Source organism: Gorilla gorilla, chromosome 6 (genome assembly GCF_029281585.2).
Source record: "Gorilla gorilla gorilla isolate KB3781 chromosome 6, NHGRI_mGorGor1-v2.1_pri, whole genome shotgun sequence".
Classification (NCBI taxonomy): Eukaryota; Metazoa; Chordata; class Mammalia; order Primates; family Hominidae; genus Gorilla; species Gorilla gorilla.
In genome coordinates, this window is record NC_073230.2 from 33,560,706 (window position 1) to 33,704,884 (window position 144,179).

The following is a 144,179-nucleotide window of genomic DNA, read 5'->3' on the forward strand; positions in this document are numbered from 1 at the left end:
GACTGTCAATGGCAGCTAAAGCTGTTAGATGAAAAGTCTCACAGGGAACTTAATCATAAATGAATCAGGCTGATGCCAACTGAACCCACTCATCAATCCTAACATCACAAAAAGAGAGGCAGCGAGGCAGGATGCCTCCTGATGGGATGCAATGAGAAGTTCCTAGCACCTCCTATGAGGTTTTCTTGCCAAAAAATCCCACCTGATTATGCCTCTAGAGCTGACTACTATCTCTAACAAATACAGAGGGAAGTGAAATATATTCACCAATGTCATGGGAATGCATTCAACAAAATCCAAAATCAGGGACATCTAAGGAACAAATGGCCAAGTTTCTTCAACAAATGAATGACAAGAAAGAAAGAAAAAAAAAAAGGCAGCCTGGTCAACATGGTGAAACCCTTTCTCTACCAAAAAATACAAAAATTAGCTGGGTGTGGTGGTGTGTGCCTGTAGTCCCAGCTACTTGGGAGGCTGAGACACAAGAATCGCTTGAACTCAGAAGATGGAGGTTGCAGTGAGCCAAGATCGTACCATTGCACTCCAGCCTAGGTGACAGAGTGAGACCTTGCCTCGAAACAAACAAACAAAAAGGACGGTAGGGTAAATAATCAGATTTAGTCTTTTTAGATTTATAAGGTCTATCAACCAAATGCAGTATTTGAATCTTGATTTAAACAAATCAACTATTTTTAAAAACACATTAATGAAACAACCAGGGAAATGCCATAACTGGCTGGATTTTTGATAGTATTAAGAAATTATAGTTAAACTTTTAGGTGTGATTATGGTATTGTGGCAATGCAAAAAGAAAAGATTTTATTTTTAGAGATACATACTGAAGCATTCATGGATGAAAAGATATGTCTGGGATTTGCCTCAAAATAATTCAGTGTAAGGAAGGGAAAGAAAATGGATGGCAGAATAGAAGAAACAAGAATAGCCTTGAATTCATAATTGCTTGGAGATGGCTGTTCTATCTAATTTTGTATTGAATTTGAAATTTTCCATAAGAAGAAGTTTTTTTAAAAAAATACATTGCTAAGCAGCAAAATGTAGAGAAGGACCTAAAGCCTTGGACATGGGGTCTTAATTTTCTAATAATCCAACCTTTTGTAGATGTAGGATGTGGAAATTTCACCTAGAGATTATAAGACCAGGATTTTTATATTTGCTTTCCATCTTTTCTGTCAATTTTAGAAAAGACAATACCATTAGAAAACAACAATACCATTTTCATAAAGCAGAATAGAGAGCTCCTTTAGAGTCAAGGAAAAATAAAAATTAAAGATAGGCTTTTTTCAGTACTCACTGTGTGTGACATATTGTGTTTTGTATGTATTAATTTCCTGTTCAAAATCCTCTAATAGGCTGGGGACAGAGGCTCACGCCTATAATCCCAGCATTTTGGGAGGCCCAGGCAGGAGGATCACTTGAGGTCAGGAATTTGAGACCAGCCTGGCCAACATGGTGAAACCCTGTCTCTACTAAAAATAAAAAATAAAATTAGCCAGTTGTGGTGGTACACATCTGTAGTCCCAGATACTCAAGAGACTGAGGCAGGAGAATCGCTTGAACCCAGAAGGCGGAGTTTGCAGTAAGCCAAGATCACGCCACTGCACTCCAGCCTGGGTGGCAGAGCAAGACTGTATCTCAGTAAAAATAAATAAATAAAATCAAAACCCTCTAATAGCTTCCCGCCCTTCTCAGAGTGAAATACAAATTCTTCACCGTAGCCTGTGATGTTCAATATGACTTGGTACATAATACAGCTTTTCCTTCCTCCTACATTGGCCTCTTTCGATTCCACAAACATGGTTAGTACTCTCCTGCCTCAGGATCTTTGTACTTGCTATTCACACTGCTTGAAATACTCTTTCCCAACCACGAATGACTGTGTGGCTTTCTCCCTCTTTCAGGTCAGACTTTCCCTGCCCACCTCCTTATGTAACACAGGTAGATGATCCCATCTACATACCATCACTCTCCTCCCCTTTATTCTTTTGCCCCATTTTATTTTTCTTCTTAGCACTTAGTATCCACTGAAAAAAAAATCTGTTGTCTGTCTCTCCCAAGTGGATTGCAAGCTCCTTTAGATCTGGGGCTTTGTTTTATTCATGGAACAATGTTCTCAGATCAATGCCTTAAATATAGCAGGTGCTCATGAGATATTTATTGAATTAATTAATTAAATTAGCACATACAAAAACCTATTTGGTAAACATGCCCATGTATCTTTGGAGGCTGGAATTATGTGTTTCCATGGTGGCCAAGGTCCTCTAGATTAGCTGTGTCTAGTTAAACCGTGCTAAGATGTCTGCAGAGCAGCTGAATGCCTTGCAGTGGAAGAAGACCACACTCCTGGCCTATACCAACCTAAGGGAGGGACAACTGGCCTAGGGCCCTGGCTGAGGCTGGGATGACTGTTCTTTTCTTGGGAAAAGTGAGATTCAATGAAGGTCTAAATAAAGGGTGGCAGTACCTGTAGAAAATAAATTGGGAAGGAATGGCATAGCTGGATGGAGTGTTTGGGGGCTGCAAGAATGCTGTGGAGTCAGACTCTACAGATGGTTTGAGGTTTCCAAATTAATTCATTTTCAGGGAGAGTTAGAAGAGACACAGATGGATAGAAATTCTGAGTGGCAAACATCCCACTGAGCAATCCACTGTAGGAGAAATGGGCCCTGAAAACTGTCTAATGCATTTTGAAGAATTTCACCCTGTTGAACTCAAATGAAATATACAGACAAATCTCTGAAATTAAAATGTTTTATTTGGGAAGGAAGAATTGCAATTTGGGCCATACACACAGACTAGGTGGTCTTCAGTATGTCTGAAGAACAAAGAGAAGGTCAGAAGTTTTCTTTAAAAGGAGAAATATTACATATTGCTCTTTGAGAAAGTTCATCAGCACTAGTAAGGTTTTAGGAAGCTGGCAAGTTTTGCTTGGTAAATGATGGCAATGGGTAAAATAATTCTTAGAGTCACAGGAGGTAGTTTCGGTAGCTAGTAGATAAAACTGGCTTTGGGCTACAGCAGGCAGTTTCAGCAGCAGGGCTTGCAGAGAATTACATTCTTGGAGCGATGTTATGTGCCCTGAGGGCCTTCTCCCAGTGGCCTCTCAACTGTTTTAGTTGGGTAGAACAAAGATGACCCAATTTATTGATCAACTTTCACAACTCCTACCTGAGATGACCTTTTGAATTACTCTTCAGGTTACTATTTGAAGGAATCTTGAGTTTTCTCCAAAGGAATTCAGGTAGCTAAGACCCTCCTTTGGAACTCAAGTCAGATAACTAACCACACTCAAAAGCATGTTGAACATGCTTGCCTCCTAAAAAGAAAGGCTATTGATGATGGGGGTGAGGTACCAGCATAGACCTGGAAACTGCAGTACTCTGAGGTGCTAGACTTTGTGTGTTATGCTTCAGCCTGAAAACTGCAACAAAACTGTGTTTCCATCTGTAACAGGAGAAAGTAGTGAGTTTATTTGCTTCAGAAACAGCATAGGTGAAACAATAAAACCATGAGAAGGGCCTTGTGTTTTACCTATCAATTGCTTACTTTCTAAAATGTTGTACAACAAAATAACTTGTTAGTGAATTGAATGTTTAAATCAATTAGGTATCCTGCTGTTTAAAAGCTTCCTATGGGAAATACTTTGGTAAACAATCTCTAATTTATACTTTCAAAAATGAAACACATTACTATACTTTCAGTTTCACATAACAAAGCAACTCTTTATTTATTTATTTATTTTAGATGGAGTCTCACTCCGTCACCCAGGCTGGAGTGCTGTGTTGTAATCTTGGCTCATTGCAACCTCCACCCCCCAAGTTCAAGCGATTCTTCTGCCTCAGCCTTCCGAGTAGCTGGGATTACAGGCATCCGCCACCAGGCCTGGCTAATTATTTGTATCTTTTGTAGAGACGGGGTTTCACCATGTTGCCCACACTGGTCTCGAACTCCTGACCTCAGGTGATCCACCCGCCTCAGCCTCCCAAAGTGCTGGGATTACAGACGTGAGCCACTGCACCTGGCCTATATAAGCCAGTTTCTGATCTGTAAACCATCTTGCTGAATGTGTGTCAGTTATGCCAAATAATCGTCTCTTGGCTGGGAAAAGATTTTTCGGCAGGTCCTCAAAGACAAGGACAGATGGCATTCTATTGGGGGTACTCTTTGTTTTAACAAATATTGACACTTTTGTAGGAAACTGATCCAGATCCTGTTTCTTCCTAACTCATCTCGGCAATCTTGAAGGTTTGAAGAGGTGTAGTTCAATAGAATTGTGAAAATGCACTTACCATTGAATCATAAAAAGACATTCATCTTGAAGAATAATGTTCTTGGTTAATTGCTGCTTGTAAAAGTCACAAAGTAATAAATAATACTGGGACACTGTGATCGCAAAGCACTTTCAAGCGGAAATGAGACAGGAAAGAAAGGGAGAGAGGAGAGGACAGAAGAAAAATGCTTCCTAAAAATTCAAATTGCTATATGAAACTTTTTAAATTTTTATTTTTATTGTTTTTGAGACAAGATCGGCTCTGTCACCCAGGCGGGAGCGCAGTGGTGCAATCTCAGCTCACTGCAACCTCTGCCTCCAGGGCTTAAGTGATCCTGCCACCTCAGCCTTCTGAGTAGCTGGAACTACAGGTGCGCACCACCACACGCAGCTAATTTTTGTATTTTTTTTGTGGAGATGGGGTTTTGCCATATTGCCCAGACTGGTCTTGAACTCCTGGACTCAAGTGATCTGCCCACCTCAGCCTCCCAAAGTGCTGGGATTACAGGCGTGCGCCACCACCCCCAGCCTGAAACTTTTTTTTAAAAGACCCTTTTCAACCTAGATGTTAGTAATAGCAAGGTTACGGTAGTGTGCCTAGAAAATCAGGGAATATTTACTGTAATTCAAAATTCGCATGTACTGTTTTTCTTGTCTGTTTGTTTTTGAGATGGAGTCTTGCCTTGTCACCTAGGCTGGAGTGCAGTGATGCAATCTCGGCTCACTGCAATGTCCACTTCCTGGGTTCAAGTGATTCTCCTGACTCAGCCTCCTGAGTAGCTGGGATTACAGGCGTGTGCCACCACCCCGGCTAATGTTTGTAGTTATAGTAGAGACGGGGTTTCACCATGTTGGTCAGGCTGGTCTCGAACTCCTGACCTCAAGTGATCCGCCTGCCTCAATCTCCTAGAATGCTGAGATTACAGGCGTGAGCCACCATGCCTGACCCAATAAATTCTGTTATAAAAGCCTTAGGTTTGTGTTTTGCTGCAGCCCTGTTGGGGGTGGGAGGAGAAGGATAAAATGAAGATGGTACAGATCAGCCTTGAAGGTGAGACAGGGACAGAAGAAAGGATTCAAGTGGTTTTCTCAGACAAGAACCCACTGTCAGTGCCAAACCGTCTCCTGTGTTCATGCTCCATCATGCTGGACAAGTGCTGGCCCAGAGTGGCAGTATCTCAACGCCCTGCTTCAGCAGTACTCCCTCCTGTACCTTTGCTCCAAGGCTACCTTGAACTCAACAGCACCCAGAGTCCCCCAGTTTTTACTCAGGGAAAGAGTTCATTTTTTTCCCAGCTTTATTGAGGTGTAATTGACAAATTAAAATTCTATATATTGAAGGTATACAATATGATGACTTGATATATGATATACATTGTGAGATGATTACCACATCAAATGAATAAACACATCCATCACCTAACGCAATTAGTTACCATTTACGTGTGTGAGTGTAGTGAAGACACTTAAAATCTATTCTCAAAGCAAATTTCAAGTAAACAATACAGTATTACTAACTATTTTTTTATTATACTTTAAGTTTTAGGGTACATGTGCACATTGTGCAGATTAGTTACATATGTATACATGTGCCATGCTGGTGCGCTGCACCCACTAACTCGTCATCTAGCATTAGGTATATCTCCCAATGCTATCCCTCCCCCCTCCCCCCACCCAGTATTACTAACTATTATCATCATGCTGTACATTAGATTCTCAGAACTTACTCATCCTATAACAATGTTTGTACCCTTTAACCAACCTCCTAGCCCCTGGAAACCACCAATCCACTCTCTGCTTCCATGAGTTTGACTTTTTTTTTTAACGATTCAACACATTTAGCTGGGTGTGGTGGTGTACACCTGTAGTCCCAGCTACTCAGGAAGCTGAGGCAGGAGGATCGCTTTGGGCCCAGGCATTTGAGGCTGCAGTAAGCTATGACTGCACCACTGCACTCCAGCCTGGGCAACAGAGTAAGACCCTGTCACTCAAAAAATTTTTTTTAATTAAAAAAATTTTAAAGATTCTACACATAAGTGAAATCATACAGTATCTGTCTTTCTGTGTTTGGCTTATTTCACTTGGCATGATGTCCTCCAGATTCATCCATGTTGTGCCAAATAACAGGAGTTCCTTCTTTTTTATGGCTGAATAATATTCCAAGACTGGACATGGTGGCTCATGCCTGTAATCCTAGCACTTTGGGAAGCTGAGGCAGGAGGATCGCTTGAGCCCAGGATTGGAGACCAGCCTGGGCTATATGGCAAAACTTTGTCTCTACCAAAAATACAAAAATTAGCCAGGCATAGTGGTGTGCACCTATAGTCCCAGCTACTTGGGAGGCTGAGGTGGGCCCAGGAGGCAGAGGTTACTGTGAACAATGGAGATTGCTCCATTGCACTCCAGCCTGGGCGACACAGCCAGAACCTGTCTCGAAAGAAAAAATATATGTATGTATAGATACACACACACACACACACACACACACACACACACACACACATATATTCCATAGAAATAGTTCTTATGTAGGCTGGGCACAGTGGCTCACGCCTGTAATCCCAGCACTTTGGGAGGCCGAGGTGGGCGAATCACGAGGTCAGAAGTTTGAGACCAGCCTAGCTAACATGGTGAAACCCCATCTCTACTAAAAATACAAAAAAATTAGCCCGGCATGGTGGCGTGCGCCTATAATCCCAGCTACTCGGGAGGCTGAGGCTGGAGAATCGCTTGAACCCGGGAGGCAGAGGTTGCAGTGAGCCAAGATAGCACCACTGCACTCCAGCCTGGGTGACAGTACAACACTCCGTCTCAAAAAAAAAAAAAAAAAAAGGAAATAGTTCTTATGTAATACAAGAACAAAACAAAAAGGGAAGGAAAATAAAAAACATATCTGTATTAGTTTCCCTGGAATGCCATAACAAATGACCACAAACTTGGTTGCTTAAGATAACAGAAATGGGCCGGGTGTGGTGGCCCACGCCTGTAATCCAAGCACTGTGGGACGCCAAGGCGGGTGGATCACCTGAGGTCAGGAGTTCCAGGCCAGCCTGGCCAACATGATGAAATCCTGTCTCTATTAAAAATACAAAAATTAGCTGGGCATGGTGGCATGCACCTGTAATCCCAGCTACTTGGAAGGCTGAGACAGGAGAATTGCTTGAACCAGAGAAGTAGAGGTTGCAGTGGGCTGAGATAGTGCCACTGCACTCCAGCCTGGGCAACAGAGCAAGACTCTGTCTCAGAAAAAAAAAGAAAAAGACAACATAAATGTATTCTCTCATAGTTACAGGGCCCAGAAGTCTGAAATTAAGGTGCCAGCAGGGCTGAAGGCTCTAAGGGAGGATCCTTGCTTGCCTCTTCCAGCGTCTGGTGGCTCCTGGCATTCCTTGGCTTGGGACAGCATCACTCCAATCTCTGCCTCTGTCTTCATATCACCTGCTTCTCTGTGTCTTTGTGTGAGTTTTTCTGTCTCTTATAAGGCACTGTCATTAGATTTGTGAGCCATACTAATCCAGTATGATTTTATCTCCATCCTTACCTTAGGATTATGTCTGCCAAGACCCTATTTCCAAATAAGGTCATATTTTGAGGTTGAGGTGAATGTGAATTTGAGGATGGGAGGTATATTCAACCCACTACAATAGCATAGACACATTTGTTCAGCAAACTAAAATTATAACTAGCATTTATCTTTTTAGAAAGCAGATAGAAGGCAGGCAGAGGTTGAGGGGGCTCAGAAGTGGGCCTAGATGGCTGGGGAGTCTCACCTTCTGTTCTGTTCCTGCCTTCTGACAATCAGAAGGCTGCTGCCTGGTTAAGATCAGATAGAGATTCCACAGAGCTGATCATAAAACTAGGAATTAGATAAAGCCAGCAAGGACAAAGAAACAGTTGAAAAGGAATTGTTTAATGATGTGAATTACTAAAGAGAGTATTATAGCTGCTACCAAAAATATAAATGCGCTTAAGGGAGATGATTAAACAATTGAGAGAATTCAGGTGCTAAATTAATGGTCAATTCAAATATAAAAACCCATCAACTTTATTAAATAGTGATCAGGGTCACTGGCCTCAAATCTTAAGTTTTTTTTCTAGCAAAGGAGCAATAATTAGGCCCTCTGCCAACTGTGCTTGTATTAATTTTCATTATGGGTGCTTGGTTTTCTACCTTGTAAATAATCAGCGACTTTGCCCGCAGTCCAACTTACCTACATGCAGCTTTCCTACTATCAAGTAGTGTGCAATTAGGGAATGAAGATCAATATGAGTGTCACACGTTCACAATGTCATCCGGCAGATACATGTACTGACAAAAAGAGTAAGATGCATCCCAAAGCCAGAGAGAGGCCTTTCAGATTCTTCCTCCAGATGGAGATTTAATCAAGAGTAGAGCAAAATATCTTCTGCTTTCTTTTCCAAATCTATGTGGTGGTGCTTTTAGGGCTGAAAGCCACAGAGTTAAGCAAGAACACCAGAGTTTGGTCATTATCTAGCGTAATTCCTCACTTGTTGCCAGGGCTTTCAGAGACGCTCAAGGTGCAAAGGGAACTTAGAAATCTGTCCAGTTCAAGCCCTCACTGTGAAGGTGAGCGGCTCTGAGGTCCAGAGATGTAGTAGGTGTTCCTTCTCAAATGACTTGCTTGTGCCAAACTATGATGAGACCTAAACTCCAAGCTCTTTCCACAATATGCCCCACTTTGACCATTCTCACCAGGCAGCATTTCCTAAACACCTAGACTGTCAGGGCTGCTCTACCATGAACAAGTCATTGAGGTTTGTGTTAGTGTATTAATTCACTATGAGTGGCTAAAAGAATATGTTTAGTCAAAAAAAAAAGCAAGATACCCAGTAGGTGTTGAATAAGTGGTTTTCAAATGAATGGAATACAGAATAAAACCCAAGGACAGTAACTTACCACATGTGGCAAAGATAGCCATCTATGCTCTCTTCTTGGTCTTGGGCAGAGTTAGGCCTTCCTTGCAGCCTCCCTTTGTTACTAGCAGTGAATCCATAAGGGTCTGCAGCAACCTCAATTCTTGCCTCCTCAGAAGAAAGAATGCAAACAAGGGGGAATAAGACAGAGTAAGAGACTGAGGCAAGTTTTAGAGAAGGAATGAAAGTTTATTAAAAAGTTTTGGGGCAGGAATGCAAGGACATAAAGTATACTTGGAAGAGGGCCAAGCAGACAACTTGAGAGATCAAGTGCATGGTTTGACCTTTGACTTCAAGTTTTCTGTGTTGGCATACTTCTGAGGTCTTGCTGGTACTTCTCCCCTGATTATTCCCTTGAGGTGGGCTGTCAGCATGTGCAGTGGTCTGTCAGCACTTGGGAGGGGCTGCGGGAGCAGTGTGTTTACTGAAGTTGTATGCATGCTCACTTGAGGCCTTCCTAGAGGAACATCATATAGCAGTTAAATGCTGCCATTTTGCCTCTTAGCGCACATGCGTGAGCCCACTCACTCAACTACTGAGATCGTATTGGGAAGCTGCTGATCACCGGTTTCAGGTTTTCCTATCTGTTGGGAGACGGCCTTTCCCTGGTGTCGGCTGTGACCAATTATTATTTTAGAGAGACAGTTAACCATCACCTGATGGCCACTTGACATTCCTGGTGGGGAAAGGGAAGCCCTTTCCTGCCCTGTTCATGTCTGACTAGCTACCTACTGTAACACCTCGCCACTTAGGTGTGGCCCTGTGGCCTGGTTCTGGCCAATGAAGTATGAAGTGGAAGTCATGAACACCACTTCCCAGCCTGGCCCATACAAACCTCCCGTGCTTGATTTTCACTTGCTCCATCCACTGGCTGAATGGACAGGACTCTGAGGATCCAGAGGAGCCCAGAGCCACAATAAAAAAAGAGGCTCTGTCCTCAAACGACTTTAAAGGACACGGTCTCCCTTTATCTTACACCCTTTTTCTGAAGCATAAAATAAGCAAGAGGCCAGGTGCAGTGGCTCACGTGAGCTTGTAAACCCAGCACTTTTGGGAGGCCAAGGCTGGAGGATCACTTGAGCCCAGGAGTTCAAGACCAGCCAGGGCAACACAGCAAGACCTTGTCTCTATTGAAAAATACAAAAATTAGCTGGGTGCGGTGTTGTGTGCCTATAGTCCCAGCTACTCGGGAGGCTAAGGTTGGGGGGCATGGCTTGAGCCTGCAAGGGAGAGGTTAGAATGAGCCAAGATCGTGCCACTGCTTTCCAGCCTGGGTGACAAAGCCAGACCCTGTTGGGTTAAAGCACTGAGATTTGGGGATTGTTATAGTGGCTATCCCATCCTGATTAGTGCACTACGCTTGTGTGGGTTGTTAAACAGAACCAGATCTAGCACTTTGGATCTGATGGACAGGACAAAAGTTGCCAATGGTAGTTCCCCTTTGCTTCCAAATGATGTATGCTGTAACCCCCACTGATCAGCCTGACTCCGAGGTCCCCTAGACCCCTTTTCTTTATTCCTTTTCCATCCTCTGCACACACACACACACACACACACACACACACACAAACACACAGAGAGAGAGAGAGAGAGTGCAATCGCAAACCCTGGAACCTTAACCTGAGTGTAAGAATTCCAGTTCACACCAAAGAGACTAGGTGGGAGTCAGCAAGCCTACTTAGCTTGTGATTTCCCTGGGACAAGCCTGGTCCTAAATATGTTTCTCATATGAGGAGTCCCAGACTCCTCAATCAGTGGCATGCATTTCACCCTCTACACATCCTGCTTCCCTAATAAGACCACAAGCTCTTGCCTTGACAGTCTTTGTATCCCAGGGACTGTCACCAATGGATGCTTAAAATATGTCTTTGAGAGTAAACAAGGCTGGCATGAATCAATAGGAATCAAAAGCATGCAGGAATCACCAAAGAGCCAAGCAACAAGATAAAGTGCTTTAAATACAGTTAGTTGTTTCTGTGTAAAAGATCAAGAAAGGCATCGTATGAAGGGGCAAAATCCAATACTTCATTTCTTCTGACACTTTGCAGAGAAGAGATTTTGGCAGATTTTACACTTTCCAAAGCTGTGGAAAGAATGCTTGGTTGAAGAAGGGCATTCCCTCTTGCAAAAGGAGGAGGCTGAGTCATGAATAAACAAGCAAAACAGTGCAGAGGAGTGGCGGACGGCAGCAGAAAGTTGACAGATTGTGAATTTCAATTCTGACTCTGCCATTTATTGAGGGCATTTCCTTAGGCAGAGGGTGGCGTGTCCCTGAGCCTCAGTGTCCTCATCTGGACTATATGAAATGGAGATAATTTTAGGAAGTCTGGCCAGAGCTCCTAAAACCCTTGTAACTTCCTAAGTGATAAGAGTGATAGAAGCGGCCAGGTGCGGTGGTTCATGCCTGTAATCCCAGCACTTTGGGAGGCTGAGGTGGGTGGATCACGAGGTCAGGAGTTTGAGACCAGCCTGGTCAATATGGTGAAACCCTGTCTCTACTAAAAATACAAAAATTAGCCAGGCATGGTGGCAGGCGCCTGTAGTCTCAGCTACTCAGGAGGCTGACGCAGAAGAATCGCTTGAACCCAGGAGGCAGAGGTTGCAGTGAGCTGAGATCGTGCCACTGCACTCCAGCCTGGGCGACAGAGCAAAACTCTGTCTCAAAATAAATAAATAAATAAATAAATAAAGTGATAAAAGCATCTTTTGTTATGATATTTGGTTTTTATCCCTGGCTACCCTACTTCACAAAGATCCTGTAAGGAATAAATGCACAAAAAGGGGCCAGCGCAGAACAGGGTTCAGTACATCGTAGCTGCTATTGTGAATACTATGTGCAAGCACTTAGTGATCATCGTCATCATAATGTCCAAAGCAACTTTAAAGTCAAACTTTCGGAAGATTATAAACTAACCAGAAAAAAGCATAAACTCATCCTCTGCATGAAGTATCAGTTGATTCTTCATCACCAAGATCGGTATTACACAGCAAATCAGTTCATTCATAAAGCTATTCTCTTGCAAAAGCCTTTGGCAAAATGTCCCAAGGATTTTAATTCTAGTGACTATGCCTGTTTTAAAATTAGCTATACTTAATTCTCCCTCCTAGATGATACAATGTATATCTTAATTTATGTCTTGGACTTTAACAGGCTATTTTGCTTAATCATGGAATTTCTACCACAAATTTATATTTCCTGTGGCTAATATTAACAGACACTTTCTAAAAGAAGGATGTCAAGGTTTTGACCTGTTTTCTTTCTTGCTGATTTGGATACATGCTGTGATCTTGTGATATAATGAGAAATATATCTTTGGCTGGGTGCCATGGCTCAAGCCCATAATCTCTGCACTTTGGGAGGCTGAGGTGGGTGGATCGCTTGAGTCCAGGAGTTCGAGACCAATCTTGGCAACACAGAGAGACCCCCTCTCTACAAAAACTACAAAAATTAGCCTCATGTGGTCCCAGCTACTCAGGAGACTGAGGTGGGAGGATCTCTTTGGGAGGGTCTCTTCAGCCTGGGAAGCAGGGGGTGCAGTGAGTCAAGACCGCACCACTGCACTCCAGCCTGAGTGACAGAGAGAGACTCTGTCTCAGAAAAAAAAAAAAAAGAAAGAAAAGAAAAGAAAAAAGAAAAACTCCAAACCCACCATATATACATAGGTCTTTGGTCTTTGTCTCTGGCTCCCGGCCAGAGCGCCTAAAACCCTTATAACTTACAATGTGATAAGAGTGGGAGAGGAAAGGGGCTAGAGATTGAGTTCAGTCCCCAGAGACTAATGAATTAATCAGTCATGCCTGCAAGACTGGTGTGGTGGCTCATGCCTCTAATCCCAGCACTTCTGGAGGCCAAGACAAGCAAATCACTTGAGGCCAGGAGTTCGAGACCAGCCTTGCCAATGTGGCGGAACCCTATCTCTACTAAAAATACAAAAAAAAAAAAAAAAATTAGCCTGGCATGGTGGTACATGCCTGTAGTTCCAGCTACTAGGGGAGGCTGAGGCATGAGAGAATCACTTGAACCCAGGAGGTGGAGGTTACAGTGAGCCAAGATTGCGCCACTGCACTCCAGCCTGGGCAATAGATCAAGACTCTGTTAAAAAAAAAAAAATCATGCCTACACGATGAAGACTTCATAAAAAATAAATAAACAGATAAATAAAAAGACAGGGTTTGGAGACCATCTGGGTTGACGCACTCATAGAGATGCTGGGAGGGTGGTGCACCTGAAGAAGTTATGGAAACTCCGTGCCCCTTCCCCATACCTTGCCCTATGTGTCTCTTCCATGTATTATATCTTTTATAACAAACCTGTAAACATGAGTAAATGTTTCCAAGTGTTGTGAGCCATTCTAGCAAATTATTGAACCCGAGAAGGGGGTTGTGGGAACCCCCAGTGTATAGCCCATCAGTCAGAAGTTCAGAAGGCACAGATGAGATTGGCATCTGAAGTGAGGTCTGATGCTAACCCCAGGCAGATAGTGTCAGAATTGAATTGAGTTGGAGGACACCCTGTTGATGACCCCAGATAACTGGAATCAAAGAATTGCTTGGTATCGAAAACCTACACATTGGTTGTCAGAAGTGTTGTGTGAGACTATAGAAAGGAGGAAAAAAAATTTTTCTATTTAGAGATCTACAAGAAATTGCCATGTTTTGTTCATCTCATACCAGGTAGGGGTGGCTATGTTTTAGTGGTTACTATCTTTCATAGCAAGTTATAATTTCACGTTTAAAGGGTTAAGCCCTTTAAATACATCTAGGGACTAGAATGTACTACTGTAAAGTTACTTCCTAGTTATAAATTATTCATTGACTATATCATTAACTGTATGGCACAACTGCAGTTACATTTTCAGCTTTTCCTTCTACTTGACTGATGTCTACCTCTTTTTCTTTTTTAAATAGAAACAGGATCTCACTATGTTGCCCAGGCTGGTCTTGAACTCCTGGACTCAAGACTGGAGGTCCACCTCTTTTTTTTTTTTTGGAGATGGAGTCTCACTCTGTCACCCAGGCTGGAGTGCAGTGGTGCAATCTTGGCTTACTGCAACCTCTACCTCCCGGGTTCAAGCAATTCTCCTGCCTCAGCCTCCAGAGTAGCTGGGACTACAGGCACATGCCACCACACCCAGCTAATTTTTTGTATTTTAGTAGAGACGGGGTTTCACCGTGTTGCCCAGGCTAGTCTCGAACTCCTGAGCTCAGGCAATCCACCCGCCTCAGCCTCCCAAAGTGCTAGGATTACAGGCGTGAGGCACTGCGCCCAGTGAGGTCCACCTCTTACACAAGGTATACAAGTTATCTATGACTATGTAGCAAATTACTCAAAAATGTAGTGACTTCAAACAACATTTATTATCTTAGGTTTATTTCTGGGTCAGGAATCCATGTGCAGTGTAGTCCTCTTGCTTGGGGCCTTTCACAAAGCTGCAATCAAAGAGTTGGCATGGGCTAGAAGCCAACTTAGTCACTTCAAGCCTCAACTGGAGAAGGATCAGCTTCTAAGCCTACTCAAGTGGCTGCTGGCAGGCCTCAGCTTCTCTCTCACTGGATATTGGCCTTGTCACATGAGCCTCTACATAGGACTCCTTAAAACATAGTAACTTCCCTGCTGGGCATGGTGGCTCATGCCTGCAATCCCAGGACTTTGGGAGGCCAAGGTGGGTGGATCACTTGAGGTCAAGAGTTCGAGACCAGCTTGGCCAACATGGTGAAACCCCGCCTCTACTAAAAATACAAAACAGCCCTCTCCCTCTCCCTCTCCCCCTCCCCACAGTCTCCCTCCCCCTCTCTTTCCACGGTCTCCCTCTGATGCCGAGCCGAAGCTGGACTGTACTGCTGCCATCTCGGCTCACTGCAACCTCCCTGCCTGATTTTCCCGCCTCAGCCTGCCGAGTGCCTGCGATTGCAGGCCCGTGCCGCCACGCCTGACTGGTTTTTGTATTTTTTTGGTGGAGACAGGGTTTCGCTGTGTTGGCCGGGCTGGTCTCCAGCTCCTAACCGCGAGTGATCCGCCAGCCTCGGCCTCCCGAGGTGCCGGGATTGCAGACGGAGTCTCGTTCACTCAGTGCTCAATGGTGCCCAGGCTGGAGTGCAGTGGCGTGATCTCGGCTCGCTACAACCTCCACCTCCCAGCCGCCTGCCTTGGCCTCCCAAAGTGCTGAGATTGCAGCCTCTGCCCGGCCGCCACCCCGTCTGGGAAGTGAGGAGCATCTCTGCCCGGCCGCCTGGTCTGAGAAGTGAGGAGCCCCTCCACCCGGCAGCCGCCCCGTCTGAGAAGTGAGGAGCCCCTCCGCCCGGCAGCCACCCCGTCTGAGAAGTGAGGAGCCCCTGCGCCCGGCAGCCACCCCGTCTGGGAAGTGAGGAGCATCTCCGCCTGGCAGCCGCCCCGTCCGGGAGGGAGCTGGGGTGTCAGCCCCCGCCCGGCCAGCCGCCCCGTCCGGGAGGGAGGTGGGGGTCAGCCCCCGCCCGGCCAGCCGCCCCATCTGTGAGGGAGCTGGGGGGTCAGCCCCCGCTCACCCAGCCGCCCCGTCAGGGAGGGAGGTGAGGGGCGCCTCCGCCCGGCCAGCCGCCCCGTCCGGGAGGGGGGGCGCCTCTGCCCGGCCGCCCCTTCTGGGAAGTGAGGAGCCCCTCTGCCCAGCCACCACCCCGTCTGGGAGGTGTACCCAACAGCTCATTGAGAACTGGCCATGATGACAATGGCGGTTTTGTGGAATAGAAAAGGGGGAAAGGTGGGGAAAAGATTGAGAAATCAGATGGTTGCTGTGTCTGTGTAGAAAGAAGTAGACATGGGAGACTTTTCATTTTGTTCTGTACTAAGAAAAATTCTCTGCCTTGGAATCCTGTTGATCTATGACCTTACCCCCAACCCTGTGCTCTCTGAAACATGTGCTGTGTCCACTCAGGGTTAAATGGATTAAGGGCGGTGCAAGATGTGCTTTGTTAAACAGATGCTTGAAGGCAGCAGGCTCGTTAAGAGTCATCACCACTCCCTAATCTCAAGTACCCAGGGACACAAACACTGCGGAAGGCCGCAGGGTCCTCTGCCTAGGAAAACCAGAGACCTTTGTTCACTTGTTTATCTGCTGACCTTCCCTCCACTATTGTCCTATGACCCTGCCAAATCCCCCTCTGCGAGAAACACCCAAGAATGATCAATTAAAAAAAAAATACAAAACAGCTGGGCTGGGCCTGTTGGTGGGCGCCTGTAATCCCATCTACTCAGGAGGCTGAGGCAGGAGAATTGCTTGAACCTGGGAGGCAGAGGCTGCAGTGAGCCAAGATCGCACCATTGCACTCCAGCCTGGGCAACAAGAGCAAAACCTCATCTCAAAAAAAAAAAAGAAAAAACAAAAAAAACAACAACCATGGTAGCTTCCTTCCCCCAGAGTGAGGGCTCCAAGAGGGAGAAAGTGGGAGAGAGGGTAAGCAAGATAAAAGCCACTCCATCTTTTTGTAATCTAAACTCAGAAATGAAAGCCCACCATTTTTGCCGTATTTTGTTTATTAGAAGCACATCACCAGGTCTAGCCCACACTCGAGGGAAGGGAATAATCACTGGACATTATCTTGGGAGTTGCCTACCCTACCAGGATGCCATTTAAGGTGGTGCTTCTCAAACTAACCCTTTGAAGAATCAACTTTAAAAAAAATTTTTCAATTTGTTGCAAGTCAGCACTTTCGTCAAATAAAATAGAAATTCATTTCTAGAAAAATGAAATTACAAAGGCATTTAAAAAACCCAAAACCTCAGCTCATCTGTTGATGTTGTAATGATGTCAAATTGCTATAAAAATTTATTTAGGCCAGGCATGGTAGCTCGCACCTGTAACTGCAGCAGTTAGGGAGGCTGAGGCAGGAGGATCGCTTGAGCCCAGGAGTTCAAGACAGGCCTGGGCAACACAGCAAGACTCCATCTCTACAAAAAAAAATTTTTTTTTCTTTAAATTCTCAGTTCTATTACTTATCTCATTTGGATCAGAAGCAAATAGTTTACACATGAGCATCAGTTTCAGGTCAACCTTTGAGTAGCACTGATTTCAGGATTTTATGAATGCAGATGACTTTTCAAGGCTTTTACAAGACAATGGTTTGGACTTTTCACTTGGCTATTCCTAGATGGAGGATTCTAGAAATAAACCTAAAGAGAAGTTTTTCCTTCTAATTTCATTCCATTCTCCCCATGCTCCTAAAAATGGGACTTTTTATTGTGAGTAAAGTCAAGGGTATGTAGGATTGTCTCCTGGTTAACACTTTACTGCAAGGTCTTTTAGGTACCCTTGTTCCCACCAGTCAAGAGCCAGAGTTAAGCCATGCTTTTGAAGTGTATAGTCTGAAAGATATTTAACACTATGATTACCAATTCACATTGTAAAATGGTGAGGGGTTAGCCCACTTCCCAACAAATGTTAGAAGTTTGTATGTGCTTCCTGTTCCCAGTCTATTCAGATTTCTCAAAATACATCTCAAGTGTAACCTCCTCAATTCAACTAATAAATATTTTTTTTGAGCATCAACTGTGTGTAAGATTCTGGAGGGCACCACCTTGAAGAAGGCACCGCCTCTACTCTCAATAGTTTTAGAGCTCCCTATATAAACCTTGAAGTAATTTACATCTAAGTATTTTGGCAATTGAGTACATTATTTCTCTTGTTTCTTAGTGTCTCACAAATTTTTATCTCATCTCCCTAGTAAAACCATAAGATTACGGAAGGAAAGAACTCCATTTCATATCCTTCATGCCTCCAGCACAACCTCAGGCAGTTAGTAGGTTCTCAGTAAAAAGCTGAAGGCAGCATTTACTAAGCTGAGACTCTAAATCCGCTGTTCAGAGACTAAATGCTGTGAACGGGGTCTTGATAACCTGGCAATCACCTTTCTTCATCCTCTTTGCCACCCCAACCCATCTTCCAAGGCTTAACACAGAGGAAGCAACTTTAAGAAGTCTGTTTCTGCTCCCCTGGTCCCCATTCTTTTCTCTTCTTACTACACTAGCCCAGGAGAGAGACGAGAAAGCCAGGTGGAGGGAGGGGCCTTTTAAAACAAGTCTTGCTCAACTTTTTACACAACTGCCCATTCTCAGTTGGGCATCCCCTCCTGTCCCCTTTTCTTCCAAGGAAGGGAGCTAAGGTTAGTAAAACCTACCCTTGCAAGGCCCAGTGCTGGGTACTGTGCATGGACAAAGGTGAACCAAACAGGTTCCTTGTCCTCAAGAATTTACAATGGGCAAATCAGACGGATTCTCATCTACAACACAGAGTTGAATGGGCCAACTGTTACAATGTTGGCAAACGGAGAAAGCACGGTGGAACAGATGGGGGAGAGATTAATGCCAACTGGTGAAAATTCAGAGGATGTAGCTTTGGAGCTAAGCCTTGAGGGTGAGTAATACAAACAATGGGTAGCAGGGAGCACTTCCTACCTATGCAGTGCTGTGGTCGGTGGTTTACATGCATTATCTCATTTGGGGCTCACAAAAGGTCTGCTGGGGAGGTGCTATTATTAGTCTCATTTTACAGTGAGAAAACTGAGGCACAGAGAAAAGGAGAGATTTGTCCAAGGTCACCCCTCAAGTGGAGGGGGGACTTGAACTCACTCAGGGTAACTGTAGAGCTGGTGCTGTCAACCCTCAAGGAAACAACGGATAAGGAGCAAAGGATACCGAGAGGAGGTCTAGCACTATGCAGAGCACGCCCAGAGAAGAGAGAGGGGTCTGTGAGGCTGAGACTGGGGTGTGCAGAGTGGTGGGATGACTGATCCCAATGGCAACGGTGGAATTTATATGTGAAACTCCGAACTTTACACGAAATATTTCATCTGACCTCAACACTTCCCTGTTTGACAGGCTCTATGATCCCCATTTTACAGATAGCGGAACTGAGACAGAGAGGTTACTCTTGCCCACTCTGCCCGCCAAGTGTCCTCACGTTGGGGTGGAAGCCCGTTGCAAGCTGCCAGGCCCCTTGTAGCTGCCCAGTCACTCTCCGCCCAGTCTACACATCCTGTCCCTTCCCACCCAGCTACCCACCACCTAGCCCTCCACCCCAACTCCCGCCCTTGGCTTCCAGCAAGGATGGCCCAGCTCACGGCCACAGGGTGGCAAGGGGCCACTTGGTGCCCAGAACAACTTCTGCTCCCAGAAAGCCTTGCGTTCCCCGGACATAAAGAGGCTTTGAGCTGGGGGAGCCCCGCCCCGCGCGGCCCCTCCCACGGGCGCGGGCCCCGGGCGGCAGGGGGCGTGTTCCCGTCGGCTGCGCCCGCGGCCGGGGGCGGAGCTTGGCCCCCGCGCCGGGCTGCGGGCGGCTGGGCGAAGGGGCTCGGCGCTCAGGTGGCTCCTTCTTCCCTTCTCCCGATCCCCGGCGGTGCCAGGCACGGTGCCGGCTGCCGAGGGAACGCCTTTGTGCCCGGTGCTGGGAACCCGCGACGGCCGCCGCGCGCCCCGGTCCATTGTTTCGCTTATCTGGGTTCCAGGCAGGTGCGGGCCGCGCGCGGGTTCCGCACGTGTCACCCCGGCGGCTGGGGCGCCGGGACCCGCGGGCGCCGGCAGGGGCGTTCCCGGGCGCGCGGCGGCGATGAAGCACCTGAAGCGGTGGTGGTCGGCCGGCGGCGGCCTCCTGCACCTCACCCTCCTGCTGAGCTTGGCGGGGCTCCGCGTAGACCTAGATCTTTACCTGCTGCTGCCGCCGCCCACCCTGCTCCAGGACGAGCTGCTGTTCCTGGGCTGCCCGGCCAGCTCCGCCTACGCGCTCAGCCCCTTCTCGGCCTCGGGAGGGTGGGGGCGCGCGGGCCACTTGCACCCCAAGGGCCGGGAGCTGGACCCTGCCGCGCCGCCCGAGGGCCAGCTGCTCCGGGAGGTGCGCGCGCTCGGGGTCCCCTTCGTCCCTCGCACCAGCGTGGATGCGTGGCTGGTGCACAGCGTGGCTGCCGGGAGCGCGGACGAGGCCCACGGGCTGCTCGGCGCCGCCGCCGCCTCGTCCACCGGAGGAGCCGGCGCCAGCGTGGACGGCGGCAGCCAGGCTGTGCAGGGGGGTGGCGGGGACCCCCGAGCGGCTCGGAGTGGCCCCTTGGACGCCGGGGAAGAGGAGAAGGTACCCGCGGAACCGACGGCTCAGGTGCCGGACGCTGGCGGATGTGCGAGCGAGGTACGTGCAGAGCGGGAAGCGAACGAAGTGCGGCGTCTACGCCGCCCGGAGCCCCCGAGGCTTGTGTTGGATCTGAGCAGGGGCCACTCTCGCTGTGTCCTGGCACCCTTAGCCCCTGGGCTTTGCAGGTTCGCAGATGCTGCTGTTCTGATTCCGAATGAAGGGCTACTAGTGCTGTCGCTGTGGTTTTTAGGTGTTTAAGGAAGAAGTGGACGAAATCATCCGTTTGGTTATAGAGAACACCTTTCCTTGTGTTTGATGGCTGGCAAGAGTAGTTCGGGGATGGGGAGGGGAGAAGCAATGCCCACTGTCTTCGCCCAGTACCTCATGTACACTGGGATGTCGTTCTCTGGGACCCGTGCCCAACCTGGACGATGTGAAGGAGGCCGTGACCTCTGGGAGGATGCACGTTTTTAAGAACGACTCTCCCGGCCTAACGCAAGGGCCTTCGCCCTGATTTCAACCCAATTGCTGTTCGTTTTTGCTGCTTCCCTGGATTAAGGAGCCATGGTCAGGGTCTATTCAGAGGCCAGCCGGCAGGCGGTCCCCCTGTGACCTAACCATCCCCTGCACCTAGCAATCCTCCTTCCTGGAATTTGTGTAACCTCTTATTAGCATAAAGAAAACAGGTACCTTGGCAGTCACTTAGTGACTAACAAGTTCCCTTTGGTTTATGGGTCCAAACCCTTCTCTGGCTTAACTTCTTTCTGAAACCAAGTTTACCAAGATCTGTTGCTTGAAATATGTGGTGCTCCCCATGGAACGTTTGAGTTCAGTCTAACGACACTTTAACACCAGTTTCCACAAAACCACTTTACCCAAAGTTCCTTCCAGGGGACTTTTAAAATTCTGTCTTGGCTCAAACTTTAGTGTTAGCAACTGGTATCGATCAACCAGTGGTGATCAACTAGTGTTCTTCGGGTGTTGTTTTTGTGGGGCGCATTCTTACGCAAAATGGGAATTGGGGCTAAACTGGTTTGTTTGTTGCTCTTCAGAATTGCCGTTTGTGTAGGCAGTTGCCAGACAGGCTTCTCCACCCTCCTGGAGGGGTCATTGTGTGGAAGTGCTCGGTGATTCACTGTTATGCTGATCTGAGCCCTTCCTCTTCCTGGGGACCGGAACCAATGGGGTGGGGGCCAGTGAGAGTCTTGGAGGGATCCTTCTGTGTTCAGGATATACTGTGGGAGGTTCTTCCCCGCTCACTCATCCAATCTGGACCCCACGGGGTCTGTCTCACCTAAATGCTCTGCCCTCTAATAAGTGAGTACTTGCTGCACTACCACCACGCCTGGTTCTGTAACACAGAGTTGAAACCTAGTGCTGGATGCTGTACCAGATGGCACTCTGCCACCCACACCCGAATGCCAACCTGTGTGCAAAGTGCACAGGGACCTGGAGGGAGAAGAGAGGAAGCTGTTCAGTCCTCGGAAACTTCCCTCCCAGCATCACCTGGGAGACAAAGTGGCCTTCCCTTGGCTGTTTTTTTGTTTGTTTTGTTTTAAAGACAGGGTCTTGCTCTGTTGCCCAGGCTGGAGTGCAAAGGTGCAATGACGACTCACTGCAGCCTCAACCTCCCCGGCTCCAGCAATCCTTCCACTTCAGTCTCCCAGGTAGCTAGGAGAACTGGCGTGCACCACCATACTGGCTGATTTTTTGTAGAGACAGGTCTCGCTATGTTGCCTAGGCTGGTCTCGAACTCCTTGGCTCAAGTACCCATCCCATCTCAGCCTCCCAAAGTGCTGGGTTTACAGGCATGAGCCACCATGGGTGGCCTAGACTGGCAGGCCTGCCTTGGAGGCATTTTTTGAGCCTAGGCCAGCCAAACCACTGTGGAGGCTCTGAATCCAGCTTTCCTAGGGGAGAGAGTGAAGTTCCCCGAGAACCATTCTCCTGGCAGTGCCTTCCTGGCTGGGCTGGCATGTGTGCACCATGTTCACTGCTGGGATGACCTGGTTACATTCAATCTGGCAAAAATCAGCTGTCCAGCTCCTTACAGTTGTCACGGCCAGTTCACTTTTGTTGCCTTTTACATCAACCTTGTGTGGTGCACTGGCCAGGCACCCTTATATACAATTTGTACTTAAGAAAAATAGGGCTGAGTGCGGTGGCTCACACCTGTTATCCCAGCACTTTGGGAGGCTGAGGCAGGCAGATCACTTGAGGTCAGGAGTTCGAGACCAGACTGGGCAACATGGTGAACCCCATCTTTACTAAAAATACAAAAATTAGTTGGGCGTGATTACACATGCCTCTGTAGTCCCAGCTACTTGGGAGGCTGAGGCACGAGAATCACTTGAATCTGGGAGGCGGAGGTTGCAGTGAGCCGAGATTGTGCCACTGAACTCCAGCCTGGGTGACAGAGTGAGACTGTGTCTCAAAAAGAAAAAAAATGAAGAAGAAGAAGAAAACTAGAAGCCTAGGTTAGGGATTTGGCTAAAGCCACATGTCAGTGCCAAAAGAGAGACCAGAGCCTGAGTCTCTTGACCCTCAGACTGGCACATTAATTAAGTACCTACACTGTACTCAAGCTCTTGGGACATCTGGGACATCTCAGTGCATCTGGGATGGGGTGACTCAGCCTCCCACTGCCCAGGCTAATCACTCTCCAGTGCTAGATTGTGCCATTCATAATGAAGAGGTTGCAATTTGGAACCATGACTTTGGGGAGAAAATGGGCTGGAAAAACAACACTGGTCTTTGCAGTCAGCTAGACCTGGGTTTGGGAGTATCACCTGCTAGTATGCCCTCCCATAAGCTGCTTAAATCACTCCAAGCCTCAGTGTCTCATGTCAAGTGGGAGAGGAATGTGTACTCCAGAGGGAGGTGTGCTGATTAAGTGGGAAAAGCCCATGGGAAGAGCAGCATGGTGCCTGGATTGTAGCTGCGCTCTTCTGCCCTCCGTCCTTAACCCACCCTCCTTCACCTGTCCCCTCTCACTGGATTCCTTTTGGCTTGTCTGCATATCTAGTTTGGTTGGTTATTGAAGAAGTGGGGTATGCTAGACCCAGACTGCCTGGTTTTGAATCCCAGCTCTACCACGTCTGTGACCTTGGACAAGTTGCTTATCCTTTCTGTGCTTCATTCTGTGTGCATTCCCATGCACAATGGGAATCAGAAGGGGCTTACCTCAGAGGGTTGATGTGAGAATTAAAAAGTTCATTCCATGTAAAGGGCTTAGAACTTGCCTGTCACTTAAGTGCTTAGTAAATGTTAGCTACTGTTAACTTCAAAGAGACGAAGTGCTTTGTCCCATAGGAACATAATTTTTAATTTTAAAAAATAGATAATTCCAGTGGCTTACATTTGAGTTGCAGGAGTTTTATAGTATAATTTTCCATAATTTATGTACATATGCAAAAATATTTTGGAGTAGGGGATTTTCCAAGTATCAAAAGGAGTACTGTTTTGGTTTCACTTCTTACTGGGGCTTATCATGATCTGAAAACGGACTCTGGAATTCCCCAGGGCTGACACGCTTCCCTTCATAACCACAGTCATTCACAACGGATGAAGCATGCATTCTTCCAAGTAACACACAGGTTAAACAAAGAAATGAACAGTTTTTGTAGAATTGAATGTGTAAACGTATGGAACAGCTGCCTACAGCCAGCTTCAGTATTTCAGAGAGCTGTTGCCACTTTGAAACTGAGAGGGCTTGTAGTCATTTTGATGTGGTTTCCTATCCTGGTACAGAGACCCTCTGCTGGGTGAGGGGTCTGGTAAGACCTCTTGATTAACTGCCTGAAGAAACTGTTGGGCTGGGCCCGATGTGGTGGCTCACACCTGTAATCCCAACACTTTGGGAGGCTGAGGCAGGAGGATTACGAGGTCAAGACATCGAGACCATCCTAGCTAACACGGTGAAACCCCGTCTCTACTAAAAATACTAAAAATTAGCCGGGCACGGTGGCACGTGCCTGTAGTCCCAGCTACTCGGGAGCCTGAGGCAAGAGACTCGCTTGAACCTGGGAGGCGGAGGTTGCAGTGAGCCGAGATCGCTCTACTGCACTCCAGCCTGGGTGACAAAGCGAGACTCCATCTCAAAAGAAAAAAAAAAGAAAAGAAACTGTTGGGCTGGTTTCTTCAGGGCACAGAGAGAATCTGATCCAGTCAATATTTAATTTATTTTGAGACAGGGTCACTTTGCCTCCCAGGCTGGAGTATAGTAGTACCATCACAGCTCACTGCTGCCTCAACCTCCTGGGCTCAAACGATTCTCCCACCTCAGCCTCCCAAGTAGCTGGGACTACAGACGCGCACCACTGCTTCTGGCTAATTTTTTTTTTTTTTAATAGAAATAAGGTCTCTCTGTGTTGCCCAGGCTGGTCTCAAACTCCTGGGCTCAAGTACAGGCATGAGCTACTGCACCCGGCCTCAATATTTAATTCTAAGAGTAAAGGAAAGAGAAAGAAGGTCCTTGATTGTTAAAGTAAAAATTGTTTTTCATTTCAGAATAAAAAATAGTCCCTAACTCCTGGGCAATTGGACAAGAGATGAAATTTCAGACATTTGCCCGTTTTTAACTCACAGCTATGTTACGGAAATAGTCTTATAATTACATACATTGCGTTTATGACAAGCGTTCACAGTGGGATTTTCATTTTGTTTACTAAAGGAAGTTGTAAAGGTGCACTATTGTCTTTGTATGGGAAAGGATGTCATAAGTTACTGTATGAATTTGCTAGGGCTGCCATAACAAATATCACAGACTGGGTGACTTAAACAGAAATTTATTCTCTAACAGTTCTGGAGGCAAGAAGTCCAAGATCAAGGTGTCAGCAGATTGGCCCTTCTGCGGGCTGTGAGGGAGAAAGCGTTCTGCAGCTCTCTCCTGCCTTTTGGTGGTTTGCTGGCAATCTTTGGCATTCCTTGGTTTCTTCTCCATCACCTGAGCTCTGCCTTCATCTTCACATGGCATTCTCCCTATGTGCATGTCTGTATCCAAATTTCCCTTTTTTGTTGTTGGGGTTTTTTTGTTTTGTTTTGTTTTTTATTTTTGAGATGGAATCTTGCTCTGTCTCCCAGGCTGGAATTCAATGGTGCAATCTTGGCTCACTGCAACCTCTGCCTCCCAGGATCGAGCGATTCTCCTGCCTCAGCCTCCCAAGTAGCTGAGATTACAGGCGCCTGCCACCATGCCCAGCTAATTTTTTAATTTTTGTAGAGACGAGGGTTTTGCCATGTTACCCAGGCTGGCCAGATTTCCCTTTTTATAAGGACATCAGTCAGTCATTGGATAAGGGTCTACCTTCCTTCCTATCTTAACTTACCTAGTTACATCTGCAATGGACCCAGTTTCCAAAGTATGGGGGTTAGGAGTTCAACATGAATTTTGGGGACACAGTTCAATCTATAACAATCACCATCTTCCTTCCATCAATTCTTGGGGTGTTCAGCTTGCTTATGATTAAAAGCTAACTGAGCTGTTTCTGAAAGCAGCTGGTCTATATGGAGGATCATTTGCATAGGACTTGGTATGTGCTCCTGAGAAAATCTGGGGTTTTGCTGGCTTGATGTGCAACCCTGGGGAAGCTTGGCTCAAACCATCTTTTTCCAGTCAGTATTTCCCCTCCATTAGTAGGTTACGGAGAAATCATCTTTGCCAAGTCTGTTGTATCATTCTCCTTCTTTCCATGACCCCTACTTCTCAACCCACACAGTGGGAAATGAGCATGCAGGGCCCAAGCCCTGACTTGAGGCAGGCTGGTCTAGGGGTCTTGTGTGCTGGCCCTGGAGTCAGACCAGCTGGGGAAGATCCCAGTGCCACACTGGCTGTGTGATCTGGGGCACACTTCTTAAGTGCTCTGAGCCTTGGTTCCCTTATCTGTAAAATGGAATAGTAAGAGCACCTTAGGGAAGTGGTGGTGAGGATTGAATGAGATAGTGCAAGTTGAGCAGGGTTGATACACTATTAATAATTCAGGTGGGGCTTGTACCGCTTCTTCCCCAATTTACTCCCGTCCATTGTGTTGTCAGGTGCAGGTTTCCAAAGCACACCTTGGTTCGTCTCTCTGCTTTTTGTGGGATGCCTCCTCTAGCTCGCCATTGCCTACTTATTCAGTATTTTGTCATTCAGGGCTGCCCTTGTGGCTTATGTGACCCAGCCCCCAGCTGCTCTTGCTGGGCCTCTCCATGCAGCCTTCTTTCCAGGAGAAAACTTTCTTCATCCCTTTCCCCAACAACCCTATGATCTCCTGCCCTTCAGTCTGTTCTTACCTTTGCCCAGAATGCCTTCCTTTCATTCCTCTGAAGTCTTTTATGGTTAAATTCTCAAACTCAGCTCAACCATCACCTCATCCATAAAACATTTCCTGTTCTTCCCTTTGAGCCCTATTGCACTCTGTAACATTTCTTCTATAGGACTTGGCATCCTCTCCTTTGAACTGCAGTGGCTGGAGTGTGGAGACTGGGTCTTGGCTTTCACCTGAAATAGCACCCAGGGACAGGGTTAGGAGCAGAGGTCAGTTCAGCCAGTGTCTGTCTGTTGAGCACTTATCATTCATGACATTGTGTTTGCAGAACTTCAAAGATACCACGGGTGTGAAGGTGTCTTGGGTCCTTCAAGGCCCGAGTCTCAACTAGAAGGTAGGTCAGATCTGAAATCCTGATGGGCCATCTGACTATTTAATGCCAACTGTCTGAGTGGATGAGGGCAGTGGAAAGCAGACTTTCAGGCTAGCATTATAATTAATCAAGTGGTGAAACTTGGGATTGCCTAAAGTTATATAGCAAGTTAGTGACCTTGCTAGGAATAGAACAGGTCACTGTTCTTAAGCACTGAGTAAACCATACCTTCTGCTCACTATAAAACTTCAAAGGTAAAAACAAAAGTCTGTCTCGTTCATGGCAGCCTTGTGATAGGAAGAGTTTATTCTTAAAATCTTGTTGCTTTTTTTTTTTTTTTTTTTTTGAGAGATAGGGTCTTGCTCTGTCACCCAGGGTGGAGTGCAGTGGTGCAGTCATGTCTTACTGCAGCCTCAACCTTCTGGGCACAAGCCATCCTCCTGCCTTAGTCTCCCAAGTGGCTGGGACCACAAGCATGCACCACTGCACCTGGCTAATTTTTTAAAAATTTGTTTGCAGAGACAAGGTCTTGCCATGCTGCTTAGGCTGCTCTCAAACTCCTGGGCTCAAGCTATCCTCCTGCCTCTCCTCCTAAAGTGCTGGGATTACAGGTGTGAGCCACCGCACCCGGCTGGGTCTATGTTAATATTCAAATACAATTCCAGGCAGCTGAAGCCTGCCCAGGCTGAGGTACATCCCTGAGTTGTTTTTGGTGGAGTTGCAGGTGGTGGTTGGCAGAATGTGGGCAAGTCACAGAGGCAAGACGTGATCTTTTGAAATTGGGGAGAACTGGGTTCCTGTCTTTATCTGTCAGTTCTCCAGAAAAACAGAATGAGTAGAATGTGAATAAATAAATACACATATACACACAGATTTATTTCAAGGAATTGGATGATGTAATTGGGAAGGCTGGCAAATTCAGACTCTCTAGGGCACCCAGAAACTCTGGAAGCTCCGCAGGAGCTGCGATGCTACAGGCTTCAGGGAGAATTTCTTCTTTATCAAGGAAACCTCAGTTTTGCTCTTAAAGCTCTCCAATTAATTGGATGAGACCCACCCAGATTATTGAAGATAATCTCCTTTACTTAAAGTCAGCTGGTTGATTGTAGATGCTAACCACATGTACAGAATACCTTCAGAGCAACACACAGGTTAGCACTTAATAGAATGACTTAAGAACAATAGCCTAGCTCCTTGACATTTAAAACTGACCATCACGCCATCCAGCTCCACCTCTTCCTGGGAAACCATGATTTCCAAATTGGTAAATGGAGAAAATTAACATCTTTCTTGAAGAGTTCTTGTGAGAATTAAATGACACTGTATGTTTAAGGGCTGGTACAGTTCCTGGCATAATAATAGACTGTCAACAGATGATTCGCTTTTATTGCTTCTGAGCTCCAGGTCAAACCTCCAGGACACCCCTTGTCTTCTAGAGGAAATTACCAAAGACTGGAATCCACTTCAGCATGAAAGGAACCCTTCCCTCCCCAAGGGGGAGGTCATACTGGAAATGGTTGAATGAATTGGGGCAGTTCCATGTTGAGAAGATCAGACTGAGGAAGGATCATGATCACCAACTTCAAATATTTGAAGAGCTGTTATGTGAAGGAGGCCTTGGACTTGTTGAGGAGGCAGAACTCTAAATGCCAACTGAAGTTCTGCTAAAGCTCAGCCGCAGGAAGAACTTAATTTCTTAGCTTCTCTCTCTGGTTTTTTTTTTTTTTTTTTTTTTTGGCCTTACCTTTCTTTAGAGTTTCTCCAAGGGTCTAAGGGCAATCCAGTGACAAAATGAGAGCCTCCTGGGGCACTAGTTAAAATGCAGATTGCCAGGCCCACCCATCTACCACCAGGCTGAATGAATACCTCTGGGGTTTTCCAGACCCCCAGGTGGTTCTTGTGCCATCCCAAGCTTAAGGTCCTCTGCCTTGACGCTCCTCCCCCAGGGCTCCTTAGTGTCCAGCAATACCTGAATGGAAGGAGTATCTGGCTGAAAGCCCTTCTGTGAATTTAAGGCTCAGAGCAGTTAAAAAACTGGGCGAAAGTGACTTACCAGGTACTTAAAAGTCAAAGCCCGATTTCCCTAGCTCCTTTTATTATTTTCTAATATATTCTAAAGAACATCTCTCTGAATGGGGGTGGAGGTAGGTTGGGGAATGGGGATCTAGCATGCAAAAACAATGAATGCGGAATTAGCTTGCACATAAGTGCAGTTTAAAATTCATGCTTAATGCCAGGCGCAGTGGCTCTTGCCTGTAATCCCAGCACTTTGGGAGGCCAAGACAGGAGGATCACTTGAGGTCAGGAGTTTGAGACCAGCCTGGCCAACATGGCAAAACCCCGTCTCTACTAAAAATACAAAAATTAGCTGGGCATGTTGGCACACACATGTAATCCCAGCTACTTGGGAGGCTGAGGCACGAGAATCGCTTGAACCCGGGAGGTGGAGGTTGCAGTGAGCCGAGATCACGCCACTGCACTCCAGCCTGGGTGACAGAGCTGGACTCCATCTCAAAAAAAAAAAAAAAAAAAAATTCGTTCTTCAGTTCTAGAACAGGCAAAGCTGAGCTAAAAATATTAGCGGGGAGAACTTTCTGAAAAGCTCTGTATCGTGGTTGGGGTGTCAGTTTACATGGGTGCCTCCATTTGTCAAAGTGTGCACCTAAGGTTTCTGCATTTCTGTGTGTATAAATCCTACCTAAAAACTATTAAAGAAGAATTGAGTGGGGAGGGGTGAAGGTATTGATGATAAGAGTGCTGATCATTGTTGAAACTGGGTAATAGTTACGTGGAAAGTGCACTGTATAATCATACAGTGATTCTGTATTCTGTTTATGTATGTTTGAAATTTTCCATAATAAGGAAAAATACAAAAAACATCATGTATTTTGAGGACCAGTTGGCCTATTCTGCCTGCTGGGATAATTTAACACTAAATAAATGAATCATAAATGATACTCTTTACTGCCGCCCCCATGGAACATGGGCCTCTTATGTCTTAGCTTCAGCTACCTAGTGGATATCTGCCAAGTTTTTCAGCTGTTTCTCTGCCTTCTCCAGGGGACTTTAGAAGTAAGTTTAGACTATTTCTTTTTTTCTTTTTTTTTGAGACAGGGTCTAACTCTGTTGCCCAGGCTGGAGTGCAGTGGCATAATCAGGGCTCACTGCAGCCTTGACCTCCCAGGCTCAGGTGATCCTCCCACCTCAGCCTACTGAGTACCTGGGATTACAGGTGCGCACCACCACACCTGGCTGATTTCTGGTATTTTTGTAGTGATGGGTTTCACCATGTTGCCCAGGGTGGTCTCAAACTCCTGGGCTCAAATGATCCACCTGCCTTGGCCTCCCAAAGTGCTGGGATTATAGGTCCGTATCACATTTTATTATGGAAAATATCAAGCATTTATTACTAGTGGAGAAAATGGAGATGGATAATGCCCCCCTCCCCATCATGTAGCTTCAACAGTTACCAATTCATGGCCGGTCATGTTTCATCTTTAACTCTTGCCCTCTCTGTCCACCCCTCTATTCTTTTGAAACAAATCCCAGGCATTTCTTAGCAAGGAGAAGAGAAAAACCAAGCATTGTTCCTTTCTTACTCTTCCACTACCTCCATTAACTCAAAACCTTCTGTAAATATTTCAGTATATATCCCCAAATCATAAGGACTCTTCTAAACATAACCACAATGCCGTTAGCACACCTAAAAGAAATTCACAAGGATTCTTTTTTGTTTTTTTGAAACGGAGTTTTGCTCTTGTTGCCCAGGCTGGGATGCAATGGCACGATCTCAGCTCACTGCAACCTCCACCTCCCGGGTTCAAGCAATTCTCCTGCCTCAGCCTCCCAAGTAGCTAAGATTACAAGCGTGCGCTACCAAGCCCAGCTAATTTTTGTATTTTTAGTAGAGACGGGATTTCACCACGCTGACCAGGCTGGTCTTGAACTCCTGACCTCAGGTGATCCGCCTGCCTCAGCCTCCCAAAGTGCTGGGATTACAGGTGTGAGCTACCACACCCGGCCAGGATTCTTTATTTATTTATTTTATTATACTTTAAGTTTTAGGGTACATGTGCACAACTTGCAGGTTTGTTACATATGTATACATGTGCCATGTTGGTGTACTGTACCCATTAACTCGTCATTTACATTAGGTAGATCTCCTAATGCTATCCCTCCCTCCTCCCCCGACCCCACAACAGGCCCCAGTGTGTGATGTTCCCCTTCCTGTGTCCATGTGTTCTCATTGTTCAACTCCCACTTATGAGTGAGAACATGCAGTGTGTGGTTTTCTGTTCTTGTGTTAGTTTGCTGAGAATGATGGTTTCCAGCTTCATCCATGTCCCTACAAAGGACATGAACTCATCATTTTTTATGGCTGCATAGTATTCTATGTTGTATATGTGCCACATTTTCTTAATCCAGTCTATCATTGTTGGACATTTGGGTTGGTTCCAAGTCTTTGCTATTGTGAATAGTGCCACAATAAACATACGTGTGCATGTGTCTTTATAGCAGCATGATGTATAATCCTTTGGGTATATACCCAGTAATGGGATGGCTAGGTCAAATGGTATTTCTAGTTCTAGATCCCTGAGGAATCGCCACACTGACTTCCACAATGGTTGAACTAGTTTACAGTCCCATCAACAGTGTAAAAGTGTTCCTATTTCTCCACATCCTCTCCAGCACCTGTTGTTTCCTGACTTTTTAATGATCACCATTCTAACTGGTGTGAGATGGTATCTCATTGTGGTTTTGATTTGTATTTCTCTGATGGCCAGTGATGATGAGCATTTTTTCATGTGTCTTTTGGCTGCATAAATGTCTTCTTTTAAGAAGTGTCTGTTCATATCCTTTGCCCACTTGTTGATGGGGTTGCTTGTTTTTTTCTTGTAAATTTGTTGGAGTTCTTTGTAGATTCTAGATATTAGCCCTTTGTCAGATGAGTAGATTGCAAAAATTTTCCCCCATTCTGTAGGTTGCCTGTTCACTCTGTTGGTAGTTTCTTTTGCTGTGCAGAAGCTCTTTAGTTCAATTCGATCCCATTTGTCAATTCTGGCTTTTGTTGCCATTGCTTTTGGTGTTTTAGACATGAAGTCCTTGCCCATGCCTATGTCCTGAATGGTATTGCCTAGGTTTTCTTCTAGGGTTTTTATGGTTTTAGGTCTAATATTTAAGTCTTTAATCCATCTTGAATTAATTTTTGTCTAAGGTGTAAGGAAAGGATCCAGTTTCAGCTTTCTACATATGGCTAGCCAGTTTTCCCAGCACCATTTATTAAATAGGGAATCCTTTCCCCATTTCTTGTTTTTGTCAGGTTTGTCAAAGATCAGATAGTTGTAGATATGTGGCATTATTTCTGAGGGCTCTGTTCTGTTCCATTGGTCTATATCTCTGTTTTGGTACCAGTACCATGCTGTTTAGGTTACTGTAGCCTTGTAGTTTAGTTTGAAGTCAGGTAGCGTGATGCCTCCAGCTTTGTTCCTTTGGCTTAGGATTGACTTGGTAATGCGGACTCTTTTTTGGTTCCATACGAACTTTAAAGTAGTTTTTTCCAATTCTGTGAAGAAAGTCATTGGTAGCTTGATGGGGATGGCGTTGAATCTATACATTACCTTGGGCAGTATGGCCATTTTCACGATATTGATTCTTCCTACCCATGAGCATGGAATGTTCTTCCATTTGTTTGTGTCCTCTTTTATTTCGTTGAGCAGTGGTTTGTAGTTCTCCTTGAAGAGGTCCTTCACATCCCTTGTAAGTTGGATTCCTATGTATTTTATTCTCTTTGAAGCAACTGTGAATGGGAGTTCACTTATGATTTGGCTCTCTGTTTGTGTTATTGGTGTATAAGAATGCTTGTGATTTTTGCACATTGATTTTGTATCCTGAGACTTTGCTGAAGTTGCTTATCAGCTTAAGGAGATTTTGGGCTGAGACGATGGGGTTTTCTAGATATACAATCATGTCATCTGCAAACAGGGACAATTTGACTTCCTCTTTTCCTAATTGAATACCCTTTATTTCCTTCTCCTGCCTGATTGCCCTGGCCAGAACTTCCAACACTATGTTGAATAGGAGTGGTGAGAGAGGGCATCCCTGTCTTGTGCCAGTTTTCAAAGGGAATGCTTCCAGTTTTTGCCCATTCAGTATGATATTGGCTGTGGGTTTCGCATAGATAGCTTTTATTAGTTTGAGATACGTCCCATCAATACCTAATTTATTGAGAGTTTTTAGCATGAAGGGTTGTTGAATTTTGTCAAAGCTGGCTAGGATTCTTTAATAATCATCACATATCTAGTCACTGTTCAAATTTCCTGTTATCTCATGAATAATTTTTCATAGTTGGTTTGTTTGAATCACAATCTGACAAGATCCATACCTTGCATTGTATCCAGCTGTTTTTGCATGATAAAGTAATATTCAAGCAGACAGGTGCTTTACTGGATTTGTATGCAGTCAGCTCCTGCCAGCACTGCTGTTGTAATCTGTGTGATGCAGTGTGAAGCGAGCGGGTGGGGCGGGGGGAAAGAATTCACCCTGGATGGCTCAAAGGAAGAGACTTAAATGAATGACTTCTTACAGCCATGTGGTCAGGGGCAGACAGGGACGTTGGAGTGCCCAGAGGCTCCCGGTGAGAAGGGATGGAAGGAATTGCTGGAGCCCAGGATGAGGGGCTGTCATCGTGGATCATGGAGGAAATGCTCTGACCTCCCCCTTGGCTATACCTGTGTTCTGCTCTAGCCTTCCCCTGGTGAACCCAGCTGGAAGCCAGCCAGCACAGGAGCCCTAGAGTTTCTCAGGGACACACATGGACCTGGAGGGGCAAACAAGAACCAGTACTGTGGCCAAGAGCTGGCTGTGAAATAAAAATGCCTGCCGCCAAATCCTGGTTCTGTCATTTACTAGCTCTGTGACTTAAGGCAAGCTGTTTAACCTCTCTGTGTCTCAGTTTCCTCCTCTGTAATAACAATACCTACCTTACAGGGATGCCGAGCAGCTTCAGTGAGATAATGTACATAGGGCCTGGCCTACAGCCAGTGCTCAATCAACACAAGCTGGAATTATTACAAACCGCTATTAAAAACCACCCAGGCCAAACAGGACACAGTCCCTCTTTATCTGGCTCCGTGTTTCTCTCTAGCCCTGATGACTCTAGCTTGCCTTCAGCCTAGAGACAGGCCTCAAAGTGCTTTGGCCTTACCACTCTCCCTCTGACGTCATCCTTCTCATAGGCACCACACTGTTCTTTGTGTTTGAAGGTTCTTCCAACCCTAGAGGTAAAAGCAGGTCTCCATCCCTCCTCCTCCAGATGAATAAATGAAAGGCCTAGCTAAAGCAGTCGAGGCTGTTCACAAAGGGTATTTTCAGGGGCAAACCCTCTACCACATGACTCAGATCCCAGTACAGCATAAGCGGCACACTTGCCAGTTGACAGGGGCTTCAGAGACTTTGCAAGGAGAAAAGAAAAGGCCAGCTTTGCTCCTTTCTTCCCCTTTCCACTACATTACTGATTCAGAAAACCTTTGCGCAAGACTCTTCTGCTCTGCTCCTTACCTGGGTGGCAAAGGTGAATGGCTGGAGGGCAGGTATCATGTTTACAGCCAGTAGGAAAGAAAAGACCCATATAATTTGTGATTTTAGATAGAACAGGATAAGTGCCATAAGAGAAAACCTAGAAGACATGGGATTTTAGAGACAGGAGCACCCAGTTTTGGTTAAAGGGCCCAAACTGAGAACATTCTGGATCCTTACAGAGCACAAATGGGTCAGTTACCAGCCAGAGGGATGTGGTAGGGCAGGCCTTTCCAGCAGGTGCCAGTTCTGTACAAGTCAGTAGGTGTTTAGTTGAGACTAAGGGCCCCAGCTCACAAGTTTACGATAGTTTCCTGTGTGGCAGGTGTGAAAATGTACTTTTTTTTTTTTTTAATTGTCCCAGCCCCACAAGGGTAAAAGTCACCTGCTCACAAATAAAAAGTAACTTAATGATGGGTTTAACTTGTCTATTCTTTAAATAAAGAGCATGAACTATAAACCTCAAGACTACGCAACAGAACTAGTAAAACATACTCTGTATCTCAGCTCCATGTCATTGAGTTAAGAAGAAAAACAGAAAAAGAAAGCAGAGATAATTACTGGCCACTAGGGCTAGCTGGTTTTGCTTTCTCTTGAAATCCGGATTGAGTTATTGGCAGTTAATCATTAATTGCAAATCTTCAGAATCAAAAAGCAGTAGCAAGGAGTAATTCATGTTTATATAGCAGCTTACACATATGAAGGGGCTATTTTTAAAATGAATATCTGATTTTTTAATTTTTAAGTTATTTTTAATTTTTTATTTCCAAACAAGTGGTGTGTGGTTACATGAGTGAGTTCTTTAGTGGCGATTTGTGAGATTTTGGTGCACCCGTCACCCAAGTAGTATACACTTAACCCAATTTGTAGTCTTTTATCCCTCACCCCCCTCTCTCCCTTCCTGCCTCCCCCCAAGTCCTTGAAATCCATTGTGTCATTCTTGTCTTTTTTTTTTTTTTTTTTTGAGACAGAATCATACTCTGTCACCCAGACCGGAGTGCAATGGTGTGATCTCGGCTCACTGCAACCTCCTGGGTTCAAGTGATTCTCCTGCCTCAGCCTCCCAGGTAGCTGGGACTACGGGCACACACCACCATACCTGGCTAATTTTTGTATTTTAAGTAGAGACAGGGTTTCACCATGTTGCCCAGACTGGTCTCAAACTCCTGACCTCAGGTGATCCACCTGCCTCAGCCTCCCAAAATGGTGGGATTATAGGTGTGAGCCACTGTGCCCGGCCATTCTTGTCATTCTTATGCCTTTGTATCCTCATAGCTTAGCTCCCATTTATGAGTGAGAACATATGATGTTTGGTTTTCTCTCCCTGAGTTACTTCACTTAGAATAATAGTCTCCATTTCCATCCAGGTTGCTGTGAATGCCATTAATTCATTCTTTTTTATGGCTGAGTAGTATTCCATCATATATATATTATACGATTATATATATATAATCTCTATATAATATAGAGATTATATATATTATATATAAAATATCTAATATAGAGATTATATATTATATATAAAATTTCTATATTATATAGAGATTATAATATATAATCTCTATATATAGAGAGATTATAGATATATTTCTATCTCACAATTTCTTTATCCACTCATTGATTGGTGGGCATTTGTGCTGATACCACATTTTTGGAATTGCGAATTGTGCTGCTATAAACATGCGTATGCCAGTATATTTTTTGTATAATGACTTCATTTCCTCTGGGTAGATACCCAGTAGTGGGATTGCTGGATCAAATGGTAGTTCTACTTTTAGTTCTTTAAGGCATCTCCGTACTGTTTTCCATAGTGGTTTACATTCCCACCAGCAGTGGAGAAGTGTTCCTGAAGGGGCTGTTTTCAACTAATTCCTTAAAATATGAATTAGATATTATCTTCTCATTTCACACATGGGGAAACTGAGGGTCAAAGAGGTTTAGCAACTGGCCCAGTGTTACCCAGCTATTGGGTAGGATAGGTCTTTTTACTCAGCTGTTTTGAACTTGGGACCTCCTAGCCACTAGGCTGTTTTGGGCTTTGCAGACTGCACATTATATTACACTTGATTCTAGCCAAAAGGCCGAGAAGCAATTGCAAATTATATTACAAATTCCATAGGCCTTTTTTACTTTGTAAATATTACAGTAGCAAATCCTCCACTCCTCCCTGCCTTGAGATTCTCCCTCTCCCTCCCTCAAGGTAGAATAATTGCTAACTGTTACAAGTTGGGTTCTCTGGGAAGCAGACTCTGAGACTGCCTTTAGTGTGAAGGAGGTTTATTAGGGGGAGCCATTGGGATCAATAACTGGAGACAGGCAGGATTAGACAGAAGCAGAAGTCGAACTGTGATGCAGGCTGGCAGAACCCAGCACCTGGGCTGACATGGATGCATCAGACTTGTCCCACATTGGGCCAAGATGGCCTTGTCTCTTTACCCTCGCCTGACAGGTCATGGGATGTGGGTACACTGGGATGGGTGTGACCTTAGGGGAGGCGACTATTGGCTGCTGGAGGCTGGCTGCCCACAGGTATGTGGGAATAGCCACAAGTCCTCCTTTGAAGGGGACCTGGGCTGCACATCTCCACATGCATCCCACTAGCCCTGGAGGAAATGCTTCCTCTCATTTATCACTTACGATGCTTGTTGTGTTTATTATATTTGCTTCACAATAGGCTCTCAAGAAAGAAAAGTTGAATGAATACGGGAAGGACCATCTAAGAAGATACTTATTCAATACCTAAGTCTGTGCAGGTTGAAGTATTTTTCTTCCCTAAGTCTGTGGAATTCAGTCTGCCATCCAGATTCTTGAGAGTGGCCGGGCGCGGTGGCTCACGCCTGTAATCCCAGCCCTTCGGGAGGCTGAGGTGGGAGGATTGCTTGAGCCCAGAAGTTCAAGACCAGCCTGGGCAACATGGCGAGACCCCGTCTCTACCAAAAAAAAAAAAATGCTTCTTAAGAGCTATGCAGTCTCTTCTTCCCCTTCTTAAGAGCTATGCAGTCTCTTCTTCCCCTGTGGCCTCAGGTGGGTCACCATATGGGATAGTCCTGCTTTATGCTTGTTGCCCAGCCTAATTGTTAATAGTACCCTCTTACCCTCTCAAAAGTGGATGGGTTTGGTGATAAATTATACGGTCACTTATTCATAGACCTTTGGAGTGTCAGAGCTGGAAGGGGCCCTCTAAGGAAACCAGGTTTTCAAGACTGATGTGACATGGCCCCCAGGTCTTGGTGTCTTCCTCTCCCTACCTGGCTAAAGAAGAAATATCCACTGTAGCCACTACCTTCCTTCCCTTGGCTCTTTCAGTTGCTCATCTTTAAGAGCAGGCAGGCACTCTAACATTTCGAATCTGTCCCCACCTCAGTCCAGAGTTGTGCCCCTACTATCTTCATATTCACCCCTCGTTTCCTATGTATGCTGATACCTGCAAGACTGTCCTGCTAATGAGCTGTTTTCTCACCTTTTAATTAGCAAATATTAAGAAACAAACCCAAGGTAGGTGGGGTGTGAGGAAATGGGTTTGCTCACATACCAGATGGCAGTGTAGGTTGGAACAGCCTTTTTGGATGTCTGTTGGTATATCCCATGAAATAAGTTTAAAAAGTTGTCAGAATAGTTTCTTCAGAAAAACAAAAAACTCCTGGCACAGACAGAATTCAAGGGGATTTCTTTCAAATATTCCAAGTATAAGGAATTCCAATGTTAAATAAAGCTTCCCAATTCTTTTTTCAAAACCAGGATAACAATGATACCAAGGCCTAAAAAAGCACATCACACAAGACCCTGACTCGCTCTTGGCCTGCATGACTCAGTCCTTTTGGAAGGCCGAGTGGAGAGGATCACTTGAGCCTAGAAGTTTTGAAACCAGCCTGGGCAAAACAGCAAGACGCTTATCTCTACAAAAAGTAAACATTAGCCAGGCATGGTGGCATGTTTCTGTAGTCCCAGCTACTGGGGAAGCTGAGAGGTGAGAGGATCACTTGAGCCCAAGAGTTTGAGGCTGCAGTAAGCCATGATCACCAGTTTTCATCTATCAGATTGGCACTTTTATCCATTGTTGGTAGGAATTATAATTGGCACAAACTTTTTTGAAGGGCTTTTCAGTAGAATCCATCAAATAAAAAACACACATATCCATTGACCCAGCATAAATTCCAGGAATGTATCCTACTTGCACACGTGTGCAAAGAAGTATGGATGAGGAGATTTTAATATCTGTTATAAGAAAATATTAGAAACAACTATGCACCATTAAGAAGCCAGTTAGGCTGGGCGTGGTGGTTCATGCCTGTAATCCCAGTACTTTGGGAGGCTGGCAGGTGGATCACCTGATCAGGAGTTCGAGACCAACTTGTTCAACATGGTGAAACCTCGTTTCTACTAAAAATACAAAAATTATCTGGGTGTGGTGGCAGTCACCTGTAATCCCAGCTACTCGGGAGGCTGAGGCAGGAGAATCGCTGGAACCCTGCAGGTGGAGGTTGCGGTGAGCTGAGATCGCGCCATTGCACTCCAGCCTGGGCAACAAGATCAAAACTCCTTCTGAAAAGAAAAAAAAAAAGAAGCCAGTTAAATAAACTATGGTAAGAGGCAAATGAGTATACCGTTTGGATATTATCTATGCCTTGAATTCCTTTGTCTCCTTTTTTCACATAGCTAGCTAGCTCTTTAACTTACCATAACTTGCAGTTATTTCATTAGTTCACTTGTATTTTTGGTTCCCTCTCTCTTTAGAATGTGAGATCTGGCCAGGAGTGATGACCCACACCTATAATCCCAGTGTTTTGGGAGGCCAAGGAGGAAGAATTGTTTGACTAGCCTGGGCAACATAGCAAGACCCCATCTCTACAAAAAAACAAAAATAGAATGTAAGATGTGAAGGGGGCAGGGTCTGATTGTATTTTTTACTGTCGTATTCCCAGCACTAGTGTTGTATTTGATACTCAATTTAAAATGACTGACTGTATCTCAAATACAAGTCATCCTTATTGGTGAAGCATTCTCATTAAATTCATCAGCAAGAATATCAGGTATCACCATTATTATTTAGCATTATTTGGGAAGCATAGCTAAAGCAATTAGATAAGAAAATGAAATAAGAAATTTAAATGTTAGAAGAGTTGAAAATATTAAAGTTTATATGTCTATACCCTTGGGGGCAAAATACAAATAAACAGAAAATTTAATGGGAGAAATTCTGGGCTAACCCTTTGCTGTTGCCTTAGCCAAAGTGATTTTGCTATGTAGGCATTTTTAGGTGAACCTTTTAGCTAAATATAATTTCAAACTTTTAAAAATGGCATATATATACCCTTTACCCAGATTTACCTATTTATGTCTTGCCTCATTTAGCTATATTAATAACGATGTCTCTCTGTATACATATGTGAATTGAAACCATTGCAATCCCTCATCACCCAGATACTTATTAGTGTATATTTCCTAAGAACAGTGATTTTCTTTTCTATACCCAGTTATCAAATCAGGACATTTAATCTGAATGTAAGGCTACTATCTAATCTACAGTCCATTTTCAGAATCTGTCAGTATGTATTTGCCGAGTCTCTTTAGTCACCTGTAATGTGGAAACACTCCTCTCTCAGTGTTTCTTCACCTTTAGATTGTTGAAGGGCATCAATCAATTAGTTTGTAAAAATGACCCCCAATGTTGATTTATCTGATGTTTCCTCAATGATTAGATTGAGATTATGAATTTTTGGTGAGAAAGTCACAGAAATGGTATTGTGTCCTCCATATCAGGAGACCACGATGTTGGTTTAACTTTGTATTTTGATGATAGAGTTGACCATTTGATTTAGATGGTGTCTGCCAGATTTCTCCTGTAGTGTTATTATTTTTCTTTTTGTAATTAACATGTAATCTGCAGAGCGATACTTTGAGACTATTTAAGTATCTTATTTCTCATAAAATTTTCACTCCTTAAATTAAGCATCCATTGATGGTTTTCTAATTCATCATTCTCCTTTTATATTTATTATTTGTATTCTACTATAAGAAAGATTTCCTTTTTCCTTCATTTATTTGTTTATATTTGAGTGCACTCATTGATTCTTTTATTCAACTCATTTTATTCAATGAGTTATGATCCATTATTATATTATACCTAATTTTGGCTTCCTGTAGTGTGAATTTTGATCATATAGAATTTCTCTGCCTCCAGTCCTTCTCTTCCTGAGTTTTCAGACAAGACATCTTACATACCTTTGTTACCAATTCATTACACTCAAAAAGTTTCCCCCACAAAAAAAGCCTTCCCAGACTAAAGTTTGCTTGATCAATTTCTCTATGGGCTTGATCTATATCAACCACTTGTTTCCCTGTTATTATTTGTGTAATATAGGTGACATTCTTGTGTTTGCATGTTTGTGTGTGTCCATGTGTGTTGTATTAATGCACATATTACAGATTTAGGGGACTTTGCTTCATGGTTCTAAAATAGATCATTTGATTTTGAGATTAGAAGTTTCTCTCTCTACCACTAGCAAGTTTTTAAACAAAGTTAGCTGCCTCGGGTATCCAAAGTTTTTAATTTAATTATATTCAGATTTAACAACCACAAAAAACCTTACCTTGGCAAAAGATGAGAGGTAAAAAGTGATCAGTCACCTTTTCTACCTTCCCCAGATTTATATAGGAACCAGTATTGTTGCAGGAAAGAACAATCTATCAGAAGTAAGATCTCTATCAAAGTCTTAGGATATTGTGTCTAAGAGTTCAGCTATTCAACAAATATGTAGCAAGGGTCTGTTATGTGCCAGAATCTGGGTTAGGAAGTGGCCAACAGCAGGAACCAAGCAGACAGAGCCCTTGCCTTCAAAAAACTAGCATTCTAGTAGGACAAACAGCAAACAAATAAACATGGTAATATATCAGCTGGTGCTAAATGCTATGGAGAAAAAATAAAGCAAGATAAGGGAAAAAGATTTTGATGTAGTTTTTTATAGAGAGAGATTAAGAAAGAAAACTGAGATGGTAAATATTTGAAGAGACCTGGGGTCAGGAGGATAAGAGGGTTGAGAGAGCTTACAGGCAGAAAGGGCTGCAAATACAAGGGTTGTGAAGTGGGAGAGTGCTTGGTGGACCTGAGAACTGAGCCTTGAGACATTGCTATGTTTAGATATCAAGGGGATGAAGAATCAGCAAAGCAGAAGTTCTTGATGAGGTAGGAGAATAGAGAAGTACTTGGATGCCAGGTGAAGAAGCTGTTTCCAGGAGGACATGGTAACTAAGTCAAATTTTGCTGATAGGTGAAGAGAAAATACACTGAGTATACAGATACTCTTTGGAGGTTTTTGCTGTCAAGGGGGGCAAAAAATGGGATGGAATCTGAAGACTAGTGTGGGACCAAGGGAGGGGTTTTTAAAGGTGGGGGTATTCGTGTATGATAGTAGGCTGATGGGAATTGTCCAGTAGATGAGAAAGAACTGTTGATGCAGAAGAGAGGGGAGAGTAGCAGGAGCAATATCTTGAGCACATGAGCAGGGTTGTAATGGAATGTGCAAAGGGAGAGACTGATTGAGCTAGGACTAAACATCATCTACAGTGTCTAGAGGGAAGGCACAGTGTCAGTTAGGCACAATCAGACAGAGAAGCCAGTAAACCAAGTGGACCAGCAGAACATCAGCCTCCTTTTTTCTTATCTTGCCTTGATTTTTATCCTTTCTTCTGGCATCTGTAAATTTCCATTTCTTCAACCTTCACTTAAAAATGTTTTTCTGTGGTTTTGTGGGAAAAGGATGTGCCAGTGTGTCCTGTTCCTGGAAGAAACAGAAATTGTGAAAAAGTTTGACAAGCTTTAATGTTATAGGGAAAAAATACATCCAGAGAGCTTTTAACATGATAGTTGAAACTATCTGAATATGCAGTACACTCTAAATGGTAACCATATTTGAATGTTTAGAAGAATTCTCTAGCCTTTTAATTATTTAGGTCTCCTTATTTATAAAGTAAATTAAGGTAGAAGGACTTATCTGGGTAAATAAGTATAGATCTGTGGAGATGTTTTACATTTATCATTTTCCTGATTATAAAAGGAATATGGCTGGGCGTGGTGGCTCACGCCTGTAATCCCAGCACTTTGGGAGGCTGAGGCGGATGGATCATGAGGTCAGGAGATTGAGACCATCCTGGCTAACACGGTGAAACCCCGTCTCTACTAAAAATACCAAAAAAAAAAAAAAAAAAAAAAAGCTGGGCGTGGTGGCAGGCGCCTGTAGTCCCAGCTACTCGGGAGGCTGAGGCAGGAGAATGGTGTGAACCCAGGAGGTGGAGCCTGCCGTGAGCCGAGATCTCGCCACTGCACTCCACCCTGGGCGACAGAGCAAGACTCAAATAAGTAAATAAATAAATAAAGCAATATGTGTTTGTTGTAAAATATTCACAGTTATAGACACGTATAAAGTGAAGTAAACTCTTTCCCACCCTGTTGCCAACCTTCAGAGAGAACCACAATTAATAGTTTATAATAATAGTTTCCGCTGGGCGCGGTGGCTCACGCCTGTAATCCCAGCACTTTGGGAGGCCGAGGTGGGCAGATCACGAGGTCAGGAGATCGAGACCATCCTGGCTAACATGGTGAAACCCTGTGTCTACTAAAAATACAACAAAAATTAGCCGGGTGTGGTGGCGGGCACCTGTAGTCCCAGTTACTGGGGAGGCTGAGGCAGGAGAATGGCGTGAACCATTGGCCGAGCTTGTAGTGAGCCAAGATCGTGCCACTGCACTCCAGCCTGGGCGATAGAGCAAGACTCTGTCTCAAAAAAAAAAAATAGTTTCCATATTTGATCAGTGTTTGCTTCCAACTTAGCTGTTTGATCAATTTTCTTTTTTTTTTTTTTTTTTTTTTTTTAGTATTTATTGATCATTCTTGGGTGTTTCTCGGAGAGGGGGATGTGGCAGGGTCATAGGATAATAGTGGAGAGAAGGTCAGCAGATAAACACGTGAACAAAGGTCTCTGGTTTTCCTAGGCAGAGGACCCTGCGGCCTTCCGCAGTGTTTGTGTCCCTGGGTACTTGAGACTAGGGAGTGGTGATGACTCTTAATGAGCCTGCTGCCTTCAAGCATCTGTTTAACAAAGCACATCTTGCACCGCCCTTAATCCATTTAACCCTGAGTGGACACAGCACATGTTTCAGAGAGCAGGGGGTTGGGAGTAAGGTTATAGATTAACAGCATCCCAAGGCAGAAGAATTTTTCTTAGTACAGAACAAAATGGAGTCTCCTGTGTCTACTTCTTTCTACACAGACACAGTAACAATCTGATCTCTTGTTCTTTTCCCCACATTTCCCCCTTTTCTTTTTGACAAAACCGCCATCGTCATCATCGCCCATTCTCGATGGTCACTGTCTCTTTGGAGCTGTTGGGTACACCTGCAGAAAGGCTGTCACTTCACACTTGGAAGATTGCACAGCAGCCAGGCAGAGGCGCTCCTCACTTCCCAGACGGGGCGGCCGGGCAGAGGCGCTCCTCACATCCCAAACGGGGCGGCCGGGCAGAGGCGTTCCTCACATCCCAGACAGGGTGGCCGGGCAGAGGCACTCCTCACATCCCAGATGATGGGCAGCCGGGCAGAGACGCTCCTCACATCCCAGACGATGGGCGGCTGGGCAGAGGCGCTTCTCACATCCCAGACGATGGGCGGCCGGGCAGAGGCGCTCCTCACTTCCCAGACGGGGCAGCCAGCAGAGGCACTCCTCACTTCCTAGACGGGGTGGCCAGGCAGAGACGCTCCTCACTTCCCAGACGGGGCGGCCGGGCAGAGGCGCTCCTCACTTCCCAGACGGGGCGGCCGGGCAGAGACGCTCCTCACATCCCAGACGATGGGCGGCCGGGCAGAGGTGCTCCTCACTTCCTAGACGGGGTGGCAGCCAGGCAGAGGCGCTCCTCACTTCCCAGACGGGGTGACCGGGCAGAGGCGCTCCTCACATCCCAGATGATGGGTGGCCGGGCAGAGGCGCTCCTCACATCCCAGACGGGGCGGCCGGGCAGAGGGGCTCCTTACATCCCAGACGATGGGTGGCCAGGCAGAGACGCTCCTCACTTCCTAGACGGGGTGGCGGACGGGCAGAGGCTGTAATCTTAGCACTTTGGGAGGCCAAGGCAGGCAGCTGGGAGGTGGAGGTTGTAGCGAGCCGAGATCATGCCACTGCACTCCAGCCTGGGCAACATTGAGCATTGAGTGAGTGAGACTCCCTCTGCAATCCCAGCACCTCGGGAGGCCGAGGCGGGCAGATCACTCGAGGTCAGGAGCTGGAGACCAGCCCGGCCAACATGGCAAAACCTCGTCTCCACCAAAAATACAAAAACCAGTCAGGCATGGTGGCGCGTGCCTGCAATCCCAGGCACTCGGCGGGCGAGGCAGGACAATCACGGGAGCCCAAGGCAGGGAGGTTGCAGTGAGCCGAGATCACGGCAGTAGAGCCCAGGCTCAGCAACGGAGGGAGACCGTCGAAAGGGGGGAAGGAGGGAGGAAGGAAGGAAGGAATCAATTTTCTACAGAAAACTAAAACTGCCTGCTGGCAACATTAATTTCCAAATCTAATCTAACTCATGAGTATTTTAAATTCAGGGACTTTGTAAGTGCATGTTAATTTAAATTGCACAGATTAGAACAGCCTGTCTCAGGACAGGATGTAAAACTGACCTTTGTTTCTGAATTAAATGTTTCTTTGATACTGAAATAATGAAATGCCAGTCTTAGCTTTTGACTTGTGGGTTTTCATGGTCCCTGAACAATAAGCACAATGCAGTTTTAAAGACTGTTTGCTTATTTGATGAAATTTGGTACTTTTATAGGAGAATGAGGTACTAAGAGAAAAGCACGAAGCTGTGGATCATAGTTCCCAGCATGAGGAAAATGAAGAAAGGGTGTCAGCCCAGAAGGAGAACTCACTTCAGCAGAATAATGATGATGAAAACAAAATAGCAGAGAAACCTGACTGGGAGGCAGAAAAGACCACTGAATCTAGAAATGAGGTAAGCCTGTCAGAATATTCAAGCCTTGCCATTTTGGTTTTAATGTAGATTTTGTGGCATTGACAGTTTGTGTCAAGAATGAGCATGTAAAACAGTATGCTCTACTATTAACAAATATGATATATGAAAATACCTATGTCTTTAAGTTATGGGAGTAGTAATTTGATTTATAAATGAATTAGCCCATACAATTGTTTTCTCTGGTTAAACTCAAGATTTTGTGTGTATGTGCACACACCCCCTTCCGGGACCTTGCTAGCAGGTTTTGCTAGTTATGTTTGCCAAGGCAAGTGATGAAGTGATGAAGGTGAACCTAGGAGTCCTCAACCAGCCACATGAACAGGTAGCCAGGCTGGCCTAGTCCAGGAGAGCAAGCTGAGGACCAACCCTACAGCCAATCACCCATGATGTCAGCTAAGGCTTGGGCTGAAATCTTTGTTCAGTCTCCTGGCAGGCCTGGCTGAACCGTTGGGCATCCATGGTCCAGTGGGACCACCTCCTTAACTCCTCATTGCCTAACCTTACTCTTTGGCTGTGAGAAGAGGTGTACAAAGATGAACTCCCAGAGCCAGGCTGAAGGGATGGATGCTTCCTGCGATCTGTGCTTCCTCCTCCTTTCATTTGGGCTGTACTCTGGTTTCTCTTCAGCCCTGCTGAGGTCCTGCCCACAAGCATGGCAAACAGGCACTCCAGAGATATTTAATAACCACGTGGCACTTCCACCTGGAAGGCGTACCCTCACAGGTCTTGCCCTGACGGTTTTCTTAGGCATCACCTGCTTTAGCATGTCCCCTTCCCAGAATGTGGAGTTTAGGGCTGTGCTTTGAATACCTTGGAGGATGGAGAGTACTGTGCCCTGACCCTTCTCAGACAGCTGTCATCATGGTAGCCCTGGCCATGTAATATTACATGGAACATTACTTGATTATTTTGCATGAAATCAGAAAACAGGTTTGTTCTCTTTGCCTGCCTACCACTCCCTTGCCCCTCCAGCTTCCACCTAGAGCCCCTTGGTGAAATCTAGGGCAGGTCCCATAAATTCTAGATACTCATGAAAATCGCTCTGGCCATCCCAGTGCAGCAGTTGATAAGAATAACCCAGTGTGTCCATGTACAGTTGCTCACACCTATAATCCCAGCACTTTGGGAAGCCAAACCAGGCAGATTGCTTGAGCCCAGGAGTTGGAGATCAGCCTGGGCAACATGGCAAAACCCCATCTCCACAAAAATTACAAAAATTAGTTGGTGTGGTGATGTGTTCCTGTACTCCTAGCTACCCAGGAGGCTGAGGTGGGAGGATCACCTGAGCCTGGGAGGTCGGGGCTGCAGTGAGCTGTGATCACACCAGTGCACTCCAACCTGGGCAACAGAGTGAGACCCTGTCTCAAAAAAAAAAAAAGTATAACCCAGTGTAATTTTCAAGAACGCTGAACCAAAAGTTAGCTGGGCGTAGTGGTATGTGCCTGTGGTCCCAGCTGTTTGGCAGGCTGAGGTGGGAGGATCACTTGAGCCTGGGAAGTTGAGGCTGCAGTGATCCGTCATCATGCCACTGCACTTCAGACGGGGTGACAGAGCAGGACCCTGTCTCAAAAAAGAAAAATCCAAAACAAAACACACTGGGCTAAAATTCGGCATCTTCCCTCAGTTTTGTGTGGCCTGCCCTGCTGATTTCTCTGGGGTTGAGGGTGTGGGGTGCTAAGAACATAGGAAATTGTTTCTCTTGACCACGCAATACATTTAAATATTATACAACTCTTTGTCACGTGGGCACCTTTTCGTGTATAGGTTCTTTGGAGACCCCTGGCCCCACAGCTGGGAGTCTTCCTCTTGACAGGGGCAAATGCATCTTCACTGCAGCTGGTCCTTTAGGACTCTTCCCTGAATGTTCCGTGGTATACATGCATCTCACCTCTCCAGGTGGCCCTCTCAACCATTTGCTGGCCACCTAGCACCTGGAAACATGCCCTTAGACCCTTTTTCAGTTCCCTAACTATGGCTCTTGCATGGTTTCTCATAGTTTATATTTCTCAGGCAAAAGTGGGACACTAAGCTTCTGCGTCCCCAAACTGTGGAAAACACACACTAAGTTCTAAGTGGTCTCCTCGAGGCCCTTTTTGACATTCTTCAGATGAAGGGGAGGGGTAGAGAGCACACCCCAAGGAACCCTCCCATTTTCTCTCTGACCAGTGGAGCTTTAACCCTTTTGTAACCCTCAATTGCAGCCTGGCATTTGGCAACTGCCTGTTCTTTTTTCCCAGCTGGTATTCTCCCCAGCTCCTCTGACTTATCTATTTCCTAATTCATGGATGCATTGTATGGTTTTACCACTCTCCCCACAGCATACATACTGTATTGTCAAATCAATACCCATGGACTTTTATATTAAAATACTGACAGAACCATATATATGTTGAAGGGGACAACATTTCTGCCCACTTCCCTGAGTATTCACAGCTCTGTTTGAGGGAAAAGATGTTTTCACTAGTCTTTCACTTATTTAACACTGAATTGTATATTGACTTTCTCCCAGGTATGTCTTCGTCTTTACTCCCTCACTGGGCTTCCCAGAAAAGCAAGAACTGTTTACTTCTACCTGTAACAAACTAATTCACTGCTAGGCACAGACTAGGCACTTACTAAATATTAATGAGGAGACAAATGAAGTAGGGAGCTTCCTTGGAGAGAATTTAAAATGTAATTTGACATAGGACAAACATCAATTTGGACAAAACTTTTCAGAAACATATTAATCATTCAAAGCCAGGCATTTGTGCCTAATTCTTATCAGGCTTGGTTCCTCATTGTGTTATCTCCATGTTCCTAGCCTGAGCATTTACGTCACATCTTTGTGTACTTAACAACTTTTTTTTTTTTTTTTTTTTTTTGAGGAAGGCGGCGGGGGAGACAGGATCTCACTTTGTCACCCAGGCTAAAGTGCAGTGGCGCTGTCATGGCTCACTGCAGCCTAAAACCTCCCGGGCTCAGGTGATCTCCCACTTCAGCCTCCCAAGTCACTGGGGCTATAGGTGCACACCACCATGCCCAGCTAATTTTTTGTATTTTCAGTAGAAGTGGGGTTTCACCATGTTGCTCAGGCTGGTCTCAAATTCCTGGGCTCAAGCAATCTGCCCACTTTGGCCTCCCAAAGTGCTGGGATTACAGGTGTGAGCCACTGCACCCAGCCACATTTCTTATAGTAGCTCTGACAAGATATTTCTGTTCTTTTATTGGGCTATTACTTAGTAGGTGCTTTTAAAGCTTGTTGAAATAAAACAGAAATGAGTTAGACCAGTGAATCACTGGCATTTCCATTCTTCCAGATGACAACTCTGGAAGAATATCTAGGAAATGGGGACTGGTACAATTCTAGCTACCCTTTAGAAATCAGAACCCCAGTGGGGGCTCCAAAGCTAGATATAAGATCTGAATGCACACTACCATCACCATCAAGAATCCTCGGCCAAGAGAAGTACAGTCTGGAAAATGATATAAACATTGGTTCTTGAAGAGAAAAATGCAAAGCTGCTCCCCAAAATGCTCACCTTTTAAGAATTAAAAATGACATAAATAGCCATGAGTCAGCATATGCAAAAGTCAGGATTCCTAGTCCTCTGAAAAAGACTCTAAATCAGTGTTTAAATTGTTCATAGGAACAGAATCTATAAGGCAAGAACAGACTATCATGAAAAAATAAAAAGATCTAGAAAAGAGCCCAAATGAAATTCTAGATATGAAAAAGTCATTTTCATTGAAAATTCAGTGGAAGTGATGTGAACAGCTAAAGAAAAGGGTAAGTTGGAAGAAAGATCTAAGAAAATTATCTAGACTATACCACAGAGAAGATGCAAAATATGAAAGCAAAATTAAGACAATGATAGAAGAGAAAAATCTAAGTTACTTCTAATAGGAGTCCCAGAAGAAACTATAAAATATGAAAGAGAAGCAATATTTAAAATGAGTTTATGGCAAAATATTTCCAGAAAAGTCCTCAGATTAAAGGACTACACAGAGCTCCTAACGAAAACAAATTAAGTCCCAGACATACCATATTGAAACAACATCAAGAACTAAGAAGAAAAATTTTTTAAATTACCTGAGATAGAAAAGTTTCATTATAAATAACACTGAGAGCAAACTTACCAGTAGTAATAAATGCCATAAGACAGAGTACTGAGGGAAAACATTAAACCTTATATTTTTACCAGTTAACTCATCATTTAAGCATGAAGGCAAAATAATTCCATGTAGGCCGGGCATGGTGTCTCATGCCTGTAATCCCAACTCTTTGTGAGGCCAAGGCGGGTTGATCACCTGTGGTCAGTAGTTCAAGACAAGCCTGGCCAACATGGCAAAACGCCATCTCTACTAAAAATATAAAAATTGGCCAGGCGCAGTGACACATGCCTGTAGTCCCAGCTATTCGGGAGGCTGAGACACAAGCATCACTTGAACCCAGGAGGCGGAGATTGCAGTGAGCTGAGATCTCACCAGTGCTCTCCAGCCTGGGCGACAGGGCAAGACTGTCTCAAAATAATTCCATGTAACAAAAAACTGAGTTTACTGCTCAGGTCCTCTCTCAAAAGAACTCTGAGGAGTTCTTTCAACTAGAAAGAGGCTAAAGCATAAAGGCCAGGAGTGAGATGTAAATGTAAATAAGGAGGAGTAAATGTAAATAAGTATTGACTGTAAAAAATTATTTTTTGAGACGAGATCTCATTCTATTAGGCTGGAGTGTGGCAGCGCTGTCACGACTCACTGCAGCCTCAACCTCCTGGACTCAGGCAGTCCTCCTGCCTCACCATCCCGGAGTAGCTGGGACCACAGCTTACATTTACTCCAATTTGTTTTTTTAAAACCAATTTATCGATGCTTCATCTCACTCCTGGCCTTTATGCTTTAGCCTCTTTCTAGTTGAAAGAACTCCTCAGAGTTCTTTTTAGAGAGGACCTGAGCAGTAAACTCAGTTTTTTGTTACATGGAATTATTTTGAGACAGTCTTGCCCTGTCGCCCAGGCTGGAGAGCACTGGTGAGATCTCAGCTCACTGCTAATTTAATTTGTAGAAACGGTATTGTTATGTTGCCCAAGCTGGTCTCCAACTCCTGGGCTCAGGCGATCTGCCTGCTTTGGCCTCCCAAAGTGCTGGGATTACAAGCGTGAGCCACCACACCTGGCCAAAATTATATAATTGTGTAACCAACTGGGAGGGCTGGCTATGGAGGGGCAAAATAAGCTGAAACTAACAATTAGCCAAAAATTATATGAGTTGTTTATGGTAGGAATAAAAATACTGATTAACTTTGGACTTTTAAGTATGCGTGTTGAAATATACTGAGTACCATAAGAAGAGAAATAGGCCAGCTGCAGTGGCTCACGTCTGTAATCCCAGCACTTTGGGAGGCCTAGGTGGGTGGATCACTTGCGGTCAAAAGTTTGAGACCAACTTGGCCAACATGGTGAAACCCTGTCTCTACTAAAAATACAAAAATTAGCCAGATGTGGTGATGCACAGCTGTAATCCCAGCTACTCCGGAGGCTAAGGCAGGAGAACCCTTTGAACCTGGGAGGCAGAAGTTGTAGTGAGCCGAGATTGCACCACTGCACTCCATTCTGGGCCAGAGTGAGACTCCATCTCAAAATATAATAAATAAAAAGTAGAACTTCCAACCAAGGAACATAATAGCATAAAAGTCCAGTGTGGAAATAAGACCTGGTGATCTTTTAAAGATAAAGCCTAAAGCCCCAGACAACCAGTTCAGTCTTTTATGTGAAGGATGCACCTTTTGTGTTTCTCCACAGAGACATCTGAATGGGACAGATACTTCTTTCTCTCTGGAAGACTTATTCCAGTTGCTTTCATCACAGCCTGAAAATTCACTGGAGGTAATTGGAACTTTGGCTTTTATCCTTGCAGGAACATATCTGCACTGACCTTCTGGTGAATAAATACAACTCCTTTACTTGGATGACACAGCAGTTTAAAGTAATGCTTATTTTTACAGAAGCACTTCAGCTTAGAATTAACCAAATATGTATAGCATTCCTCTTTCCAAATAATCCCAAAGGTATAATCAAATTTAGACTGGTCATGGAAAACAGCGTGGAGATTTCTCAAAAAACTACAGAACTATCAGGTATTTATCCAAAGGAAAGGAAATCAGTGTATCAAAGGGACACCTGCACCCCCATGTTTATTGCAGCAATATTCGCGCTTAGAGGCATTTAAACAGCCTCTCCTCCAGACTACTTCACTTTAGTTTATTATCCCTGACCCTCCACAATGTGATTACCAACCGCTAGGATGAGTTACATCTTATTATAAAGTAGCAAATTACAAGATTGTAACATTAGACTTTTTAAGAAAATCCAGTCAGCTTTTATACTAATCCATCTTAATTTCTAGGTTACTCAGAATTCCAGGTATTCTGATTTGGACTCACATCTTGTATTGTATTGCCTGTATTTTAACTAGGAAGTTACTGCCAACAGCATCTATCTCTATTAAATGTAGAGGAATTGACAAAACAGGGGAAAGAAAAGTTGTTAGGTAATAGAACTGCTTCAGAAATAGGGCTATTCATGTTTAAAGTGTTTCTCCTTCGTTTTTCAGGGCATCTCATGGGGAGATATTCCTCTTCCAGGCAGTATCAGTGATGGCATGAATTCTTCACATTATCATGTAAACTTCAGCCAGGCTATAAGTCAGGATGTGAATCTTCATGAGGCCATCTTGCTTTGTCCCAACAATACATTTAGAAGAGATCCAATAGCAAGGACTTCACAGTCACAAGAACCATTTCTGCAGTTAAATTCTCATACCACCAATCCTGAGCAAACCCTTCCTGGAACTAATTTGACAGGATTTCTTTCACCGGTTGACAATCATATGAGGAATCTAACAAGCCAAGACCTACTGTATGACCTTGACATAAATATATTTGATGAGATAAACTTAATGTCATTGGCCACAGAAGACAACTTTGATCCAATCGATGTTTCTCAGCTTTTTGATGAACCAGATTCTGATTCTGGCCTTTCTTTAGATTCAAGTCACAATAGTACCTCTGTCATCAAGTCTAATTCCTCTCACTGTGTGTGTGATGAAGGTGCTATAGGTTATTGTACTGACCATAAATCTAGTTCCCATCATGACTTAGAAGGTGCTGTAGGCGGCTACTACCCAGAACCCAGTAAGCTTTGTCACTTGGATCAAAGTGATTCTGATTTCCATGGAGATCTTACATTTCAACACATATTTCATAACCACACTTACCACTTACAGCCAAGTGCACCAGAATCTACTTCTGAACCTTTTCCGTGGCCTGGAAAGTCACAGAAGATAAGGAGTAGATACCTTGAAGACACAGATGGAAACTTGAGCCGTGATGAACAGCGTGCTAAAGCTTTGCATATCCCTTTTTCTGTAGATGAAATTGTCGGCATGCCTGTTGATTCTTTCAATAGCATGTTAAGTAGATATTATCTGACAGACCTACAAGTCTCACTTATCCGTGACATCAGACGAAGAGGGAAAAATAAAGTTGCTGCGCAGAACTGTCGTAAACGCAAATTGGACATAATTTTGAATTTAGAAGATGATGTATGTAACTTGCAAGCAAAGAAGGAAACTCTTAAGAGAGAGCAAGCACAATGTAACAAAGCTATTAACATAATGAAACAAAAACTGCATGACCTTTATCATGATATTTTTAGTAGATTAAGAGATGACCAAGGTAGGCCAGTCAATCCCAACCACTATGCTCTCCAGTGTACCCATGATGGAAGTATCTTGATAGTACCCAAAGAACTGGTGGCCTCAGGCCACAAAAAGGAAACCCAAAAGGGAAAGAGAAAGTGAGAAGAAACTGAAGATGGACTCTATTATATGAAGTAGTAATGTTCAGAAACTGATTATTTGGATCAGAAACCATTGAAACTGCTTCAAGAATTTTATCTTTAAGTACTGCTACTTGAATAACTCAGTTAACGCTCTGTTTTGAAGCTTACATGGACAAATGTTTAGGACTTCAAGATCACACTTGTGGGCAATCTGGGGGAGCCACAACTATTCATGAAGTGCATTGTATACAAAATTCATAGTTATGTCCAAAGAATAGGTTAACATGAAAACCCAGTAAGACTTTCCATCTTGGCAGCCATCCTTTTTAAGAGTAAGTTGGTTACTTCAAAAAAGAGCAAACACTGGGGATCAAATTATTTTAAGGGGTATTTCAGTTTTAAATGCAATAGCCTTATTTTCATTTAGTTTGTTAGCACTATAGTTAGCTTTTCAAACACTATTTTAATCTTTATATATTTAACTTATAAATTTTGCTTTCTATGGAAATAAATTTTGTATTTGTATTAAAAATTAACTTTTCCCTTTTATACAGAATCTGAACCAAATTTACCTTACTTTCCTTCCAAAATATCCACATTCTGGAATATAAGTGAATAAGGCAGCATAGCAAACTGCTCACTCAAGCCAAATTGAGGTCAACATAGTATGCCAAATCCATAGTAATAAGGCAAAATCCACCCCCCTACCCCAATACTTAACACACAGAATACTATGCGATATAGAATGCACTGAAGACCTACGGTCACTGGTAGTTTAAGCCACAGGCCTTCCTCATGTAACCAGAGACAGAATGGGCTACTTGCAAAAACGTAACTCCTTGTGTGTATATTAAATCCATAAAATCTCTGGCAGTAAAGCCAGCCTGAAGGGATGGCCTCACCATCTTAGAATACTGAGATCTCACCAGAACATTGTAAGCCATATAAACAGTAGGGAAAGAATCAGCAACAGTGAAACCAGTAGGGAGAGTCAGCAACAGTGAAACCATCTGTTTAAAATGGGCAAAAGCGATTGGGGAAAAAAACAGGTGAATTTGAAAATAAACCAGGGTAAGGTAAATTCTAGAAATAATAGCATTTGAAATGAAAAACCTCACTTAAGTTCACTGGAACAGTAAGGAGATTGCTGAATTTTATGAAGACAGCAATGACCTCACCTAGATGACTCAAGTTTGGGGAACATCAAGATTTTGATGGGTACTATAATGCTTAATATGTCCAAATTTTCGAAATGAAGTTTCTCAGATACTATTTCTGCCATAGGAGCTACAGTGTAGAGTATCACATAAACATCCCGGGCTAGAGAAATGCAGTTTATATATACCATTGGATTTTTATAATAAAGTTTTTTCCCCAAGACCTGTTATTTTGCCAGAAATGCTTCTAGATAATATTGCCACTTCAGTGACTCATGGTGTTCAAATGATCATTTTAGTCTGTTGCTTTTTACAAGGGAGTATTTCAAATGTCTTAAGCTTTTGATAATTATAATTTAAGAACACACATAAAACATTTCAGTAGGAAATCCTACTAAGTACACTCGAGTGCCTGCTTATCAGATAGCATTCTTTTCAAACCTCTAAAAATAAAGGAAAAGACTGTTGTGGAGAGCAGAATCGGTAATCATGGTGACTCGTTACCCAGGCTGAAGTGCAGTGGCCCCAATAAAAGATCCAGCCTCAAACTCCTGGACTGCCTCAGCCTCCCGAGCTGCTCAGATTATGCACCGCCATGCCTGGCCTGAAGCTTAAACTATAAAAACCCTTAAATATAGCACACACACACATCTAGTACTGCAAACAATATATTTAAAGATGGTAGTGTCTGTACTGAACTTTATTCCCCATACATAATGCAGCATACCATTTACCTAGCTTCTACCTTGGATTAAATATTGAGCAACCTAGACAACTCAAGTGTATGAGATGTGCTTAGGTCATGTGCAAAATACACGTTTCAATAGAAGGGAGCTAGAGCATCCACATTTTGGTATCATGGAGGTTCCTGAAACTGATGGGCCCCTCTCCCATCAAGGGACTTTTAATCGGCACATTAGGCAGCCAGCTTAATAAGCTCTAATTGGCTATGGGCTGGCTTCCTGACATAACCCTGCCTCCATCTTAACATGCTGGATTCAAGGTATATGAACTGGAACTGCTTTTCTGACAGTCCAGTTTTACAGGCAGAAGGGAATTCCACATTCGGTTTCCAGTGCAAACCAACTAGATTACGAAGCCAATGCCCAAAAGCTGACCATTGCCTAGGACCCTCCACATTACCTACCTAGTTGAGCAGTCTTGATTGCATCATCTAACGTCTTAATCAGAATGAGGAAGACAAGAATACAGACAACCCAAGTGGGTTGGACATCTCCTTTTCCAATTAAGACTCACTTGAGCATCTTCACAAGTGTGATCAGATTTTAGGCCAATTGTATGGAAACTCCAAGCAAAAAAAGACCTAGATTTCTAGGGGTCCCCTGGTCTCAAGGCAGGCTTCAGTTCAGCAGAGCTTCTGAACCAGTATACAGGGTTTTGTGTGATAATATTAACGTCTTTTAAACGCACTCAAGTAGCTAAATCATTCCCCATCTCAGTCTTTGAACTATTTGTTCTGTTAAGTCCATGCAACTCAACTGATCTGTTACCAATTCCCCTCCACTACCCCAAAACAAGCCAGTGTTAGTGCATTACTAAATAGTGGAAATGTCAAAAATTATGTAGGGCCTGTCAACATCTCAGTATATTAGTTCCAAACCTTAAAGAGAGCCAATTTAAGTAACATGCAGTCCAGGTGTCCTGACAGATGTTTTCTACTTTTGCACTTTTCAACCATCAGTGACAAACTGAGACTTGTTGCCTTACATTGTTAGCTCCCAATACCTAACTAGTATTTATTAGGTCAAGCAATTTGGCATCTACCAAATAGGGCTACATGGAAAACCTTACACATACAGAAATCTGGTTTCACACTAGTGAATAAACTGAGTAAGGGCACCCCCTTGAGTGTGACAGCTGGCATCCAAGACAGTTCCCAATGCTCCTTGCCTGCTTGGTAATTGTACCAGGGAAAAGAACCCTCCCACCACATTCTGTGACCATAAAGGATGCAAGATGGCACGACTACTTCATAGTGTGTGTTCATTTTACAGCTTTTCTTGCTCAAATCACTCACCGAGGGAAGATGACAACCAGTATTAACTTTACAGCTGTTAGTATACCACTCTGGATATTAAAAAAATTCTCCAATCCTAGTTTTCTGTGATTGGAACCTTGAGCTTTACCCAGAATCAGTTAAGTTGCTCCCAATTGCTGACCCATAGATGCTGGTTTGTTTCTCTGAACTGCTCTAAGTATTGAGGTAAGTTGTTACACAGCAACAATATAAAGCCTTGGCCAAAAAGCAGCCTTTCTTCATTTAGGGCACTGTCTCAAAGCTACACAAGAACCACCTTAAACTTCAATTTCTACAAGAGAAACAGCTCAACACAACATATACACACAGGAAATAAGCCTATGTTGAATATCCAACATTACCCCATGCTTCAGTAAACCCTCCTTCAATCAGTTCATTTCAGTCTATTGTGCAATTACCTAATTCTCCCCTATTTGTGTGATATTCCCCTGACCTTGCTGGATAGGAGTTGGTATTTTGAGGTTATGCATATCAACCTGATGTATTTCAAAGTTCAACATCTTTGTACATCCACACATTTTTAAACTTTCAAAATTTTCTTAAAGTTGGGATATTTGTACGTCTATAATTGACGAACTCAGCTATTTCAAACAGAAAGCTGCTTTCTATGTGTTACCTGCTGTTAAATTTGACTTACCTGTTAGATACCTCACATTATCAAAACCAAAACAAATTATCACAGAAACAAATTAACCTGGTCCTTTTTTTTTGGTTTTCTTAATTCAGATAAATGTCCAAATACACATTTAAAAAACAACACTGATATTCATTTACTCAGTGTAAACCACAATAAAACTAACATTTGACAATCTAGTACATATTGTAAACCTCAGTGCTTCTGCAAAGCCACTTATAATCTGCACCACTCCAGCCAGTTAACCTTTAAAATCCATGATTTTCAAAATGCCACCAGTATTGCTAAACATAAAAGGTAAAGCCAGAAACTTTAGGAGTACTCAAACGCTGAATATACAGTGCATAATGAATAGCATTTTATTGGGGACAGCCAATAATGTCCACAATGCTCTTCTCATTTATCTGTTAATATTAAAATATGCATGGCTTTGTGAAACTGCTTTTAAAAATTTAGGGGATGGTGATCTTTTAGACAACCAAATGTTTATAGAACAAGATTCACACATTTTATGTGTAAACATTACACCAAGTATTTGGATACAAAAAGTATTTATTTTATAAACTTTATATTTAAAATAGAATTGTAATCTGTCTACTCACAAAACCTAATTTAAAACATGATACATTTATCTCTCTAAGCCAATTTGATGTTACTGTTTTACAAACAACACTCATTTTGTAATTGTTTTATATCAAGAACCTCAACTAAATGTTTGTTTTATCAGAAAACATTTCCCTTTTATTTTAAGGAGTGCTTTTTAAATGAAGGCACCAACAAGAACTACTTTCAGATGGTACAGAATTTCTTATTTCTTGAAGACTCTGTGGTTGACCACTTCTTCATTAGTTACCTGCAGCAAGACACCTTCCTGCCAAAGGAAAAAAAAAGTATCTGAAGAAGTTTATCATGTTTGTCCAAAAGAACCTAAACAACTTCAGTGGTGGTCTTAGGATCAAAGAAGACTCATTGGTGTATAGAGTAAGCCCTGAGTATCACATTCCTGTAAAGGCAATAAAGCCGGGCAATCAAACTGATCATATCTAAGGAATGAATTTCAACAGCCAACCTACAACTTTCTCTTCAGGGTAAGACACTGAACTAGAATTACCACATTTAACCCACCTATTTAGTACTGGATACATACCAGGCTTCATAATGTAGACAAGACACTTCACTCAAGTATGAACTACTATCTGAAAATAGATTCAACCATTTTTGCCCTACCTTCTTTCAGTCTCATCCTGATAAGCATGTACAGTTACAACCATAAATACAACAAATGTCTTTAATAAAAACCCCTAGTTCACTCAAAATGTTTGATCCAAGAAATGTGAATACACAAGGGTAGTGTAACGATGGGAAATCTCATGATTTATTGAACTTGCAGCCTAACTTTTACCTACCATTTTACTACCAACACCACTGAAGGAACCAAGAAAAGCTTTATTAATGATCACTTGGCTTGCCTCAGCTGTTGAAATGAAGCACTTTACAGTCTTTGTGGCAGCAGAATATACTTGTCCATGGTTCATATCAATGCTAAAATTCCGGCAGGGAAAAAAATGATATGTTAAGCACCCAAATCTTCACATGGAGGGGGAGGGGGTGGGAAAAGAAGGAAAAAAAGGGAAACACAACCAAAATAATTTAAGTAAATGACAGATTGGAAAACAGGGTTTATAAAAATTATTCTCTTGAGTTTATAAATTGTTAAACTCAATTTATAGCTATGTTAAACTACGTAAGAACCACTATACTGAAAGACCATTTAAGAGTATTAGTTTATCTTTTAGGGAGGAAAATTAAGAAAGGAAAAGTAAATAAGATCTTACCTAAAGAAGTTTAACTGAAGCTTAGAACTATTTTGCTCTACACCCTCAGCTTTCGTTGGCATCCTTATAAACTACTGTAGTTAAAGTTTTGTAGAAACAGCACAGTTTTTTAAGACTGGCTGAACTTAGTAGCCGTCAAGAGTTCTCTTGTACTAGACCTGTGTCCCTGAAGAGTACCTCGCTGGGGTTATTTCCTTTCCTTGCATTGAAGAAGCAGCATCTAAAAGATCTAAAAAGGTGTTTCTCCTTGCAGAGATATCCCTTAAGTTATCTACATAATTTAATCCTGATGAATTGCAGACAACACACTTACATCTGACCAGCATTTATCTTATACAAATATAACAACAGCTTTGCAACGGACCTTAATTATACTACCCACTCCTTAACTTATTTAAAATAAAAAGTCTATAATTACACAATTTCCTTTAGAATTATTTTATTAAATCATAAATGTACAACAGCTTCTTAACTCTACACACGCACTTAAATTTTTTAAAGGAAAAACGTTATGTCTTATTACACCATGATCCTGGCTAATAGCTTTTCAAAACTTTGAGAAAAATCTTAAAAAAGGTTTCACATGTCACCTGAAACTTACAAATTTAACATTATCAAAGAAGGAATGCTTCTACACTCTTACAAAGACCACTAGAAAGAAACAACAATTAAAAAGCTAAGAAACTGTCTCAAAGGCATTTTTTTTTTACAATCCTTCCTCCACAGTAAGGTAATGTTATTAAATAATCCAATCCATTCACAAAATGGCTCTCTGCATCTGCTCTGGTGTCTTCTGCCATATCACTGCATATTTATGCATGACTGAGATAAGAGTTTCCTTAACATTGTTATTTCGATAACCTGAAGCTGTTCTGTTACCTCTGGGCTCTCATCCTCTCCTATTTATACAGTGAAGCCTGTTTCAACAGAAGTAAAGAGTAAAAAAAAAATAGGTTATGAAATTATCCATCTAACCAGATTTTAAGGAAAGATAACATGATCCTAAAAAGCTTTTACTCCTGCAGCTATGTCTCCCAAGATAATAATAATTGTAAAACTCAAAAGCTACTTACCCATGGCAAATAGGAAGAAGCTCAGTATCGGCTCCTCCCACCATAACCCCCACTTCCTCCACTGCCTCCTGGACCATAGTTTCCTATAATTGTTGGAACAGCAAGAGAAAACAAACTTACTTTGATTTCCCATGATCAGCCTAACACTACAGTTGATTCTATTTTATATCCATCCAGTCTTTTAAGGATCCATCCTAATCCTTTGCAGCCAGTTAGCAGAATTACTCGGGAGATAAATTACTCGGGTTCAGACATTTTTATTTCGTGGCTGACCCTATTCTTTTAAATAAAGGGTCCTTACACCCTCTCATCCTCATTTGGACTGAGTAAGGGATTTTTTTAAAAGTACATCAAGCCCAAGACAAAGCTAGTTTACTCCTAGCTAAAAACCTCAAAAATAAGCTAAGCAATGGTTTGAATCATGGTTTAAGGATTTAACTTCAAAGACCCTCATTCCAACGTATACCACTTGCAACGTGGGTTGCAACTGTATTTAGCTGTTTATGAGTCCCCACCAGAAATTAAACTACTGAACATCCCCACCTCCAACACCCCTAATCCCAATTTGATGTCATAACTGCTTGCTGAGTACTTCTGTGGAGATTTATGCAAAATTTCTTTATTTTCACTAAGACCGTACATGGAGCACTGCCCACAGTACAAACTACTTAGTATGTTATCTTCCCTTTAAGTCACAAAAGGTTAATCCTTTAATCACAAAAATCTGAATAACCTCAATTTTTATAAATTACCTCCACCATATGGTCCCCCCATGTTCCTGCTACCACCAAAGTTTCCACTCTTCATTGGACCGTAGTTAGAAGGTTGCTGGTTATAATTTCCAAAATCATTGTAATTTCCACTTCCATAATTTCCTATTAAAAAATTGGAATACTCAGAACAATACAAACATTAAACCAAGGACTTAGGACAAAGCTCCCATAAAAACAAATAAAAGCAAACACTTATCCACAAATTTTAAGGGCATGTAGTGACAAACATGGAAACAAAAGATCAAGTGTTACAAAGACATTAATTCCAAATTCCCACATAAAGGTTGCAGGTGAATTTATTACCTCCTCCATAGTTGTCATAACCACCTCCGTAGCCCCCACCCTGGTTGCCATATCCAGGTCCTCCACCACCATATCCTCCTCTTCCTCCTCCATAACCGGGGCTACCTCCAAAATTGCCACCTATTATAAAATAAGCCTTTAAGTAATCACTTAATATTTTCAATGCCATTTTGAACTGTCTCCTCACATCCATTTCCAACTTTCCAAGTTTCCATGTGAAATATTTAATGAAATTCCTCTAAAATAGCTTCAAGGACTGAATAACTATCCTTGGTAAACATTTGGTGGCTGAGGTTACTCAGCCAAATGGATAACACCATGTGCACACAGTTAAACACCTGTAATTCCACAGCTTTCCCTCAAAACTAAAAATCTTAAGTATCTTGAAATACTTCATGTATATTGTGGGTAAGGACTGTGAGGCTAGACTAGTAGTGTGGACTAGAGGGAAAGTAAAAGGGCACTTCCTCCTACTGGCCCAAAAGATAAAGTTTCTATTATGTCTCTCTACGTATCTTAAAACAATGTTCTCGGTTTTGCACAGTGGCTCATGCCTGTAATCCCAGCACTTTGGGAGGCCGAGGCGGGCGGATCACGAGGTCAAGAAATTGAGACCACCCTGGCTAACACAGTGAAACCCCATCTCTACTAAAAATACAAAACATTAGCTGGGCATGGTGGCAGGCACCTGCAGTCCTAACTACTCGGGAAGCTGAGGCAGGAGAATGGCGTGAACCCGGGAGGCAGAGGTTGCAGTGAGCTGAGATCACACCACTGCACTCCAGCCTGGGCGACAGAGGGAGACTCCCTCTGAAAAAACAAAACAATGTTCTTGGCCGGGCGCAGCAGCTCACACCTGTAATCCCAGCAATACGGGAAGTTGAGGCGGGTGGATTGCTTGAGCCCAGGAATTCAAGACCAGCCAGGGCAACACAGCAAAACCCCCACACCTCTACAAAAAAAAACACAAAATTAGCCGGTCATGGTGGCACACCCCGTAGTTCCAGCTACCCAGGAGGCTGAGGTGGGAGGATGGCTTGAGGCTAAGGTTGCAATAAGCCAAGATCACACCACTGCACTCCAGTCTGAGCAACAAAGCCAGACCCCAACTCAAAGAAAAAAAACAGACCCAACACTCCACACAGTATGTTCTTTACTGTAAACAGAAGTGGGGACACAAACAAAAATTTACACTTTCACATACTGCAAAACAAAAACAAAAAAATAGGATGGGCATGGTTGCTCACGCCTGTAATCCTAGCGTTTTTGGGAGGCCAAGGTGGGCGGATCACGAGGTCAGGAGTTCAAGACCAGCCTGACCAACATGGGGAAACCCCGTCTCTACTAAAAATACAAAAATTAGCTTGGGCGTGGTGGTGCACGCCGGTAATCCCAGCTACTCAGGCGGCTGAGGCAGGAGAATCACTTGGATCGGGAAGGCAGAGATTGCAGTGAGCAGAGACGCGCCACTACACTCCAGCCTGGGTGACAGAGCGAGGCTCCATCTCAAAAAAAAAAAAAAAAAGAGCAACCACATCAAAAAAAAAAAAAAAAAGCTTGTGCGCTGAGTCTCAAATTAACTTGTAGTTAAATACAAGAACTCAGCTTCCTCTAAAATTTTAATTATAAAAGGTAGAACAGTGAGATACACTATTCAGTCATGCCTATTGAGTGGCAACACCAGAAATGAAGTCTATTACCAGCTCACAGTTTTAAATGTCCCTTATTACAAAATCTGCCAGTGTGTATCAGCCTTTTCTGTACGCCAATGATATATTTAATACATCACACTTCATGTTTAATGGTAGTTCACAACCTTATCTGCAGCCAGGAGCCCACTAAACATTTTGGAAAATTTCCGTAGGTTACGCTTTTTGAAAGTTATCCTGGGATGCTTCCCATCTAGTTATGGGTTTAGACATATTTCACATTTTTTCCTACATATACCACCCCCTTAGGTTTTACTCTGTTAAATCCAGTATTCTGTACTTTTCCAGAGAAGCACAGTACAAAGATATATCTAGATCCAATCATTTTGCTTGAGAAAAGATGAGATACTATGATGGTTATCTATACATTTTCATTTAAAATGGCACTCTATTCCTTAGGCTATAACAGCTAAGATGGCAAACTACTTATAAAAGAAATAACTGGACCACTATCACCCAAGCCATTTATACAAACTAATATAAAATGTTTAAAAACTCAAAATATAAATGAACTAAATATACGATATAGTTAAGTATTAGTAACAAACCAAAACGTAGAGGAAACTGACCTCCAGGTCCTCCTCCATACCCATTATAGCCATCCCCAAATCCACGTCCACTGCCATATCCATCTGTTAGGGGCCAAAAGAAGATTACGTTTACTATAAACTGTTCAGCATTATTGCTAATATTCATTTTTTCAGTTCTCTTACTACCTCAGCACAATAATTAAGAACCTCAGAAAAGGACACACCAGTGCTACCAGTTTACCCACAAAACATGAAAGCATATAATTAAATCTACCGCCTAAATTTTGGACTCTTAACAAGTCTCAATCTTAGAGATTCCATCCTATTTATACGTAAGAATGACACTTCATGGGGTCAAAGCTTTTCTGATGACACTTCATGTTACATTATTAATCCAGATAAATACAACTGTTATTAATACAACCCTATTAACTTCTTGTCTGGCCAAATCACAAGAGCTTGCCAGGATACAATCTATTTGAAGTCTTAGGGAAATTTGACTTAGGTTGGATTTCTTGATTCTACTAATGAAAACCTAATCATATTTAAAATAAAAGCACACTCATCCTTTAAACTCGTATAACTTGAAACTCACCAGATCCTCCTCTAAAGTTACTTCCTGGTCCTGGTCCAAAATTTCCACCGCCACCACGTGAATCCCCAAAGCCGAAGTTGCCTACAATAAATGCCCCAGTTAGAAGCAAGCCCTTATATATGAACAAAAATAAAGAAGAAACAGAATTAAAATTACCTCCTCTTCCACTCCTAGAACTCTGAACTTCCTGCATTTCTTGTCTAGACAAAGCCTTTCTTACTTCTGCATTATGACCATTGATGGTATGGTATTTCTGCACTGGAATGAAAAATTCAGACTCCTTTTAAATTAAATCAACAATATTAAGCAGCTTTAAAAGTTTACCTTTCAATAAAGTTACAGATGTTAACATACACAAAATTGAATACATGGTAAAAAAAACAGTACATTTGTGGTTAGACACTTACATACGATTTTATCCACAGGATCATGGTCATCAAAAGTAACAAAGCCAAAGCCTCTTTTCTTTCCAGACTGCCTATCAGTAATTATCTCAATGGTATCAATTTTTCCATATTCCTCAAAGTAATCTCTAAGGTGATGTTCCTCAGTATCTTCTTTAATTCCGCCAACAAACAGCTTCTTCACAGTTACATGAGCCCCTGGTTTTCCAGATTCCTAAAATAGTGGTGGGGTAAAAGTCATCCAAACAGAAAAAAACACAAGCATGATTCAAAGCACCCGACCGTAGTACCATACTTCGCTTGTATCCACCTTAAAACTACCAGACATAAAATAGCTTTTAGGGACCTAGCTTTTGAAAAATAAGCTAGCTTAAGAAAATGGTCCAGAAACCCAACACACCTTTAATAAGGAAAAAAATCTTGAGTTAAAACTAAATTCAGAAATACTTTCTGATGTTCAGCAGGGCAGCGTTCTTCATGTTAATGCACAAGACAGTCATGGTTTACTTACCTCTCTTGCTACAGCACGTTTTGGCTCAACAACTCTCCCATCAATTGAATGAGGTCTTGCAGCCATGGCAGCATCAACCTCAGCCATGGATGAAAAAGTTACAAAACCAAATCCTCTTGATCTTTTGCTTGCAGGATCCCTCATTACCTTTCAAATCAAAGGGGAAACTTTAGCATTTAATCTCATTATAGCTTGTAAGTGAAGTCATAATAGAATTTTTTACTATGCTGATAGTTATTTCCTCCATGATTCACTTAACATACAGCTAAAAGACTAATATCCAGTAACAATTCAGTAATTTACGTACCACACAGTCTGTAAGCTTTCCCCATTGTTCGTAGTAGTTCCTCAAACTTTCTTCTGTGGTTTCAAAGCTTAAGCCACCAATAAAGAGCTTACGGAACTGTTCCTTTTCTCTCTGCAAAGGAAAATACCATTTCAATTTTTATTTACATTTTCCTCTTTATATGCAGGAAATTAAATTCTTAAATATGAGGTGACCTGCTGGCAGAGTACCTTTTTCCTCTCCAAAGGAACAGTTTCTAAAGTTTTCTGGGGGGGGAAAAAAAAAACTTACATCAAATTTAAACCATATGTTAAACTGCATATTAGTTGTGTTACACCAAAAAATTGCCTCAGCTGATATACACAAGTTTCAAAGTCATTAATGCTTGATCTAAATTTACTCAACATTATCTTAAATTACTTAATTAAAAAAAAACTTTCTAAGGAAAAATGAACAAATGTAGACCGTGGTTATCAAACGATTATTAAAGAATCTTTACCAAAAATTTCAACCCTACAACCTAAAAACGCAGATTTCTATTTTTAAACATCAGAAAATAACTCTTGGTTCGTTACTTATGACCCAAAGTTTTTATTTCACGATTCAGTATCTGAAAAGTATCATTTATTTTCCCTTAACTGCCCCCTCTGGTGGTGATTCTAAGTATCTCAGCCAAAAAAACAAAACTTTTTAAAACAAACACTAAGTTTCTCCATGTGACTCTCAGTTATGAAAATATTTAAAGATATGCATTAGAAATAACCTTAAAAATTACTCTTATAACCAGGACAAATTAATTTTTATGACCAGCAGCACTCGAAGCTTAAAAAGTTTAATTTTTGGTGGACATGTCTATATTTGATATATGAGAATACAGAACATGAATTACTCAGCTTAACCATATGTACAATAAAATACATTCACGTGGCATAATCTCTAAGATAACAATTACTGAAAGCTGAAGCTTACTTAACTTGATTGGCCATGTGGCAAGCGACAGGCACAAAACAATTTTCTAAGTCAATAGGAAAAACCTCACAGCTGAAATCTTTATATGCTGTACTACACAGCTGTATTTTGGGCACTTAAGAATGTTAAGTAAACCTGTCTTAAAAGTTAACTAGGTTAAAAAACCTCAAACGAGAGGAAGTGATATCCAGGACCAACTGCTACAAACGCATAATGCAAACTAAAAAGTCACACGTAATTTTCAATCAATTATTTTTTGTTCCTAGCAAGCAGCATTAATTGCTGCTCTCATCCCAGTTCTACGGAGCTCTCCCTCCATTCGCATGCTCCCAACTCCTAAAAAATAATGGTAAAAGCCAGTTCAGATTTTTTTTCCTGTAGTTTTCAGGACTCGTAAAAATTAAAGAAAAAATTAACTGAAATGATCAAACTAGCTCCTATGAAACACAAAGCAGTCTTTTGAAATGGTTACTTGTCAAGATAGGTATTTTCATTTTTTCAGCTAGTTTTTATTCTTAATTGTTGTCAGCACATAGGTGTCTCTAAACTGAAATTACGGATAATGTACATTTATAACAAGTCTTACAAATCACTAACAAAAAGCAAAAACTCATTACTTACCTCACAATTTATCCAAACTTACCCGATGTCCACTATCGATTTTAAACAATGTTATTTTATAAACTTGCTTAGGGTCAAAGAAAATAACCAGGTAGACCCCCTTCGCTTGAGACCTTATGCTTATCAATGTAATGTTCAACCAAGATTGCAAACAAAATGAGAAAAGTAACAAAGTTCACATACAGAGCGGCCCAGGCCCAAAACAGTTTTGCACATCAATCCATACGCATTACAGGAAGGAGCCTCTGAAGCCATGTTTTAATCGAAGTATAACTAAGGACAAAATCGTTATTTCACTTTCCTCGTAATTTCTAACTAATCATCTATAAAGGTCCATGGATCTGTCCCGTAAGGATTAAACTTCTCAGTAACAACATTACTTAAAATGAGTCAGCTCTACAACTTAAACGGAATCCTTAAGAACAGTAAAGGATTCTGACGCGAATATCCCTCCCCCGCCCAGAAAACCACCTTCGTCCCCGCCCCTCGTGGCCGATGGCTTCCAATTTATGTTTATTTTGCTGCGGTTCATCTGCCGTTTTACTGACTGCAGACCCAGATAAAACCGTTACTCAAAGAAAAAAAAAAGACAAGAAAAACATAAAATGATTTCTTTGTCCTATGGCTCGCATTGAACCCGGCCCGACGCCCTGGGTGGTGATATCTTCTCTGAAACCGGGCCCGCTCACCCGGAGCACCCCCCCTCCCCGCTCTTCGGTGTGGCTTCCGAACGCAATGGCGCCATTTCATCGAGGGGAAGGCTGAGCGCCTTAATGAGGTGCGCAGGACTCTAAAAATCCAAGCTCACAAAACACTCCAAATCCACCTCGAAACGATATGAAAACAGCCCGAGAAGAAAGAAAGATAGTTAACCACTTCTATTTCTTGATAGAGAAAGCACACTAAGAAAATAAAAGAGTTATAAGGAAAACGCTGAGAGGAAGGCGAGCCATGAAAATGGCGGCCGCCAAATCCGGTTCCCGGGAGAGAGGGGGAGGGGAAGCTCCGCAGCCTCGCTCACGAGGACCCGCTGCCCGCCGAAACGCTCGCCGAGGAGACGCCGTGGCCCCCAAAGCAGCGTGCTTTAAAAAGGGAATAAGAATTCCCGCCTCCGCGCCCCACTTTCACTCCAACGGGGCAGCGTCCGCCATGTGAAAGCTCCCCATCCCCCACCCCCAGTGAAGGGAAATGGCGCCGGGAGGTTGAGGGTGGGGAAGCTGTTTGTACGCTCAGGCCTCCGCTCAAGACCCCGTTCCTAAATCTTAAGCCCCACTGCTACTGAAGCAGTCCGACTTCCTGCCTCTCTCCCACGGAGGCGGCTGGCCGACTTCCACTGAGACGCCAACGGCCTCGCCATGCCCTTTTCAATAACTCATTGATTTCAAACCCGTTACCTCCATCGCGGACTCAGTCGCTTCAGCCCGATTTCCCGCAGCCGAGCGAGATGAGAGAGATCTCCGCGGACGAACACGAACCGGACTCGTCCTGGCGCTGTAGTGAGAACTGCCGCTGCTCGAGAAACAACTCTACGAGGAGCACCTCCGCACGGGACCCGGCGCTGCTGCTACTGCCGCTAGAGCCGCTGCCGCCGCTTTTCTAGAACCTTCCCCCCCACTAAAGCGTCTTCCTCTACGTCAGGCCGTCGCGTAAACGCCCTATCCGCCGCCAATAGCGGGAAGGCTCTACGCCCCACCTTACGCCAAATGCGTACTCCTCCCACCCTTGCGGCCAGAGACAGTACCCGACGTTACTTCCGTAAATGCGCTCAATGAATTGCGGAAGGCTCGAGTCCTGCTAGTTACTACCTCTCGGAATAGGGTCCCGCCCCCCGCCTTGGCGCAAGGCAGGTGAGAAACGGTCGCGCAGTTTGAAATTAACGCCGACGGGAGGAGCTTAATCCGCAGCCCGGAGATCCAGCCCCCTCAACCCGGGAGGTGGTCCTTGCATTTACGCCAATGATAACCCCCGCCAGAAAAATCTTAGTAGCCTTCCCTTTTCGTTTTCCGTGCCCCAACTCGGCGGATTGACTCGGCCCCTTCCGGAAACACCCGAATCAACTTCTAGTCAAATTATTGTTCACGCTGCAATGACCCAACCCTGGCCCGCGTCTGTGGAACTGACCCCTGGTGTACAGGAGAGTTCTCTGCTGAAAGTGATCCCAAAGGGGTACTAGTTTTTAAGCTCCCAACTCCCCCTCCCCCAGCGTCTGGAGGATTCCACACCCTCGCACCGCAGGGGCGAGGAAGTGGGCGGAGTCCGGTTTTGGCGCCAGCCGCTGAGGCTGCCGAGCAGAAAAGCCACCGCTGAAGAGACTCCGGTCACTGTCCTCGCCCCGCCTCCCCCTTCCCTCCCCTTGGGGACCACCGGGCGCCACGCCGCGAACGGTAAGTGCCGCGGTCGTCGTCGCCTCCGCCCTCCCCCTAGGGCCCCAATTCCCAGCGGGCGCGGCGCACGGCCCCTCCCCCCGCCGGGCGCGCGCCCGCTGCCCCGCCCTTCGTGGCCGCCCGGCGTGGGCGGTGCCACCCCTCCCCCCGGCGGCCCCGCGCGCAGCTCCCGGCTCCCTCCCCCTTCGGATGTGGCTCGAGCTGTAGGCGCGCAGGGCCGGAGACGGTGCAGACCCGCGACCCGGAGCAGCTCGGAGGCGGTGAAGTCGGTGGCTTTCCTTCTCTCTAGCTCTCGCTCGCTGGTGGTGCTTCAGATGCCACACGCGTCCCGGGGGCCCGGTTCTCCGCTCCCCTCCCCTCCCTTCCTCGCCGGACCCCGCGCCGGGAGCTGCGGGAAGGAGTGGAGGGTCGGGCGGTGGCCTCGCGGCTGGCCTGGCGCGGGGCCAGCGCCGGTAGTTAGTGGGGGGACTGCTCTGCCCTCGAGGGGGTAGGGAGCTGTGGCGACGGTTGCCCGATTTCGAGACAAAGCGCATTTTCCCCTCCCCTCCCCCACCCGCGTTCCGGCGGAGGCGCCCCCTCCCCCAGCCGCCACGCGGGGCTGGGTCGAGACTTGGGCCTCCCGGAGGGCGGCGCGTGGTCCCGCGTCCGCGAGGCCTGGCGGCGCGCGGCCCGCTGTCCCGAGGCTGCGGCGGCCGCCCAGTTAACGTGGCCGCAGCGGGTGTAGGCGCGTGCGGTGTGGCGCAGTGCCCTTGAGCCCCCGTGCCGCGGCCTTTGTTTCTCCCCGCGGATGCGCTGACCACGAGGCCCGCGCTCCCGGGTGGGGGCGGGCACCCGCGCTTAGGCCTCTGGACGCCGGGCTTCAGCGGCGGGGGTCGGGAGCGGGTGTTTGCAAGAGGTGATTCTTTTTTCAAAGTGTCACGAAACGGGGTTGAAGCATCTTAAGTTTTTTCGTTTTGTTATTTAATTACCGATTGGAAAGAGGGAGGGTTTCTGAGCAGAAACCAAGTTGGGATTGCAGAACAGAGAAGATTCACAGTGGTTTACCGTTGTGAGTTGTTTGGGTAATCGTGCCTGGTTTTAAACCGAAAGGATTGTCCTTTAAAAATGGAACATGGACTTTATTATAAATGGGACTTAGATTGGAAAAGACATTGGTCCCCTATTTTAAACCATGTGAAGCTGTTTTAGGTACCAGGATCCCCAGTAAAGTCTTTCTAGACTCACATGGTTAGGACACGTTCTTAATGTGCATCGTAAGCAATGTAGGTAGGAGCGCAGATCTACTCTGGATTTGTATTCACGTTTGAAATGTGCGCTCCCTACTTAGGGGTTGGAATCCAAACAGAATTTGTATTTAGTTACCTTTTTTGTGTCATGCAAACTTAACTGTGTCATACATTTTTCTAGTAATAGCTCTTCAAGTCTGCAATAAAAAATGGCCTCCAATAAAACTACATTGGTAAGTTAATGAAAACCTAAAATATGTAAGGATTTAACTAAAGTTTTTTTTCCCCACAGAATAACTTTGCATCTCTGTGGCTGAGAAATTTACATCCACGTATTTCCCAGCTCTCCCAGTGTAAATTACAGGGGAAAATTAAGAGCAAAACGAATTCATTACAGGGAGATACTGACTTGGCTTAATAGTGTCTTAACTAGTTCAAAGAAGGCTAATCTTTGAAGGACAGTGCAATGTGGATTTTGCTGAGGATTTTTATCTTCAAATAGAAATACACACATTTTTGCAGCGTTGAAAAATGTTACATAAAATGGTAAAGCCCTTGTTGGTTAGCATAATTTTTCTTAAATCCCCAGAATTCTGGAGAAGTATTTTCATTAAAGCCCAATTTAAAGAACAAGGTACCTTGTGCACCTAGGTTGGAGCAAAAGTCATTGAATCTTTCAAATTACTTTGGTCACTGTATCTTGTTTTAACTTACTCTAAAACATAGAAGAATATTAAGTTTAATTCATTGCAGTGTTTTGTTTTTTAAACAAAATGATCGAAATCGCAAATATGAGCCAGAAGGGAGAAAAGGCTAGATTTTTTGTATCTTATTCAGCCATGTCATGTTACAAGTTTTTTTAAACTCTGGAATGTTCACATAAAAATCATGAAATTCAAAGTTACAGTTTTCACAATATTTAACATTGCATTAATCTTAAGCATGTAAAGGTGAATGTTAATGTCTCCTAGGTAAAATAAAGCATTTGTTTTTGGCTTGTATGTCCTCTCTCTGGGTTTCACACTAAAAAGGGCACGTTGGTGATTTTTAATTTGTGCCATCATTAGATTCTGCATTAAGTCTGTTTACCCTGCATTAGATTCTGTTTACCCTGGAAAACAGAAGTTTTTGCACGCAATTGATAGTCTTTGGGGTCTGTTATTGTATTTAGTTTTATTTTGTGAAGGATCACAGGTTGGCCACTTTAAAAGTTTTTAACTTTCCATTTTAAAAATTCATTAGTGTTGTGAGATATGTGTGCTGTTAATTTCACTTAAATAATGGGAAATTTATTTTGACTCATCCACTTTTGGAAAAAAGTGCTGGGTTAAGGCAAATATATACTATAAAAGAAAATAGTGAGCATTTGAAACTAGCTTATGAATGCCATAGTAGTGAATGAATACTGTATGGCATTTTGTCTGCCCTTTTTTTTTTTTTGTAAACCTTAGTGTGTATCCTTTTCATTTTCTGTATTTATTGTTGACTTTATTTTGTTAGCCTTCTCCCTTTGTGGCAGTAGCTGTTTTGTTTTTAATGTAGTATAGGTATCTGATACACTTCTGTCTATTACAGTTTGTCTTTGCTCCTCCCACCGTTATTCCTACCTTCTTGTACTGTACAGTGGCAGAAAGCTATTTGGGCCCAGTACTCAAGTGTCTTGACTAATGAGAATCATAATACCTGACTTAGAAATGGTATCCAAAAACGACAGGTGTTTGCTGCATGTTTTTGTATTTCAGGGGATTTTTATTTTGTGTGTGTGTGTGTGTTACCTATACGCTTGCATAGCTTGAAATGTCCTTTTGCAGTCTTGAGGCCTTTCTTACATATCTGTCTGCACACTTCATATGCCTGCATAGCTTGAAATGTCCTTCTGTAGCCTTGAGGTGTTAACTTTTTTCTGCTTGCTGCTTTACTTGTGGGATGGCTTTAATGACTGGGCAATTAAGGTTTATCTTTTTAAAATAGTATTTGGGTTTTTTGTTTTTGTGTTTTTTTGAGAGAGGTTTTCTCTTGTTGTCCAGGCTAGAGTGCAATGGCGTGATCTTGGCTCACCGCAACTTCAGCCTCCTGGGTTCAGGCAATTCTCCTGCCTCAGCCTCCCAAGTAGCTGGGATTACAGGCATGCACCACTATGCCTGGCTAAGTTTGTATTTTTAGTAGAAACGGGGTTTCTCCATGTTGGTCAGGCTGGTCTCAAACTCCCGACCTCAGGTGATCTGCCCACCTCGGCCTCCCAAAGTGCTGGGATTACAGGCATGAGCCACCGCGCCCGGCAATAGCATTTGCTTTAAGATGAAATGTTAAGATGGATTCCTTCTCAGCCCATAGGATCTTCCGATTAACCATTTCAGGGTTTTTTTCCCCCCATTTTTAGTCCTCTCATAGCAGATCTTGAGCCATTGGAAAGAGCTGGTTCAGGTTGGTTTCCTGCTTCTCTTAAATAGTGTCATACCAAAAAAAATGCCTGTTTAAAGTGAGTTTGGTTACCAGTATAGACTTTCTCTTGAGAAACCAGGAAGGAAGGATTTTTTTCACCTTAGGGAATTAAAATAAATTTGCCATTTTGGCCTCTTGAAGTGATAGCTTTATAGTTTTGTTCTAAGTGGTAGGAAATATTATCTACACAGATTATGGAAAAATAATCTTGTCCTTTAATTGAACCTCCTAGTGGTCTCTATAGTTGACCCTGCAGTTGGTATCAGGATTTTGAACCATGTTTTCATTCTGCATTTATCTTTTCTCTGTATCATTGATGCTTTTGACATTAATATTTGAATTGAGAAGGGGGCTGGGGCTTTTACCATCTGGGGGTGGATACAAGGTCTGTCATAGGTTCACCTAAGACCTGTCACTACTACTTGCTTCTCTGTATCACCCTTTAAGTACTTCAAGACTACAGGGCCGGGCGCAGTGGCTCACGCCTGTAATGCCAGCACTTTGGGAGGCCCAGGCTGGTGAATCACTTGAGGTCAGGAGTTTGAGACCAGCCTGGTCAACATGGTGAAACCCTGTTTCTAATAAAAATACAAAAAGAATTAGCCCGGCATGGTGGCATCCGCCTATAATCCCAGCTACTCTGGAGGCTGAGGCATGAGAACTGCTTGAACCTGGGGAGGTGGAGGTTGCAGTGAGCTGAGATCGCGCCACTGCACTCCAGCCTGGGCGACAAGAGTGTGAGACCCTGTCTCAAAAAAAAAAGACTGGAAAAAAATAACTGTTTCCAGATAGTGTTTTTTTATTGTATTGTTTTGGTGGTGGGTCGTAAGTTTGAACTAAATCAACAAGATAAAGCATTCTTTTATTTTATTGTCTGTTGACTTTTAATCTTTCCAGAAGGTGTCTGCCCTGGGATATAGAAGTAAAAATTTATGTCGAATGTGATAATAATATAAGCAATTGAGCCTTGAAAATGTGCTCAAAATTCAAGAGGAATATTGCTTAATTTCTCTTTTGTTTTATTTTAGCAAAAAATGGGAAAAAAACAGAATGGAAAGAGTAAAAAAGTTGAAGAGGCAGAGCCTGAAGAATTTGTGGTGGAAAAAGTACTAGATCGACGTGTAGTGAATGGGAAAGTGGAATATTTCCTGAAGTGGAAGGGATTTACAGAGTAAGAAACTTTAGTGCATCTTTATGTTTAACTGCAGCTAAGTGGTTTTAGAATTTGTTTTTAACCTGGCTCTTTTACCTGCTTTCCTATAGGTGTCTTTAAATGTGAAGACACCTTGAATTTTAGGTGTCTCATTTGAGGTCTATTTCAAAAGAACCAAGACTTTATTGTACAGTTGAAGCTCAGCAGACTAGAGACTAGTTTATTACCCTGGGGAGTCAAATTTATAAAATTATGGAGTGTAGTTTACTATGTAATATATTTTAATGTGGTTAGATATTATACTAATTAGAATAATCTGCATTATTTTCCTCCACACAGAGGGTGCTAAAAACATTGAAGCTTTACAATATAGACTAGTGGGTCTCATACAGGATTACATATAATCTAGGCTTTATACTAGGTTTATTATATCCTTATACCTAAGAAGTAGAGCCTGGGCATGTTTTAAGCTCTCTGGTTCCTTGTGTTCTTTGATATGGATTGCTCTCATTATTCTTGATAATGTTATTCACAAAATGTGAATAACTTGAACATGCAACAATTACATACTTTAACGCTTGGGGTTTGTTGTGCTTATCTGCTTTGATTCTTCCCCCTTACACCACAAAGCTCCATAGGCAGTGACAATTAAAAATGGATAGGTGGAGATCAATTTCCTGAGCACGCTGTAGATGGAGCATATGATAGTCGAATGATTGGGTTTCACCTATCTGTTATCTCCTACTTCCCCTGCTCTTCACATTTAATTCATAGCAGTTTGGGAATTATGAATTGAATGGGAGATTTACGTTTGCCTGTTTTATCCTTCAGTATTCTTAGTTTAAATTAAGTGTGTGTCGTAAGTTGCTTCTTTATTAAGCCCATGAAACATGAGAAATTATTTTTACCCATCAAAACATTAGGAAATGAATGGGCTCCTCCCTCTTCTCCCAAAACTTAAGGCCACTAGCATGATTATAGCGTACTTGTCATGTGCAATGTAATAGGTAATGTAAAAAATTTTTTTTTTTGTTTTGAGATGGAGTCTCGCCCTGTTGCCCAGGCTGGAGTGCAGTGGCATGATCTCAGCTCACTGCAACCTCTGCCTTCCGAGTTCAGGCGATTTTCCTGCCTCAGCCTCCCGAGTAGCTGGGACTACAGGCACCTGCCACTATGCCCGGCTAATTTTTGTATTTTAGCAGAGACCGGGTTTCACCATGTTGGTCAGGCTGATCCCAAACTCCTGACCTCAAGTGATCCACCTGCCTTGGCCTCCCAAAGTGCTGGGATTACAGGTGTGAGCCACTGTGCCAGGCCAAAGAAGACTTTAATGAAAATAATACTACAGAGCAGAGACTCTTTTATTGTCCTCTACCCAGTAATTTGGGTTTACTAATTTGGAGTTTCAGGGTAGCAAATTAGAGTGTAGGGCCTGGGTGCAGTGGCTCACACCTGTAATTCCAGCACTTTGGGGGTCCAAGGCTGGAGGATCACTTGACACCAGGAATTCAAGACCAGCCTGGCCAACAAAATGAGACCCCTTCTCTATTAAAAAAAAAAAAGTGTGTATGTTTTAAGTTAGCTGGGCATGGTGGTGCATACCTGTAGTCCCAGCTACTTGGGCTGAGGTGGAGGATCGCTTGAGTCGGGAGTTGGAATCTTCAGTGAGCTATGATTCCACTACTGCACTCTCATCTGGGCAACAAAGCAAGACCCTGTCTCTGGCGGAGGCAGGCTGGGGGGTGGGGTAATGTAGGGAAGGAGGAAATGATTAGTATCTGCAGTACAGAGGACTTTTTGTTCCCCCAGGTGTCTATTAAAATAGATCTGGATAATGGTGATGAATCATATTTAATTCAATCACTTTTTTTTTTTTAATAAACTAAACACAGTGCTGACAATACTTGGGAACCTGAAGAAAATTTAGATTGTCCAGAATTGATTGAAGCGTTTCTTAACTCTCAGAAAGCTGGCAAAGAAAAAGATGGTACAAAAAGAAAATCTTTATCTGACAGTGAATCTGATGACAGCAAATCAAAGAAGAAAAGAGATGCTGTAAGTATAAAATATTGCCCACCAGCTTGTCCTTTTGTAAAAGGTTGATGGCTTGATTTCTTTTTTGTTTGTTTTTTTGAGATGGAGTCTTGCTCTTGTCGCCCAGGCTAGAGTGCAATGGCATGATCTTGGTCACTGCAACTGCCGCCTCCTGGGTTCAAGCGATTCTCCTGCCTGAGCCTCCCAAGTAGCTGGGATTATAGGTGCCCACCACCACGCCCAGCTAATTTTGGTACTTTTAGTAGAGATGGGGTTTTGCCATGTTGGCCAGGCTGGTCTTGAACTCCTGACCTCATGATCCTCCTGCCTCGGCCTCCCAAAGTGTTGGGATTGTAGGCATGAGCCACCACGCCCGGCCTTTTTTTTTTTTTTTCCCTGGGAGACAGAGTCTCCCTCTGTCGCCCAGGCTGGAGTGTAGTGGTGCAGTCTCGGCTCACTGCAACCTCCCCCTCCAGAGTAGCTAGGATTACAAGCGTGTACCACCACACCCAGCTGGTTTTTGTATATTTAGTAGAGACGGGGTTTCACCATGTTGGCCAGACTGATCTCAAACTCCTGACATCAGGTGATCCACCCGCCTCGGCCTCCCAGAGTGCTGGGATTACAGGCGTGAGCGACCACACCAAGCCCAGCTTTGTTGACGACTTGCTTTTTTAAAATTCAGATACTTTTATAAAAGGCCTCTTAATCGTATTTTAAATATTTTAATACTTAGGACAATAAGGATGGGCGTGGTTTAGCCTACTTTGTGTAAATGTGCAGTAAGTGCTTATGCCACTTAGGTTGCACTAGTGCGATTTTTCTTAGTTTCATGGATTTGATCCCTGATCAGACCAATTACCTGTGATCCAAGGCTAGCAATCTTAAGTACAAACAATACTAAGATTGGATTATCGAAAGCCTTTGCACTACAGTAAGAACAACGCACATAGAACTTTCTGATTATAGTCCATCAATGGCATTGACCACCAGAAAGTACTTGCATGTCTTTGTATTGCCAAACAATACCTTGATTTTGAAGTCTGTAATCTTTGATAATAGTTAAACACTTTTCTTGGCATGAATTGAGACATTCAGTTCATTCACTATGCATGTGTTTTGGTCCAGTATTTGCTTTACTTATGTCTCTGTGGCGTCAGGCAAATCAGGTAACTTCTTACTTACACCCTTGATTGTAAAACAGGTTATACTTGTCTTGCCTACTGACCTAGTGTGGCAATTTGGGGAAACATCTTGGTGCTGAATTAGGTTCTAGGCTCAGGCACTAAACATGATTTAAAACTTGATCATTTGAACTAGAAGCCAAGAAGTACAACGTTCAAGACAACTCTGTATAAGGTCATAGGTATAATCACTATTTTACAGATGAGGAAACGAGATTGACTGCAAATTTGGTTTTGAAAATAAATCACATGCTCAACAGAAGCAGTTTTGGCCAGGCACGGTGGCTCGCGCCTATAATCCCAGCACCTTGGGAAACCAAAGCAGGAACATCGCTTGAGCCCAGGAGTTGGAGGCCAGTTTGGGCAACATAGTGAGACCCCCATCTCTACAAAGAAAAAAAAAAGAATCAGCAAGACGTGGTGGACACCTCCTGTAGTCTCAGCTACTTGGGAGGCTGAGGCAGAAGGATTGCTTGAGCTTGGGAGTTCAAGGTGCAGTGAGCTGTGATCACGCCAGTGCACTTTGGCCTAGGCAACGGAGCAAGACCTTGTCTTAAAAAATTATTAAATAATAAATCAGGCACAACTTTAACAACACTTATTGAGCCCTTAGCATGTGCTATACTGTGTGCCAAATTATTTGCTTTTAATGTGCTGTGAAATATCTGTGCAGTAGATACTAAAATTCTGTTTTATTAACCTAAAGCACAAAGAGGTTGATTAACTTGCCCAAAGCCACACAGCTCGTAAGTGGGGTAGGTCCATCATTCTCACCCAGGCAGTGTGACTCCAGAGCTTGTGACATTGATGACAGGAATAAAGGATTTATTGATATCATTGGTTCTCAAACTTTTTTTGGTCTCAAGGCCTCTTTATACTCTAAAAAAATTACTGAGGATCCCCAGAGAGCTTTTGTTTATATGGGTTATAACTATCAGTACTAACAGTAGAAATTAAAACAAATTTCTAAAAGACTTTTCTAAAAAAGCTGAGAAGAGTAGCATTTTACATTTTTACAGATATTCAACATGTGTCTTAAGGCAATTTTACTTAAACACATTTGATTGCTGTGGCATATCATTTTGGTGGAGGTATATGAAGACAATCCAAAGTCACAAATAGATGAAAAAAGGGGGCCTTACACAATCCCCTCCCAAAAAGGACTCTGGAATCCCCAGTGAATCCGTAGGCCACATTTTGAGAGCCACTGGTTTATATTAAGTACTTTCTAGTGCAGGGGGTCCAATCTTTTGGCAGCCCTGGGCCACATTAGGAGAATTGTCGAGGGCTACACATAAAATAGACTTAACACCAACCATAGCTGATGAGCTAAAAAAAAAAAAAAAGAATCGCAAGAAAGTTTCAATGTTTTAAGAAAGTTTACAAATTTGTGTTGGGCCTCCTTCAAAGCCATCCTGGGCCACAGGTTAGACAAGTTTGTTCTAACATTTCCTATCATTTAGAATGATTACAGATAGTTGGTATGAGTTTGAACATTTTTAATATTTCTTACTGTTTGTGATTTGTTTATGCTTTTAAAATGTGTCAGTAATTCAACTAATTCCTGGAAGTAATTTGAAATATATTAACTTTCAAGACTTTATTATTACCAGAAATAAAGAGGTTAGTTTTTCTGTATGCCCACACAACTCTGACTTTGGTGTCATTGAACGCAGTAATTTTCTTGACTTTTTATCCTGAATGAATGTTTTCAGAAATTTTAAGTATTCTACGTTGAGCATCAAACTCAGGTTTTTCTGCTTGTAAAGTTAATGGAAATCAGATGTTTTTAATTACCAAATATGGGTTCTTGCTCTAGTCATTTCCATCTCACTATTGGAATGTTTTTATTTAAAATATGCCATGAAAACAATTTAATACTCTGAGTTTGCTGTATGAAAAAATGTCTTCTAAACAGGCTGACAAACCAAGAGGATTTGCCAGAGGTCTTGATCCTGAAAGAATAATTGGTGCCACAGACAGCAGTGGAGAATTGATGTTTCTCATGAAATGGTGAGTATGCAGAGATTGTTACATTTGAAAGTAAGAGTAGCTTTTTTTTTTTTAATTTGTGAAATGGGTTTTCATCATTAGGTACGGAAAAACTATCTGCTGAGAGGATGATTCTGGTTACTTTTACTAGTAGTGTTTTAAAGCAAGGGTCAGCAAACTGTGGCCTGTTTTGAAAATGAAGTTTATTAGAACATAGCAGCAAGTAACATAACTCTCCTGGAGCACTTCAATACCTTTTGTTTGGACTATTATTTCTTAAATGAATGGCTGTCAGTTGACATGAACAACTTAGACTTGTAACTGAATTTTTCTTCTTCTTAAAACAGGAAAGATTCAGATGAGGCAGACTTGGTGCTGGCGAAAGAGGCAAATATGAAGTGTCCTCAAATTGTAATTGCTTTTTATGAAGAGAGACTAACTTGGCATTCTTGTCCAGAAGATGAAGCTCAATAATTGTTCACATTGTTTTTTTATATATATTTATATATATATATAAAATTTGGGTCTTAGATTTTGATTTACTAGTGTGACAAAATAACTACATCCTAATGAAAATCAAGTTTGATATGTTTGTTTTGAAAGTAGCGTTGGAAGAGTTGTTGGGGGTTTTTTGCATCCATAGCACTGGTTACTTTGAACAAATAAATAAAAGCTTTCTGTAGTTGCTTCCTTTATCAGAAAAGAACATTTGATACCATGGTATATCCTTTCCTCTTCATTAAAGAACAGCTTTTCTAAATGTTGGGGGAAATGCCCATAGTCATTACTCAGTCAAAAGTTGTGTTCTCATAAGCCTAAGGACCATTCTAGATTTATTACGTGTTTTTTTTTGTGTGTGTGTGTATATCCATAAAATGCATATGTAAATTTTTTTTTTTTTTAAGCATTCACCCAAACAAAAAAATCACAGGTAAACCCATGTTTCTGAGATGCCATTATTCCGAGCAAAATAAGAGATAATCCCTTCAAGTTAAATTGAAAATTTTCCTGAAGCCATACATTTCAAGTGAAATAAGTAATTCTAAATAGGACAATTTAAATTGGATAATTTTAAAGTGTCTATAATTGCAGTGGTTTATTTGCAAAATTCCTAAAAGGAAAAATTTTATCACTGCCATCACAGCAGGTGTCCTCATCCAGATGAGGAAACTAGACAAATGCTAGTGTGTTTTAACTAGCTAAACAAAACTAAGTTAAATGAACATTTAAAAATTTCCCTAGCGGGCCATTCCTTAGCAAAATGTTGGAATCCCTGTTGCTACGTTGACTAAAAGGTCATGATGAATGGAATATGTAAGACTTGGCTCATAGAAACCTAATCAGATGGTTAGAGGTGTTGGCAGTTTAGGACCTGCTGTCATAAATGTGTGAACAACCTTTTGTAACCTAACCTATTGACCTGCATGTTTTTTCTTTACCCCAATTCATTACATGGAGGCTCAATCTTGAGTTTGCTTACTGGTTCAGCAAAAGCCAGGAAGAACAACTTTGTAGTAATCAAAATGTTATCCAACTGTATATTGTTTACTTTATTGTAAATACTGGTGAACAGTGGTTAATAAATAGTTTTATATTCCTTTATGCAATTATTAGACTTTTTTCTTTATTTGATATGCCTTTACAGTAGAAATAGAAATGCCCACACTCATTGGATTATCTTTGTTTATAAGTTAGACGATACCAGTAAGGCATTACAGTACATATCCTAGATCTTTTGAGCTTATGAGTTTTAAACTTGAATATGTATTTCCACAGGAATGTTTCCACAGTTGGGAAATAAAAGTTTCATGTGATCCCTAGGGTCAATTGTCTCATTAAAATGAGGTTTTAAAATCTGGTTTGTTGTAACTGTCTTCGAAAGAACGTAAAGTATTCTGATAGGGCTCAGTGTGATGATAAGACACATTTTAATTGATTTCCAAAATCCATACAGAAAAAGGGGAATAACTGATGTTTATTAAGTACCTCCTTATATATATATATATATATACCTACCACTGCTCTCAGCGGTGGGTTCACAGATGATAGAGAACTTTCTATTCATATTAGTAGTTGGTGGCCCTACATTCAATTTTACTAAGGGCATATCTGAAAACAATATATTGTCCTTTGGCCATGCATGGTGGCACACACCTGTAATCCCAAAATTTGGGGAGGCCAACGCAGGAAGATTACTTGAATCCCAGGAGTTTGAGATCAGCCCGGGCAATAGTGAGACCCCCACCTCTACAAGAAATTTTAAAATTAGCTGGGTGTGGTGGCTTGCACCTGTAGTCCTTGCTACTTGGGAAGGTCCCTTAAGCCTAGGAGTTTAAGGTTACAGTGAGCTATATGTCCATGCCACTGTGCTCCAGCCTGGATGACAGACTGTTTCTCAAAAAATTTGAAAAATATTGTTCTTTTATATTCTCTAGTGTTTGTATTAGTTCCTTATTGGTGCTTTAACAAATTACCACAAATTTAACCCATTTATGGCTTAAAATAGTTCTGTAGGTCAGAAGTCCAAAATTAAGCGAGCTGAAGTCAGGTTATCAGGGGAATTCCTTCTGGAGGCTTTGATGGCAGAATCTTTCCTTCTCTCTTCCATTTCAAAAGGCCATGTATATTTGGTTCCTGGCCCTTTCCATCTTCAGAATCAGCAAGCAGTGGAGCATCTTGCATCATCTTTCTCCCCCTTCCCCTCTTCCTCTTTCCATCTCTCCTGTCTACCACGGTGTATTATGGAAGGATTGAGCCAAACCATTCGTTCAAGTTCTTGAATTCCTGGAGCTTAGATCTTTAGCTGAAGAGAAAACCCTTTTTCTATCATTTCTACCCTCTGATGTTTATGTAATAGGCTTCTTGTAACAACTCGGATGCTACAGAAGTAAGGCCACCTCATCAATTTCCTTGCTTCAAACCCAAAGTTCAATTGATACCCATATCTCTGGATTTCAAGACCAGCCTGGCCAACATAACAAAACCCCCTCTCTACTAAAAATACAAAAAATAGCCAGGCATGGGGGTGTGTGCCTGTAATCTCAGCTGCTGTGGAGGCTGAGGCAGGAGAATTGCTTGAACCCGGGGAGCGGGGGTTGCAGTGAGACAAGATTGCACCATTGCACTCCATCCTGGGCGACAAGTGAAACTCTCAAAAAAAGTAGTTTTTAACAAAAAATATATTTGCAACTTATAGTTCACCCAATTCTTATCTTGGGTCATCTTAATAAATACACTAAAATATACTCTATTCTAGCATAGCTGCTAGCCACTCCAGAGAGGTTACCTGGGTTGGAATCTGCTATTTGATTCTGAACAAATTAATGTACTTCACCTCTCTGTGTCTGAGTTTCCTCATCTGTTATTCATGGGCTCCTATAAGGGTGAAATGTATGCATGTGAGACAGAACAGTGCCTTGTGTTTGTTTAGTAATCAAGATATTTTATATCTTTCTTAATAGGGACATAGTAGGGTATCATATGGCAGCTCCCCAACTTAACCAGTTGCTGGGTATGAGTACTCAGGTGGTTGGTAGTTTCCTACTATTAAACTAATGTAGTGAGGCCGGGCGAGGTGGCTCACGCCTGTAATCCCAGCTCTTTGGGAGGCCAAGGCGGGCAGATCAGGAGGTTAGGAGTTGGAGACCAGCCTGGCCAACATGGAGAAACCCTGTCTCTACTAAAAATACAAAAATGAGCAGGGCATGGTGGCGTGCACCTGTAGTCCCAGCTACTCAGGAGGCTGAGGCAAGAGAATCACTTTGGAACACTGGAGGCAGAGGTTGCAGTGAGCTGAGATCATGTCACTGCACTCCAGCCTGGTGACAGAGTGACAGAGCGAGACTCTGTCTCGGAAAAAGGATTAATGTAGTGCACATTCTTACATATAGTGACACTTAGCAGACAGATGGATTCTCAGAAGTCATCAGAGAAGTCAAGATTGCAGCGATTTACTCTTCTATCAATAACCATTACCCTATTTCCTCACTAGGACTACAAATTAACAACACTGATCTTACTAATTTTTAATCTTTTTTAGGGATGGGGCTTCACTATGTTGCCCAGGCCAGTTTCAAACTCCGGGGCTCAAGTGATCCTTCCACCTCAGCCACCCAAACTGCTGGGATTACAGGCATGATCCACTTGCCAGGCCGATTTTACTAATTTTTAGTCAATCTGATAGCATCTTGGTTTAATTTTGCATGTTTGATTTTGTTGAGCATTCTTTTCATATTTAACTTTGCATTTCCTCATATGTAGATTAGTCATGCTCTGCATAACAAGGCTTTGATCAATGATGGACAGCATATACGATAGTGGATCCCATAAGATTATAGTATCAGTATTTTTACACTACCTTTTTTATGTTTAGATCCATGAATGCTTACTGTTGTGTTACAGTTGCCTACAGTGTTCAATATAGTAACATGCTGTATGGGTTTGTAGCCTAGGAGCAATATCTGGCCTAGGTGTGGAGTAGGCTGTACCATCTAGATTTGCCTAAGTACATTCTGTGATGTTCACACAGTAATGAAATTGCCTAATGATGCATTTCTCAGAACATCCCTGTCATTAAGCAATGCATGACAGGAAATCATGCATTTGAGTTTGATTATTACTAGATCTTCCTTTTCTATTTCTGTCACACAAAAAACAGCCCAGTTTATTTTGTCTTAACCACACGACCCTCAGGCTCCTAGCTGGACTCATATGTATGGCTCTATTCCCCCAGAAGACTAATGAAGACAAATGTGTTTTAATGGGAAAAACTCATAGGCTGTCTTACATTTGATCCTTACAGTAGGCTTTTTTCTCCCCTCCAGAGATGGGGGTCCTTGTCTGTCATCTGCACTGGAGAGCGGTGGGACAATCAACTCACTGCAGCCTCAAACTCCTGAGGGCAAGTGATCCTCCCACCTCAGCCTCCTGAGTAGCTGGGACTACAGGCACACGCCACCATGCCTGGCTACTTTTTAGAGCCAGGTCTTACTATGTTGCCTACGCTGATCTCAAGTGATCCTCCCGTCTCAGATTACAGGTGTGAACCACCATACCTGGCCCTTTTCGTTTTATTAAGCCAATATGGACATTGAATATCAAGAAAAAAAGAGACCGGGTGTGGTGGCTCATACCTGTAATCCCAGCACTTTGGGAGGCTAAGGCGGGAGGATCCCTTGAGCCCAGAAGTTTGATGCTGCAGTGAGCTATGATTGTGCCACTGTACTCCAGCCTGGGCAACAGAGCGAGGCCTCATCTCAAAACAACAACAATAAAACAATCTCTAATATGAAGTGAAATGTGAATATTCTGTGTCTGTATTTGTATGTTACCTATACAATAGAGACCCTTTTATCCTTTGTTGAATCAAGTGAATTTATGCCTTGAATATTCACTGAACAAGAGGAGCAATTTTAACAACTTAAGAGCTCCAATAGTCGATCTGCCTGTAATCCCAGCTACTTGGGAGGCTGAGGCAGGAGAATTGCTGGAACCCGGGAGGCAGAGTTTGCAGTGAGCTAAGATTGCGCTACTGCACTCCAGCCTGAGCTACAGAATGAGACTCCTTCTCAAAAAAAAAAAAAAAAAAAAAAAATAGATAAAGGAAATTCCCAGCCTAGAGACAATAACAAAGTAGTTCAGAGCACTGGCTCTGGAGCTTGACCTCTTCAGTTTAAATCCGAACTCGCTATTTATTGTATGAATTTAGGCAAGTTACTTAACTTTCCTACGCCTCAATATTTTCATCCGTAAAACAGGCAGGATAATGATGGTACTTATCTCATGAGGTTTTCAGGATTAAATGTGAAATGTGAAAAACACCTAGAGCTGAATATCTGGTATATAATAAGAAGAACCAGATCAGTGTTATTGCCAGCCTCCACTGTGTGCCTCAGATGTCTGGAACCTTGACCCAGCACAACCCCAAGACTCGCCATCCCTGGTTTCTGCTGCTTTCCTTACGTTAGCTCTCTTCTTTGGGACTGATTTCCACAAACCGAAAACAGAGCTGCTAGCAACTCCCATATCCCCAGGTTTGTTCTAAGGAGACTGAGACTCACTCTAGTGTCCAGTTTAAAAATCTTCTGGCCGGGCACGGTGGCTCACGCCTGTAATCCCAATACTTTGGGAGGCCGAGGCGGGTGGATCACGAGGTCAGGAGATCGAGACCATCCTGGCTAACACGGTGAAACCCCGTCTCTACTAAAAATACAAAAACTTAGCCGGGCGGTGGTGATGGTGCCTGTAGTCCCAGCTGTTCGGGAGGCTGAGGCAGGAGAACGGCATGAACCTGGGAGGCGGAGCTTGAAGTGAGCAGAGATCGCACCACTGCACTCCAGCCTGGGTGACAGAATGAAACTCTGTCTAAAAATAAATAAATAAAATCTTCTAGACGGATGCCTTGGCTCACGCCTGTAATCCCAAGCACTTTGGGAGGCCCAGGTGGGTGGATCACCTGAGGTCAGGAGTTCGAGTCCAGCCTGGCCAACACGATGAAACCCTGTCTCTACTAAAAATACAAAAAATTAACTGGGTGTGGTGGCGGGTGCCTTCAATCCCAGCTACTCGAGAGGCTGAGGCAGGAGAATCGCCTGAACCTGGGAGGCAGAGGTTGCAGTGAGCTGAGATCAGGCCACTGTACTCTAGCCTGGGCAACGAGAGCGAAACTCGGTCTCAAAGAAAAAAAAAATCCTCTAAGGCCGGGCATGGTGGCTTACACCTGTAATCCCAGCACTTTGGGAGGCCGAGGCAGGCAGATCACGAGGTCAGGAGTTCAAGAACAGCCTGGCCAATAGGGTGAAACCCCGTCTCTACTAAAAATATAAAAATTAGCCGGGCGTGGTGGCGTGTGCCTGTAATGCCAGCTACTCAGGAGGCTGAGGCAGGAGAATCACTTGAACCCCAAAGGCAGAGGTTGCAGTGAGCCAAGATTGCGCCACTGCACTCTAGCCTGGGCATTAGGGCGAGACTCCATCTCAAAAAAAAAAAAAAAAAAAATTCCTCTAAAAGATCTCTGATTGTCCTGGCTTGCATCAGATGTCCTCCCTGGAACTATCAAGCATAAGGAGATGTGTGGAGCACTATGATTACATCAATCAGCAGAAGAGTTCTTTCCAGGAAAAGGTGGATATTTGCCCTATATAAATAAAATGTGTAACTAACGTATGGAATTTCAGCCAATTTGCAAATGCCTCCTTATTTATCTATTTATTTATTTTTTGAGATGGAGTCTCGCTCTGTCACCCAGGCTGGAGTGCAGTGGCGTGATCTCGGCTCACTGCAACCTCCACCTCCCAGGTTCAAGCAATTCTCCTGCCTCAGCCTCCCATGTAGCTGGGACTACAGGCGCCTGCCACCACGCCCGGCTAATTTTTTGTATTTTTAGTAGAGACAGGGTTTCGCCATGTTAGCCAGGATGGTCTCGATCTCTTGACCTCAGGTGTTCCACCTGAGTGCTGGGATTATAGGCGTTAGCCACTACGCCTGGCCGAAAATGCCTTCTTAAAATACCTTTTGTTCTTGCTTTTTAGATCTTTTTTTTTTTTTTTAATTTTGAGATGGTCTTGCTCTGTCACCAGAGTGGAGTGCAGTGGCATGATCACAGCTCACTGCAGCCTCAACTTCCCAGGCTCAAGCAATCCTCCCATCTCAGCCTCCCAAGTAGCTGGGACTACAGGCACACACCACCACATCTGGCTAATTTTGTTTATTTTGTAGAACGAGGTCTCACTATGTTGCCTAGCCTAGTCTCAAACTCCTGGGCTTAAGCAATCCTCCCGCCTTGGCACTCCCAGAGTAGAGTGCTGGGATTATAGGTGTGAGCCACTGCACCCGGCCACTTTTTAGAAAACTTAAGACCACAGACTCCCTTTTTTTATTATTATTTTATTTATTTTTTATGTTTTTGAGACAGAGTCTCGCTCTGTCGCCCAGGCTGGAGTGCAGTGGTGCGATCTCTGCTCACTGCAAGCTCCGCCTCCTGAGTTCACGCCATTCTCCTGCCTCAGCCTTGCGAGTAGCTGGGACTACAGGCGCCTGCCACCACGCCCGGCTAATTTTTTGTATTTTTAGTAGAGAAGGGGTTTCACCGTGTTAGCCAGGATGGACTTGATCTCCTGACCTCGTGATCCGCCCGCCTCCCAAAGTGCTGGGATTACAGGCGTGAGCCACCGCGCCCTGCCCATAGACTCCCTTTTATCCTTATTCTAGAAGTTTTGCATTTTAGCTCCTTAAAGGAGAAAATAATATGACACTGAAACTAATATTAAATAATCTTTCATTCCAACCTTTTTCCTTTTATGTCAATTTCTTTTTTTTTTTTTTTTTTTTTTTTGAGACGGAGTTTCACTCTCGTCGCCCAGGCTGGAGTGCAGTGGCGCGATCCCGGCTCACTGCAACCTCCACCTCCCGGGTTCAAATGATTCTCCTGTCTCAGCCTCCCAGGTAGCTGGGATTACAGGCATGTGCCACCATGCCCCAGCTAATTTTTGTATTTTTAGTAGAGACAGAGTTTTCATCATGTTGGCCCAGGCTGGTCTCGAACTTCTGACTTTGTGACCTGCCTGCCTCAGCCTCCCAAAGTGCTGGGATTACAGGCATGAGCCACCGCACCTGGCCATATTTCAACTTCTACTATAAGGATCAGTCAAGCTCAATGGTATCCAACAACTACCTATTTCCCTGATGCATTTTATTAGACACTAACAACACCCTAATTTAATATCCTGAATTGGTCATTCTTATATATTAAGCTAATATTTTTAGTGCTCTAAAGTCACTTTTAGTGTCTGTATGCTCTTATTCATTTTGATGAAAGTAGGAGAGAATCAAGTGAAATGAATCAAGAAAAATGAGGGGCAGACATCAAGGTGAAAAGTGTAGGTGAGAATGGGCATTGGGAAGTTTAAGAATGAAATTAAGAAACCAAAGAAGATACATATTCAATATCCATGCCATCACTTAACAAGGCCTTTTTGGTATTTCAGTAACTGAACACTTTTGGATAGACCCCAAGATGGACACATTTTAAAGGGAAATTAAAACAGTGTTGCAGTGGGTTTCCTTCCTCTTAATTCTCTAGTCTCTTTGTTTAGCTTTCATGAATATCTGATTTCTTTGCCCCAAGAAAACTTTCTAAGTAATATTATAGAAAGCTACCTCTGACCTGATGAAAACGATAAAACTTGGGACATTTTGCAGAGAGAATGCTGTAGCTTTCTTGCAGTTTGTTACATAGAGTGGCAATACAATGAAAAACTCAGATTTACTCTGAAATCCCAGTTGTTCACCACAGAAAGCCATAGTCAACCATTTTCTAGCACCAAAACATGACATCTAGTAGGACAGAATTCTTAAAGCAAATTATATTGCTCCTTTGTAGTATCATGAAGAAATAAGATACTGATCTTTCCACAGGTGGTTGTTAGGCAAACCAGGGCAGAGGAGGACTGAATCTTTTGCTTTCCCCTCTTCTAGAACATGGGAACAAGTACTTGTCTTTTTCACTGCTGTATGCCTAGCACCTGGAAGAGAGGACCTAGCATCTATTTGGGGAAAGGAGTGTTGGAGGAAGGGCCCGAGATTTAAATTTGGGCTTTAAGTATAGTGGTTCTACCTTTTTTTTTTTTTGAGACAGAGTCTTGCTCTCTTACCCACGTTGGAGTGCAGTGGCGTAATCTCGGCTCACTGCAACCTCCACCTCCCAGGTTCAAGCAATTCTCCTGCCTCAGCCTCCTGAGTAGCTGGGATTACAGGTGCCCGCCACCGTGCCTGGCTAATTTTTGTATTTTTAGTAGAGATGGGGTTTCATCATGTTGGCCAGGCTGGTCTCAAACTCCTGACCTCAAGTGATCCTCCCGCCTCAGCCTCCCAAAGTGCTGGGATTACAGGCGTGAGCCACTGCACTCGGCCAGTTCTACCATTTAAAAATGCAATACAGCAAGCTTGACATATGGATTACATATTAAGGCTAGACAGCACAAAATTTTATATATATATATATATATATATATATTTTTTTTTTTTTTTTTTTTTTTTAACTTAAAAGTGCTGCTGGGTGCGGTGGCTCATGCCTGTAATCCCAGAAGTTTGGGAGGCCGAGGCGGGCAGATCACGAGGTCAGGAGTTCGAGACCATCCTGGCCAACATGGTGAAACCTCGTCTCTACAAAAATACAAAAATTAGCTGGGCATGATGGCGGGTGCCTGTAATCCCAGCTACGTGGGAGGCCGAGGCGGGAGAATCGCTTGAACGTGGGAGGCAGAGGTTACAGTGAGCCGAGATTGCACCATTGCACTTTAGCCTGAGTGATAGAGCGAGACTCCGTCTCAAAAAAGAAAAAAAAAGTGCTATAGTTTGGGTGAGTCAAGTGCCTGAATGCCTGAATTAATAAGATAGTCCTAGGAATGAACACTATTTTTTTTTCCCTCTCTAAATCACGAAGCCTGCTTTAATTGACCCCACATAATCTACAGTGGCCTTCCTTGTGTTTATCATTGTCTTTTTTTTTTTTTTTTTTGAGACAGAGTCTTGCTCTGTCACCCAGGCTGGAGTGCAGTGGCGCGATGTTGGCTCACTGCAACCTCTGCCTCTCGGGTTCCAGCGATTCTCCCACCTCAGTCTCCCGAGTAGCTGGGATTACAGGCACAAGCCACCACACCCTGCTAATTTTTGTATTTTTAGTAGAGATGGGGTTTCACCTTTTTGGCCATGCTGGATCATTGTCTTCTATACTGTTAATAATTTCTCCTTCTATTCTCATTTATCTAACTAAAAGCATAAGTATTTTTCTTCGGTAGCAGAACAGTGGACTAATATGGTCCCATACCCTATCATTTTGCTATGAGAAAAGAGGGAAGAACAAGGGGAAGTGAGAAGAGTTCAGGGATTTTGAGTACATGGTCATTTTCAAGGATGAATTAAATTCATGATGAAAATTACTATTCTTCAAACAAGCAGCTTAAATTTAAAATGGTACTATTATTATAAAACAAGTTTTAACCATTCGCTCTATACTGAGCTGGTACTGTACTAGGTTTGGACCCAGGCCTATTCTACACAGCCATATTTCTTTTCCTGGTGGCATTTACATTTTAACATGGATGCTGGTGAGAACACTCAATCAAACTGGATTGAAATACAGGAGTGAGTAAAGCAGACATATGCAATTGGGACACCTTGTTCAGCCAGCCAAAAGAAAGAACATGCCACATATGAATCATGCCTCTGGTTGCACAAGCTTTACACTAAGATATTTAATTGTACATTATAAATGTGTAAATAGTATGTTATGTGAATTGTATTTCAATAATTCAATGCTTAAAGAAAAAGCTGGCTGGGCGTGGTGGCTCACGCCTATAATCCCAGCACTTTGGGAGGCCGAGGCGGGTGGAACACCTAAGTTCAGAAGTTCGAGACCAGCCTGGCCAACATGGCGAAACCCCGTCTCTATTAAAAATACAAAAAAATTAGCCTGGCATAGTGGTCTGTGCCTGTAATCCCAGCTACTCGGGAGGCTGAGGCAAGAGAATCACTTGAACCTGGGAGGCGGAGGTTGCAGTGAGCCGAGATCGCACCACTGTACTCCAGCCTGGGCGACAGAGCAAGGCTCCATCTCAAAAACAAAAAAAAAAAGAAAAAGCTGCAGTATGAGAAAGCAGTTAGCTGAAAAAATACTTTTAAAAATCATTTTTTAGGCCAGATGCGGTGGCTCACGCCTGTAATCCCAGCACTTTGGGAGGCTGAGGCAGGTGGATAACTAGGTCAGGAGATCGAGACCATCCTGGCTAACACCATGAAACCCCGTCTCTACTAAAAATACAAAAAATTAGCCGGGCATGGTGGCAGGCGCCTGTAGTCCCAGCCACTCGGGAGGCTGAGGCAGGAGAATGGTGTGAACCCGGAAGGCGGAGCTTGCAGTGAGCCAAGATCGTGCCACTGCACTCCAGCCTGGACAATAGAGCGAGACTCCATCTAAAAAAAAAAAATCATTTTTTAATCTGGTTATTATTTTTCTTGCTATTGAGTTGTTTTGAGTTTCTTCGGTATTTTGGATATTAACCCCTTATCAGATGTATGGTTTGCAAATATTTTCTCCCATATCAAAGAGACAAGAGTTATATAATAAAATGCTTAACATAATTAATCATCAGGGAAATGCAAATTAAAGCCACAATCAGCTATCACTGCATACTTGTTAACAATGGCTATTAGCACAAAAACAAAAGATACTAGTGTTGGCAAGGATGTGGAGAAAAAGAAAGCCTTGCACACTGTTAGCGGGAATGTAAATTAGTACAGCTATTATGGAAAACAGAATGGTGGTTCCTCAGAAAACTAAAAATAAAATCACCATATGATCCAGCAATCCTATTTCTGGATATATATATATATATATACGTAAAGGAAATGAAGTCAGTGTGTTGAAGAGATATCTGCACTCCCATGTTTATCGCAGGATTATTCACAATAGCCAAGATATGAAATCAACCTAAGTGTCTGTCAGATGAATGGGCAAAGAAAATATATACGTACACACACACACAGTGGAATACTCTTCAGCCTTTAAAAAGAAGGAAATGCCATCATTTGTGACAACATGGAGGACATTATGCTAAGTGAAAAAAGTGAAAAAAGCCAGGCACAGAAAGATAAATACTGCATGTCTCACTCATACGTGGGATCTGCAAAGGTTGACCTTGCAGAGAGTAGAGCTGGGTGCGATGGCATGTGCCTGTAATCCCAGTTACTCGAGAGGCTGAGGCAAGAGCGTCACTTGAGCCCAGGATTTTGGGGCTATAGTGACCTGTGGCCACTGCACTCCAGCCTGGGCAACATAGCAAGACTCTGTCTCTAAAGACAAAAAAAAGTAAAAACAGAGAGTAGAATGGGGGTAAGGTGGTTATATCAAAACATTACATTGAAGCCTCACGCCTATGATCCCAGCAATCTGGGAGGCCCAGGGGAGTGGATAGCCTGAGCCCAGGAGTTCAAGACCAGCCTGGGCAACATGGTAAGACCCTGTCTCTACAAAAAATACAAAAACATTAGCCAGGAATGGTGGTGCATGCCTGTAGTCTCAGCTACTTGGGAGACTGAGGTGGGAAAATGTATTGAGTCTGGGGGGGTCAAGGCTGCAGTGAACTATGATCCCACCACTGCACTCTAGCCTGGGTGACAGAGTGAGACCCTGTCTCAAAAAAAAAAAAATCACATTGAACATTGTAAATACATACACTTTTTGTCACTTATGCCTTATAAAGCTGGGGGAATTAAAAAATAAAATTAAACTAAATTTTTAAAATGTCATGCTTATTAATTTTCTCCTTCATAGACTCTTTGATTTGATCATGCCATCATTTTCTGTCACCTTGAAACTTTCTCTCCTACTTTTACCTTCATGTCTTCATTTGCTCACACTTCTATGGTGTGACATCAATTTTAAAAAGTCACATTCTGCATCTTACAGTGTTAACAGGGAAATTACGAAAGTGTTGGTATATAGTGGCCTGAATTGGGTAAATGCCTAAATCCTGGAATGCCCTGTACACCCACAAAGCTGGGCTGGGGCTTCTTACAGGTAGATTTCCCAGTCAACTAGTAGGGAAATTAGCCGAGCATGGTGGTGTGTGCCTGTAATCCCAGCTATTGAGAGGCTGATGCCGGAGGATCCCTTGAGCCCAGGAGTTGTAGACCAGCCTGGGCAACATAGTGACACCCTATATTAGTACATTCTCACGCTGCTAATACAAACATACCTGAGACTGGGTAATTTATAAAGAAAAAGAGGTTTAATGGACTTACAGTTCCACATGGCTGGGGAGGTCTCTCTGTCATAGCAGAAGGTGAAGGAGGAATAAAGTCATATCTTACATGGCAACAGGCAAGACAGCATGTGCAGAGGAACTATCCTTTATAAACCATCAGATCTCATGAGACTTATTCACTATCACCAGAACAGCATGGAAAAACCGACCCTAATGATTCAATTACCTCCCGTTGGGTCCCTCCCATGACACGTGGGAATTATGGGAGCAACAATTCAATGTGAGATTTGGGTGGGGACACAGCCAAACCATATCACACCCATCTCAAAAACAAAATAAAAGAAAAGGAAAAACTATTGGGGAAATGTATTTTGCGCTGTGTGGTGGCTTATACCGCAGAGAACCCAGATGCAATGTATAAGTGCTGGCCAGCAGACTCTGAATTTTGTTTCATAATCTGCCACATCCTCAGCTATTGCCCCTGGAATTCATTACTATGACTTCCATGTTAAGTCTTTTGGGGGTCCCGCATACGTTGTTCTGACCCTACGGGGGTTGCAGTGATTCTCCTCCAGACTAGGAACCCAAGTGTCAGTCAAGAGAAACTAATCAGGATGAAATGTACCTTCCAAACAATTCCTGAACTTTGGCTGACTCTCCAACTTTTTGACAGAAAGCAGTTATAACTGTTTTGTTTTTGTTTTTGTTTTTGTTTTACTATTTGCTTACTGGTTGATTCTTATTGGTTTGTCCCTGCCCCCCAGAAAATAAAGAATACTTGCTAAATTCCAAAATAAAAATGCAAAGAAATCTGTAAGGTAACCCAAGTGAAAACTTCTAAAATAAATTACTAAAGAACTGGTGGGTTTTTAGAATAATTTCTCCTACCATGTCAATTTAACTATTATTGCCAACTTGTTTTTATTCAGCAAAAAGCCAGCATTTTAATTCTCAAACACAGGAAACAAATATCTTTAAGATAAAGACTCTTATTAGAACATTGTAAATCAGTGGCTCCTGCCTGTAATTCCAGCATATTGGGAGGCCAAGATGGGAGGATCACTTGAACCCAGAGGTCAAGGCTGCAGTGAGCTGAGATCACACCAGTGTACTCAAGCCTGAGCAGCACAGCAAGACCCTGTATCAGAAAAAAAAAAAAGACTCTTTAGAATTGGATAGAAGTTTTCCTGAGAAGCCTCACATTTCATGCTCATAGAAAGGACTCTTGGACTATAGTGGTCAACTAAATATTAGGAGAAAAACAAAACCTTATATAATCATCACAGTGCTTTCATTTGTAGCATAAAAGATACAAAGATGCTTAAATAAATAACTACCTTGGTTGTATAGCAGAATGGCTATACTTCCCCACCAGTGAACAGACAATTACACTAAGGGTGTAAAAGATAGGATGCGAAAAATATAATAAAATTATATCTCGATTTTCATATCATTTGTCCCCTGTACTTTAAATAAGGTATCACCCTAGATTAATAATTTATGTGCAGACTTATTACATACTTTAAGTTGTCTTAGCTTTAGTGATATGCTTCCTAAGAATATTTCTTCCTTGCTTGCTTTCTTGCTTGCTTTCTCTCTCTCTCTTTCTTCTTTTTTAAACTAGGGTCTTTCTGTGCCACTTAGGCTAGAGTGCAGTGGTGACATCGTAGCTCACTGTAACCTTGAATTCCTGGGCTCAAGTGGTCCTCCCACCTCAGCCTCCTGAGTAGCTGGGATTACAGGAGCATGCAACCATGCCCAGCTTTGATGGTTAATACTGAGTGTCAAATTGATTGGATTGAAGGATACAAAGTATTGATCCTGGGTGTGTCTGTGAGGGTGTTGCCAAAGGACATTAACATTTGAGTCAGTGGGCTGGGAAAGGCCGACCCACCCTTAATCTGGCTGGCACCATCTAATCAGCTGCTAGCACAGTTAGAATATAAAGCAGGCAGAAAAACGTGAAAAGAGAGACAGGCCTAGCCCCCAGCCTACATCTTTCTCCCATGCTGGATGCTTCCTGCCCTCGAACATCAGACTCCAAGTTCTTCAGCTTTGGGATTCAGACTGGCTCTCCTTGCTCCTCAGCCTGCAGATGGCCTATTGTGGGACCTTGTGATCGTGTGAGTTAATACTCATTAAACTCCCATATATATATATATAATGGAATATATATATATATATATTCCATTATTTTAGTAAGTTATTTATATATATATACAGATATATATTCATTCCATTAGTTCTGTCCCTCTAGAGAACCCTAATATGCCAGCTAATTTTTTTTTTATTTTTCAATTTTTGTAGAGAAGAGGTCTTGCTATGTTGCTCAGGCTGGCTTCCTAAGGATTAACATATACATCATACTGTAGGTGAGACCTTTTTAAAAATTTTTCTCTCCTCTAAGTGATGTATAAGAAATGAACTGATCTGTTTTTATGAAAATAGTTATTCTTTGATATTAGCCCCAAATAACCAACACTATCACTTAGGTCTTTTGATGCCTACTAGCTTTATCCTAACACAGAGGTTGGCAAACTTTGAAGGACCACATGGTGATATTTTAGGTTTTCATGGGCATTATGGCTTCTGTTGTAACTACCAACTCTGCCACTAGCACAAAAGCACCACAGATGAATGAGCGTGGCTGTGTTCTAATAAAACTTTACTGACACTGAAATTGAAATTTCATACAATTTTCATATGTCATGGAATATTATTCTGTTGTTTATATTTTTCAGCCACTTAAAAATTTAAAGATCCTTCTTAGTTTTTGGATCACAATAAAACAGGGAGCTGGTCATATAGAAATAGGCAGAGGGCTGATTCGGCCTGAAAACTAAAGTTTGACATTATTCCACAGCAGGGGACCCCCCCACCAAACCCCGTGCCTCAGTCTGTGGCCTGTTATGAACTGAGCTGCACAGCAGGAGGTGAGCAGCAGGGGAACAAGCATTACTGCCTGAGCTCTGCCTCCTGTCAGATCAGCAGCAGCATTAGATTCTCATGGGATCAAGAACCCTACTGGGAACTGAACATGCAAGGGATCTAGGTGTGAGCTCCTTATGAGAATCTAATGCCTGATGATCTGATGAATTGATGAACAGTTTCATCCCAAAACCTTTCTCCCCGTCCCCCAACTCCATGTCCATGGAAAAATTATCTTCCACGAAACCAGTCCCTGGTGCCAAAAAGGTTGGGGACCACTGTTCTACAGGATTAAGGTGTGTAGGTAAACCTTTCCTCTAAAAGAATCTCTACCTGGCTGGGTGTGGTGGCTCATACCTGTAATCTTAGCATTTTGGGGGGAGAAGGTGGGTAGCTCACTTGTGTCTAGGAGTTCGAGACCAGCCTGGGCAACATGGTGAGACCCCCCCCCGTCTCTACAACATGGCATATCTACTTTTTTGGTTTTGTTTTGTTCTTTTTTTTTCCTTCAACTTTTAAGTTCAGGGGTACATGTGCAGGATGTGCAGGTTTGTTACATAGAGAAATGTGTGCCATGGTGGTTTGCTGCACAGATCATCCCATCACCTACATATTAAGCCCAGCAATCATTAGCTATTCTTCCTGATGCTCTCCCTTCAACAGGCCCCAGTTTTGTGTTGTTCCCCCAACGTGTCCATGTGTTCTCATCATTCAGCTCCCCCTTATAAGTGAGTGTTTGGTTTTCTGTTCCCGAATTAGTCTGCTGAGTTAGTCTGGCTTCCAACTCCATCCTGTCCCTGCAAAGGACATGATTTTATTCCTTTTTCTGGCTGCGTAGTATCCCATGGTGTATATGTACCACATTTTCTTTATCCAGTCTATCACTGATGGGCATTTAGGTTGATTCCATGTCTTTGTGTATGTTCATTGCAGCAATATTCACAATGGCATACCTACTTTTTATCATAGTACGCACCATTACCTTCCAGGGCCGATCATTGAAAAAATTGTGAAATTTCTTTTTTAGTTCCTCCTCTCTTCCAGAGATTTCCTTTCCCCTCTCTGGTTTCCCTACAGCTGTCTAGGGTCTCCTCACATGGCATTCCACTGGAGATTGTCCACACCTATACTTCAAAACAGGAGTTCTTAACCTGATGCAAGAGGCTGCATGAATTTAATGCAATACTTCGGGGGAGAAATTTCAAGCCAAATGGTCCAAAATTGCAACATATTCTCAAATAATTAATTCATCACAAAAAAAATTGACTTAAAACTAAAGACCTACTTTAGGTCTTTTCCGCAGTTTTTATTTTTTATTTATTTATTTTTTTTGGAGATGGAGTCTCACTTTGTCACCAGGCTGGAGTGCAGTGGGGCAATCTTGGCTCACTGCAACCTCTACCTCCTGGGTTCAAGTGATTCTCGTGCCTCAGCCTCCCAAGTAGCTGGGATTACATGCACCTGCCACCATGCCTGGCTAATTTTTGTATTTTTTGTAGAGACAGGGTTTCACCATGTTGGCCAGGCTGGTCTCAAACTCCTGACCTTGTGATCTGCCCGCCTCAGCCTCCCAAAGTGCTGGGATTACAGGCGTGAGCCACCGCACCCAGCCTTCTGTAGTATTCTTTAAACCCATCTGTCCTGTTTCCCACCCCTCACAACCATGGATTCTGCTTTCCAAGGTAAAATCAGTAAGCTAAGAAATTACTTTGCCCTCCTTCCTTCCCCATCCTTTTAATATATGTGCACTCTAACAGTGTCCTAAAAATGATGCTCAAACACAAAGTTTCACTGTTGGAATTACAGGCGTTCTGGTAGGCTGAAGTTTTCCTGGTGCCCCTCAGAATGCTCATGTACAGTCCTTCGACATGCCCCACCATTCTATGACCTCTCCTTTCTTTTACCTACCCCTTCCAACCTCCTACCAACCTCCTACTGCTTTCAATTACCCTCTACTTGCTAATTTACATTTTTCCCGCAAAAGAAGTTTATGAGTTAGGCCTCCTCCCAGGAGCTTCTGTCTCTACCCCACCACCTCTTCCCTTGTGGTATTGTGATTGCTAGCTAATTGGCCTGACTTCCCTGACAAGCTCCTAGGAGCAGGCACTATGTTTTGTTCACTGTTTTAGCCTCTGTGCCTAGCATACATGCAGCTAGTTTAGATTAACTATTCTATGAGGATATGTATAAAATCTCAACCAGTTGGCCAGGCGCACTGGTTAACACCTGTAATCCCAGCACTTTGGGAGGCTGAGGTGGCTGAATCACCTGAGGTCAGGAGTTCAAGACCAGCCTGGCCAACATGGAGAAAGCCCGTCTCTCCTAAAAATACAGAAATGAGCCAGGCTTGATGGCAGGTGCCTGTAATCCCAGCTACTCAGGAGGCTGAGGTGGGAGAATCGCTTGAACTCAGGAAGCGGAGGTTGCAGTGAGCCGAGATTGCACCATTGCACTCCAGTCTGGGTGACAGGGCAAGACTCCATCTCAAAAAAAATATCTCAACCAGTCACTTATCTAAGTACCCAACACATCCATGTGCTCCCAGACCCTAAGGGCCATTTTCACCTAAGCTCACAGGTTCACCTAAGCTCACATTTTCACCTAAGCTCACAGGTTCATTCTTTGCAATGTCCTTACCTGCCATTCACCAAAAATTCAACTAACTTCACAAACCAGACACTTCCAGTCCTAGACAGATGTAGTTAATATGTGTATATGACATCTCATGAAAGTAGAAGTATCTCTAATAGAATGATTTATCTCATACAGTATTACTGTACCACAGCAACAAAGAAGCACTAGTCTGATTATTTATTGACTTCATATCAATAATTCATAAACCTCTTGCTCCTACATACAGAATCCATTGTTCAAGTAGAGTCATCATCTATAAAAACGAGATGGACTCCAAAAAAGCTTTTTTTAAAAAATCCACTCTTCAATAAAATAAATTGGAAGGCAGGGAAAATTGTTTAAATGTATAATATTTTTAACAAAATGGCTAAAAGCCCCATGACATTCTTATTTCTTCATGGCATTTCTGGAGCACATTAATAGTATTTTTAAAGCTCAAGTAGTTTCGGGACTACATTATCCGATATCCCAATCGTTCTCAGCCCCTTTCTTTTCTTAATTTTTCCTTTCTTTAAATTCTGTGCTTGCTGAGGTTGATTACTGCACTGATTCTGGAGGGAGATATGAATTGGAGTCATCAGAAACCAAGATGCAGGCCAGACAGAGTGGCTCATGTCTGTAATCCCAGAACTTTGGGAGGCCGAGGTGGGTGGATCACTTGAGGCTAGGAGTTTGAGACCAGCCTGACCAACATGGTGAAGCCCCATCTCTACTAAAAACATAAAAATTAGCCAGGTGTGGTGGCAGGTACCTGTAATCCCAGCTACTTGGGAAGCTGAGGCAGGAGAATCACTGGAACCCAGGAGGCAGAGGTTGCAGTGCTGAGATCATGCCACTGAACTCCAGCCTGGGTGACAGAGGGAGACTGTCTCAAAAAAAAAAAAAAAGAAAGAAAGAAAGAAACCAAGATGCAGCCTGTGAATGGGATGACTGTTTGGATGTCAGGGGAGGAGGTGTCTATGCAGATCACAGCTCTGAAAGTGACTGTGTCTTTATTAGGTGGATACTTTCTTCTCTCCCTCTATCTACCTGACTGTTGCCTGCTAGCCCCCACCAGAATGTAAACTCCAATAGAGTTTCACTGTTTTGTTCTCCACTGTATCTTTGCTGCCTAGAATAGACCCAAGTAGAGCAGATGCTTAGTAAATATAATTACTGGGGAGATGACGTCTCCAGTATATAATTAACCCAGTTTCACCTTTTCCTTCCTATCTCCCATGAGTTGGATCAAGTTGGATTCAAGGTACAAAAAATCATCTATCCTCAGGGATTGGAGTAAGGGTTTCTTAGTGCATAGAACATGTTTATCAAACATTTTGATGGCAAATATTAAGAAGAAATAAATTCTGCTGGCCAGTCACAGTGGCTCACACCTGTAATCCCAGCACTTTGGGAGGTCGAGGAGGTCGAGGTTTGGGAGGATCGCTTGAGCCCAGGAGTTCAAGACCAGCCTGGGCAAGAAGGCAAAACCCTGTCTCTACTAAAACACAAAAATTAGCTGGGCGTGGTGGCGTGCGCCTGTAATCTCAGCTACTCGGCAGGCTGAAGTGGGAGGATCACTTGAACCCAGGAGGCAGAGGTTGCAAGATGGCACCATTGCACTCCAGCCTGGACCACAGAGTGAGACCCACTCTCAAATAAAATAAATAAATTTATTTTATATTAACATAGAGCATATACTCTACCACACGTATATCTGAAACTAAAGTTTTACCAACAATATTTCTATATGTTTTCTAGTCTTTCTTATCTTGTATTATTACAATTGCTGTGGCTGTTGCTATTTTTGCTGGTCACAAACCACCACTAATTTCACGCATAACCCACGAATAAATCAGAAGCTACAGTTTGAACAACACAGTCATGCAGCAGCCTCAGTCCTACCCTAGCTGCTCCTGATTGGCAGTCAGTAGATGCTTCCACCAAGATGGAGGTGGTGGAAAAAAGAGCAGACTCTCTAGGCAGAGTCTTGAATGCAAATACTAGTTCCACCCAGGGAGCTAGGGAAAATAGTCTCAGTTTTCTGGAAAAGGAAACTGAGGAAAGCAACAGCCTCTTTATCTGGGAAAGGAGGTTATCAGATCCTTGTGGGGCTTTTATAAAGACTAAACAAGACTGATCGCGGTGGCTCATGCCTGTAATCCCAGCACTTTGGGAGGCCGAGGCAGGCAGATTGCTTGAGGTCAGGAGTTTGAGACCAGCCTGGCCAACATGGTGAAACCCCATCTCTACTAAAAATACAAAAAATTAAACAGGAGTGGTGGTGCATGCCTGTGGTCCCAACTACTCAGGAGGCTGGCAGGAGGATGGCTTGAACTGGGGAGGCAGAGGTTGCAGTGAGCCGAGATCGTACCACTGCAACTCCAGCCTGGGCGACAGAGTGAGACTCCATCTCAAAAAAAAAAAAAAAAAAAAAAAAAAGAAGAAGAAGAAGAAGGCTGGACACAGTGGCTCATGCCTATAATCCCAATACTTTGAGAGGCCGAGGCTGGTGGATCACGAGGTCAGGAGTTTGAGACCAGCCTCACCAACATGGTGAAACCCTGTCTGTACTAAAAATACAAAAATTAACCAGGCGTGGTGGCACGTGCCTGTAATCCCAGCTACTAGGGAGGCTGAGGCAGGAGAATTGCTTGAACCCTGTAGGGAGAGGTTGCAGGGTTGCAGTGAGCCAAGACTGAGCCACTGCACTCCAGCCTGGGTGACAGAGCAAGACTCCGTCTCCTAAAAATAAAAAACTAAATGAGCATATAATCAGGGTTTCTCAACTTTGGAACTATTGACATTTTCAGTTGGAGAATGTTTTGTTGTGGAGACTGTCCTGTGGATTGCAGAATGTTAAACAGTATTCCTGGACTCTACCCACTGATGCCAGTAGCGCCCCCTCCAGTTGTGACAATGAAAACCATCTCCTGACATTGCCAAATCTCCCCTGGTAGACAAAAATCACCCCAGATTAAGAGTCACTGGTATCTGTAAAGCATCTGCCACAGTCCTTGGCCACTGTTATTACCCTAATGCTTCTTACTTTGAAGAAACTAGAATTCAGTCTATGGGAGAGGACATACAAGAAGCATAGTGCCAAGCTGTGTGTCCACCATCATAAGTGAGGACATGAACACTGTAATGGCTGAATGATAAGCATACACTTTGTCAGCAGTGGCCATCTTTAGGGGCCAGATAAGTCTGGAGCTGGAGGAACATGACGCAGCAAGAACACTGTATGCAGGAAGGTGCATTACAATGGGGGCTGTGGGAAGAGGAAATGAAGAGCTGGCTTAGACTCTGATTGTTGGAGATAGGAATGGGTAAGCAGAAGCGGGGCCTGCTGATGACTGCATGTAGAAGGTGAAAGAGACTAGAGCAAAAGCCCAGCAAGCGTCCTACTTGGATGACTTGGTGGCACAGAGGGGCAAGGACACAATGTGAATGGGGACAGTAGAAATGAGGTAGCAGAAGAAAGGCTAAAAGTTGATAAGTGTGCCAGGTGCAGAAAGTGACACACTCCTGGCTAGAAGGCAGAACTCCAGACCTAGGACACAGCTCATGGTTTCAAAGGATATCAGAAGTCATTTCTCCGTCTGCACAAAGGCAGAGAAAGGAATCTCTTGAGTCCTGCAACAGTGGGTGTACTTCCTTAAAGAGTATGCAGTAGTACTTGATTGTGCAAAAATATTGGTGAGGAAAAGATGAGCAAACTAAACCATAAATCAAAAATTATTTTTATGTATAGTTCTTTTTTACTTTATTATTTATTTTTTGAGATGGAGTTTTGCTCTTCTTGCCCAGGTTGGAGTGCAATGGCACGATCTCAGCTCACCGCAACCTCTGCCTCCCGGGTTCAAGTGATTCTCCTGCCTCAGCCTCTTGAGTAGCTGGGATTACAGGTGCCCGCCACCACGCCTGGCTAATTTTTTGTATTTTGAGCAGAGACAGGTTTTCACCATGTTGGCCAGGCTTGTCTTGAACTCCTGACGTCAGATGATCCACATGCCTCGGCCTCCCAAAGTGCTGGGATTACAGGCATGAGCCACCGCACCTGGCCTTGTATAGTTCTTTTTTAATTGGAAAGAGCAATTACCCAAGATTGCATTATTAACATCACAGATAATATCCTTCATTGGGCATTCATATCCTTTATTGAGAAACAGAATGCCTGGGACCATATGCTACAATGTGGAAACAGAAGTGTTATTTTTTTCAGGATTTTATATCACTTTTTGTAGAATATTGGTTGTAAATGATTCTTACCCAGATTTTTAATTTACATTGTGAGTTAGCTAATAGCAGCTTTTATTTAGGCATAAGCGAATTTAAGAATAAATTATATATATATATATATATATATATAGCTGCATTCTTTTTTTATTTTTTACTTATTTACTAATTTTGAGACAGGATCTTGCTGTGTCACCCAGGCTGGAGTGCAGTGACACGATCATGGCTCAATGCAACCTCCATCTTCTGGGCTCAAGCAATCTCCCACCTCAGCCTCCTGAGCAGCTGGGACTGCAGATGCGTGCCACCACACATGGCTAATTTTTGTATTTTTCTGTAGAGACAGAATTTCACCATGTTGCCCAAGCTGGTCTCAAACCCCTGGGCTCAAAGGATCCTCCCGCCTTGGCCTCCCAAAGTACTGGGAGTATAGGCATGAGCCACTGTGGCTGGCCTGTATTCTAATATTCACTGAAATGCCCACAATAGTTTGCTGATATGGTTTGGATCTGTGTCCCCACCAAATCTCATGTCGAATTGTAATCCCCCGTATTAGAGGTGGGGCCTGGTGGGAGGTGACTGGATCATGTGGGCATAGCTCTGATGAATGGGTTGGCACCATCCCCCCGGTGCTGTTCTCATGATAGTGAGTGAGTTATTGTGAGATCTGGTTGTTTAAAGGTGTGTGACACTTGAGAATCTGAAATAAGTATAAGAAAAAATAATAAGTAGGCCGGATGCGGTGGCTCATGCATGTAATCCCAGCATTTTGGGAGGCCAAGGTGGGCAGATTACAAGGTCAGGAGTTTGAGACCAGCCTGACCAATATGGTGAAACCCCATCTCCACTAAAAATACAAAAATTAGCCGGGCGTGGTGGTGGGCGCCTATAGTCCCAGCTACTCAAGAGGATGAGACAGGAGAATCGCTTGAACCCGGGAAGCAGAGGTTTCAGTGAGCTGAGATTGCGCCACTGCATTTCAGCGTGGGTGACAGAGCGAGACTCCATCTCAGAAAATAATGATAATAATAAATAAAAATAATTTTTAAAAAAAGTGCATGGCACATCTCCCTAGCCTCTTGTTCCTTCTTTGGCCTTGTGAAGTGCTGCCCCACCTTTGCCTTCCACCGTGATTGTCAGTTTCCTGGGGCTTCCCTAGCAGCAGAAACTGCTACGCTTCTTGTTCAGCCTGCAGAATCATGATCCAATTAAACTTTTTTTTTTTTTTGAGATGGAGTCTCACTCTGTCACCCAGACTAGAGTGCAGTGGTGCAATATTGGCTCACTGCAACCTCCACCTCCCAGCCTCAGAGTAGCTGGGACCACAGGCTCATGCCCCCACGCCTGGCTAATTTTTGTATTTTTAGTAGAGGTGGGTTTTTGCCATGTTGGCCAGGCTGGTCTCAAACTCTTGGCCTCAAGGAATCTGCCTGCCTTGGCCTCCCAAAGTGCTAGGATTACAGACATGAACCACCGTGCCTGGCCTAAACCTTTTTTCCTTATAAATTACCCAGTCCCAGGTATTTCTTATAGCATTATGAGAATGGATTAATACATATGTGTATGTCTTTTCTCATACATGCTGAAGTATGTGAATTTAAGCCCAAACTAACACAAAGACTCTATGAAAAGTTACCATAATTAAGTTGGCAACCCTCAGGGAAAAAAGCATTTAATGTAAAAAGCCCAGTAATTTTATAAATAGAGAGCTGGTGGAATTTTATATAAAGTTAGTTACTTCAGTGGGGAAATGAAGACCTATTATGAAGACCAGACAAACATAACAGAAAATGTGGCAAAATGCTAGTTAAATATCATTGAGAGAGCAAAGAAGTTTCCACTCCCTCCAACATATGCCTCTACAAACCACACAGGACTTGGCAAACCATGGGTAAGTTTCCAGTTTCCAGAGTGACTAAGCGGGACGCTCATTGTTAAAGCGTGAAATTGTGTTTCCCTGTTTCTACCGATCCTCAGGAGGTAAGAGTGGTTTGTAGAGGCAATAGGGCTTGGCTGGATGCTGTGATAGCCAGCTTCCAAGATCTCCCTCAATGATTCCTCCTCTAGGTATTCACAGCCGTGGGTAGTCCTTTCTCACATTGTACCAGCCTTGGCCTGTGTGACCAAAAACGTGCAGCAGAAAAGATGGTATGTCAATTTTCCAAGAGTAGGTTATAAAAGATTGCAGCTTCTGTCTTGCGTGCTCTCCCTGCTTCCACTCCCAACCTCAGATCACTTGCTCTCAGGGAGGCAAGCTGCCATGTGCTAAGCAGTCTTATGGAGAGAACTACCTGTTGAAGAACTGAAGGCTCCAGCCAACAGGCAGTGAACAAACCATGCCTGCCAGCAACTGTGTGTGTGAGCCTAGAAGCTGATTCCCCAGCCCCAGTCAAGCCTTGAGATGATGGCAGCTCCAGCCAATAGCTTGACTATAGCCTCATGAAAGACACTCAGAACCACTCAGCTAAGCCACCCCTGGATTCTTGACACTCTCAGAAACTGTGTAAAATAATAGAAGTTTGTTGTTTTAATCTGCTAAATTTGGGGGTAATTTATTATATAGCAATAGGTAACTAATACATATACCTTCTGCAATGCAGCGAATGTATCTGTCCCCACTCCCAAAGTTCGTATGTTGAAATTCTAACCTTCAAGGTGATGATATTAGGATGTGGGTCTTTGAGAGATGATTATAATGTTCATGGTGGGGCAGAGCCCTTATGAAGGGATTAATGCCCTTATACAAGAGGCCCCAGATAGCTCATTAGCTGCTTCCCCCATGTGAGGTTACAGCCACAAGATGGCCATCCATGAACCAGGAAGCCAGCCCTTACCAGACACCAAATCTGCCTTAAATTCCCACCTCCGCAACTGTGAGAAATAAATTTCTGTTGTTTATAAATCACCCAGTTTATGGTATTTTGTTATAGCAGACTGGATGGACTAAGACAATTTCCTTGTCTTTCAGAGAGAAAATGCTTTAAAAAAAAACTGGATGCAGCTAGTTTTGTTAATCTAAGAGACCATCAGCATGGGGGTGGGAGAAACAGGAGAGAAAAGCAAGCAAATGAATAATTCTCCAAGGAGAGCTGGTACCTCATTAGATGGATCCTATAGTGCTTATCCCTTTACTAATGAAGAATTAACATCCATGTCAGTCTTCAAAAGATTCTAATTATACCCCTGAAACTCTGAGAGGTTTAGGGTGTCACTGAGACAGAGAAGAGAGAAAACCCTTAAGCAACTCCTCTCAACTGTCTTCGGGGGGTTGATGTCTTGGTCAATAACTGTCTATTGAACTCCTACTTCTCCAAACCTATAAATGATGTATAAAAATAAAGTCCAAATGGCACACACCCAGCAAAATACTCAACACCAGGAAAATGGTAAATTATGGCGCAGCTATAGTACGAACTGTTTTTTGTTTGTTTGGTTGGTTGGTTTTTTTTTTTTTTTTTTTTGGAAACAAGGTCTGGCTCTGTCGCCTAGGCTGGAGTGCAGTGGCGCGATCTCCACTCACTCACTGCAAACTCCACCTCCCAAGCTCAAGTGATCCTCCCACCTCCACCTCCCAAGTATCTGGGACTATAGAGGCACGCCACCATGCCCAGCTAATTTTTGTATTTTTTGTAAAGATGGAGTTTCACCATGTTGCCCAGGTTGGTCTCAAACTCCTGATCTCAAGCAATCCTCCCACCTTGGCCTCCCAAAGTGCTGGGATTACAGGCGTGAGCCACCACACACGGCCAGTATGAACTCTTAATGCAGCCATTTGAAAGAATTTTGATGAAGAACATAGAAATTGGAAAAGATAGTGTTACAAGTTGATAAACTATACTGTTCCAGATGTAGACATTGCTGATGAGAGACACTTCACAAACATTTGTCCCTTATATATTTTTCCTGTGATAGTAAGTGTTTCAGGGGCTGGAAAGTTCAGGTTTTGGATCTCTTGTCTCACAATCTAGTCAAACATTGGCCAACTTTTAATCTATCTCTTTCTCAGTTTCATCATCTGTAAATGACATAACCTTGCTATTTTCAGAATATATAATACTCTGGCCAGGCTGGTGGCTCATGCCTGTAATCCCAGGACTTTGGGAGGCCGAGGAGAGTTGATCACCTGATGTTAGGAGTTCAAGACCAGCCTGCCCAACATGGCGAAACCCCATCTCTACTAAAAATACAAAAATTAGCCAGGCATGGTGGTGCGTGTTTGTAATCCCAGCTACTTGGGAGGCTAAGGCAGGAGAATCGCTTGAACCCAGGAGGCAGAGTGAGCCAAGATCACACCATTGCACTCCAGCCTGGGTGACAGAGCAAGACTCCATCTCAAAAAGATAAATAAAGAAAAAATAAAAATAAATAAAAAACAAAATATATAATACTCTGAGGACATAAGAACCTGCATGCAAAAAGATTTTAAAAGAGCTATTAAATAGCATTCTCCGGATCTAGGGCACTATGCTGAATGGTAGGAGACTTGGCTAAGTCATTGTTTTTAAAGCTTTTGGAAAGAGGGACTTAGAGGCCTCAGACATACCTAATTAATGATAGAGCTAAGATCAGAATTTAGGGTATGGCTTTGTATCACCTCCAGGTTTGACCTTCACACACCAGACTTCTCTCTTAGCCATATAATTAAATAAAGAAAAATAAAAGCCTAAAATAATCTACAGAAGCCATTGTCAAATTTTCTTTCATTGGCCCAATTTTTTTTTTTTTTAAGAAAAGGACTACTTCATATCAGAGACTAAATAATCATATTTTCTCGTCATTGAATACTTTTCACCAACTTAGTGTCATCCATATCCATGACAACAGGCTCCAGTGCCTACTCTTGACTTCACCATAGGAATATGGAAAAACACAAGCATAACTGAGAGAAAAAAACCCAGAAAGCTGGATTTAATACAAAGTAAAAAAGGTAAGCTTCGCACAGTCATTAGCTGTTATTATAAACACCTTCATAGTCAGCTGCAGAGTGGAAACTGAGTATTTACAGTACATTATTAAAAGCAAAGCAGGAAATGTTGTACTCAGAAATATTACTAACAACTTTTTTTCAGCCAGGTGCAGTGGCTGTTGCCTGTAATCCCAGCGCTTTGGGAGGCTGAGGTCGGAGAATCACTTGAGCCAAGGAGTTCAAGACCAGCCTGACCAACATAGGGAGACCCTTTCTCTACAAACAATTTAAAAATTAGCCAAGTGTAGTGGCATATACCTTCTACTCTGGAGGCAGAGGTAGGAGAGTTGCTTGAGCTCAGGAGGTCAAGGCTGCAGTGAGCTGAGATCGCGCCACTGCATTCTAGCCTCGGTGACAGAGCAAGACCCTGTCTCACACATAAAAAAAGAAAAAGTATTTTTTATGGCCGGGCATGGTTGCTCATGCCTATAATCCCAGCACTTTGGGAGGCTGAGAGGGGAGGATCACTTGAGGTCAGGAATTCAAGACCAGCCTGGCCAACACGGCAAAGCCCTGCTCTTGGCTGGGCACAGTGGCTCATGCCTATAATCCTAGCACTTTGGGAGGCAAAGGTGGGTGGATTGCTTAAGCCCAGAAGTTTGAGACCAGCTTGGGCAGTGTGGCGAAACCTCATCCCTACAAAAAATACAAAAACTTAGCTGGGTATGGTGGTGTGTGCCTGTAATCCCAGCTACTTGGGAGGCTGAGGTGGGAGGATCACATGAACCTGGGAGGCAGAGGCTACAGTGAGCTGATTGGGCCACTGCACTCCAGCCTGGACAACAGAGTGAGACCATGCCTCAAAAACAAAACAAAACCCTTCTATTAGGCAGCTTTTGTGTGTGTGTGTCTCGCTGTGTTGCCCAAGCTGGGGTGCAGCTGTGCAACTTTGGCCCACTGCAGCCTCCATCTCCTGGTTCAAGCAATTCTCGTGCCTCAGCGTCCTGAGTAGCTGGGATTACAGGCGTGAGCCACCATGCCTGGACTTTTTTTTTTTTGAAACAGGATCTCACTTTTTTGCTCAGGCTGGAGTGCAATGGCATGATCAAGGCTCACTGCACCCTCAACCTCCCTGGGCTCAATCAGTCCTTCTACCTCAGCCTCCCTAGTAGCTGAGACTACAGGCATGCATATCTTTTTGTAGAGGTGGGGCTTCACCATATTGCCCAGGCTATTATTAGGCATCTTGATGGGCATTTTTATTTGCTTCTTTAGTATAAATTCCTTCAAGTAAAATTGCTACCATCATGTAGTATGCACATTTTTAAGGATTTTGGAACATAATGCCAAATTATGTTTGTACATATTGTTGGAATTTACACTTCCATCATCAATGTAAACTCCTATTTATAAGCTCCAAACAATATATTTTTGTTATTTCAAAATAGAAATAAGAAATCATAAAATTGATATATGTATGTTAATTGTTAAAAAAAAAAAAGAAAGAAAGAAAAATAATCAAGCTGTACCAAAGTGAAAACCAGTAGAGAGTAAAAGCCCTGCTTCTCCCAACCCTACTCCCTAATTTTTTGTCAATATCTTTCTAGGACTTTTTCAGATAATAACGTAGAGATAGATAGATGATAGATGGATTAAAAAAAAAAAGAGCACACACTTGCAAGAAAGTGCAGTAGACACAAAGATATATATATTGGTTTTTTAGAACAAAAATAAAAACATATATGTTATTTCATAACTGCTTTTTACTTTTATTATTATTATTTTATTTTTTGAGACAGAGTCTGGCTTTGTTGCTTAGGCTGGAGTGCACTGGCGCTATCTGGGCTCACTGCAACGTCCACCTCCCGGGCTCAAGTGAGCCTCCTGAGTAGCTGGGACCACAAGCGGATGCCACCACACCTAGTTAATTTTTGTATTTTTAGTAGAAACTGGGTTTTGCCATGTTGGTCAGGCTGGTCTCAAATTCCTGGGCTCAGGAGATCCGCCCACCAATGTATTTACTAAAATAGGCACTTTTTGTCTTTTTAATTGTTGCCAAACAGATAGGTCCAACTAACAAACAAAAGCCCCAGTTCCTCATTTTATTTTGTTTTTTAATTACTACTTTATTCTATATGCATTTGAGAGAGCCAATAAAACTTTGCTGACCAGCGTGAGGGCTGGAGTTGAGGGAGAAGACTGAGAGACAGAAAGACCAGGAGAGGGAACCTGGCCCTGATGCTCATGAATGAATGAATGATCTGCCCAGTATACCCTGGGATGGAGTGGGATAGTTCATTCACATCTACCATGACCTGGCTTTTTTTTTTTTTTATTCTGTAGAATAATTCCTTTTCCCCTAAAGAAAATCATGTACATGGTTTTAAAAGAAAATCAAACATTACTCATGTTTACATAGTAAAAATCAAGTGTCCTTGTCTTAAGACTGCCAGGACCAGGGGCAGTGGCTCATGCCTATAATCCCAGCACTTTGGGAGGCCGAGGTAGGCGGATCACCTGAGGTCAGGAGTTTGAGACCAGCCTGGCCAACATGGCAAAACCCTGTCTCTGTTAAAATACAAAAATTAGCCAAGCGTGGTGGCACATGCCTGTAATCCCAGCTACTCAGGAGGCCGAGGCAGGAGACTCGCTTGAACCCAGGAGGTGGAGGTTGCAGTGAGCCAAGATCACGCCACTGTACTCTAGCCTGGGCGACAGAGCAAGACCCTGCCTCCAAAAAAAAAAAAAAAAAAAGATTGCCAGACTTAGACCCTGTCTTCCCTCCCTCTCTCTAGGTCTAATATTACTACTACTACTAGTAATAACTCACATTTTTTGAGTTACTATGTGCCAGAAACAAAATTTCCTAGACTTAGTAATTCATTCAAATACCCTACAACTTTCTGAATATGAATACGTACTGTTTATGATCCTAATTTTTTCAGATAAGAATATTGTATCACAAAGAAGTTAAATAACTTGCCCGAAGTTGCACAACTTATAAGCAATGGAGCTGGAATTCAAACCCAGATGGTCTGGTTCCCCAGCCTGTTTGCTTAATTTAATCCACATTACCCTAAATTATTTTCATTGTAGTGGGGTGGGAATTTCTGGATTCAAAGAGACAGGGGTCAAAAGGTTTTGCATGATTCCCTATCATAGGTGATACTAAGCAGATCTTATCTACCTGCTCCCTGAGCTGGTGTGATTCCCAAGTGGTTTGCCCACAGCTGCCAACTATCATCATTTCTCCTATGTCTTTCCTGGGTTGTGTAAGCACAGGGATAGTCTCTCTATATAATTATAAACCAAGTAGTCAAAATTCACCTTGAAAGTCATTTCTTTTCAGTTTGTAACTAACTCATTTTTTATTAGCTAATATTCTATTTATTTATTTAACCAATCCTCTGGTGATGGACATTTATATTGTTTCCAAACAATGCTATAGTGAATCTCTTTGGATATAAATCTTCTGCATAAAGGATTTATGCATAAGTAAAAGCTACACCATATTCCTAACAGTGAAATTGTTACATGAAAATTATATGCATTTTAAAATTTAACAGACTGTACTTTTTTTTTTTTTTTTTTGATATGAGGATCTCACTCTGTCACCCAGGCTAGAGTGCAGTGGTGTGAGGCTCACCACAGCCTCGACCTCCCCAGGCTCAGGTGATCCTCCCACCTAAGCCCCCTGAGTAGCTGGGACTACAGGCATGTGCCACTACACCCGGCTAATTTTTTTGTATTTTAATAGATATGGGGTTTTGCCGTGTTGCTCAGGTTGGAACTCCTGGACTCAAACGACCCGCCTGCCTTAGCCTCCCAAAATGCTGGGATTATAGGCATGAGCTACTGTGCCTGGCCCATGTTAAGTTTTAAAGTTAACACTGAGGCAGAGGTATGTGAGGGTAAAATATGTAGAGCCTTGTAGATCACTGAAAAGACTGCATTTTACTCTGTGGTGGGAAACTACTGAAGAATTTCTATTAAAGGAAGATCTTTAAGGGGAAAAAAATGCAGACAAATTATCCTTCTCTCCTTAGTCTCTGCTCCAAAGAGGTTTTGTGAGAACCTGTGGTACAATTTTGGATGTTTAAGATGGGGAGCACTCCTCCAATGATTAGGAGGGACACAAGACAGCAATAAAGATTTTATTACTTTATAGGCCTTGGGGAGCACATGGTGCACTTGGAGGCCACACACCTGGAGGTCAGGGAGCACAGGCAGGGAGAGAAAGAGAGGAGCACATGGGCCAACGCCCTTATTGGGTCCAAGGTGTTATCCAAACAGGTTTCCCATTGGGGAGTTTTAATTGGTGGGTTTAAATCAAGCAGGCACGAGTTCCAGGTCACGCAGTGTCATACCTGCATGGTCAGTGTAGAGTGTGAGGACCATTCAAGTAGGTTGCATGTAGCTGTCCCATAGGGAAGTGGTCACCAGGGAATAACTATAAGGGCAATATCTGGACTGGCCACATTGAGGAATGGAGGTAGGGTGAGGGTGGGGTATAGAACAGGAAACTGCGTCAAGGGTGACTAAGCCCTGTTTCTGGTATTGTAAAGTCAAACACAATCAAAATGGATGCTGAGGCAACACAAAGTTATAAGAATTCACTATAACCAGGTTAGTCAGTAGAGCATTTAGAAGCCCTCTACTTGGTTCTTTCAAATCGAAAAATGAATCAGCGAGTATTTTCTATCCAGAATCACTTTGTAGGTTTGGTGCTTCCGTGGCATGGGCACTGCTGTGTGTGGCTGGATCTGCTCCACAGAGGAGGTAGGGACAACACATTGCCTTATAGGTCTTCAGAATACCTATTATTATTATTAATAATAATTTCACCACTGTGTTTTTCTTTTCTTTTCTTGAGACTGAGTTTCACTCTCGTTGCTCAGGCCCTGGGGAGAATCTTACATTGACCTCAAGTGATCCACCCGCCTTGGCCTCCCAAAGTGCTGGGGTTACAGGTGTGCAGTGGGGTTACAAATCATGCAATGGTGCGATTTTGGCTCACTGCAACCTCCGCCTCCCGGGTTCAAGCGATTCTCCTGCCTCAGCCTCCCGAGTAGCTGGGATTACAGGTATGTGCCACCATGCCCGGCTAATTTTTTGTATTTTTAGTAGAGATGGGGTTTCTCCATGTTGGTCAGGCTGGTCTCAAACTCCCGACCTCAGGTGATCTGCCCACCTTAGCCTCCCAAATTGCTGGGATTACAGGCGTGAGCCACCGCACCCAGCCAAACCACTGTTCTTTAGAACAAGTAAGTACCTGCTTTTGAGTTATCAGTTGAACTACTTTGATTTTGGGCTGAATATTCTTTTAGGTGATATTAATCTAGGCTTTGTTCTTGATTTCCTCTCCCTTATACTCCAGGCAGATAGTCTCTTTACATGTCTCTGTCTTCTTATGTCCTTTTTACGGAACTTGAAGAAAGAAATTGCTTGAAAATGGCAATTCCTGCCTTTCAGGAAAGATTATGCCAAGAATTCAGGAGGGGGAAGAAAAGTCAAGTGGATCTGGAATCGATCCTTGGAGAAATGTGGAATAAGCTCCAAATTTGGTGTCTGTGAAGTAGGGAGCAGGCAGACTGATCCTCAATGCAAGGATCCTAGCCTCTGCAGAGATTTCTGATCCCCCACCCCTGTGTTGCAGGGTGGCCAGACTAGACAGGAACCACATGGCTTCAAAATGAGGATATGAATGGTAACTGATAGCATGGAGATGTTCTAGAAATTTGAGATCTTCCATTTTTTTTAGACACCCCAGAGTCTTTCAGATTTTTGTATGAAAGTAAGTGCTATGGTTTGTGTCCCCTCCAAAACTATGTTGAAACTTAATCCTTGGCCAGGCTCAATGGCTCACGATTGTATTCCTAGCACTTTGGGAGGCTGATGCAGGAGGATCGCTTGAGCCCAGGAGTTGGAGACCAGCCTGGGCAACATGGTGAAATCCTGTTTCTGCAAAAAAATACAAAAATTAGTCAGGTGTGGTGGTGCATGCCTGTAGTCCCAGCTACAGAGACTGAGGTAGGAGGGTTGCTTGAGCCTAGGAGGTCGAGGCCACAGTGAGCCACGATCGCATCACTGCATACTAGCCTGACTGAGAGTGAGACTGTGAGGAAGGAAGGGAGGAAGGAAGGGAGGAAGGGAGGGAGGGAGGAAAAGAGGAAGGGAGGGAGGAAGGGAGAAAGGGAGGGAGGAAGGGAGGGAGGAAGGACCAGGCAGGCAGACAGGCCACGCATAGTGGCTCATACCTGTAACCCCAGCACTTTGGGAAGCCAAGGCGGGTGGATCACTTGAGGTCAGTGTAAGATTCTCCCCCGGGCCTGAAAGCTTAAGGAGATGAATAACTCCTCCCTTCTCAGGCCCAGTCTTAAGGCGCAAGGCTACTTGTGCCAGCAGCAGCATGTGCCAGGAAAATAGCAGAAGCAGAAAGAGAGCCAGCCGGAAGACACGTACCCATGAAGATCTGAAGATCGAGAGAGAGGTCATCCGGGTACAATGTAGCAGTTATGTCAGACTAGGACACTTCTTGTTTACAGGAGACTATAAAACCTTTCCCCCTCCTCACTTGGGGCTGACGCCATTTTAGACCTCAGCCCACCTGCACCCAGGCGCTCATTAAAACGGCATGCTGTTTCACACCGCCTCGTGTTGTCTATTGGCAGGCTTTCAGGGTTCAAACCGATAAAAGAACCTTACATCTGGAGCCAAAACCCGGGAAGAGCTCAGGTCTGCGTCCCCCACGGACCTACCCCTCCACCCTGGAGAGCAGGCCACAGCAGCCGGACAAAGGAAGCTCCTCAGCCTCCAGTCGCCTCTCTGTGCATGCACATCGGTCACTGGTCTCGACTAATGGTAAGTTTCTCCGGGAGCCCAGTTAACAGGGAAAAATTCGCATGGCCTCTCGGTTTCTTCGGTCCGAAAATCCAACGTTGGTCCAAGAAGGCTCTGGCGTGTGCCAGGCACTCACTGATCATCTGGTCTTAGGGGGACGCCTCTAAGCCATTTGATCCCGTTCCGGGAACGAAAAAGGCAGCGGTGACGGTTGCTCCTTTTATGGTCTCCCTCCGGCTGCCCAGGACGGTCTCCTTTTTCCCTGTTCTCCTGAGCCTACCCTCTGTTATAGGAAACTCCTGGTCTTCCATTCCAAAAAACAGTACTCTAGGCTGCCTCATAAAAAACCTGCAAACCTTAGGCCTCAGGCAAAATATCCACCCTAAGCGCCTTGTCTTTTTTTTTTTTTTTTTTTTTGCAATACAGCCTGGCAGCAGTACAAATTAAATAACAGGTCCAAATAGCCCGTAAATAGAACATTCAACCTTACAATTTTAACTGATTTAAGTAATTACTGCCGACGACTGGAGAAATGGGAAGAAATTCCTTATGTCCAGGCCTTTTTGCACTCAGATCACAACCCGACCTCTGCGGTTCTTGCTCAACTGTTCAAATCCTCCTCCTTCATTCCCATGGCCTTTCTTCTCCCAAGCCTACCTCTTTTTCCTCGTTTAATCCAGCTGACTGCTGTCCACCCCTCCCAGCCCCTCCCAGCCCCTCCCAGCCCCTACCTTTTCCTCTCAACTGTCTTCTTTAACCCCGAAAGCCTCCTCATTGTCTTATCAGTTGCCATCTTCCCAGCCGCCATCTTCCCAGTCAGCTGTATCCACTTCTTTTCCTACACCATCCCCCCTCAGGACAATTCTAGTATTGCTTGTACCTATTCTCGTCCTGAGGCTTGTAAACCCATCCCGCCACCTTACGCCCCTATCTATCCTCCACTGCCTGTTAACACAACCCCCTTCTCCCTTCAAACCCTCAGCAGGAACCACTATCTTAAACCTTCGGTTCATCTCCCAATCCACCCCGATATTCGGCGCAAGCTTCAGAAGCTTGATGACGGCCCTCAGACCCCACAAAGAGATCTTAATTTAGCCATCAAAGTCTTTAACAATCGTGATGAGAAAAGTAAAAGGCAAAAACCGGCAGAGTTTCAAATGCTTGCCTCCGCCATCAGGAGCCCTGCAGGCCCACGGGGCCGCAGCTCCGCACGGAAGCCTCCTAACACTCCACCTCCACCTGGTGCCTGTTTCAAGTGCGGCAATGAAGGCCACTGGTCCAGACAATGCCCAAACCCAGGTAAGCCCACCAGGCCGTGCCCCCTCTGCGGAGGACCCCACTGGAAGTCGGACTGTGAGCAGCCCCTGCGAGGACCGCCCCCATCCCTTCCTGAGCTGGCCTACTTGGATCTCATTGGCCTTGCTGCTGAAGACTGACGGTGCCCTGGAACGGATGCCCCAGCAACTACCATCGCTTCATCCAAACCAAGGGTAACCCTGATGGTGGCAGGTAGGCCAGTATTTCTTTTTTAATTAATCCTGGGCAACCTACTCTGCTTTACCTAATTTTTCAGGACCCACCCAATCCTCCCACGTCTCTGTTGTGGAAATTGACCGACAAGTCTCCAAGCCCCGAGCCACCCCTCCACTTTTCTGCTCCCTGCACACTTTTTCCTTCACTCACTCTTTCTTAGTCCTGCCCTCATGCCCAACTCCTCTCCTAGGCAGAAATATCCTTTCAAAACTCCACACTACTCTCCACTTCCACATTCCCCACAGTACCCAATGCATCCACCCAGACCCCTCCAGTACTTCTAGCTTTCTTCTACTCTTTCAACCTCCCACCCTAAAACGTGCAGCCTTTCTTTGTCCTCCATCCATAGTTAACCCTGCTGTTTGGGATACTTCCACACCCTCAGTCGCAGAACACCACACCCCCATCCGCATTACCCTTAAAGAGCCCACCCAGTTCCTATCACAGAAGCAGTATCCCATCCCCCAAGCAGCTCTCATAGGCCTACAGCCTATCATTTCTCACCTCCTTGCCAGTCACCTACTCCGCCCAACAGACTCTCCTTTTAACACACCAATTCTACCTGTTAAAAAGCCAAATGGAACTTATCGCTTAGTCCAGGACCTCAGGCTCATTAACCAAGCTGTACTCCCAGCATGTCGAACCCGTATACTTTACTTTCCACAATTCCCTCCAATACTACCCATTTTTCTGTTCTAAACCTAAAGGATGCTTTTTTTTTCACAATTCCTTTACACCCTAATTCCCAAAACCTCTTTGCCTTTGTGTGGGAAAACCCCGACACCCACCTTTCACGTCAGCTCACCTGGTGCATACTACCTCAAGGTTTCAGAGACAGCCCCCAACTTTTTGGACAGGCCCTTGCTCGCAACCTCTGTACCTTATTTCTAAAACAGTCCACTCTCCTTCAATATGTTAATAATCTACTCCTGTGTAGCCCCTCTCAAAGAGACTGCAACGCCCATACCATCTCTTTTAAACTTCTTGGCAGAACGGGGGTATCAGGTCTCCCCTTAAAAAGCACAAATATACACCCCCTCAAGTCACCTATCTAGGCCTAGCTCTTACCCCGCGAACCTGAGGGCTCACAACCGACCGCGTATCCCTCCTCCAGTCCCTCCTGCCTCCACAAACTAAGCAAGAAATTCTCTCTTTTCTAGGACTAATGGGATACTTCAGGCTCTAGGTTCCCTCCTTCGCTCTACTTGCCAAATCGTTATACCAAACTGCTAAAGGCCCTCTCCGTGAGCCTTTAAAACCTACACAGCCTATTACCCAACCTTTCTGTCTACTCCAAAAAGCTCTCATCTCAGCCCCCGTCCTCAGTCTCTAGACCTCACCAAACCTCTCTCCCTCTATACTGACAAATGGCGTAGAGTTGCACTAGGTGTTCTAACCCAGTCTAAGGGATCCACCCTCCAGGTTGTTGCCTACCTCTCTAAACAGCTTGAAGCCACAGTTCTAGGATGGCCTGCCTGCCTGCCTCCAAGCATTGGCGGCAGCTGCTGTCCTCACCCTTGAAAGCCTAAAACTATCTCTCCATGCCAACCTAACAGTTTATTCAACCCATAACATCAAAGACAGGCTAGCTCACCGCAGTGTACTAAGTCTCACCTCTGCCCCACGGCTCCTCCAACTGTATGCTCTGTTCATAGAAACCCCCCAAATCCCATGCGAACCAGCTCCCGTCTAAACCCGGCCATGCTCTTACCTAAAGCTACGACCGCCCAAGACCCTACACATATCTGTGTGAACACTGTTCAAACCTTTCTTATACCTTTTCCAAACCTAACCAACCCCTTCCAGATGCCTCCTTTACTTGGTTTGTAGATGGTAGCTTCTTCCTACATCAAGGACGCTGGCATGCTGGCTATGCTATAGTGTCACCTCTCCACACTACTGAAGCCAATCTGCTCTCCCTAGGCACCACCTCCCAAAAAGCTGAACTCATCGCCCTCACTCGAGCTCTCACTGTAGCAGCCAGACAACAGATCAACATATATGCAAATCTTGGCCGGGCGCTGTGGCTCACACCTGTAATCCCAGCACTTTGGGAGGCCAAGGCGGGCAGATCACAAGGTCAGGAGATCAAGACCACCCTGGCTAACATGGTGAAACCCTGTCTCCACTAAAAATACAAAAATTAGCTGGGCGTGGTAGTGCGCGCCTGTAGTCCCATCCCAGCTACTTGGCATGCTGAGGCAGTAGGATCGCTTGAACCCAGGAGGCGGAGGTTGCAGTGAGCCGAGATTGCAACATTGCACCCCAGCCTGGGCGACAGAGCGAGACTCCATCTCAAACAAACAAACAAAAAAAGCATATATGCAAATCCTCGTTATGCATTCCACATAGCGCACTCACACTTGTCCATCTGGAAAGAATGGGGTTTCCTAACTGCAAAAAAACACTCCTGTCATAAATGGCTCTCTCACCAGCAAACTCCTTCAAGCTGCCATGCTCCTGCAGAAAGTTGCCATCTTTCATTGCAGAGGCCACCAAACCCCATACAATCCTATAATAGCTGGAAATGCGCTAGCAGATCAGGTAGCCAAAGAAGTAGCTCTACAACCCGTGCAAGACCAGTTTCTGTCCCTGTCCCTGTTCTCTCCTCTTTACTCCTCAGAAGAAAAGGAGGACTTCTGAGCCCCCAACCTTCAAAAGCAAGGACCATGGTATGTCAAGGAAAGGTACTTCATTCTTCCTCACTCTCAAACAATCTTTATCCAAAGCCTCCACAACTCTTTCCATGTTGGTTACAAACCTCTCTTGCAACTTCTCCGTCCTATTCTCACTTTCCTCATCTTTCCAGTTGGTTCAAGAAATTACTCAGTCCTGCTCTATCTGCCACTCAACGTCACCCCAGGGCTCCCTCCGGCCACTGCCTTTTCCTACCCACCAAGCCCAGGGCCAGTTGCCCGGGCAAGATTGGCAAGTAGACTTCACTCACATGCCGCCTAATAAACGGCTCTGCTATATTCTAGTCTTTGTACTTTCTCCGGGTGGGTAAAAGTGTTCCCAACAACTTCAGAAGGTGCAAATATCCTCACACAAACTCTCATCATGCATAAAATTCCCCGTTTTGGACTCCCAACATCCATCCAGTCCAATAACAGGCCTGCCTTCATCAGCCAAATTACCCAAGGCATCTCTATATCCTTAGGAATAAAGTGGGTTCTCCACACACCCTACAGGCCTCAATCTTCAGGCAAAGTTAAAAAAAATTAACTCTGTCCTTAAAGCCCAACTCATCAAGCTGGCTCTAGAAACCTGCCAGCTGTGGACAAAAAATCTCCCTTTTGCCCTGATAAGACTCCACACACCACCAAAGTCATTCTCTTTTTATAGCCCCTTTGAAATCATGTATGGCCAAACTTTTGTCTTGGGGCCTCCACTCTTACCAGACTCTGAGCCACTCAGGAATTACCTCCCCTCCTTAGTCCAGACACGGTCTTTCATTCGTGAAGCAGCAAATGAGGCCATGCCTCTCCCTGTTGGCACTACCTTGTCCTCTCAACATAACTGTCTTGCAGGCACAGATGTGTTTATCTGTCAATCTGACCTTCATCAAAAGCTACAGCCGAAGAGGAGAGGCCCCTACACTGTGATACTCAGCACACCAACTGCAGTGAGAGTCCAAGGACTCCCCCACTGGGTCCATCACACCAGGGTCAAGCTCACCCCGCAAGGGTACTCCTTCCTCCAAAACATTAACAGCTGGTAACACCCTCAGAGTCCTTGTATATAATAACCTAAACAAAGAAAAACAATCCTTAAAGGTAGGAGGAAGCCAAAAATGACAAGGGAACAAATGGCCTCCGCAACAGATCATCGAATATTATGGTCCTGCCACTTGGGCTGAGAAGGGTTCATGGGGTTATCACACTCCTATATATGCTAAATAGAATAATTAGACTACAGGCTGTTCTAGAAATACCAAACCGCCTCAGCCCTGGAAATGCTCATGCAACAACAAAACCAAATGTGCACGGCAATTTATTAAAACGGGCTAGCACTAAACTACTTATTAGCAGATCACAAGGTCAGGAGATCAAGACCACCCTGGCCAACATGGTGGAACCCCGTCTCCACTAAAAATACAAAAACTCCAGAGAGTGGAGTCTGTGGTAAATTTAATATCTCTAATTGCTGTCTTAACATAGACGATAATAGAAAAGCGGTTCTAGAAATCGCTTCAAACATCAGAAAAGTAGCCCATGTACCAGTCCAAACCTGGAAGGGATGAGACCCAACAAACCTTCTAGGAGGGTGGTTCTCTCATTTAGGAGGATTTAAAGCGCTGGTAGGGACAGTAATCTTCATCATTGGGCTCCTTCTGTTTCTCCCCTGTGTTATCCCACTGATAATAAAAGCTAAAAGCCATTAAAACTCTTGTTGAAAGTACAGTTAACCGCCAGACAATCCAGACGATGCTCCTGCTACAACGACATGATGGATAACAACCCGTCTCTCAAGAATACCCCAAAAATTAGGTTTTTCTTTTTCCAAGGTGCCCACTCCACCCCTATGTCACACCTGAAGTAGTTATTGAGAAAGTCGTCCCTTTTCCCTTTTCTATAACCAAATAGGAATGTAAGATTCTCCGTGGGGCTGAAAGCGTAAGGAGATGAATGACTCCTCCCTTCTCAGGCCCAGTCCCAAGGTGCAAGGCTACTTGTGCCAGCAGCGTGCGCCAGCAAGGTAGCAGAAGCAGGAAGAAAGCCGGCAGGAAGACACGTACCCCTGAAGATCCAGAAAGAGGCCATCTGTGTACAACGTAGCAGTAACGTCAGACTAGGACACTTCCTGTTTACAGGAGACTATAAAACCTCACCTCAGGATGACGCCATTTTAGGCCTCAGCCTGCCTGCACCCAGGCGCTCATTAAAACAGCATGTTGCTCCACACCGCCTTGTGTTGTCTATTGGCTTACTTTCAGGGTTCGAACCAATGCAAGAACCTTACGGTCAGGAGTTCGACACCAGCCTAGCCAATATGGTGAAACCCCATCTCTACCAAAAATATAAAAAATTATACAGTAGCCTGTATTCCCAGCTACTGGGGAGGCTGAGGTGGGAGAATCGCTTGAACCTGGGAGGCGGAGGTTGCAGTGACCCGAGATCGCACCACTGCATTCCAGCCTGGGCAACAGTGAGGTCCTGTTCTCAAAAAAAAAAAAAAAAAAAGAAACAAAAAAAGGAAAGGAAAGAAAGAGAGAGAAAGAAAGAGAGAGAGAAAGAAAAAAAAGTCCTCAATGTGGCAGTATTGGCAGTATTTAGAGGTGGGGCCTTTAAGAGATGATTGGATCATGAGAGCTCTGCCCTCGTGAATGGATTAGTTCATTCACAGATTAATGGATTATCATGGGAAGGGACCTAGTGGCTTTATAAGAAGAGATCATGGCAATGGTGCACGACTGTTCTCCCAGCTACTTGGGAGGCTGAGGTGGGAGCATTGCTTGAGCCCAGAGATTGGAGGCCGCAGTGAGCTATAATCACACCACTGCACTTCGGCCTGTGCAAGAGAGTGAGACCCTGTCTCTAGAGAAAGAATAGAAAAAAAAATCACCAATTGGCAACCACCATAATAATAATAAATGATTCAGACAGGAATCACCAATAAATCCTGAAATTTGTGGATATAAATTGGATGAGGAACAGGAGATTTATGTAGTCTAAAGTATCACAAAAATAATCATTTATTATTAATAGTACAAAATACTGTTTCACTTACAGTGATGAAAAAAGAGAGACATTATCTAAACCAATGGATAAAAGTTAACGTCACAGCTGGGTGCGGTGGCTCATGCCTGTAATCCCAGCAGTTTGGGAGGCTGAGGTGGGGAGATCACCTGAGGTCAGGAGTTCGAGACCAGCCTGGCCAACATGGTGAAACCCCGTCTCTACTAAAAATACAAAAATTAGCCAGGCTTGGCGGCAGGTGCCTGTAATCCCAGCTACTCATGCCACTGAGGCAGGAGAATCACTTGAACCCCAGAGGCAGAGGTTGCAATGAGCCAAGATCATGCCATTGCACTCCAGCCTGGGCAATAAGAGCGAGACTCAGTCTCAAAAAAAAAAAAAAAAAAAATTTAACCGTAATGGGACAAATCACTATGTGCTTTCTGATGTGTGGCAGGAAAACCTATCACTGTGTGTGTTTCACCAAAAATGCATAGATTGAATCTAATCATAAGAGATTATCAGGTAAGCCTAAATTTCAGAACAATCTACAATATAACTAAACTGTTCTTTTTAAAAATGTCAAGGTCATGAAAGACATGAAAGCCTGAGGAACTGTGCCAAATTGGAAAGACTAAAGAGGCAGAATAAGTACGTGCAATTCAACCTTGGATTGGACCCCAGACCTATAAATGACATCATTAGGATGACTGGTGAAACTTGAATGAGCTCTGTGGATAAATGAAAATATAATATCTGGCCGGGCGCGGTGGCTCACGCCTGTAATCCCAGCACTTTGGGAGGCCGAGGCGGGCGGATCACGAGGTCAGGAAATCGAGACCATCCTGGCTAACACGGTGAAACCCCGTCTCTACTAAAAATACAAAAATTAGCCGAGCGAGGTGGCGGGCGCCTGTAGTCCCAGCTACTCCGGAGGCTGAGGCAAGAGAATGGCGTGAACCCCAGGGGGTGGAGCCTGCAGTGAGTCGATATCGCGCTACTGCACTCCAGCCTGGGCGACAGCGAGACTCCGTCTCAAAAAAATAAATAAATAAATAAATAAAAAATATATATATATGTATGTGTATATATATGTATATATATGTTAATTTATTTTGTGAGTATTACGTGGTTACATAGGAGAGTGGTTTTCATTTTAGGAAATATGCACTGAAAGTATTACGGGGTAATGGAACTTCATATCCTCAATTTATTCTAAAAGTGTTCAGAAAAATAGTCTGGGCTCAGTGGCTCATGCCTGTAATCCTAGTACTTTGAGAGGCCAAGGTGGGAGGATAGCTTGAGCCCAGAAGTTCAAGACCATCCTGGGTAACATAGTGAGACCCCGTCTCTATTTAAAAAAAGAGAGAGAGAGAGAAAAAAAAGTGTGTGGCCAGGCGCAGTGGCTCACGCCTGTAATCCCAGCACTTTGGGAGGCCGAGATGGGCAGATCACCTGAGGTCGGGAGTTCGAGACCAGCCTGACCAACATGGAGAAACCTGGTTTCTACTAAAAATACAAAATTAGCCGGGCATGGTGGCACATGCCTGTAATCCCAGCTACTTGGGAGGCTGAGGCAAGAGATTCACTTGAACCCGGGAGGCGGAGGTTGTGGTGAGCCAAGAGCACGCCATTGCACTCCAGCTTGGGCAACAAGAGCGAAACTCCATCTCAAAAAAAAAAAAAAAAAGCATTTGTGTGTGTATGTGTCTTGAGAGAGAATAATAAGACAAATGTGATAGAACGTCAATAATTGGGTCATCTGAATGAAAATTTTATGGGAGTTCTTTGTAGTGTACTTGTAAGTTTTCTATAAGCTGAAATTATTTAAAAATAAAAAATTAAGATAGTATTTAAAAATAAATCACCATGCCTACAAGAAAATTTTTCTAACCTTTCAAGGAACAGATAATTCCAATTTAATACAAGGCTTCCAAAGGATATAAAAAGAAGAAACAGTCCTCAATTTAGTCTATGAGGCTAGTGTGATCTTGATACCTAAACTAGATATGGATAATATAAAAAATGAAAATTACAGACTAATCCCACTCGTAAACATAGGTGTGAAACTAAACAAAATATTAGTTTCTGTTTAGTTTCAAAACTGAATGCAACAAAACATAGAAAAGATACTACAACTTAAGTTCACTTTATCCCTGAAATATATTTCATCTAACACTAAAAATTTTTGTAAATGTAATTTATTACATTAATAGATTAAAGAAAAAGACACATATTCTCAATAGTTGTAGGAAAAGTGTTTATGGCAAAACCCTTAGCAAACCAAGACTAGAGAGCAATTCTTGTTAGCCAAATAAAGACTATCTACAAAAACCTATAATAAACATCATTCTTAGTAAAACATTAGAAACTTTCTCTTTAAAAACCAGGATCAAGAAGAGGATGCTCACAGTTCTCATTTCTAGAGCTTGTAAAATGCAGTAAGACAAGAAAGGGAGGGAGGAAGGAAAGGAGAGGAGAAGGAGAAAAGGGAGGTGGGCAGGTATTAGGAGTGAAAAGGAAGAAACAAAACTGGTTTTATTCAGAGATTATATAAATGTTTACATAGAAAACTCAAAATCCTTTAGACAAATTATTATAGTTAATAAGCTTAGTAAGATAGCTGGATATAAAGTCAATACACAAAACTCAATTACATTTAGATTCATCAGCCTCAAAGAAAATATAATATCCCAAATGATACCAGTAACAATAGCAAAATAGAGAACCTACTAATAAATTTAATAAAAGATGTGCAAGAAATTAAAGGAGACCTAAATAAATGCAGAGTAAGTCATGAGCCAGGTTCCTGGATAGGGAGATATAATCTCTAAAAGTATGGTTTAAGAGCATAAACTTGATGGTTGACAAGTTATTTATCTGACTTATCTGCAAAATGGAGGTAATAATAGCACTTACCTCACAGGCCTTATGAGTATTACAAGATAATGCATACAAGAGGGATTAGAACGATGCCTGCCATGTAGGAAAGTTGTCTTGCACCATGCAGTGATCTTGAAATCAGAAGCCACACACAGCAGAGCAAAAAAATAAAATCCTGGTTCCCTGAACAACACTGCAGTGACCACCTCTCAGTTTTTAAGTGAGAGTGAAATACACTTTTTTTTTAAGACAGGGTCTTTCTCTGTTGCCCAGACTAGAGTGCAGTGGTATGATCACTGCAGTCTGAAACTCCTTGGCTCAAGGGATCCTCCCACCTAAGCCTCCTAAGTAGCTGGGACTACACGCATGCACCATGCTCCCTGGCTAAATTTTGTATTTTCTAGTAGCGACGGAGTCTCCTTATGTTGCCTGGTCTTGAGCTCCTGGGCTCCAGTGATCTTCTCGCCTTGGCCTCCCAAAATGCTGGGATTATAGGCATAAGCCACCACGCCCAGCCCGGCCCAAATGCTTTTTTTTTTCTTTGGAGACGGAGTCTTGCTTTGTTGCCCAGGCTGGGGTGCAGTGGCACAATCTTGGACAGAGATTGCAACCTCCACCCCCGGGTTCAAGCAATTCTCCCACCTCAGCCTCCCCAGTAGCTGGGATTACAGGCACCCGCCACTGTGCCTGGCTAATTTTTGTATTTTTAATAGAGACAGTGTTTCAACATGTTGGCCAGGCTGGTCTCGAACTCCTGACCTCAAGTGATCCGCCTGCCTTGGCCTGCTAAAGTGCTGGGATTACAGGCGTGAGCCACCACACCTGGCCTCCAAATGCATTCTTTTTTTTTTTTTTTTTTTTTTTTTTGAGACGGCCTCTCATTCTGTCACCCAGGCTGGAGTGCAATGGCGTAGTGTCAGCTCACTGCAACCTCTGCCTCCTGGATTCAAGCTATTCTCCTCCCTCAGCCTCCCGAGTAGCTGGGACCACAGGCGTGTGCCACCACACCCAGCTCATTTTTGTATTTTTAGTAGAGATGGGGTTTCACTATGTTGGCCAGGCCGGTCTCAAACTCCTGACCTTGTGATCCTCACACCTTGGCCTCCCAAAGTGCTGGGATTACAGGCGTGAGCCACCGTGCCTGGCCCCAAATGCATTCTTAAGGGTCATACTTCCTCTTAATGTTTCACACCTAGTTTAATCTCAATGGAGGGTTTTGGAAGCCAAAGCTAGGAGATGCAATATTTCTGATTTTTGCTTGAATGGGAGAAAAAGGAAGGGGAGAAAAAGACAAAGGGGAAGGAAAAAAGAATATGAATTGATCCTTTAAAAAATTACCCTGTCACAGTAGTTCACTCCGCCTCGAACTTAGAGTGGGGAGGCAAGTTCCTGCCTCTAAATGAATTCACCAGCCCCAGCTCTCACTTTGGTGGGTGGTCCTTCTCGGCGAAAAGAGTCAAACTCTGTAAAATATTTTAAGAGATTTATTCTGAGTCAAATATGAATGACATGGCCCGTGACACAGCCCTTAAGAGGTCCTGAGAACATGTTCCCAACGTGGTCGGGCACAGCTTGGTTTTATACATTTCAAGGAGGCATGAGACATCAATCAAATACTCAAGAAATACATTGGTTTCGTTCACAAAGGCGGGACAACTCAAAGCAGGGGCCTTCCAGGCTATAGCTAAATTTAAACATTTTCTTGTTGACAATTGCTTGAGTTTGTCTAAAGACCTGGGATTGATAGAAAGGAATGTTCAGGTTAAGATATTGTGGAGACCAAGTTTTATTGTGCAGAGGAAGCTCTCAGATAGCAGACTTCAGAGAGAGAGCAGGTTGTAAAATGTTTCTTTTTTTTTTCTGAGACGGAGTCTCGCTCTGTCACCCAGGCTGGAGTGCAGGGGTGCCATCTTGGCTCACTGAAACCTCCGCCTCCCGGGTTCAAGCGATTCTCCTGTCTCAGCCTCCCGAGTAGCTGGGATTACAGGTGCACACTGCCATGCCCGGCTAAATTAGTGTCTGATTTGGCAATCTGGCAGGGACCCACAGTGCTACAAAGGCTTGTTCCTAGAGTTCTCTGATTTGATGGTAATAGTTTTAAATATTAGTGATTTGGATCGTGGTGGGAGGATATGGCCTAACCCGATGTAATAGCCAATTGTTTAAGGGGTGAGATGGAGTCAGGCTTAGGGTTTAGTCTAAAAAAATTCTGGATCAGATCTATTTTCTGAGCGATCATGATTCAGGTCTTTAAATTTGCCTTTTCCTTCCGCTGTATCTGCCATAACATTTACAAGAAATGTCTAGTGTTAATACAGTAACAAATATCATAAAGATAGTGAAGATTTGGACATTCAAGGTTATAGGTAGAATCAGAGGGCAGTAAACAATCCAGTCAGCCAGAAGAAAACCCCTGTGCATCATCATATTCTTTGATCAGACTCACAGTGTGTTTATTGTCCTTATCAAGGATTATTTGGACCCTGTGATAAATCTTACTTGAAAATCGTGTGACCAAAATTAAATTATAATTTAATAAATTTAATCTCTCTTCCGGCCAATTTATCTCCATAGGTATAGCATCCTGAGGAGGGTATAAATTAAATGCAAAAAATGCCTGGTCCTTGGTGTCTAAATTGTTACAGACTTGTTAACAGTAGACAAATCTCTTTTTCCCACCACTTTTGTATTGCACCATATACTGGTATTTGGGAGAGAAAAGGTTTTGTCATAGGAGAAGTCACATAATTCCACAGTGTCAGTTTTTCCTCTGCAGGATTCCCTATGGCTGAGGGCTTTAAGAGTCAAAAGACTAAAAAAAAAAAAAAAAGAGTCAAAACTCTTACAGCCAATTAATTGTTCCAGGCCAGATAGGAATGAATGTGGACAGGCATTCATTACTTCCTAATATTAAGTTAAAAAATCCCAGTACTTTGGGAGGCCGAGGTGGGTGGATCACGAGGTCAGGAGTTTGAGACCAGCCTGGCCAAGATGGTGAAACCCCGTCTCTATTAAAAATACAAAAATTAGGCTGGGTGCAGTGGCTTATGCCTATAATCCCAGCATTTTGGGAGGCCAAGGCGGGCGGATCACAAGGTCAGGAGATCGAGACCATTCTGGCTAACACGGTGAAACCCTGTCTCTACTAAAAGTACAAAAAATTAGCTGGCATGGTGGCAGGCGCCTGTAGTCCTAGCTACTTGGGAGGCTGAAGCAGGAGAATGGCGTGAACCCAGGTGAGCTTGCAGTGAGTCGAGATCGTGCCACTGCACTCCAGCCTGGGTGACAGAGCGAGACTCCATCTCAAAAAAAAAAAAAAAAAAAATTGGCAGGTGCAGTAGCAGGTGCCTGTAATCCCAGCTACTCGGGAGGCCGAGGCAGGAGAATCACTTGAACCCAGGAGGCGGAGGTTGCAGTGAGCTGAGATTGCGCCATTGCACTCCAGCCTGGGTGACAGAACGAGACTCCATCCCCCTCCCAAAAAAAAACAAAAAGCCAGCAATAAAACCAAAATGCAAAGTTAGAAGACTAACTTATTTTTAATTTCTATGTGTTGAGCTACTGTAAGCTTGGTTTCTGTTACAGACTTATAGCAACTAGCAACACAAAACATAAGCATTGTTCTGAAAAATTATTAAAAATGTGTATATATGTATAGATATATTTATCTTCACAACTTATAATCGGCAGTATTATGACCAGGAGGCTTTGTTAAAAGGTATTTTACCCCATTAATAAATATATTTTTAAAATTTTATAGTAAGCAGAAAATTTTTGTGTGGTAGGGGTGTATGCAAAAGTGACACATAACAGTTTAGAAGGCAACTAAACTTGTTTTACCAGCTGTTTAGGCATTTTTTGTACCCCCTTCTTAATTTGGAAGTTTGATCTTCTCCTAATTTTATCCCTCAAAACTGGCTCTTAAATCTTATGTGCCCACCTTTTCCGCGATAGTCCTGGGCCTAGAGGGAGGCAGCTTGTATAGTTTTAGCAGTGGAGAATTGGGAGCGAAACAGATCGGGGTCCAGTGGGATGCCAAATGAGGGAGACTCATATCTCTGGTCTTCAGAATACCATGATTTTGCTTTCCTTGGAAGTAAAACAAGTTGAGAGATAAATAACATTTATAGTTTTGACAGTTATGAGAGTAATTCGCATGTTAAAACAGAAAAAGGAACCTATTCCATTAGGGAACCAACTAAAAATCTGAAGAAAAAATTATAATTTGGTACTTTCTAAAGAGTTACTGTATCCAAGAAATAATGATTTAACCTACACTTAAAAAGTTAGGGCTGAAATCTAGTATTAAGTATTACACTTTTCCCTTAAAACAATTAACTATTATTGAACTCATGCAGACAACTATACTGTTATAAAATTACAATCTGAATTTCGGAGAACTCAGAAAGGTAAATTTGCTTACCTAAACATACTTTACCCAAATAACTTAAAAGGAAAAGATGTTCCTGACCCTCCTTTAACTAGAGCATCAGATTTTAAAACAAGATGTTTGTTTACCTTGAAAATGCCATTTTCAAACAAACACAGGAGCTGTTTGGCACTATAGAATTTATCAGCTTCTCACAATTAGTCCTTAGGACAAAAGCTCTTGGCTTATTAGGTAGCAAAATTTCACGTAAACCATTTTTATTTATCATGGAACTTGTTGGGAAACATTACTTCTATTAGTACAGGGGCAGCTTCAGTTAATATTCCATAGCAAGGCAGCAAATGCCCCATCAAGTAGAACTTCTCTAGCTCAGTCGTTGTTATTGAAAAGTACTCACAGTTTTTGCCATGAGTCCTAATAAATGCTCCACACAAAAGGCTATGCAGTGGAGAATTTACACAAGCAGATTTACATGTCTTCAGTTTTGTTTGTTTGTTTGTTTTTTGAGACAGAGTCTCGCTCTGTCGCCCAGGCTAGAGTGCAGTGGTGCAATCTCGGCTCACTGCAACGTCCACCTCCCAGGTTCAAACGATTCTCCTGCCTCAGCCTCTCAGCAGCTGGGATTACAGGTGCATGCCGCCACGCCTGGCTAATTTTTTGTATTTTTAGTAGAGACAGGGTTTCGCCGTGTTTGCCAAGATGGTATCTATCTCCTGACCTTGTGATCCGCCCGCCTCAGCCTCCCAAAGTGCTGGGATTACAGGCGTGAGCCACCGCGCCTGGCTGTCTTCAGTTTTATAATACTAGAAAGGAGAACATCCCTCAGTTATGTATAGCACCCACTTTCATAAGACATTTAGGTAAAAGAGGTTGCAACTACCTTACATAAAGCTTGTTTAAACATCTTACATCTTACATTTTATAATTCCATTAACCTGTATGTGTTTATGTTCTGGTCCCAGGAAGTCTTTTTTAATCCCCAGACCATCTTACCTTTTTTGGTGAAAAGGGTTTGGTTTCCCAGCAGGGAGTTGCATCTGTAAGACCTATGAGGGCAGCAGATTTGATAAGGCAAACAGACCTATAATTCTGTGGGAGGGGCACCATGAAAAAGGGCTCCTTAACCTCCAAATTTACCATGACCTGGGTGATAGACATATTAGGTGGGAGGATATCAGAGCTATCATAAAGCTAGTCCAACAAAGCTTGCATAAGAAACATATTAGCTGCTTCATCTGGGGTACTTCACTTGGTATTTTATTAGGGAGAGTTAGGCAGTCCCCTTCTCAGGGCAAAACAGACCTTATCATGGCATAATCTCGCCCACTAGGCTGATTGCTTTTTCAGGAATAACTCCCTGTGCATTTGGATCACAAATACTCAGTGATTGTTCAGTAATGAGCTGTGGGTTCTGCATTAATCCAAACAAGCTCTTAAATTCTGCAGCATTTAAAATTAAGAATTTTGTGGCCTGGCGGGGTGGCTCACACCTGTAATCCCAGCACTTTGGGAGGCCGAGGCGGGCAGACCATGAGGTCAGGAGTTCCAGACCAGCCTGGCCGACATGGTGAAACCCCATCTCTACTAAAAATACAAAAATTAGCCGGGCATGGTGGCGCATGCCTGTAATCCCAGCTACTCCGGAGGCTGAGGCAGTAGACTCGCTTGAACCTGGGAGGCGGAGGTTGCAGTGAGCCAAGATTGTGCCATTGCATTCCAGCCGGGGCGGCAAGAGCAAGACTCCGTCTCAGAATAAATAAATAAATAAATAACATAAAATTAAGAATTTTGTCCCTAAAGTTTTTTATTTTTATTTTTTTAAGATGGAGTCTTGCTGTGTTGTCCAGGCTGGAGTGCAGTGGCATGATCTCGGCTCACTGCAAGCTCTGACTCCCGGGTTTACGCCATTCTCCTGCCTCAGCTTCCCGAGTAGCTGGGACTACAGGTGCCCGCCACCACGCCCGGCTAATTTTTTTTTTGGTATTTTTAGTAGAGATGGGGTTTCACCGTGTTAGCCAGGATGGTCTTGATCTCCTGACCTCATGATACACCCGCCTCGGCCTCCCAAAGTGCTGGGATTACAGCCGTGAGCCACTGTGCCCGCCATTTTTTTTTTTTTTTTAAATGTAGTCTCACTCTTTTACTGTGTCTATAGAGTAGCCATTCTTTTACTTATTTACTTTCTTTTTTTTTTTTTTTTTTGAAATGGAGTCTCACTCTGTCACCCCAGGCTGGAGTGCAGTGGTACGATCTCAGCTCACTGCAACCTCCGTCTCCTGGGTTCAAGCGATTCTCCTGTTTCAGCCCCCTGAGTAGCTGAGACTACAAGCATGCGACACTACACCTGGCTAATTTTTGTATTTTTTAGTAAAGATGTAGTTTCACCATGTTGGCCAGGCTGGTCTGGAACTCCTGACCTCAAGTGATCCACCAGCCTCAGCCTCCCAAAGTGCCGGACTTACAGGTGTGAACTACCACGCTCAGCTAAAAGCTAGTTTGTTGACTTTTTTTTAAGTCAAGATATTTCTTGCACATCTGAGTTTAGAGAGTGACATTAACATGGGTTACTTATAAACAAAGATCAGAGAAGTTAAATAACAAGTCCAAGACTACACAGCTAACGGGGAGCAGAGATGAAAATTGAATATACTTTTGCTTCTACCACCCAGGCTTTTCCCATTCTAACTTGTTACCTCTTAAGCATTATGAGAATAATCTCCTTCTTCTCTGAAATTACTGCCAATTCACTATGAGCACCTGACGGAGGAAATAAATAAATAATAAATAAATAAAATTACTCTCAAGTAAACCACTTACAGTTAACCACAACCATCAATTTTGCCTTCTAAATACTTGTTAAAACTTTCAGTGTTCTTCATACTCAATGCCAACACCCTAGGCCAGTTATCCTCATCTCTCACTCAAATATTTGTTATCGCTCTCTAGTCTCCTTGTATTTATTCTTCTAAATCTTATTCAAAGCTGAGTGCAGTGGCTCAGTGTAATCCCAGAACTTTGGGAGGTTGAGGCAGGAGGATTGGTTGAGCCCAGCAGTCAGGACTAGTCTGGGCAATATAGGGAGACCCTGTAACAACCACTCTTCCGAGTGATCTTCTCTGAATGGAAATCTGATCACATTCCTGTTCTATCTAAAACTCCTTACTGGCTTCATGATGTTTTAGGATTTAGTCCAAAATCCCTAACCTGGCTATAAGTCCTTGTGAACATTTTTGCAGCTTCATTTCTTATAACTACCTTTGTAATTTTATCTCCAGTGGTCCACCTGGGCACTGTGCTTCAGCCACAGGGCCTCTGAACATGTGATTCCAAATGCCAGAAACATCAGATGTCACGTCAAATCTCTTTTCTCAGTGAAACCTTTCCTGATTCCTCTAGACGAGGTCAGTTCTGTCAGTTTTTACTTTTATAACACTTAGTACTTTTTCTTCATAGCACTTAAAGCAGATTATACTTAATTATTTTTGTGGTTACTGGATTAAAATTCATCTTTCCTAATAGATTGTTAGCTTCATGAGGACAGGGATAATGTCTATTGAAAAAGCTGGCTTGTGGGCTGACACAAAATAGATGCTCAGTAAGTACCTGTTGAATGAATGAACAAACCTTAAGAAGATAAACATAAATGAAAGCAGGGGCTAAGGAGAGATTCTGATGGTCTATGGTTCTGGATTTACTTTTGTGAACCTCAGAAAATCTGAGATAGGTCTCAGTTAATTTAGAAAGTTTATTTTGCCAAGGTTGAGGATGCGCCTGCGACACAGCCTCAGGAGGTCCTGATGACATGTGCTCAGGGTGGTTGGGGTGCAGCTTGTTTTATACATTTTTGGGAGACATGAGTCATCAATCAAGTACATTTAAGAAATACATTGGTTTGGTCCAGAAAGGCGGGACAACTCAAAGTGGGGTGGGGGGGCTTCCAGGCTATAGGTGAATTTCAACATTTTCTGGTTGACAATTAGTTGAGTTTGTGTAAAGACCCGGGATCAATGGACAATAGACCTGGGATCAACAGAAATAAATGTTTGGGTTATGATAAGAAGTTGTGGAGACGGAAGTTTTATCATGCAGATGAAGCTTTTAGCTAGCAGGCTTCAGAGAGAACAGGCTGTAAAATGCTTCTTATCAGACTGAAAGTCTATGTTGATGCTAATGGTGGAGAGGTATAATAAGGCATGTCCAACCCCCACTTCCCTTCATGGCCTGAACCAGTCCTTCATGTTACACTTTAACAGCCCTGGCTGAGGAGCAAGTTCGTTTAGATGGTTGAGAGGCCTTAGAATTTTATTTTTGGGGCCGGGCGCAGTGGCTCACGCCTGTAATCCCAGCACTTCGGGAGGCCGAGGCGGGCGGATCATGAGGTCAGGAGATCCAGACCATCCTGGCTAGCACAGTGAAACCCTGTCTCTACTAAAAAAATACAAAATATTAGCCGGGCGTGGTGGCGGGCGCCTGTAGTCCCAGCTACTCAGGAGGCTGAGGCAGGAGAATGGCATGAACCCGGGAGGCGGAGCTTGCAGTGAGCCAAGATTGTGCCACTGCACTCCAGCCTGGGTGACAGAGCAAGACTCCGTCTCAAAAAAAAAAAAGAATTTTATTTTTGGTTTACACTTTGATGGCTTTTCTTACACAGAAATAATTGTGGAGAAAAAATAACAAGCCATTTCAATATTGATTTGAAAACAAGTAGGTATGAATGCTTTAAAAACAAGTAGGTTTTGTTACACAGCTGAAGTACATTAATTTCTGTACAGGAAACATACTCCAGGGCAGCTCATGACTGGCTTCGTTTGATTCACACTAACTTCCAAGAAAAGTGAATCACAGACAGTGAGACTGTCCAGATGAGCCACGGGAACAGGACAGACTATAATTCACTTTGTCTTATTGTTGCCTCACACAATTAAATGCTACTTGGTATTGATTACAAAGGAATGGAATGTTTCCTTTTTGTTGTTATTATTGCTGTTTTTGTTTTTGAGACAGGGTCTCCCTTTGTCACGCAGATTGGAATGCAGTGGTGTGAACATGGCTCACTGCAGCCTTGAGCCCCCTCGTTGGCCAAAGTGATCCTCCCACCCCTCCCACCTCAGTCTCCTGAGTAGCTGGGATTACAAACACACAACACCACACCCAACTAATTTTTGTATTTTTTTGTAGAGATAGGGTTTCGCCATGTTGCCCAGACAGGTCTCTGTGAGGGTTAAAGAAAGAGGAAAGAAACGTGAAAAGCAGCTCAACAGTCAAAGACAGGTTTATTTTGGAGGATAAACCTGAGAGGGGTTTCTGGCTGATTTCAGTCTGGAGCACTCTCTCTTACAGACTAAGAGTATTTAAGGGTTTTAGGGCGAGAGAGCTTATTACAGGCTGGGAATGTTTCTGAGTGGAGGAGAAGTTTATTGTGGGATTGGAATGTCTCTGGTCGTAGGGGAGGTTATCTCAGGGCTGGCATGTCTGTGGTTGGGGAGGGGTTTATCTTAGGGTTGGAATGTTTCTGGTCAGAGATGTCATTTGTGGTTTATGCTCATGCTGGCATTAGCTGTTAATTAGGCTGATACCCTTTGGATTTAGGCAGTTTTTGATCAAGGGGAACTTTAAAATGGCGGTGCTTATCCAAAATGGCAATGCTCCTGCTCTGTCACTCTCAAACTCCTGGGCTCAAGTGATCCATCTGCCTCAGCCTCCCAGAGTGCTGGGATTGCAGGTGTAAGCCACCACACCTAGCCTAGGAATGGAATGTTTCTACTGTTAATTTCATTGTCAACTGGAAACTGAAACAGTTTCTCTTGATAGTAATATTTAAAAACATTTCAGAATCAAGGTATAATCTCTTTAGGGCTTCACCAAGGTGTACCTGGGGAAGAAAAGAAGAGATACCTCTATCTGAATATTTGAAGCAAAGATATGGGCTGATTTCTTCTCCTAATATTTGTCTTTTTCTTTGCAAGTTTCCTTTTGCTTTATGAAATAGATATTACAGGGGAGATCTACATATCCTCTTTCTCTTCTCCACACAGTCTTATTATTTTGTTAGGGATTTATTTCTACAGAAAAAAAGTTGGAGCCAGGTGTGGTGGCTCACACTTGTAATCCCAGCAGTTTGGGAGGCTGAGGCAGGCAGATCACTTGAGCCCAGGAGTTGGAAATCAGCCCGGGCAACATGGTGAAACTCTGTCTCTACAAAAAATATGAAAATTAGCTGGATGCGGTGGCATGTACCTGTAGTCCCAGCTACTAGTGAGGCTGAGGTGGGAGAATTGCTTGAGCCCAGGAGGTCAAGGCTTCAGTGAGCTGTGTTTGGGCCACTGCACTCCAGCCTGGGCAACAGGGCAAGACCCTGTCTTAAAAAAAAAGAAAGAACAAGAAAAAAAGTTGCCCTTAGGATTAGCCAATAGGGGCATTTTTTGCAAGGTTTTTTTTTTTTTTTTTTTTTTTTTAAGATGGAGTCTCACTCTCTTGCCCAGGCTGGAGTGCAGTCGGCTCACTGCAAGCTCCGCCTCCCCGGTTCAGGCCATTCTCCTGCCTCAGCCTCCCGAGTAGCTGGGACTGCAGGCACCCGCCACCACACCCGCTAAGTTTTTGTATTTTTAGTAGAGGCAGGGTTTCACTGTGTTAGCCAGGATGGTCTCGATCTCCTGACCTCGTGATCTGCCCGCCTTGGCCTCCCAAAGTGCTGGGATTAAAGGCGTGAGCCACCGCACTGGCCCGGTTTTTTTCAAGAATGTTCTTTTCAGTTTGCTTTCTGCTTGCTTTCCTTCCCCTCTCATCCTTATGACTTTATTGAGGACCTAGAGCCTGTGTTCAGGTCCATATCTGGAACTTCTGGAGTCTACAGGCAGCACAGTTCCTGCCTTCAGGAAGCCCATAGTCTGATGAGGAAGATGGATATCAGCTTTGCAGTGGTGTTGGGATTTAGGGGATCTTTTCAGACTTACTTTTCAAAAAGTTTTTCTCTTTCCTTTCTGATATCATGATGCCTACCCTGAACATTTCTTGTCCTCTTCTGTTTTATGGGCTACCAGAGAGTCCAGAATTGCAGTAAATAAGAGGAAAAGAGGTCTAACTATGAGTTTTAAGGGTTTTCCTACATGTGAAGTGTTGGATTTTAGTAATGGGTTTTAGTGTGGGGTCTTACAATAATCATGACTATGAACTTTGTCGCAGACAGTCATACTGGCCAGAATCCTCTAGGTGAGCAGGAGCGTAATTCTTTTTTTTTTTAATCTTATCTAAAAATGTGTAACATTTTATTCTCCAATGATGTCAAACAAATGGGTTATTGCAGGGGTAAAGTAACATGTAACAAGGAATGCCTATATTTTCCTCTATTAAATATTTTGTACTTTGGCCACTTGCATGGCAGGGGTATTGAAGGATTAAGTAAGATGATAACAAGAATGCCTGGGACATGGGGCACCGATTTATGGCAGCTATTATCAGGACTGATGCATTTTCTCAGGAACACCTGCTCTCACTGTGGGCCAGACCAGTGGCTACCTGAAGAATCCTCTGAGGCTGGGCGCGGTGGCTCACGCCTGTAATCCCAGCACTCTGGGAGGCTGAGGTGGGAGGATTGCTTGAGCCCAGGTTTTTGAGGTCAGTTTGGGCAACATAGTGAGACCCCATCTCTACCAAAAAAAAAGATACAAATTTAGCTGGGCGTAGTGGCACACACCTGTGGTCCCAGCTACTTGGGAGGCTGAGGTAGGAGGATTGCTTGAGCCCAGGAATTTGAGGCTGCCGTGAGCTATGATTGTACCACTGCCCTCCAACCTGGGCAAAAAAGCGAGCCTGTCTCTAAGTAATTAAATAAATAAATGGAATCCTTTGAGAGGAACTTGTTGCTTCCACTTTTCAGATTTTTATGGTTCCTGCTTTACCAGATTTCTGGGTTCATTTGTTTTTCTGTTTGTCTGTAGAGACTGGGTCTGGCTCTGTCCCCAGGCTGGAGTGCAGTGGCCATCAGAGCTTACTTCAGCCTCAAACTCCTGGGCTCAAACGATCCTTCTGTCTCAGCCTCCTGAGTAGCTGGGACTACAGGCATGCAACACCACACTTGGCTAATTTTTAAAATATTTTGTAGGGACAGAGTCTCACTATGGTGCCCATGCTGGCAGATTTCTGGTTTTTATCCTTTGAATATACATGCTACACAAATTCAACTAATGTCATTGTGAAAAACATGGGAAGAAAAGCTTTGCACCTGATAATATCTCTATGCATTTGCCTTTTCTAGACATTTTATATAGATGGAATCATATAATATGTGGTCTTTGTGAATGACTTCTTTCATTTAGCATAATGTTTTAAAGGTTTGTTCATGTTTTAACACATTTACTACTTAAGTCTCCTGTATTGTTGAATAATATTCCATTGTATAGATATACCACATATTGTTTATTCGTTCATCAGCTGATGGACATTTGGGTTGTTTTTACTTTTTGGCTATTACAAATAATACTGCTGTGAACAAGTTTTTATGTAGACATATGTTTTTATTTCTCTTTGGTGTATACCCAAGGGGTCATATGGTAACTCTAAGTTTACCCTTTTGAGGAACTGCCAGACTACGCCGTTTTACATTCCCACCAGCAGTGTAGGAAACTTCCAGTTTCTTCACCTAACCAATATTTGTTATTATGTGTCATTTTAATTTTAGCCGCGCTATTGGGTGTGAAGTGGCTCTTTGTGGCTTTTTGCATTTCCCTAATAACTACTTTTGCATATCTTTTCATACGTTTATTGGCCATTTGTATACAGGCATACATTGGAGATATTGGAGGTTTGGTTTTAGACCACTGCAATAAAGCTAATATCACAATAAGTGAGTCACACAATTTTTTTGGTTTCCCAGTACAGATAGAAGTTATGTTTATATAATACTGCAGTCTATTAAGTGTGCAAATGGCATTATGTCTAAGAAAACAATGTGTATACCTTAATTTTAAAATGCTTTATTGGCTGGGCATGGTGGCTCATGCCTGTAATCCCGGCATTTCGGGAGGCTGAGGCAGGCAGATCACTTGAGGTCAGGAGTTCGAGACCAGCCTGGCCAACATGGTGAAATCCCATCTCTACTAAAAATACAAAAAATTAGCTGGGCGTGGTGACACGTGCCTGTAGTCCCAGCTACTCGGGAGGCTGAGGCAGGAGAATCACTTGAACCCAGGAGGCGGAGGTTGCAGTGAGCCACGATCATGCCACTGTACTCCAGCCTGGGCAACAGAGCGAGACTCCATCTCAAAAATAAATAAATAAATAAATAAATAAATAGATAATAAAAATTAGCCAGGCGTGGTGGCATGCACCTGTAGTCCTAGCTACTTTGGAGGCTGAGGCAAGAAAATTGCTTGAACCCGGGAGGCAGAGGTTGCAGTGAGCTGAGATCACGCCACGGCACTCCAGCCTGGGCGACAGAGCAAGACTCCATCTCAAATAAATAAATAAATAAATAAGTAAATATATATATAAAATGCTTTATGGCCTAAAATGCTAATAATGATCACCTGAGACTTCAGTGAGTCTTAATCTTATTGCTGGTGGAGGGTCTTGCCTTGATGTTGAAGGCTGCTGACTGATCAGGGTGATGGTTGCTAAAGGCTGGGGTGGCTGTGGAAATTTCTTAAAATAAGACAACAGTGAAGTTTACCACATTGACTCTTTTATGAAAGATTTATCTGTAGCATGCAGTGCTATGTGTTAGCATATTACCAAAATAGAATTTTTTCTTTTTTTACTATATTTTAATAACTTTTTGTTCATATTTTTCTTTTAATTTTTTTCATACCAGTTAGAAATCCTCAAGAAGGAAGAATTTTTTTTTTTTAATAGGAGTCAATTCTTTCAAACCTTGCCACTGCTTTATCATGTTGATGGAATATTCTAAATCCTTTGTTGTCATTTCAGCAATATTCACAGCACCTTCACCAGGAGTACATTCCTGGTTTCTCAAAACACCACTTTCTTTGCTCATCCATAAGAAGGAACTGCACATCCATTCAAGTTTGATCATGAGATTGCAGCAATTCAATCACATCTCCAGGCTCCATTTCTAATTCTAGTTCTCTTGCTATTTCCACCACATCTGCAGTGACTTCCTCACTGGTCTTGAGCCCTTCCAAGTCATCCATGAGCATTGGAATCAACTTATTCCAAACTCCTGTGAATGTTGTCATTTTTACTTCCTCCCACAAATGTTCTTAATGGCATCCAGAATGGTGAATCCTTTCCAGAAGGTTTTCAATGTATTTTGTCCAGATCCATCAGAGGAACCATCTACAGCAGCTACAGCTTTACAAAGTGTATTTCTCTTTCTTTTCTTTTTTTTGAGACAGAGTGTTGCTCTGTTGCCCAGGCTAGAGTGCAGTGGCACGATCTAGGCTAACTGCAACCTCCGCCTCCCAGGTTCAAGCAATTATCTTGCCTCAGCCTCCCAAGTAGCTGGGATTACAGGTGCGCACCACCATGCCAGGCTAATTTTTTTTTGTATTTCTAGTAGAGATGGGGTTGCACCTTGTTGGCCAGGCTGGTTTCAAGTTCCTGACCTCAGGTGATCTGCCCTCCTCGGCCTCCCAAAGTGCTAGGATTACAGGCTTGAGCCAATGTGCCTGGCCAGTATTTCTTTTTCTTTTTCTTTTTTTTGAGACAGTTTCACTCTTGTCACCCAGGCCGGGGTGCAATGGCACAATCTTGGCTCACTGCAACCTCCACCTCCTGGGTTCAAGCGATTCTCCTGCCTCAGCCTTCTGAGTAGCTGGTATTAGAAGCACCCACCACCATGCCCGGCTAATTTTTGTATTTTTAGTAGAGACGGGGTTTCACCATGTTGGCCAGGCTGGTCTCGATCTCCTGACCTCAGGTAATCTACCCTCCTCGGCCTCCTAAAGTGCTGGAATTACAGGCGTGAGCCACCACGCCTGGCCAGTATTTCTTAAATAATAAGACTTGAAAGTCAGAATGACTCGTTGATCCATGGGCTGCAGAATGGATGTTGGGTTCATAAACATAAGACGTTAATCTCCTGTACAGCTCCTGTCAGGCCTCTGAGCCCAAGCTAAGCCATCATATCCCCTGTGACCTGCACATATACATCCAGATCACCGGAAGCAACTGAAGATCCACAAAAGAAGTGAAAGTAGCCTTAACTGATGACATTCCACCATTGTAATTTGTTTCTGCCCCACCCTAACTGATCAATGTACTTTGTAATCTCCCCCACCCTTAAGAAGGTTCTTTGTAATTCTCCCCACCCTTGAGAATGTACTTTGTGAGATCCACCCCCTGCCCGCAAAACATTGCTCCTAACTCCACCGCCTATCCCAAAACCTATAAGAACTAATGATAGGCCGGGCGCGGTGGCTTATGCCTGTAATCCCAGCACTTTGGGAGGCTGAGGCGGGCGGATCACGAGCTCAGGAGATCGAGACCATCCTGGTTAACATGATGAAACCCTGTCTCTACTAAAAATACAAAAAATTAGCTGGGGGAGGTGGCGGGCACCTGTAGTCCCAGCTACTCGGGAGGCTGAGGCAGGAGAATGGCCTGAACCCGGGAGGCAGAGCTTGCAGTGAGTGGAGACTGAGCCACTGCACTCCAGCCTGGGCGACAGAGCGAGACTCTGTCTCAAAAAAAAAAAAAGGAATACAAAAATTAGCTGGACGTGGTGGCAGGCACCAGTAATCCCAGCTACTTGGGAGGCTGAGGCAGGAGAATCGCTTGAACCCGGGAAGTGGAGGTTGCAGTGAGCCGAGATCCCGCCACTGCACTCCAGCGTAGGCAAAAGAGTGAGACTCTGTTTCCAAAAAAAAAAAAAAAAAAAAGTGAGTGGGATGTTGAGGCTGAAAATGCCACACACATCCTACAAGGGCATGAAAAGGTTTATTATTTATATAATGAGACTTTCTGTGGAGAGTAGGGTGGCTCCCAAGCAGGTCCAAAAATAGCTTGAGAGAGGAGCAAAAAAGAGACTGGCCTGGGAGTATTAGGATATTTGGAGGTAGGGCCAGGTGAGGTTTCCATGTGTGTTTGGACTTCCTGATGGTGCCAAAGGGTGGATAACTAGCTTTTATCAGCTTGCCCAGGTGTGAGACAGAGGGGAAGAGGAAGGTGTGAGACTTAAAAGCTATCAGCAGCCAAACATGAAAAAAAGACTATACGTGACCTGTTATTACAGTATGTGACCCAAAGATGACAATTTTTTTGATCCCAGCTAGTTGCAGCTGATATTGAGGTTTCAACATGACATATTTTTATACAGACAAAATATCAAACGATTACATTTGAATTTCCTTTTTTTAAAAAGGACTGAGTCATATACACAAAAGACATTCTCACTATATCCCACCCAATTCCCAAGTCTTGTTCCATCCTACGTTATTTTCCTTTTGACCAGTTTCAAAAAGGTGCTCCCACTGCTGCCCCTAGTAATAATAAATGAATAATAATGATGATGACTCCATAACCCACAGTAGGGTATCATCAATTGTATCTCTGGATCAGAGGCCAGGGTGGCTTGGCAGCAGCTCAAGAAACTGCATACGAGATGGTGTTCAATGAGAAAAATGCACTGCGCAGTAATTAATGTAACAGTTGCATCTGGTTGGGATGGCAGAAAATTTGCTCATGAAGGCCATTTGTTCCACTTTGATGGAGTCAGTCAAATAAAATCATGTATTGTTGGCTCAAGCATGCTTTACAGGGCTGTAAAGTCAGTTTATTCTGGCCCAGGGAAAAGTCCACTTGCGGTGAATGAAGATCCTCATGGAAGTCATATTGCTCAAATTTTTGCTGTAGTTCATGCTGATGTAAATGTTGAGCAGGGAAATCCTTGAAGCTCCATGTGTATTTTCCAGAGATACTTGAGAGGCAGTGAAAAGAAATTTGCCAAACAGTAAAGCAATGAAAGCGTAATCTTACACGGGGAGGCCAAGACCATCGTCAGGTCCAGCAGAACCACAGACTGAACCTCAGTGGTGATTCTAGGGCGTTCTGCCTGTTTTGTATTTTATATACTCTTTGGTGTTTGGCTTCTTTCACTAAACATCATGCTTATGAGTCATCCATATTGTTGTGTACAGCAATTGGTATAAGTTCACTCCTAGTGTTGTGTGAATATTCCACAGTTTACTTATCTCTCCTGATGTTGATGGTCATTTGCATCATTGATAGTTTGGGGATATTATGCATATTTTTGCTAGGAACATTCTTGTATATGTTATTTAGAAATATATGAGTGCAGGTGCATTTCTCCTGGTTATACATCCAGAGAAGTGCATTCACTGGCCCATAGGGGATGTGTATGTTCAACTGTAGTAAATAATACCAAATGATTTTCCAAAGTGAATTATGAGGCCGGGCACGGTGGCTCATGCCTGTAATCCCAGTACTTTGGGAGGCCGAGGCAGGTGGATCACCTGAGGTCAGGAGTTCAAGACTAGCCTAGCCAACATAATGAAACCCCATTTCTACTAAAAATACAAAAAATTAGCCAGGCGTGGTGGTGGGCAGCTGTAATCCCAGCTACTCAGGAGGCTGAGACAGGAGAATTGCTTGAACCTGGGAGGTGGAGGTCGCAGTGAGCCGAGATCACGCCACTGCACTCCAGCCTGGGCAGAAAGAGTGAAACTCTGTCTCAAAAACAAAACAAAACAAAACAAATAAATAAACAAAAAACCCAAAAGTGAATTATGACAGTTCTAGTTGCTCCACATCCTCAGCAAAATTTAGTATTATTAGTCTTATTTTGGTCAGTGTTTTTTGTTTGTTTGTTTGTTTTTTGTTTCTTGAGACAGTTCTTTGTCACCATGGCTGGAGTGCAGTGGTGCGAATACAGCTCACTGCTGCCTTGGCCCCCTGGGCTCAAGCAATCCTCCCACGTCAGCTTCTTGAGTAGCTGGGATCATAGGTGTGCATCACCATGCCCAGCTAATTTTTTAACTTTTTTGTAGAGAGGGGGTCTCTTCATGTTGGCCAGGCTGGTCTCAAAATCCTGGGCTTAAGTAATCTCGCTTCAGCCTCCCAAAGTGCTGAGATTATAGGTGTGAGCCACAGTGCCCGGCTGTGTTAGTGGTTTTAATGTATATTTCACTGATAACTAACAAGATTGAACATTGTTTTATATGTTTATATATTTCTTGTTCATTTGGATATCTTATGGGAAATTCAAGACTTGGCCCATTTTTCTATTGAGTTTTCTGGGTTTTTAAAAAAATTGATTTTAAGAAGTTGTTTATATGTTCTAGATACAGGTAGTTTGTCAGATGTATATATTGAAAATATTTCTCCTACTCTTAATTTTTTCACTCTCTTAATGTGTCCTGATGAACAGAACTACTTACTTTTAATGTAGTCCAATTTATCAAATTTTCCTGATGCTTAATGCTTTGTATGCAGTTTTAAAAACTTTTTGCCTATATTCAGCAAACAGCATTCTAATTTCTCAACTAAAAGTTTTACCTTTCATATTTAGATCTATGATGTATATTGAAATGATATTTATCATGTGATATTGAAAAATACATATGTATATATTCATAAATGTGCCCCTAACATTTATAGGCCCTGGGCCAAATGTAAAATGGAGAGATGCATTTCTTTTTCTTTTCTTTTTTTTTTTTTTTTTGAGATGGAGTCTCAATCTGTCACCCAGGCTGGAGTCCAGTGGCACCATCTTGGCTTGCTGCAACCTCCACCTCCCCGGGTTCAAGCAATTCTCCTGCCTCAGTCTCCTGAGTAGCTGGGCCTACAGTCACATGCCACCACACTGGGCTAATTTTTTGATTTTTCATAGAGACGGGGTTTTGCCATGTTGGTGAGGCTAATCTCAAACTCCTGGCCTCAAGTGACCCACCTACCTCGGCCTCCCCAAGTGCTGGGGTTATAGGCATGAGCCACTACACCTGGCATGAGAGTTGTATTTCAAATGACTAAATATTTACAAGATATAAATCAAACTGACAAACTGTGAAGTGAAATATATTCTATTCCCCTACTTTGACAGATCTACCTTCACAATGTCAAAATTGAAAAATACACTCATAGTCATGTTTTTCTGTGATTGACATTTGGAAAAATATCAAAGATTACAGAATTTCTTTATTATTGGGCATGTCTGGGTGTTCTGTTGATGGACTGGTGTTTTCACATGAGTGGTAAATTCAAAATTATTATATATT

At 43.3% G+C, this 144,179-nt stretch overlaps 3 protein-coding genes and 1 long non-coding RNA gene across 24 annotated transcripts; 3 read left to right on the top strand and 1 right to left on the bottom strand.

Annotated features, from left to right (window-relative positions):
- The first annotated feature begins 19,708 nt into the window (after nt 1–19,708).
- On the top strand, nt 19,709–54,723 carry NFE2L3 (NFE2 like bZIP transcription factor 3). The gene is made up of 4 exons (XM_004065399.5): nt 19,709–20,367; nt 45,324–45,503; nt 51,302–51,385; nt 52,113–54,723. Exons 1-4 carry the CDS (start codon nt 19,798–19,800, stop codon nt 53,358–53,360), a joined length of 2,082 nt encoding a protein of 693 aa, XP_004065447.4. The 5' UTR covers nt 19,709–19,797; the 3' UTR covers nt 53,361–54,723.
- A 3,002-nt stretch (nt 54,724–57,725) lies between these two features.
- Nucleotides 57,726–68,547, bottom strand: HNRNPA2B1 (heterogeneous nuclear ribonucleoprotein A2/B1). Of its 18 annotated transcripts, none has more exons than XR_008667179.2 (14): nt 68,195–68,547; nt 65,441–65,476; nt 65,232–65,342; nt 64,925–65,071; nt 64,417–64,627; nt 64,166–64,267; nt 64,010–64,090; nt 63,454–63,516; nt 61,176–61,295; nt 60,852–60,974; nt 60,100–60,182; nt 59,027–59,255; nt 58,661–58,733; nt 57,726–58,062 (listed from the first exon to the last, which is right to left on the bottom strand). XR_008667179.2 is itself a non-coding variant. In XM_055346891.2 (12 exons), the coding sequence occupies exons 1-11, from the start codon at nt 68,198–68,200 to the stop codon at nt 60,121–60,123; spliced, it is 1,062 nt and encodes a 353-aa protein (XP_055202866.1). In that variant the 5' UTR covers nt 68,201–68,547; the 3' UTR covers nt 57,726–58,733; nt 60,100–60,120. The 18 variants fall into 18 exon arrangements, 7 of the variants coding, with proteins under 7 accessions (XP_055202866.1, XP_055202867.1, XP_063564492.1 ...); XR_008667177.2 differs by having other exon boundaries at nt 58,598–58,733; XR_008667178.2 differs by having other exon boundaries at nt 58,598–59,255.
- Nucleotides 68,548–69,045: 498 nt separating this feature from the next.
- On the top strand, nt 69,046–80,822 carry CBX3 (chromobox 3). 4 transcript variants are annotated; one of them, XM_031013165.3, is made up of 6 exons: nt 69,046–69,184; nt 70,592–70,643; nt 73,881–74,023; nt 75,898–76,060; nt 79,142–79,236; nt 79,563–80,822. In XM_031013165.3, exons 2-6 carry the CDS (start codon nt 70,620–70,622, stop codon nt 79,687–79,689), a joined length of 552 nt encoding a protein of 183 aa, XP_030869025.1. In that variant the 5' UTR covers nt 69,046–69,184; nt 70,592–70,619; the 3' UTR covers nt 79,690–80,822. The 4 variants fall into 4 exon arrangements, with proteins under 4 accessions (XP_030869025.1, XP_063564493.1, XP_030869024.1 ...); XM_031013164.3 differs by lacking the exon at nt 69,046–69,184 and adding an exon at nt 69,320–69,449; XM_019030846.4 differs by lacking the exon at nt 69,046–69,184 and adding an exon at nt 69,954–70,079.
- Nucleotides 80,823–114,282: 33,460 nt separating this feature from the next.
- Nucleotides 114,283–120,939, top strand: LOC129523716 (uncharacterized). The gene is made up of 3 exons (XR_010134517.1): nt 114,283–114,525; nt 115,487–116,013; nt 120,685–120,939. It is a non-coding gene; the product is annotated as an uncharacterized lncRNA (long non-coding RNA).
- Nucleotides 120,940–144,179: the final 23,240 nt, after the last annotated feature.

What these genes read in the sequence shown, in the direction of transcription:
- NFE2L3 (XM_004065399.5), top strand. Translation starts at nt 19,798, where the DNA reads ATGAAGCACCTGAAGCGGTGGTGGTCGGCCGGCGGCGGCCTCCTGCAC. An exon ending in CTGGCGGATGTGCGAGCGAG is followed by an intron (nt 20,368 to 45,323) that starts GTACGTGCAGAG and finishes GTACTTTTATAG; the next exon opens with GAGAATGAGGTACTAAGAGA. An exon ending in CCACTGAATCTAGAAATGAG is followed by an intron (nt 45,504 to 51,301) that starts GTAAGCCTGTCA and finishes GTTTCTCCACAG; the next exon opens with AGACATCTGAATGGGACAGA.
- HNRNPA2B1 (XM_055346891.2), bottom strand. An exon ending in TTCTAGGAGTGGAAGAGGAG is followed by an intron (nt 64,091 to 64,165) that starts GTAATTTTAATT and finishes CATTTATTGTAG; the next exon opens with GCAACTTCGGCTTTGGGGAT. An exon ending in GGGGGGACCATATGGTGGAG is followed by an intron (nt 60,183 to 60,851) that starts GTAATTTATAAA and finishes CAACAATTATAG; the next exon opens with GAAACTATGGTCCAGGAGGC.
- CBX3 (XM_031013165.3), top strand. Translation starts at nt 70,620, where the DNA reads ATGGCCTCCAATAAAACTACATTG. An exon ending in CCTCCAATAAAACTACATTG is followed by an intron (nt 70,644 to 73,880) that starts GTAAGTTAATGA and finishes GTTTTATTTTAG; the next exon opens with CAAAAAATGGGAAAAAAACA. An exon ending in TTGATGTTTCTCATGAAATG is followed by an intron (nt 79,237 to 79,562) that starts GTGAGTATGCAG and finishes TTCTTAAAACAG; the next exon opens with GAAAGATTCAGATGAGGCAG.